The sequence below is a fragment of the Cottoperca gobio genome, chromosome 14, assembly GCF_900634415.1.
Source record: "Cottoperca gobio chromosome 14, fCotGob3.1, whole genome shotgun sequence".
Lineage (NCBI taxonomy): Eukaryota > Metazoa > Chordata > Actinopteri > Perciformes > Bovichtidae > Cottoperca > Cottoperca gobio.
Genome location: NC_041368.1, coordinates 8,943,867 through 9,088,045, shown reverse-complemented (window position 1 = coordinate 9,088,045; position 144,179 = coordinate 8,943,867). Strand labels below are relative to the sequence as shown.

The window sequence follows — 144,179 nt, the reverse complement described above, 5'->3', positions numbered from 1 at the left end:
TTTAGGACCAAATAAACATTGCTTAACATTTATTATTCAGTTAAATAATGCTCAAACTAAGTCATTCACGAACAAGTAAAGGTTATTTACTGTAGGCTGTACAGTACATTCACAAAAGCAACTCAAAATCAAAAGGTTTTTATGTAATGTATAAAATGAGAATGTATAAAACACACACAAACAAATGTTTAAAATAAATGTACCAGATGAAAAGGCAAAATTAAAATCACCATGTAGCTTAAGGTGGATAAAGCTCTTGTGCTGGAGAAGATGACCCTTTAACCAGCAGGTCTTGTTGAAATTTGTTTTGGATGATTGTTCCAGATTAATATCTGAGCTGCTTATATATGTTCAGTTTGGACTCTGAGAACAGTAAACAGACATCTCCCAGATGACCTGAGGCAGCATATTATCTTTTGAAAACTCTGGCTTTCTATGCACTATTTCTATACAAGGTCTTTGCAATAAAGGGATATTGGTGTGTGTATATGGCATGTGGAATACTTGACTTGTCAGTTTCATTTGACTCACCCGTACAAACTCTGAACGCCTGTTAAGGTGAGCTGGTATGGGCCCAAGAATTCCTTGCGAGATACAAATCAAAGCAATCTTGAATTTGAGGATGAGGTATGAAAAATTAATGTTCGGAAATGTTTTTGCCTGCTAAGCAATTTAGCATTCACCATGGCCCATACATGGGATTGGATACTTTTACAGCTGCATTTCAAAAGCCTCACTGCTATAAATCCACACCATACCAGTGTTTATAATTTAACACTTGTGGGAATTTAGTAATGTGTTAGAAAATGAGTACTTTGTGTGAATGTTTTCCCAAGTGTACCAAGTAGAAATATTACAATAATATTTTGTGGCACAAGTGTATACGTTGGTATTTAAATCCAGAAATTCATCCTAACAACCCAAAGACAACTTCTGAACTAAAAGCATGTCCACAAGACATTTGCCTGTACTGCACATACTGTAGCAGAGATGGAGCTCTGAAATCCAAACAATGTCTGACTCTTCATCATGCTGATTGTTTCAAACCCTCCTCTGAAGAGTAAAGTTCAAACACATTTTAGAGGTTAAATGTCCGTGGATAGTTTGCCGCTTCTACTTAGCACAGAGGTCGAGTGGTTATGAATTCCCTGTCTTTATCGTGGTCATCATATCTTACAGTCAGCTTCTTTCCTCAGCCTTTCAATATCTGTACTCTGTATTACAATTTGGCAGTGCATACTACATGGTTTGACAAACAGTGAATATGTTATGCAGTTAATGTGCAGTATATGCTTTGAATTGTAGAGTGAATTTAATCACCACTTCAAATGTTTTCTCTCACGACTAATTGTTAATCGAGTCTAAAGGAGAACTGAGTGCCACACTTCTTCACACAAGGCTTCTGAACTTTGTTAAGCTGCCAACAACTTTGTAGTGGAGCGGTTACGCATAACAATTGTGTATTTAGCGATAAAAGCAAGACATTTGGCACAGGTGTACGTTTCTATGTTATGAAAAGATACAGATATCGGGGTGCTGCAAATTTGGCCCCTGAAGGCCATGGCAGAGACTGAATGTCTCTTGATGATTGCCAAGTTGTGTTCAAGCTGAGATCAGATGTCAGAAGATCACAGACATGTTTTTTTCCCCTCTTTATTTTTTCAAAGCTGCTTTTTTAGAGCCTTCAACCTAAGAAAAATGTGAAACCCAAATAAAAGGAGCATAGTCACTTTAGGGTCAAACACTTTTGCCTTGGTGCTACGACGCCTCCGAAACGCATTTTCTAATGACATAGAAGCTCTGGATGGCATTAATTTGGCCTCCAGCACCACTGTAAGGAATCTTGGCGTCATCTTTGATCAAGATCTGTCGTTTAACTCCCACATAAAACAAATCTCAAGGACTGCCTTCTTTCATCGACGTAACATTGCAAAAATAAGACACATTCTGTCTCAAAATGATGCAGAAAAAACTAGTCCATGCATTTGTTACTTCAAGGCTGGATTACTGCAACTCATTGTTATCAGGTTGTCCCAAAAAGTCGCTTAAGACTCTTCAGTTGATCCAAAATGCAGCGGCACGTGTATTGACAAGAACAAGGAAACGGGATCATATTACTCCTGTATTAGCTGCTCTGCACTGGCTCCCGGTAAAATACAGAATATAATTCAAAATCCTTCTCCTGACTTACAAAGCAATTAATGGTCAGGCTCCAGCATATCTTAAAGATCTTATAGTACCTTATAAACCAACTAGAGCATTGCGCTCCCAGACTGCAGGGTTACTTGTAGTTCCTAGAGTCTCTAAGAGTACAATGGGAGCAAGAGCCATTCAGCCATCAAGCTCCTCTCCAGTGGAACCAGCTTCCAGTTTGTGTTCGGGAGGCAGACACACTCTCCACATTTAAGAGTAGGCTAAAGACTTTCCTTTTTGATAAAGCTTATAGTTAGGGCTGGCTCAGGTTTGCCCCTAGTTATGCTGCTATAGGCTTAGACTGCCGGGGGACACCTCCCTGCTCTTTTCTTTCTCTTCCTCTCTCCTCCCCTCCCTCTCTCTTCTTCTCTCTCTATCTGTATGAATTTATGTAAATGTATGTTACTAACTCATCATCCGGGGTATCATCCCCGGAGTTTCTGTCTCTCATGTGGCAGGTTGCCACTGATAAAGTTTACGTCAGGATCAGGAATCGTGGCTGCGCCTGCTGCCCTGGTCCTGCTGGACACCGGGAAGCCTTTTTGACATTTTCCTGGATTCCATACTTTCTCTTTTTCAATACAACATAATTTCTGTTAAATGTTGTATTTGTACTATGTTGTTTATCCTGTACACACAACATATATTGCACGTCTGTCCGTCCTGGGAGAGGGATCCCTCCTCAGTTGCTCTCCCTGAGGTTTCTTCCATTTTTTCTTTTAGGAAGTTTTTCCTTGTGCGATGCGAGGGTCTAAGGACAGAGGGTGTCGTATCCTGTACAGTCTGTAAAGCACACTGAGACAAATGTATAATTTGTGATATTGGGCTATACAAATACATTTTATTTTATTTTGCTAGAATGAAAATTAATTTAGCTATTTAGCTATATATATATATATATATATATATATATATATATATATATATAATAATATATATATATATATATATATATATATATATATATATATATATATATATATATAAATATAATATATATATATATAAATATATAAATATCAGTGCATTTCTCTTTTCACTAGCAGTATAATTGACAGAGATATTGCTGGATATATATTAGGGTAGCTGTCAACACTAAAGTTTAACAGTATGTTGCTGGAAAAAATGTGTTAAACACAAAAAAGTGACAGCCTGTGTTAATGTGGGTGTATTTCAAAAGCATGTGTGACTTTGCATAAAATATACACGCACCCTCTCTGCTCTATGTTTGTTTGTTGAGTTCACAAAGCAAGTAATTATTCTATGGAGCTAAATCTGGGGCAAAAATGTTTTGATAATTTGAAAAGAATAATGTAAACTGAAATGACATTGTGTCTGAAATGTTTTTTTCAGGTTGATTATTATTTTTGATTCAGTTCTGTAATTCTTTGGAATAAAGTATTAATTTTAATTTTTTACTTTCATATATTTAGCTATTTGAGTTTTTTTGCAGATCTTTTTTTCAGTTTCAGACTTTTAGCGTTAATCTGAGGTGGGGGGCGTGGCTTCATCTGAGAGGGGCGTTAAAATGTGAGTGACAGCTAAACTAATAAGGCTGAGGACCTTCCTCAATGATGTTGCCTTCAGGAAACGTAGGTACCGCGATAAGTATAATTCAACACTTTAAAAAAAACTGACGCCAGTGACAAAGTTCCATTAAGCAAACAGTATTAGACTGTAATTGGTACTATTAGCAGAATAAGAGCAATGAACTGACAGATTGTGCAGTTCAACAGCCACACTTTAGTGATTTAGTGATTTATATATACATATGTGTATATATATATATATATATATATATATATATATATATATATATATATATATATATATATATAAGTATCAGTAGAAGCCACGCCCCCCACACCAGATCAGCGCTAAAAGTCTGAAACTGAAAAAAAGATCTGAAAGAAAGAATTACAGAACTGAATCAAAATAATACCTGAAAACTCTTCATACACTTATTTTTTGTTTCAATATATATTTCTAAGTTCAAGATCAGAAATTGAACTTTCAGTTGAAATTATGTTGATCAAAAATGTTGTCCCGAATTTAGCTCCATATTATTTATTTCAGGTCTGTCAACTCATTTTTAGCAACGCTAGCAGTGCGGCTCCATGGATGTCAGTATGAGAGTCTGATGTATTGTTTTTTTGGTGAGCCCCTCACTGTTCTCCTTTCCTCACTTTTTTCACCGTCCGGTCACAATTGTAATTGTCCAATAGCTGCCTCAGCCTCAGCTGTACTTTGTGTCAAAGCAGCAAATGTCAGCATGCTAAAATGCTAAACTCAGGTGGTGAACATGATAAACATTATACCTGCTAAACATGAGCATCTCACTGTAGCATTGTCATTTGCGAACATACTGTTATTTGAATTACGTTGTTTATTCAATCTTTACACACATGACATCTATTGCATGTTTGTCCATCCAAAGAGAGGGATTCCTACTCTTCTAGAAGTTTCTTTTTGTGATTTGTGATATTGGTCTAAATAGAATTGATGTCAGCAGGCTGACGTTAGTGTTCAGCTCAAAGCACTGCTGTGTCTGTTTCCTAATGCGTGGCACAGCTGCTAGCATGTTAAGTCTTATTGTTTCATATGAGGTCTTTGGTAATATGTTGTGTTTTTAAAACAAAACCTGCAAAGCAGAACTATTGTGCAATGAAACATCCACACATAACAAAAGAATACAAGTAGAACCAAAGTGTGTTTTACTTTAATGCACTAAATCAGAATTATATTTAGCAACCAGCTGTTATCTATTCCCCTCCCCCTTTGGGACACAATCATACTCTTTCCAAAACACACTTTTATTGTCAACATCAGTGGTATTTTTGGCCCCAAAACACCAAACAGTTATGTGTGTGTTTTACTGACCTGTCTAAGGCAATTATTGATTTTTATTCTGGTCTAAGGCGGAGTGAAGCTCTGCAGCCTACATGAGGAAATATTGGCACTCATCTGCTGTGCAGAGAGATACATATCCACAATAGCAATAAATATTGAGCCACATTCGTATGAGCCACATGAGAATACACCCTCGGGACTTAAGTAAAGCATGCATGTTATTAAATGTGCTTTCTTGGATATAGCAGCATTTTGCAAGTTATTATTTTTGTGTCCACCAGCTTACAAAATGAATGTGGCTTTTGCTGTTCTTGTGCTACACTCTGTTGTGCAGTTCAAGCTGTTTGCTCAGTATAATTAAGCAGTTAATATTCAAAACAAACCAGATAACATACAGTCAGCAGAAGTGCGGTGCAAGTGAAGAAGGTCTCATAATAAGTCTCTGAGTACCCAACTAACTAAAAACTAATCTATGTTACATAAATTGCTTTGCAATAGCATGCAATATTGATTAATGGGTCAACATGGATGAAATATTGATGAGTTATTCATGGTAATGTTAGATTTGTGTTGTAGATCAACTTTTAAGTAATACTAATGTACAGTATTATTCATACTATAACTACATGTTTAACTATCTTTTAATAATATGGTGTAGTAATCGATAAATTATTCATCTTATATTCCATGCTCATTTTAGAGTAACAAAAGTCTCCTCACACTCATCTCATTGCGCTGGAAATACACATATATATACACACATATATATATATACACATATATATATATATATATATATATATATATATATATATATATATATACACATATATACACATATATATATATATATATATATATATATATATATATATATATATACATACATATATATATATATATATATATATACACACACACATATATATATATACATATAGATATATATACATATATACATATATATACACATATATATACATATATATATAATATTATGTGATAATAATATGACTTCATCATAGACAGTAAATTATATAATATTTAGCAGAATTATATAATATTGAGCAGAATTATATAATATTGAGCAGAACAAAAATCTGTTATAAGAATTGTATATTAGTTGTAAATTATATTTTGGTACTGTTAAAACATACAAATATGCTTTGTTGTATGTAATCTCATCTGTTCCCTTCATATCCAATGAAAATTATTTTGGGCGTCGCCATTATTTATGTTTTTTTCGGAACCAGAAGTGACACAAGAGGGTGGACCTAAGTACAACCGAGAAGACATTTTTAGAAAACCAAAATGTTCTAATTAACTTTGATGAACTGAAAACACACTGTGGAAGGGTTCAAGTTATAAGACAAGCGACCTGTCAATCACAATGTAGCCACACCCTAAATCATTTACTACTTTATCTTTACTCTAAATTGGACCATAATTTACAAAATGAACATCACGCTTTCTTGTAAGAAGACATGAACTAGTGATTGAGACCATAAACGTGTCAGGAAAACATTTACTGAGGTAATAAATCAAGTGAGAAGTCGGATCATTTTTTCATAGACTTCTATACAATCAGACATATTACTGCAACTAGTGGAGTCGCCCCCTGCTGGCCCTTGGAAAGAATGCAGGTTGAAGGCACTTCTCCATTGGCTTCCCTTTTTTCTTTTTTCAAACTCGATGATTGCCACTTGGTTTCAATACAAAATGCGAAAGAGAATTCTATGAATGTCACAAATAGCAACATTTTATTTGTGCAAAAGTGAGAAAACACTACTAATGAGACTAACTGTTGAGTGAGTTTTATTAAATAGTCTGATACCTATAACACATTGATAACTCCTATTTGTGTTAAAAGTGTAGTTCACAGGCTGAGTACTGTAGGTACTCGTGTGATGAGTAAACTGAACTTTGTGTATAATCGTTGGAGTGCCCATTTAATTAGTTAATACATCTCCTTGAGCTAATTAGTCCACCTATTTAATTAGCCAACAATGCTCACACCTCAGAGGTGCAGCTGCTCGTGCTGTTGGTTCCCGACCAGCCTACTGAATACAACAAAGCTGGTGGTGTTCTATGTGACTTTACCAGATTTACCACCAGGTGACAGTATTCCTTCTGTGTACTGACAGGTTCACAGAGGGACAAAATAAAGCTTTTAACCCGAGTATAAAACACTGCAGCATCACAACGTCCCTGTGAACCAACTGTATCGTGATTCATTGCCATCAAGAAATGCAATGCAAATCAGATGACTGGTATTCTGCAAACACAACACCCTTTTAACTCTTCACTGTGGAAATGTTTAGCATGGATGCAATTAAATGCCTTTTTAGCACATTCAAAGATAAGATTGCACACAATTAAAAAAACAATAATACGGATCTTGTCTGTCACTATTAGAAATCATTGTAGGGAAACTGGAGATAAACGATTGCACGGTGCATGAAATTTAACTTGAGCAAGTTCCGATTTTACAGTTTAGTAGGACATATGTTTAACTCTGTAACTTAATTAAAAACAATACATCATACAAAGGAAAACACTGAGGCTTAGTAACAATTGCTTGCTCCAGCCTCATGTGCAGAAATGAATGTGTTCCAAGCAGTAGGTGTAATACCTTAAGTCCAGAATTTTTTGGTGAGATGTAAACAAAGATGCTCATTCCCTTCAGGCAAAGAAAAGAAACAGCTTTCCCAACAGACTGCATGTTACAAAGAGGATGTCTGGGAGTCAATGTGTGAATGAGGCAAGAGAGACCGACAGCCAGAGCAACTTGAGATGCAATTATTGCTGCTTAGCTGCTGTACTGTGTAGGTTTAGACAGCAGCCGTGTGTTTGTTGAATGTAGACGGGAGAAAAACCATTAAAACAAAAAAGGGCACGCAGTCTGAATATCCATCTGACCCTATTCAAAGTGTGTTGGCACGATTTCCCTGAATTACACGCCCTGTATTATCCTACTTTTACTTGTTTATTACTGAATTTCACATCAATCTGACATGTCTCATTTCTATTTTTTTCACGCTTTCTGAAGCCAATCCCATGACTGCTGAATCCTGATGTGAAGATGAAAAATTTATTTCCATTCTTCAACTGGAAAGAGCTGAATTCGCCAGCTCGCCAAATACAATAATACCGAGAAACTGAGAAAATAAAAAGGGATCAATGAAAAACACGAATGCTTATGAAAAGGGTGGAGTGCAGCGTGATGTTTACGACGTGGAGGTGCCAGACGTAGATTGCACCTGCAAATGTAACACATTATTCTGTGTGACAGCTTTCAGATACATTTATGACTGTCTGAAGGGAGGTTTTGCTGTAATGTCAGCTTCATATTTTGAAAAATATTGCAACAAAAAAAAGAAAATATCCCCAACGTTTGTTGTTTAGTGCCAAAAACAAAGAACATTAAGGTACCCAAAAATACTTAGTTACATACATGATATATAAATAAAAGATCTAGATCATTTTATACAATACATACGTTTGATCTGTTTTTAAAAAGGTAGTTAAATGCTACATTATGATAACCAAAATCAAACTAGCAATGACATCAGAAGCCAATCACAGCTTAAAGATTCCTGGTATGAAAATGATTAAATATTTGGAAACTTCACACCAAACATAAGAGTTATTAACGCAAAGGTTCTTTTTCCTTCCCCATTTACTCCGCTATGCCTGCACACATATCGTGTACCTATTTGTGAAGTGTGATAGAAAAAGCAGAGTGATAAAGAAAAACAAAATGCATGTTTAAAAGACACGAAAAAAAAATGAAAAACTGTAAATTGCCACATAAATCCCAGTTTGCAGCAGCGATACGAAGCTCGTACCAGCCACTGCGAGATAGTTGCCGTCCACACCCTTTTTCTAAATGTCTGCCTGACAACACAGGCACCTTAATAACTGTGGTTACTGTTGGGAAATCAGAGCATTCATTAACATCATAGTTAATTGACTTAATATTCTCTAAGGACTCAAATCTAAATTAATTAGACTTCCATGCGTATTCCTGATTATATATGATGGAGATAAAAACAAAACAAAAAAACAGTGTTAGCTGAAAGACACATACTTTAGATAGAAAATAAAGTAAAAATAAAAATGAAAAAAAAAGCTGCTCACATTGTGCTCGCACATGGACGTGGTTCAGTGGGTAGACTGTCGTAACAATTCCATTTGTTGTTGAAAATCTGCCTTCACATCAAGAATATTGTTGTCTTGGTTGTTTTTTCTCTCACAGTTTCCGTCAGGCAGTGCATTCATTCAGTGTGGTCTTGAAATGCTTGATGTACCATTTGACAGAACAGCCAGTAGACATGTAAGAACATAATTTACTCATCATAATGGACAAATCGGGGGCATGCCAGCTTCAATCTCTGTCATCTGTTGTGTGATGGTTCCTCTGTTCTGGGGGTCATTTGGCACGCTGGAATATTAAAAGGAACATAACAGGAAATGGTGTAGACAGCGTTTATATACTGTGCAAGTTCTAAAAATTCTTCAAATAATGTATAAATGACCATGAAGCGCCGCCATCCACTTCAACCACCATCGGAAATTTGATTCCTATTTAGCTGCCACGGTGTTTGACAGGAGCATATTTTGTTTTTGTTCCTGGCAAAATGTTAGAAAGACATGATGATGTTACACCCAGTACTTTTCCTGTCAACTTGTATCTAAAGAGCAGTGCAATCCAGTACATCTTGACAATAAAGTAGCAGTCACTTTTTCATCCAGCTTTTAACCAATTTCAGTCCAAAAGGCAGAAGCCCCCTCAAACAAGGTAATGATAAGCGTGAATTACTGCATCCCAGAGCCGCTCAGCAAACACTGACCCGCACCCCCCTTATGCAGAAGTCCGAATCATAGTATACTAGTGTTGTCTGCTGGCGCTTGCTGACATTAACAAGATATGCCTTTCAAATATCATGGCCTTTGGGACTGGGTCAGAGATACTATTTATAGAAGGTCAAGACTTCCTGATGGTTTGGCTTGCTAAAGTGATAACTGGAAATAGACCGGGTTATGGTAGCTCTGCTGCAGCAGCTTTTTTGTCTGTTATTGCTCCAGGCTTCTGAACAGATGTGATCTACATAGACTCTGGATTACTGGTATATAACTACTTACAGTACTTGTGCAGTGATACAGTAGCATGGACATGTTAAACATTGCAATACTGCTTTTCAGGTTTCAGAGCAGGCGAAGGCTCAAGTGAGTCCTGATCCAGTGTGGATTGCGCAAAGAAAATATGTCCCTTATAACGGCCCTTTAATGAAGAAACTTATAGTATCATCATCCTACAATATGAGAATTAGCTGACAGTGCTTTGCCTTTTAGGTGCAACAAAAAATAAATTTAATCTAATATATTGTTACCATCTGCTGGCCAAGGCACCCCTGCCAACTATGGGGAAGAAAAACAAGTTAGCCACTGTAGCTGCCAGATATTATCCCAGCACGTCTTCCTTTCTACAACATCAGACAATGCTTACACATGCGGGCTGTGAAGTAATTACATAATGAAAAATATAACTGGAAACAGATAATATCCTGACTTTATGATTATTTGAATCACTCCAATCATTTTAGGTCGTCAGCTATGTAAATGTCACATCCACCCTTTATGTAACAGTGAAATACAAGCGTAACAAAGAATACTAATATTCTGAATAGGAAGATTCAGATTGTTCATACTGCTTTCATGAGGTTGAGTGAAAATTAGCAGTGAATTATTGGTTTTAAACTATTCAAATCAAATGAGAAAGCTGCAAAGCCCCTTCCCCTTTCTGTGACAAATAGATGCCCCACCCTTCACCTAATATATACAATCTGCTCATGCCTCTACTTAATATTCATAGCTGTGCCTTTAAAATGCTGAACCCGAGCCTGTGTTGTGGGCGCCTCTCTCACTGTGTGTCTGGGCCTGGTGGTGTGTGCCTGCTGTCTTACTGTTTACATTCTGCCAGAGTCAAGAGCCCTGAGCTGCTGCAACTCGTGCCACCATGTCTAAACCCTTGTCTGACCATGATAGAAGGAAACAGATTTCAGTGCGAGGCCTCGCCGGCACTGAAAACATTTCAGCATTGAAGCAAGATTTCAACAGACATCTCCACTTTACGCTGGTCAAGGACAGAAATGTGGCTACCAGAAGGGATTACTACTTTGCTCTTGCCCACACTGTGCGGGAGCACCTGATTGGCAGATGGATCCGGACCCAGCAGCACTATTATGAGAAAGATCCCAAAGTAAGTGCTAGTCCTACAGCAATATATATCATATGAATTTACACATTTATTAGTTAACTGATTTCTGAAATGGGGCTATTCTTTTAATAGCAATAATGTTATAAATATAAACTTGTATTGGTGATAAAGAAAAATGACAATACTACATTTAGTACTCTATCAGAGTTTCATTTATGGAAGTCTGTTGCATTGGGAACTCACTGCCTGTCCAGTACAGCGGTCATTGTTTTTCAGAAGCATTCTGTGCCAGAACCTAAATCTTATACTGTCCATCTCCTGAAATAACTTTTCACACTTTTGAAACAAAAAGGCCACACAACGTTTTCACAAGAGCAAGGTATTTATATTCTTCCAACTGTACTTTCAGCAGCTCAACAGCCTGATGTCAGTGTAAGGTCATGACATTTAAACTTCATTGCGACTTCTTAGCACTCCGCTGGTATGCTGCCGTTCTTATAGTGTGTCGAAACATTAAACCCCTCTATGACCTTCTGTTCCTATCCTGTCTTACCATAAAGCATATAGCCCTGTGTCATATGAGCACATGCCTCTGAGGGCATCCAAGTTCATATGTCAAATAGTCTATCAGAGACGGTATGTATATCTCCACAGCTGCAGTGTTATTAACCAACAGCTACAGAAAGAACAACAATAGAAAGCTTGCGTCCCTAGAAAAAGCAGCAAAATTGCAAACCACACCACATTATTGTTTGCAAATGACACACAAACCTGAGTGCAATCACGATGGAGTACAGAAGCTGAGTGAAAATTGCATTTACTTAGCAGAAAAACATGTTCCTCGCAACTGAATAAAGAGGATGATTTTTCTTTTCTTTACAGGGGAAGAAGGTTTCCCTGCACCCCTCGGCTTACTACTGCAGGGTTATTGTTCTGTACCTTTAAGTGGCAAAGCCTTTACATATTAATGTCAGCAGGGAGACATTTACATTAAGCTTGTTTTCAGAAACTATTTAATCACATGTTGCTTAATCAGGGCTGCAACCTACAGCTCAAAAACCATCGGACCTCCTAACTGTATCACCTTGTTGTCGTGCTGTAGACTGAAAGGTCAAAGGTGAATCCCTTAAAAGTTCTAAACAGAAACCTTAAGGAGGGAGGAAATACAAGCTCACGACCAAGATTTATTTTTCACATTGTGAATATGCATTATTGGGTGGGGAAACACAGCTAAGCAGCATAATGAGATGTAACAGGGATTGAAGTCCGATAAGATTTGGAACATACAGTCATATATAATTCAAGAGATAGCTACACTGTGAAGTGGCTCCGTCACATCTATCTGAACCACTTTATTCCAGACTTAAAACTCCTCAATAAAGAGGTATCAGGCTCAGGCTGACCTTTACAGCGACCTCTACAGGAGCTATTTTTTGCACCGGCCAACATGTTGGTGTTATGTAACACCCAAAGCAATCTGTCTCCCAATCCCTTCTCCTGCTCAGCCTGTGTCGACCCCCTCCATGTCAGAGGAGGGGAAGAAACAACTAAATGGCAAAGGCTAAACACAGGCTCAGGTGACACATTTCTATGCACTCCCAACCATGGAGCTACGTAATTAAACTTTAGGTTTCTTTGACAGTCTGGGGTCAATGTGTTTGTGACATTTGGCTTATGATTGCACAGATTTATTCCCATCATGCTACTGTGAAGACCTTTCTGTAACCATAATCAGCATAATCATACAATTACACTAAAATATCTCTGATAGTCTTTATAAGACGGTTCCTGGCTGTTCATTCAAGGGCTGTATATACATGAGTATGATTTAATATACTGCAATATATCGCAATTTTTTAAATCAAATTAAAGGAAAATCTAATAGTAAAACGAACACACCACCATATGCATAAATCTGATTAAAATCTGATCAACTGTCTGCCACAAATCTTTCCATGAAAACTATTAACTAAAAATCAATAAATGTTTTTGAGAATCAATACAGTATCACAAAACATAATATTGTTATAACCTAGTCTATCCATATTTTGTTACTCCCATAGTTCATTCGGTTAGTTATTGATTGTTTCTCCCCTTCTTCCCAAACTGTAGCGTGTGTACTACATCTCCCTTGAGTTCTACATGGGCCGCACCCTTCAAAACACCATGGTGAACCTGGCACTGGAGAACGCCTGTGATGAGGCCATGTACCAGGTGACCACGCTTAATACATTCATCTTATAACTGGTCAAATTTCCTTTTCCAACTATTTAGAAGCATCTCAAAATGACTGTTTTACATTAGCCAATGTTTTGTGCTGTTGTCCTCTGCAGTTGGGTCTGGACATGGAGGAGCTGGAGGACATGGAGGAAGATGCTGGTTTGGGAAATGGTGGCCTGGGACGCCTTGCCGGTGAGCATCTTTTCACCCGTCATATTTGATCAACTCAAAGATTTTTTACCCCTGTTGACTGACTTAAATAATGCATCATTTTATATAAGAGCTTGTCAAATGTTGATTTTTTTTTTCTTTCATGTGCTGCCTCTTGTTTTCAGCCTGTTTCCTGGACTCCATGGCTTCACTGGGTCTGGCTGGCTATGGTTACGGTATTCGCTATGAATTCGGTATCTTCAATCAAAAAATTGTCGATGGCTGGCAGGTAAGAACTAAAAGAACTGATGTAAAACATTCTTTTTTTCAGCAAGCAAGAATGGCTGCTACCGTCTATCGTTCACCTTAAATCACCTGCTGGATGTGTTTCCTTCATCATTATCATGACCTCGTGTTCATCCTCATTTCCTATGTCTGGCTCAGCTCAAAAGCCACTAATGAGTGTTTTTTCCCTTAAGATAAATGTATGTCATTATGCAGGTTGAGGAGGCTGATGATTGGCTGCGCTTTGGCAACCCCTGGGAGAAGGCCCGCCCTGAGTACATGCGTCCAGTGCATTTCTATGGCAAGACCGAACACCATCCCGATGGTGTCAAATGGGTTGACACTCAGGTGAAAATATCATTTAAAAGTGCATGAATATGAATAGTAATATATGTTTCCTGAGATGGTATAATTATGTATTTCTCTTCCTGTGATGTATTGGCAGGTAGTGCTGGCCTTGCCATATGACACCCCTATCCCTGGCTATAGAAACAACTTTGTCAACACCATGAGGCTGTGGTCAGCGAAGGCACCTTGCGATTTTAAACTTAAAGACTGTATGTCAAAGTTCAAACATTTCCAATCATTCAACAGCTGTCAAATGAGCGTGAATGAAAGGAGTTAATGTATTTTTTCCCTTACAGTCAATGTCGGTGGCTACATTCAGGCTGTTTTGGACAGAAACTTGGCTGAGAACATTTCCCGTGTGCTGTATCCCAACGACAATGTAAGAAAATATGACGAAATTACCTTTTAATCCACCAGAACTGCACTCACAGGATGGGCATGCACACGTAAACGTGGATTAGGAAATACAAAGTCATTTGAAATGTTGAATAGGAGCTGCGGACAGTATGGCTGCTGTATAACTTTAGGGCTCATCTTAACTCAGATGGATTTCCATAATTTGGACCCTAACTGGTATCTTTTGTCTTCAGTTAGAGCCACTGCGCTGTCTTTTATAGCTGACATAAGAACTGCCCACCATGAGCTGACTATCTGAAGGCTAAAGAAGGAGGATTTGGGAAATAACCATCTAGATCAAGCTATAAATTTTGTCAGCTCTGGTAATTTATGTCTGTGCAAGTAAGAGCCGAAACTGTGGTGGACCTAATATTCCAGCTTTGTTCGAATTCAGTTAAGACAGTGTCACTGCTGTTGGCTATCATATTGTGTGTGACTATCAACACTATATAAATAATTAATTGATTAACTGTTTGGTTCATCAGAATAAATCTAAATTTTTAATTTCACTCATAATTAATTATAATAATATAATATAATATAATAATTAATGTATGGATCAATTTCATAATAAATTGAAAGCTGAGTTATTTTAAATAACCAAATAGTCCATTAAAAATCATGATAAGTAACCAAACTCCTTGTTGCATCTCATTATGCTGATTAGCTGTATTTCTCGCCCCAAGAAGGCAAATATAATCAGATCATTAAAAATATTTGCACAGATGCAAAACCAAAAAATTACACAATTTGACATAATGCACTAGTTTACATTTCCCACAGGTGATACCAGGTGGCTGAGAACATACCTTTTCTGTTCAATGTGCTGTTATACTGCTCAATTCTCTGTTTGTATGAGCTCTCGGTTTGGGTAGATGTTTGCTCTGCCGTGAAAGCCTAACTGCACAGCGTTGTCCTGCTTGATCCATATTTGGTAATCCTCTCAGAAAGATGCTTAAGATCCTGCCCAGTAGCCTACCATCGCCGCCGAATAATAAGACAAAAGGGAAGCATACAAAGCGTCTTCTCTGACAAGCTAGCAGCTAGCCACTTTGTCCTGGAGAACCAATCCACGTTAAATCTAAGTATTTTTACCAGAGGTTTGGTTTATAACAATATTCCGCAGCTGGTGGGCAACCAGGTGTTTAATCTAAAATGTTCTTCAAGAAGCAGGCTTGCAATTTTATTCTGTAGAAGATAATCCACATTGTTTATGGTGACAACCGTTGCTGTCTTCTTTACAACAAATACTAAACTTCTGCCAACTACGAGCAAATGACGACAACAGTAGGCTACTTGGCAAACAGCCAATGGAATTGCAGCGAGCCAACAGGTAATCAGGCCTTCTCATTGCCACAGCCAGGTTTTTAAAAGTCACAATTGATAACACTTCTACTTGTTTGTGGCTTAACAAATGTGAAATTAAACACATTGGTTTTCAAAAAAGAACGAAAAACTAATAGCCTACCTTTTTGATTTTTTTCAGGCTGGTCTGTGTCAATCCCTCAATACTGAATATATTTTCCATAAATATCTCAAATAATTGTTGGAGGAAACTTTAGATTTACAGAATACACATTATGTTCTAATACACTTGCATTAACTGCATTAGCATTCAATGTTATATTATAGATGGGTGTTTAATGTTATGCTAAAAGTATTATAATTGCATGATTATTATACTACATATGTTTGATATTGAGATACTACTGTGACCACTTTTCTTTTACATTAGATTTGGGTAATTATTTTATTAAAATGATTGAATGAAAGATTTTAGTTGTCCCTGCGTGAATACCAGTCACTATTGCAAAATGTTATGTTTAATAAAAAGAATATATAAATGATTTCCTGCAGAACAGAAACAGCTAAATATGTTTCTTTATCCTCAGTTCTTTGAAGGGAAGGAGCTCCGTCTGAAGCAAGAATACTTTGTGGTGTCTGCCACCCTGCAAGACATTATCCGTCGTTTCAAGGTCTCTAAGTTTGGCTCCAGGGAGATTTCTCGCACAGACTTCAACAAACTGCCTGACAAGGTAAAGCAAAAACCAATTCAACAAAATAGTTTCTGTCAAAAATGAAAGGATTTCTCTGCACTTTTATTAAATTGCTTCTGTATTGAACAGGTTGTATGTGGGTTTCATTGTATCTTATGAGAATAGTTGAAATGAACAGTATCTACAGAGCACTTGTATGTCATATTCTAATTCTGTATTGACATTTTATAATATTCTGCGTATTCAGGTTGCCATCCAGCTGAATGACACTCACCCAGCCATGGCTATTCCTGAGCTGATGAGGGTTCTGGTTGATGAGGAGAAACTTCAATGGGAGAAGGTGAGGAAGAACAACACTGGCATAACAGCAGAACTGAACTTTCCATAGTTTAATAACTTTATTTTTCAAATTCTGAACTTATTTCAGTTCCTAAAACCATGGCATTTTATTTTTGCTTTTTGCTGCAGTGGTTTTGATCGGCATATCACCATTTTAGTGTAATTAATAAATTATTTTCCACCATCATCATAATGTCTTGCACAGTAAAATATTTATGTATTCGCTCTTACTGTTGTTCAGGCCTGGGACATCTGTGTGCGCACCTGTGCCTACACCAATCACACCGTCCTTCCTGAAGCTCTGGAGCGCTGGCCAGTCGACCTGTTCGCTTATCTGCTGCCTCGTCACCTGGAAATCGTCTATGAGATCAACCGTCGCCACCTGGAGGTTACTACTACACATTGCAACATGTTATCTTTCCCATAATGCAAAGCATACGAGGTGTATTTATGGCAACAGAGGAAGCACACACTGTTTTATAGCGATAGAATAGCTTTCTGTACTTTCACTTGCCTGGTTGAACACGTTATGGAAGGGGGATGATGTCAGAGCTTAGTGCAATCAGTGAATTTGGATGAGACTAGAAAAGCTGAAAGAAAACAATATTTAAAACTCTGTTTCTTCTGATTATGCATGGATATCTTGCATAGTATTCTTGTCACAGTGGAAAGACAGAAGCAACTATTAAAATGCAAGGAATGACTCCAAAGATTAGCGTGCTTTACAGCAAAGAACAAATGTTTTTAATTGCAACATCTGTCAGAATTAGCCCACGTTCCTGCTGAATGGTAAGAGAAATATTTCTGGCATTAAGTGATGGGCAGGTTTTATGAGCTGTAACTCAACAGTGCCCAGAATGTCATTTACCTACTTACATACTGATGGAAATTGCCCTGTTGCTGTTCATTTGACATTATTTTAGAGTAGCCGTTTTAACCTACTTTAATATGTATGACAATTCAGAAAGCAAAATAGAATATAATCTTTGTTATGTTCTTTTTAATCTTTGCAGAGAGTCGCTGCTAAGTTTCCTGGTGATCATGATCGTATGCGCCGCATGTCCCTCATTGAGGAAGTCGGAGAGAAGAGGATCAACATGGCCCATTTGTGCATTGTGGGATCCCATGCTGTCAATGGAGTGGCCCGGATTCACTCTGACATCCTGAAAGCTACTGTGTATGTCCCTAAAATAAACACTCATTTGCCTTTAATATTCTAGTGGTAGGCCTAAATCACAAAAATACAGTATGTGCATGTTGTAGTTTCTGTTTCGTAAATCCCCAGGCTCTATGATTTCATGGGCTGCCGCATCACCAGCATGTTTTGATATATGTGATTCTTCGCTCTGCCTGCAGTTTCAAGGACTTCTATGAAATGGAGCCAAATAAGTTCCAAAACAAGACCAACGGCATCACTCCTCGCCGCTGGCTGGTCATGTGCAACCCAGGGCTGGCTGAGGTCATCGCCGAGGTCAGCTGGGTTTTAACTAGCACACTTCAAACACATATTATTGTAAATACCTTTTTATTTACTTTTGTTTCCGCTCTCAATTTTTGTTAACAGAGAATTGGTGAGGACTTCATCCGTGACCTCGACCAGCTTCAGGGTCTTCGTGATTATGTGAATGATGAGGCGTTCATCCGCGATGTCGCCAAAGTGAAGCAGGTGAAGTATTATTTTATCTCAACTTTGCAGTTACAGTGTCAGTTTAGAGATACTTGGGAATGGATGGTTTTTACAGCTGGCAATAGTACAAAGCAATCATTGCATTACATTATTCCATATTATACTGTACGTACTAGACAGCAGAGCCAACCTGCAGTGATCTCAGCCTTCTATTGCATCTTTAATTGTTTTCAAGAATTCTGAATGTGTTTCTTGACACAGCAAACGCACATAGCCACACAAGTTGAACTTGTGATGAAATGTTTCCATAAAGTAGGAAAACAAGTTGAAGTTTGCTGTGCACTTGGAGGAGCACTACAAGGTGAAGATCAACCCCAACTCCATGTTCGACGTTCAAGTCAAGAGAATCCATGAATACAAGAGACAGCTGCTCAACTGTCTGCACATCATCACCTACTATAACCGTAAGTGCATTTAAAATGTCCTGCCCCACACGTTTTCGCCAAACACACAGTCGTGTAATCTTTTCTTGTCTCCGCCAGGCATCAAGAAAGAGCCTAACAAGCAGTGGACCCCAAGAACTGTCATGATTGGAGGAAAGGTCTGTAATTTAACGGCATGCAACTGGGCAATAAAAACAACCTAAATTCACAACTAAATTCATCTAATGCTCTTTCGTGCAGGCTGCTCCCGGATACCACACCGCCAAGATGATTATTCGTCTGATCACAGCTATTGGTGAGGTGGTCAACAATGATCCTGTGGTCGGAGACCGTCTCAAAGTCATCTTTTTGGAGAACTACAAAGTCACACTGGCAGAAAGAGGTAATTCCCAGGCTTTTTTCCCCTCTCTCTTTCTATCTGTTCTTATGCTCATCGTCCGGTTCATTCTCTCCTCTGCAAAGGTCAGGATTGTTTTTATCTTAAAAGACAAAAGCCAAGTGCTTTTTAGAGTCATCAACCCTCTTCTGTCATCTTTCAGTCATCCCCGCCTCTGACCTGTCAGAGCAGATCTCCACAGCTGGCACTGAGGCCTCTGGCACCGGCAACATGAAGTTCATGTTGAACGGTGCTCTAACCATCGGTACCATGGACGGAGCCAACGTTGAGATGGCCGAGGAGGCCGGCGAGGAAAACTTTTTCATCTTCGGCATGAGGGTGGATGACGTCGATGCACTTGAGAAGAAAGGGTAAGAAATGAATCTCGATCTGTCAGAACACTACATTTACATTTTCTACATATTGTGTTCTGTAGTTAATAAAATGAATTCACCATGTCATATATACTTCTTCACCACAGGTATAAGTCTCCAAATTTTTTATACAAAGGTTTTCTACAAAGTCAAAAATAATTTGACCATGCCATAATCCCATAGGGGGACATCGATGGGAGCAGAAGCAGGAACAACGTTAATGTTTCTCTTTTTACTGTATTCCTTTGAACACACTTATCAGATCTATTTGGTGAAACACTGCCAAGATAGTCAAACTGTCAAGACATTTTGCTATCAATGCAGTGAGCTCTATGCACTTTCACAATCCAGCAGCTTTTCACTCTCTCAGACAGAGTTTGGTAATGATCACTTTCACCACACAAGTGTTTTTTTCCGCCCAACCTGGGATATTCCACACTAAAAGGTGTGGCCTTGGGGAACCTGGTGATACATCGATGCACTGACTACTGTGCCGTAATTAATGGGCTGGGTTACTTTATTTCCGGTCCTGCTTAGATACCACGCTGAAGAGTACTACAACCGCCTGCCTGAGTTGAAACAGGCTATTGACCAGATTGCTGGAGGCTTCTTTAGCCCAAAGCAGCATGACCTGTTTAAAGAAATTGTCAACATGCTGATGCATCATGACAGGTAAAGACACATCTAACATTACTAGCCTGAGGTGCACACATGCGTACACACATACAAATAAGAACGTGTATAAACTTGCATGCTGGCGCATAAAAGGAAAAGACAAAACAACTCACAGCCTTTTGCATGCCTGCAAGAATACACACATGCACACACACACATCATACACATTCACACTCCACATATGTTGTTTTTCTGCACAGATTTAAGGTCTTTGCTGACTATGAAGACTACATGAAATGCCAGGAGAAAGTCAATGCTCTTTACAAGGTACGCAAATTAAAAAGCCATATAAGCCAAATGGTTCATAAAGGTCCTCCATGCACTGAGAGTAGGAAATGAATGAGTTTATTATGAGTATAACCACTAATGGAAGGGTTACTACTCAGAGCTACTAATCCTTTTAATTACTGATCTTATTACTCGGATTGATTACTTCATCAATCATTTTCATCTTCACATCAGAACCCCAAGGAATGGACCAAGAAGGTGATCTACAACATTGCCGGATGTGGCAAGTTCTCCAGTGATCGCACCATTGCCCAGTATGCTCGGGAGATCTGGGGCATGGAGCCCACACTTGAGACGCTCGCCGCCCCTGACGATAAGCAATAAACTGTGCACATGATGCCACAACACCCCCAACTTTCCACGCTTTATATCACAACCTGGACGCATAAAGAGTCTGCATGGTAGATACTGTGCGTCTGGTAAAAGCCCCCACAAACCTGCGTCCGAAAGGGATTAGCATTAAACGCTTCCTTCTTTACTACATTGTGTCTCACACAAACTCTCTTGGCTCTGGCTAAGTTTACATTCTTCACTCATGCAGATTCACAATATCCAGCTTACATTTGGATACAAGGGCTTTGTGGTATGCTTTGTGAATCTATTGTGAAATATTAACTCTTGTATTTCCACTTAGACCCATTCTGAATAAATATATCTGACATACCATGACAGCCTGGGTGACTTTTTCCATATGTTTCCATTCTATTTGAAGGAAAGCCAAATATGTCCAGATAATTGAAGCATTGTAAACTGGAGAATAACATAATATATTTTTTATATAATATATTTTATTTGGTAATAATTGTATTTCCAAGCATCTCACAGGAGCAATGGCCATTTGAGCTTCAACCTAAGAACCCAGTCAATGTACTTTGATAATCAAGAGTAAAGTGTGCAACACATATCATAGTTAGTGATTTGTAATTATCAAGAACGAGATCACGGGTACAAGCGGCTGAAATGTGTTTTCTCAGACGGGTGGCTGGCGTCTCCCTTAGAGATAGGGTGAGAAGCTCAGCCATCCGTGAGAGACTCGGAGTAGAGCCGCTGCTCCTTTACGTTGAAAGGAGCCAGTTGAGGTGGTTCGGGCATCTAGTAAGGATGCCACCTGGGCGCCTCCCTAGGGAGGTGTTCCAGGCACGTCCAGCCGGGAGGAGACCCCGGGGAAGACCCAGGACTCGGTGGAGAGATTATATCTCCTCACTGGCCTGGGAACGCCTCAGGATCCCCCTAGTCGGAGCTGGAGGATGTGGCCCGGAGAAGGGAAGATCGGGGTTCCTTACTGGAGCTGCTGCTCCCGCGACCCGATCCCGGATAAGCGGTAGACGATGAATGGATGGATGGATAAAAGCAAGTGAAATATGCAATTATTAAACATGGGCTTTTTGCTGTATGTTGTGATACAATTTTGAATTAAATTAAATTAGTTGGATTCAATTAGCAGAACAGCTGTGGACAAATCAGGCTGCAGCAGTGACTTAACTGCAGGTTGCTTGAGTTCAGTGTTAATCAACATTCATTCAATAGCTATAATTATCCAATAAAGATTGATACATGTTTATATTAGCTTAAGTAAGACAATTACAACATTTTATAAGATATGTCACTTACAGATTATGATATCATGTGGTTTCATATCAGCTGAGCAATGTTGATTGTAGGCTGCTACAACTCCGGAAGAAATCTTCGGAACGTCTGATACCAAATTGGTAACTGAAGCAAATAATTAGACAATGTGGAGCAGAGTTAAGTTGTACAACACAGACAAAAACAAAAGAGAGGTATAAGAGTGTTCGATAAGGCCGTGGCCACACAGTCCCCTCGATGACGACACCAGCACGAGACCCATCTCAGCAACAGACGAGACTTTGGCACTGAGGCAGTGAGTGCAGCATAAAGGCATTAAAGTAAGTCTGAATGCCAACTGTTATCACAAGTGTTTCCTGATAACACACACGCGTTGTGTTGTAGTGCAGTTCATTCTCCCTAGGACTTCACACCAAAACAAAGAATCACAAAATCACCATGAATAACTGTGTTATTGTGTTACAGCCCGCTGAATTATGTAGAATATCTTTTGTTGGCACCGATATTCACCAACGTCTTCATGAGGTTTTTTTAAGGGGCTGAAGACAAAGAAACAAGACTACCCAAAGGATTACATGTTCAAGTGAAAACATTTCTTTCCAACATGGGTCCATGACAAAGAGATAATCTTTCCAGAGACTGAAACGACTGGAAACATGTGTGCTGCGGAGCTATTTGAGTGATAAATGAAGCTCTTTGACTCGCCTGTTGGAGGCGCTGTTGCTACCAAGTGGCAGGTTAGAGGAAGAAGCAAAACCAACTGGTGAGACACATGGTACTCTGTCCCTGTTATCCAGCTGTGCACCCCTGCTGTGCCTATGTATGGTTGTATATATATATTCTTGGTTAGAAAGGATAGCCACACAGCTGTGAATGAACCCATTGTGAAGCATATATGAAATGTATAATCAGCCAATTAAAACTCAACCTCAAACACGCTTCATCAAATAAAAGTAAATGATTGCAAATAGAAATGCATTCCTTGTAAAGAACTCTTGAACCCGACTGAAAGTGTATTTGTATTGTATAGTATTTGTATTTTCTTTTTAAAGTTTTAGATACATATAAAAACAGCTCTTGGTATTTGACTCTGGCTTTTGGACCTGCACAGAACACTATTTTTCTTGGCTTTACAGATAAAAGGTCAAAGTGTTGTGTGTTCACTTGTGGGTTTTTTTGTAACTATTAACAGAGCAAGAGGCACAAAGCAAGAGGATGGATATAATGTTGTCAACGTGTTTGCAACGTTTACAACATTTACAACGTTTACAACTGAGGCTTTACTGGTATAATAAACTCTAAGATAACTCCTCACGCATTTCTCTATGTTTAAAGTCCAAACTCGTATCGAGCCCCTTCCCAACGAGTTCACACAATTCTGATTAAGCCTATCGCCAGCAGGGAAAGCTCTCTGTATTTCGCAGTATACCAGAATTGTAGTGTCTGGCTTCTGTGGCAACTTTCTCGCGATGGCGCACTTATGCCTGCAGGTGAGCTCGCCACATCCCTCTTTAAGTCTTCCAGTGCAAGTTCTTTTTACTTTAATCCTTCCTCCGGCTGCCAATTTTTTTTTCATCTGGCACGTTCACTCCAGATACTTAGGCTGTTGAAAAATCGAAAAATTACGCCCTGTGTCTTATCCTAACCTCTTTTCCCTGTACCTGGATGGAAAACGTCTTGAGGATATTTTACACAACTTCATTTATGAAACATGGAAAATGAGTACTCAATGTTGTACAATACAAGTACAGACATTAGCTCACTTCCTTTTATAACAGATGCTCCTGTGTACCCTGTGCTAAAGGAGAGAAGAAAGCAAGCATTGAAGCACCTTTTCTTAGCAAATAGAGAATTTGACCAGCTCTTATCATGGCTGCCACTTAGATACTTCTGGGTCATTGCACTCTTTCATTTTCACTAAGGAACATTCCTAAGCAAATAAGACTATTCGACCGCAGCTTAAGCTTCCGCCACACTCCTAGCCGCTGCTCTGTCGATTTGGTCTCCCCCACATGGTCATTTCTCTCACTGCCAGAGTGGGGAGACTAAAGTTCTGAACTCCAGCTTTAAATCGTAACACTACCTGACATTTTTAAAATCTTGCTTTTGCTGACTACCAGTGTCAGTGTATCTTCTTATTTTGCTGCAGTGATGTATGGGTGTATTTCAGGGGATGTGTTCATGAAATATCTTATCCTTCCAATAAAAATATCGCAAAAAAGTTGACAAAATATTCTCCTGGACTTCCTCCGACTTCTCTCTGACTTAGGAACAGGTTTTAGTGGTTACAACGTTTTGTGCATTATTGTAAGGGCAGAAACTTGGCTGGTGCAGCTCTCTTAACTGAGAGAAACAAGCTAGAAGCTCCTGACTGATCGGCCTGGTGTTAACGTACTATTCAAGTAACATTTGTAACATTACATGGAAAGTCAGTTTTTAAATGTCAAATATTTATCCCGTCTTTGCTTTCTCCTGCTGGCTGCTTCTTAAGCCATAAAGTTACACTATGATATAACTGTATTTAATAGAAGCTCCTCCCTAAATCTTTCTCTTTGATAACAGGAGTCATGCAGTGTTCTCATTTGAACCAATTTAACAGAAGAGACTGACTGAGTGAAGCAATGTAGCTCAATGGTGTCAATTTCGTCCAAACCTTTTCTGTCTACTAGTTGCTAGTAGCATTGCAAAGCAGATTTCTTAACACTCACTCTGACTTGCAAAGCACGAAAGAATACCTGATCTCATTCCAACATGTATCTTGTATGTACTCCATGATCTCTTGTTCTTTGTTAATCATCAATCCTACAATGTTGGTTCCAGAGAATTGACCCAGTCCATTCCTTCTTTGTAAAACATTAAAATGTATCTGATTTCACTCTCTAAAACCTATTTGGTCAATTTAACATGTGTCTGTTTCAACCCTCACCGTCCTCTTTATACTGTTTCTCTGTTGTCCAAATTCCACAAGAAGCCCAAAGCCCTCAGGCTGCTTGTATATCTTTCATATATTCTGTCAAATACCGCTACTTTTATGGCTCAAACTACAAAACGAAGAAGGAGGAAATTCAAAAGGACAAATCTTTCCCCGATCAGAGTCTGGCAGCTGAAAAAACTGAACATGTATTGTTTTGCTTTGGTGCACCTGCAGCTTCATTCAGGCTGACATCTCATGCTGATCATTACACAAGCACACATTCCTGAAAAGCTAATCATCAGAAAACAAAACAAGGCAACACTTTGTACTCAGTAAACATAATACAGTTATACAAATGATTAAAGTGAATTTCTGTAATTCTTTTACTTTTTACATGTGGTGCTGTTTCGTAACTCTCTGTCAGTATAACCTGACCTCGTCAAAAACACCTAAAGTACAACTGTTGCTCACTAAATTGTCATCACACAGTCACTCATTGACTGCAAACTGTTTCATAACATGAGGTGACAGAGGATGAGAAAACATACAATTGAATATTTATCAGAATCCTTTGCTCATTGTTCTCCTTTAATCCAGTAAATATATTCTGTCTTGTTGATTTAAGGAAACAATAACGAATATGAAACACGAAACACACACACACACACACACACACACACACACACACACACACACACACACACACACACACACACACACACACACACACACATACACACACACATACACACACACACACACACACACACACACACACACACACACACACACACACACACACACACACACACTTCATATTGAATAACCAATACATGGCAGGGAGTGTGTCTCAGTGCAAAGAGGGAAAAGAGCTGAGCACTGTTATGTGCCCACTCTTGACACGAGAGCTCACTTGCACTGTAACATTTCACCCAGACATTTTTCCTGCACTGCAAGGACTCAGCATTCTACCTCAGTGTTCGACGAACGAGCTGCTAATACCTCAAGATTATTATTTATTGCAATAATAATCCAAAGTTCTGAAAAGCCGTTGGAATTTGAGAGCCGATTATTCACTTTAACAGACTGCAACAACAACAACTTTTACCCCTTTTTGATTTTTTTTTTGTTTCTTTTAAGGACCTCTTTGTGGAACATTTTACCAGGATTTTACTTAAATTGATTGTTTAATATGTTAGTTGTTTTTTAATGAAGGTGCTACACTTTGTGAGCCAGCATTCTTATTGTATTTTCTTAAATATTTTATGTAATAAGAGTAATTAATTCAGCAGGTAAGTCAAATGTAATATAATTTACACCTTTAACTGCATTAGAAAAGTTAGTTCTCACAACTGATGTTTTCTTCAATATTTTCTCAGGTGCTAGAACAGTATACAGTTTTTTTTTTTGCACATCCAAATATTCTAAAGGATTGTACCAACAACGGGAACTAGTGCATTAACATAAAATCACCTAGTGGAGTTCTTGTAGTACAAAACGATGGGGTTTGGTGACCTCCTAGAGCTGGTAGGGGGCACAGGACGCTTCCAGATCCTGCATGTGACCCTTCTCTGCATACCTGTCCTGATGATGGCCAGTCACAACCTGCTGCAGAACTTTGTGGCTGCGGTGCCTCCTCACTTCTGCAGCGCACACACAAACCTCTCTCAGTCCGAGTTGAGCCCGGAGGAAAGGCTGCTGGTCACAGTGCCTCTAGACCAGACAGGGAAGCCGGAGAGGTGCCGGCGTTATACTGCACCACAGTGGCACCTCCTGACTAAAAATGAGAGCTCCGGTTCATGGGAGGAGGGTGACTCTAAAGATGGTTTGGATGTTGAACTGCAGGGATGCAAAGATGGATGGTCCTATAACATGACTGAAATGAGCACGACGATCATATCTGATGTATGACTACATAACCTTTTCTTCTTTTTCACATGTGTATATGTTTTCTTGTCATGTGTGTTAAATTGCGTTTCATTTCTTTCAGTGGCATTTGGTGTGTGATGAGCGCTCTTTGAAGCAAATGGGACAAACGATCTACATGGGAGGTGTGCTTTTGGGAGCTCTTGTCTTTGGAGGTCTTTCAGACAGGTAAAATGCATCTTATAACTAATGATTGTGTTACTAATAAAGCAGTTATCTGGCACAATCAATCATATATGTCTTTTTTTTCTTAAAGAGACAGGCGCTTAAATGGAGCGTTTCAGTCTGAGGGTGAATACAGGTTCAGACAGACTCTCAGTATGAGAAAAAATAATGTATAAAGCATATAAACATGATATTTCCCCTTTAATTATGAATGAACATCACATGAGACAATGTGCCTCTTCTTCATGCAGTACTGTTAAAACAAAGTGTAACTCATTCTATGTGATGCGGTCTGTCCTCACTCTTTGCAAATCCACCCGGCTCCTAGATATGGTCGACGCATCCTCTTGCTCATTTCTAACCTGCTGATGGCAGTGGCGGGAACATGTGCTGCTTTCTCCAACTCCTTCTCGCTCTTCTGCCTGTTCCGCTTTGGTTGTGGCATGGCTCTGTCCGGCCTGGGGCTCAACACCTTCTCGCTCAGTAAGACAAGTAGCTGGATAGAGAACAGTCAGTGTAAAACAACTTAACTGTATGCAGTCAACGTGCATGCTGATGATAGGATAATAATCCTAGAAAATTATATAAAATATCTCTTGTTCTGTGCTTCTTTAACTTCAAGTTGTGGAGTGGATCCCCACTCGTGTGCGGACTATGGCGGGGACCTTAACAGGTTACTGTTACACATTTGGACAGTTGATGCTGGCAGTCATAGCCTACTTCATCCGGGACTGGAGGTGGTTAATGCTGGCTGTGTCTTTGCCCTTCTATGTCTTCTTCCTCATCTCATGGTGAGATGCCAAGTATTGACATGCAAATACAAGCTATAGGGTTGCAACCAGAATACATGATATATGTTTAATTGCACCATGACCAAATAAGCTGAACAAATATCTCACCCAGGTGGTTTCATGAATCTTCAAGATGGTTAGTTATGAGTAATAAGCCTGAACAAGCCATCAAGAACCTTAAAAGTGTGGCTAAATTTAACGGACGGCACGAAGAGGGAGAAAAAATTGACATGAAAGTAAGGGAACGTGGTGTGTTTGTGTTATTGCATCATCTATCTGTGTTTATAATTGTGTATAAAATACATTTGGACTGATAGCACTCACTCTTTATGCATAGATGCTGCAGGAGTCCATGAAGAAAGAGATGGCCTGTTCGCATGGCACCTACTCTGTCCTGGATCTGTTCCGCACACCCAAAATGAGGAAAATAACGATCTGCCTCAGTGCTGTCTGGTACATGCCCTGCTCTTAAAATACTCCGTTTTTAAGCACCTTTTATGAAATTGCATTGACACTGTGCACACTTGTTTTCTAGGTTATCAACAAGCTTTGCTTACTATGGTCTTGCTATGGATCTGCAAAAGTTTGGGGTGAACATCTATTTAATGCAAGTGATCTTTGGAGCTGTCGACATCCCTGCTAAAGTCATCATAACTGTGTCTATGAGTTTTATTGGACGCCGTCCATCACAATGTGGTGCTCTCGTTATGGCTGGAGTCACTATTTTGATCAACCTGCTGGTACCTTATGGTATGTTTGAATACAAGTTGTATATTATACTACAGAAACAACAGAGTCTTCTGATGAATGTTACACTCCTTGTGCAGATAAACATACTGCACGCACCTGTCTGGCAGTGATGGGTAAAGGTTGCCTTGCTGCCTCCTTCAACTGCTGCTACCTTTACTCTGGAGAGCTTTACCCAACCATCATTCGGTAAGAATCATTTGTGTCAATTCAGCTGGAAAAGTTTGCTTATATTATTAAACTATTTAAAGTATTCTTTTATTTAGGGATTAAGTTCATTGTATTTTGTTTATTGAGGGAGTCTTAACAATGGCAGTTGGTAACAAGTGGCTAAATGAGACATCACGACGAACACTAGTCCGCCTTTAGCTTAGTGGTGGTGCCGTTGAAGCCATGCGGCTTTCATTTATAGCGTTAGTTTTTCACTTCTGGCAATTGCGTTCACGCTACAAAAATCCTAAAGGTGGTGTTGGTTTGTGATTATCTTGCTGAATAAAACGTGTAAGTATCATAATAGTCCGTTTTGCCACAGATCTTATTTTCTGCAAAAATCCAAATTCCAAGTAGGATGCAAACTTCCAGGTCGGCCTACAAATATACGTCATCCCTGCAGCAGTATAAACTGCAACAAATAGACTGCTTAAATGGGGCATACTCGGGGCTTCTTTGTGTTGAGACAGAAATAACTTGTACCCAGATGATATGAGGACTAAACACAGAAGGATCTTTAGAAACTCGCTCACCATTTCATTACATAAGCTTGCTTTGTAACACATAGATGCATTTTCTTCCTTCAAAAACATTCTTCACACTATGGATTGAACAAGGTATTGGAAACATCTGAGGGCTTTTGGTGCAAGGTTCATCCTGGTCTGTCCATTGATATCGATGCTTTTGCCCTCAGCTGTTACTTTTACTCTAACTTGTCTGGCCTCGACAAAATGTGTCCTGACAGAAGTGCTGAAAACTGTGTGTCTTTGCTTATAATCTAGAAAACTCCAGGCATCCTTTTCTGAAATGTGACACCAACAAACAGCCCGCATTCATGCATCTTTTGCTGTTCAGTTAAACAGTAACTTACGATCCCTATCATATGCTCTTTATATATTGAATTGTACTGTTATCTGTTAAACAAACACATGAACATTGAACTTTCAGTTTAGTGTTGTAAAAGTTTTAGTTGCCTGTCTGTCTGTGATATCAACTGTAAACCTTCAGCAGTGTTTTTATTATTGCCCTTTGAAAAAAAAAGATTTTAAAGATCTTTCCCAGTAAGCATATGTACTGTTACTTTATTACGTTATATGTATTACAATCACTGATTTAAAGCGTACATGTAGTCATGGTTGTTTACTTTGTCTCTCAGTCAGAATGGCATGGGCTGGGTATCTATGATAGCTCGTGTAGGAGCCATGGTGGCCCCTATGGTGCTTCTCATATCCGACCAAATGCCTTGGCTCCCGGGTTTAATCTACGGAGGAGCTCCGATTCTCAGTGGAGTGGCTGCGATATTTCTTCCTGAAACACTTGGCTCACCCCTTCCTGACACAATACAAGATGTGGAGGACAGGGGCTTAAATGTTTACTTTTAAAATGATCGTCATTTATGGAGTAAATCTCAAATGGACTAGATCTGTCAACAGGACAAAGCAGTACACAGTACTATTGGAGGAGACGCTATCTGGATGCTATTTGACATTACTTGGAAGTGCGCATGTAAAGTGGAGAGGTCTAAAGTAAGTGATAAAACAATTCATGGACACAGTCATTCAATGAACATGTGAACAAGAAAGGCTGACAACTTTATAGATGGCTGCATAATGGCTTTAAAAACTAACTCATGTAAATATGCATTTATATCATGTTATTTCATTCTACACTATAGGCATCACATAGTTTTTTTTTCCACACACAACACACTACAGTCACTTCTTAGAAAATGATGTAATCAAACAGCAAAATAGAAAGTTTGCATATTTTTGCATTGTATGATCCTCCAAAGTTTCACAGCTATTTCATTTATATTGTCTAGTATATTCTGTACTGTTATCCACTGAGCTGCTTACACTTTCCTTCTCTCTGTATGGGTGTGTTCAGGCTGTATGTTAACATTTAGGCCATCATTATCTGAGAGCCTTAGTCTTAGGTAGACCTTAAGTTGAGGAAAAGGGTGAACGGGGTTTAAGGTGGAAGGGGTAAAGGGGGGGGGGAGGAAATCCTGAGACACTGTGTGGCCTTTAACACGAGCCACAAAAACAGAATGGACACAGAAGGATGATGAGGCATGGGATTTAGGGCTGAGTTGAGTGAAAACAGATGCAATCTTTTTGTTTTGCCGTCACCCCTGATGGCAGGGGTCACCCTGTGCCAAGCGGCTCAGCGTTTGTTGGCCTCATAAGAGACTAACATGAGGAAAACTTGCTGGGAAATCAAAGGGGACTGGGGAAGGGGCAGAATTGCTGTAAACACATCAAGCAATGGCCTGCATAACATACAACCCTACAACAGCCTTACCTGTCCACATACACTGGGGGTCACTGTTCTGATAAAGCACTATTCTGGGAACCTCTGATACACTCTTCTGTCAGCTCTGCTGAGACACCAGTGGATCCAAAAGTTTGATGTCACCACAACAAACAATGAAATTCATCTAACAATCACAAATACATGCAAGCAAACCGACATGCGCACACACACGCGCACGCACACAGGCATTTACACACACATACACAACCGCACGATCTCTCACTCTCTCTGTAGACATCAGTCAGAGGGCAAAAAGGATCTACATTGTATTTATCAGGCGTTCTATTAGATCCCAAATCATAAACCCTACAGGAGAATCATATTAATGTAAACATACACTTTATGTTGAAGTGGTTTATATTGCGTGACATGGAAGGGGTTATGTTCCAGTGGGGCTAGACTCCTCAAAGAATGCAACTTGGAAAGAAAGTAAAACAGGAAACCAGAGAGAAAAAAAAACATAAACGTGTATAAAAAATGAGGCGTCCATATAAGAAAGGCTACAAAAACCTCCACTGGCCCTCTGGCATCGGCATACAGCAAAAGGCACCACAATATTACTCTATTTTTTTACGTTGTGAAAAAACTGGCATATCTTTTTATGCTGTAAATCAAAATGTACATATAAATAGAGTTTTCCCTATAAAAAAGTCTTTGCTGTTAACTAGTAGACAACTTTTGCTAAAATGAAAATAAATATTTCATTTGTTTATAATATCTGTCAGTTATATAAAATAAAAATATTTCTTATAGATGCAGGTCTATACTATATTGATTTTTGTTGGTTCATTTTCACTCTTTAATGGGGTGTATTGTCCGGTTTGGAGCGTGAGTGTGTAAGTCTTGTATGCATGTTCCCATGCCCACTGTGCCGCCCCGATGAGTGAGAAGTCCGACTGTCCACCGGCCTGTAGATGGTGGAGGGCTCGGCATTCATGTTCTGCATACTGAGGAAGGGCGTGCTCTCACCGTCCTCCTCTGACTCACTATCTGTTAGGCAGCTTCGAGACCCATAGTCCCGAGATGCCTCATAGCCACGCGGGGCCACGTGGCCATTCAGTCTGGATCTCCGCCAGCGCCGGCTACCAGTTCCACTGGACCCACTTCTCTTTGGTTGCTCCCGAGAGGAGAGATACTCCTGGGTGGTCTCATAGTCTTCTTCTTTCGCCAGCCGGTAGGGGCTGGAGGGCAGGCTGCCCCTGCTGTCATTTAGATAGGTACGACGCTGCTGCCGGTAGGGCTCCTGGCACTGGGCATCGTGTAGGGGCACCTGGTAGCGGCGCAGCAGAGGCTGATCATCCTCCAGAGGGTAGGGATTGTGGACAGCTGGAGGGAGAGACATGGCATGGCTGGCATTGGGGGATGTTATCTGGAAGGTAGGCACCTGCGAGGGCAATGAGTAATGGAAATCCACTGGTGAGAGGCGAGCTGGTGTCGTCAGGGCTGACACGTATCTGTAGTAAAAGCAGAGGGGAGTGAATAGTTAAGTAGAGAAGAGCAAAGAGCAGAAGTGAGAAAGAGGAAGAGTCTGAATGTTTCATAGGCATTCTGTTAACTGAATGAACATTGCACCTTAAGTGCCAAGTTAGTAGCAAGCTATAGATGGGCACTAGAATATTTAATGGAAAAAAAAGTTTTCCATTAATTTACCATACATTGATTTAATTTAGTTTTCTCCTTGAGCTGAACTGCTGTAAGGTTGTTTGCACACTGGGCATAGTTCAAAAATATTTCCTAACCGAAAATGATATACGATCTAAAGTTCTGTCATAGGCAGTTTGTCACAATATTGAAATTACTTGAAAGTGTGTTTTAAAGGAATACTTTACCCGCAAATTGATCATTTGTATCGATTACTCACCCTGTGTTACCTTGAATTCTCGAAGAAAACTGTTTTTCTTAACGAAGAATCCAAAATTAGAGAAAGGTCTTGATGAATTGAAGTAAATGTGGGCCGCGTTTAACAACAACAAAAGTATACCACAACACCCATTTACAAACTCTCACACAAGTTGTGCAGTGTAATCTAAGACTCGTTTATCCAGTCGTATGTTAATTTCTTCCAAAACACATGCGTTCCTGCAAAACCCTTACTGTTTTAAACAATTCTAACGCTTGTGCAGGTTTGCTGTTAAAAGCTGCCCCCCAACTACTTCAATTCATCAAGACTTTCCTCCGCTTTTTTATTCTTCATTCAGCGTGGAGACATGCGAGAATATCTAAGTTTTCTTCAAAACTTCAAGGTTGTTGTCAATTTTGTTTGTAAAGTATACCTTTAATTCCTCTGCAGTGATTTATCTGATTTACTGTAGTTTAATTGTGTTGGTATATTTAGTACCATGCTACTGCTCAAGACTTGTTTTCTGCCTGTAATGGAAAGTCGATGTCACCATTGGCAAAAGATTCCTGTGGTGTCCCCCAAGGATCTAGTCTGGAACCACTTCTTTTGTTAATATACTTGAGTCTTATAATATACAAACATAGTATTTGTTGATGCTGTTGATTTGCAAAAGTGATTGTCTAAACAGACATGTTAAGACAGTCATATACTCACTGTCCTGCGTTACAGACTATCTGAATTAAAGTTTTGAATTGTATTCATAACCTTTCATGCTTGAGCTTCTCAAGCAATGAAAGTCAAATCCAAGCCTGAGGTCCTCAGGCAGGAGCAGCTGATTTGGCTGCCCTTTAGTCTATTCTGAAGAACGACAGTGACTAAACCGTCTTCCTCTGCACCCCTAGGCTCTGGACCAACCTGCACAACAAGATCGCCCAGGCAACCAAACGTCCTACTTAATAACACTTTTAAAAACAAACCTTTCAAGTCTGGCTTTTACTTGGATCTCAGATGAACACTTTACTGATATTTTATTTATATTAAGCATACTTTGAGGCAGCACTGTGTCTTTGTTTAGAATGTTAGTGTATAGGTTGATCACAATTGCAGACCACACTATTCCTAATCGTCTCCCATGATGGATGGATGTTTGGACCTTAACCTGCTCATTATCTCTGCACAATAACTAGTCAGTTTTTGAATAATAGTTACATAGTTACTGTGGTTGTCATCTTAGAAAGTTATGTTCAGATATGTGCCATGACCGTGTCAGCACCATGGCTGAATGCTTAAGTCAATGTGGAAGTTCTTGAAGATGCAGAACGCCTAATGACTGTTAGACGCCATCTCTAAAAACTTGGCCTACTTGTCTCTCGAAGTAGAAAGTCAATATCCAACATTAAAGACAGGTACATTTTGAAGTGTGTTTTGTCGACTGACAGGAGTTTGAGCCTCACACTCAGTTGTCATGGTTTCCACTTTTTCATCCCTCGTCCATCTCAGCTTAAACCCTAGTTGTCCAAATATCGATTGTCTGGATTTTCAAAACCTCAGAAACTTAAAGGTGCCGTTACATATGTTAGTTACACATTTTCCTACAGTTATAATACCATAATCATAAACCAACTAAACATTAATGTCAATATAATTGAAAAGCAGCTTATAATTCACATACCACTAACCGTGGATCAGAGTGTTTGTATCCACTGCTCAGTGCCCTTAGGAAACTACAACATGCTGTGTGAGACACAATACTGAGATACTCCCACAACACTGCTGATTCATCTTAAGCCAAAGCTGCCACCATGATGGAAGAGGCGCTTGTGCAATTTGGCTCTGCATAGCAACTCATTGGCTATTCATGCACACATGCTTATTGTATACTGGTATTGTTGGTACAGTACAGCTGATACACACAAGAGGCAAAACACATCTTGTCTGGTTAGTTTTTGACAGTCTATAAAAAGGCACTGGTCATTTGCTTTAGATACTATTTGTTCAGATTGCCTGTACTTCATAGTCTTGCAATTTACATCATATTTACATTTTTGCTGCTGCCAGCATCTGGCGTTGGACACTCTGTCATACAATTATTCAACCAAAATTAGCGTGTAGGCGATATGAAGGTTCTTTAAACATGGGATAACCCACTAAAAATCCAAATCCATTTGCATTAGACAAGTACGCCTTACTGTTTTTTTCCTGGTGTGTCACGGACATGTCTGAAAGCAGGGTTAATTAATAAACAGTGGAAAACAGTTACATTGGTTACTTATTTTTTGTATCTGTAATTCAAACTCTCAAACCAGCGTTGGTGATTGTTGGAGCATTAGAAAGACTAACAAAGACAGTTTTGATAAGTTTTATTTAGTTTCTTTTGAATTTGAATTAAGTGTGTGTTTACAATAATTAGCAATGTAAAATGACTGTTTCTGTTAATGGAGTCTGGTGGCTTTGAGGAGAGAATATTAATTGTATGTTTTGTACGCTAATAAATTATAATAATTGTCTTAATCCCTGTGGATTTTATTTATTATATATTCACTTCAACACGCGTAATATAGCATTGTACTGTAAACATTAGCGCGTCCACCTAGCTTTCATGTTTCCATCACTGCTGATCAAAGCTGGAGCCAATAAACACCTGTGACTACTGTAGAGTGATTTGTCCCAGGATTGAATTTCGATTGTAATCTTTCCCACGAAAGACAAACGCCAGATGTTAGTGGGTGTTAGTGAGGTTTTAGTCCGGTGGGAAAAGGGCTTAAGTCATGTCGTCAGTTCTGAACATTATAAAATACTTAAATGGATACATGCAGCTATCAAGACATTAGGAACCTTCTTGCTCCAATACTTTCATTTTGGCTCAGTTGTTATAGCAATAGCAAGCATTTGTTAATGTGTTTAAGTGGTGCCTTGGTTGGCCTGAATGTTATGTACTTAAAACTGTACAGCTAATAGAACCTTGTGCATCCATATGGCCGCGAGGCCCTCACCCGTTGGCTCATCCAGTTGCACTTTTTCTGCGGATGATCTGAGGTCAGTGGCTCACTATTCACACTGTCCAGTGGATACTTCTAAACTGCCCGCCTTTTCTAATAAATATACTTTTTACTCATTTGATCTAGGTTTATTTTTATTGTGAGAAGGAAAGTGGGCTTCTTCCCTGTGACCTGTGCATGTTTAAATAGAGGAAACTTGGGCTTTGCACTTGCACAATCAACTGTTTGCTATGACAACCCTGTACAAGGGGAATTACTTCAAACGTCCCACCCGTCTGAGAATGTGACTTGAATGTGATTAGTTTGTTAAAAAGTAAAGAATGTCTGCTTTGGGGCCACCTTGGCTCATATTTTGTGAGATCTACCATGTGATTATCATACTGTCGTCCTATCCATGGGATCTTATGCGGTTTCACTGCGCAGTTTTTCTTCAAGGCTACTGCTCGGGTGCCTTTGAGCTATTATTGTATGGTACCTTTTCTAATGGTGACCCATCTGAAATAAGCTATACAAAAGGAAAGGGCAGGAAGACTTCATGTAAAGCAACATTTAGCTTGTTTTTACAAACGTTAAACACAGAATCTTCAATTACAGGGTCAGCAAAGACAGACTTCCTCAAAATACATGTGCCGCAAAAATACCTGATCTACTGTTTTCATGGGTGTTGTATCGACGCTTAAACATACACTCCATAATTTTAATATAGGACCCAATCGTGCTCCCATATTGCTAAATTTCCTCCCAGTTTAATGCTATTGCAGGCTTGTTGAGTGAGGGATGCTTAGCTGGTGGAAATGATAACAGCAGTGTGCCAGGAGAGCATTATTGGGCCCTATAACAATATCAGGGTTTGTATTCAAATTCATTAAGTAAATAGAGAGCATGTGGAAGACCTAAAAGCACATTATTTAGAGTGAATCAATTGTGTTTGAGCTGTCATGTTCTGGTTCATGAAAAAGGCACACTCCAACATTTTGGGAAATATGCTTGATTGCTATTCTTGCTTGGTGTCAAATGAGAAGATCGACATCTCTGTGCCTTCTGTACAGAAATAGATGCAGGATAAATATAGACAGCTTTGACGTTGTTGAAAGGCTTACTTCCTCACTTCAGACGGACTAACTAACTGCTTATTCCTGCTTCTACTCTTTGTGCTAAGCTAGGCTAAACTTATCCTTGACCTTTCTCTGTGACGCAAAGATTAAATAGTTTCCTGGCAGTAAGTGTCTTTCCCAAACTGTCACAAAGTTCCTTCAGGAAATTTAAAGAGAACGCTTTAGCCAATCATAATTACATACTGGCCGGGGAATATTGTTACAGTGGCTGTATGCAAAGAGTTCCCATTAAAATAAGCACCGTTTTTTACTCTTGCCTACCTTGGCGTATTTCATCATCATGCCTGCTGAGTGTCAGTTTCCACTGAGTCTCTCAGAGTGCCCTGACTGGCCTCTCGAGGCTGAGAGAGAACCGTTAGAGAGAGGAAACTTTTCAAAATGTTCACCACAAACCCAGTGCTATATCATCCACACAGGCCTGTTTCCCACCTGTCGCTGTGCGGAGAGTCTCCCAGCGAGTCGAAGGAGTCTCCGTACTGCAGGCCCGGCCGATGGGGGTCAGAGTAACCACAGTGTGCAGCGCGTCGGGCCCGTGCCTCCATGCACGCAGGACTGCTGCATTTACTGGTCCCCACAGATGATGACATCATTCCCGGCGAGTCAGAGAGGATGCTGTCAGAATGTTCCAGGCTCCATGTTCGTTCCTCATGCCTAACATATAAAAAAAAGGTGTTAACACGCACACACCCCAGCGTGTCCCAGTGTGATTCTTTTTTTCTATCCTTTCTTAAAAAAAGAAAAGTGTGTTTCACCTGTTTCCGGAGGCAGGGCATTTGACCAATTAACCAAATTAAACACAAGCGCAGGATGCATGCTCACCTGTGAGTTGATGAGTGGGCTCGTGTGGAAGAGTTGTGAGATCTGGAAGAGGCATGGCTGGCAGGGAACGATCCCTCTGTTGCAGGACGTATGACTCGTTCAGTTGCAGGGACATTCTTTGATATGTACTGTGTCGGGAAAAAATGGATTTGGCAGATGGAAAAATATGGGGGAAAAAAGACAAGCTTTGATTATATAACTAAGCATAAAACCATTTGGTGTACATCTGTGTGCGTTTACTTTAATAACGTTAGGAATCCTTTCAGAAACTCACATCTACCATAGGGATTTCCTCTGGGCCTGGGCCGGGGTGATTGGGTCCGTTAGCAAGGTTACGATTGGGATGTTCTGGACACATATTTTGTCGCAGATGATTGTGCATCTTCTTTCTTTGTTTCCTGTTGAGCAAATCTCGGTCAATTTCTCTTTTTTTTTGTTAAGATGCTTCAAGTAATGATTTAACATTATGTTTTTGGTTTTTTTACTTATTGTAACAAATATATGAACTATTTTACCCACAAACAATACAAAAAGACTACATTTCAAAACTGTAAACACAGTGGTCGATTATTCCTATGTTGAATATTACAGGAATTGCAAACAGTACGGCAGCAACTTGAGTATACAGATATTTTTTTTAAATAAAATGCAGGTGGTGATAGAAATGTGAAAGGAAAAGCGAAATGAGCTGATCCATTTATCAGCAGGACTTACTTGGTTTTACAGTAGGCAACCACACACACGATGCCCACCACCAACAGAGCCACACAAATACCCGTGATTGTCAGGACTCTTTTCTGGTAGAGTTCCTCTGCCTCTGTCAACATCACACCCACAAATACACAAACGTACCCACACACACACACACCACATGCACACAGTGAGAGAAACAGGAGAAAAAACAATTAGTGTCTTGAAGGTGTCGGTTCCCACAGATCTACATTTCTTTAGTTTTTGTTCTTTTTTGGACTAAATCCTGAGCAGTATGAAGCTTCATCTTCCCTTCCCTGACAACTCACTTCACAGTCGAACCTTTCCTTGCACATAATCACAAATACAACAGATGCTGTTGCCGCCTGCGCTGCAGAAAGGCGGCGTGGGAGGGGGCAGGGGCTCAGTGAGAGTTAGACTGATCTAATAAGCAGCTGTATCCTCTAAAAATCGAAGTAATTTCAAATTGTATATGATACAATAATGGTTCGGGCCCTTAATGGATGGCCAGTAGAACCTGCAAACTATGCAGTATAGCACCAATGCACATGTGATTTGGAAATGTTTTGACATGATATTAAACAACAGCTGCATTCACTTATAGAAGTCTTCATCTGCTCAGGCATTCAGTAAGCACACTTATGAGATCTTATTCTACGGTAATTTATGAAAAAAGTGAATTTTGAAATGACATATCATTAAATATGAAACTGGGATGAATCTAGAATGATGCTTTTCCAGAGAAGAGCTTGTGTGAGGTTGAAGTAGGCTCTTTGTATCCCTAGAGGAAACGATGGAGCAAAGAGGTAGTGTGGTCCCTGATAAATAATGTAACACAAATGCATTGAATTTGTACGACTCCTTCCATCTGAAGCAACCATTTTACATCGGCATAACAGTTTGTGTCAAGCTTCTGACACAGTAAATACATCATAACTGACAGTAACAACACACTGTCCTCGTGGTCCAGTCCTTAAATGTATCATTACGTGATCTGTGAAAAGACACCTTTAGTGTTCATTCTACAACTCTCAACCACTGAAGCACTTTTCTGGAAAAGGAAGCAAAAAACTAGAGCTAACAATGAAGGAGGATGGAAAAAGTGGCAGATAGAAGAAAAATCATGACTGTAGATTCTAAATTTAGCATTGCATGCTCACATCACAGCATCTACTCCTTAAAGGATAATTCAAACAGGTATTATATTTCATACTTCGAAGTTACATTTCTATGCTAACGACGGGTGATGCAAGAAACATGGACAAGATCACACATAAATAAAAGGAAAGGGATGGCATATCAAAGGAAAAAGACAGACACTAGAGGAATGAGACTAAAAGGATTGGATAGATGGAGGTAAAGATTGAGGAGAAACATCTGGTAGCTACAAACATGATACACCATGCTTGTTACAGATGGAATGAGAAACCAAAAATCAGTCCAAAAAAGGAAAATATGCTACTGTGAGTGGGAGGGGAACTCAGTTAATGGTTCTATTTTTCCATTGCACATGAATGAGAGGTGCAGGTGATTACATCCATGTTAATGATGATTTATGTTTGTCATTACATGAGTTATGGTACGATCGAGAGATTGATTGGTTAATCGAGGGACGGTATGATAACAGTGCACACCACAGACGGAACGGAGCAAGTCAAAACGAAGGACATCTATTTAGTAGCTATGCTAACGCTGAGAGTCAAAATGGATTTTTCCATACCCATAAATTCAATCCCAAGATGCTCTGCCATTGCAGAGGGTTGACAGTTGGAAGAGAAACAAAAAGAAACAAAAGACCAGGTTAAGAGAGTGGCACCTTCTAACACATAGTGGAGCAAACAAAAATAGGCATTAAGGCAACTGAGACAAACACTTGTCAGTAATTGTCAGCATGACACGGTCAGTAACGTCAAAGACGAGAACAAACAGCATGCAACACACACACGTCAAACAACACTACACAAAACTACCATTTTAATTCTTCATTTTTTTGACTACAAGGCTTTGGCTCTGGATGTTCCTCTTGTGTGCAGTTTCTTTCTACCGTATGTCGAAACACAGTTTGATTAACCTTTGGAAGGGATTTTCTTTTTAAGGTTTTAAGCTTTGCAGAGAGTTCTATTTGATCACATAACCAAACAAAATCTCCTAATGGGAAAAGGAAATATTAGGCGCAGAGTCACTCTCATTATTGCCGTCTGGGGAAACTATGCGTCATCTGCTGAGACTACCTGTGCTTTCAGTTTTCTGCTTTCTAAAAACGCTACAGTGTCAGTTCCTGAACACACCCATCACATGAACAGGCAAGTTAAAAGGAGTGTATCTGTGCAGTATCGGAATAATCACCCTGAATAGGAAGAATTATAGCCGGACTTTATATCATATGGCAGAGCGAGGCCATGGGGAGGCTGCACCAACGAGCTGAGTCCATATCTCTGGCAGCTTTCTTGCTTTACTTGGGTTGAAGCAAGTCCCAGCTGTTCTTATGACAACATGCTCTTGTAAAGCCAAGCCCTTATAGCTGAGGAGCAGAAGCCATCCTCCTTCTCTTTGGTATCTCCTGGGGATGGGAGGCGCCCCTCCAGGAGGCGGTTCTTTAAGTATGGAATGGATGTATGTGTGTGTGTGCTCTTTGAGAGAACATGTGATTTATTCTCCTTAATTGAGACTAGGAAATGTGAAATATGCGAGAGGCCTTTAACGATTGCTAGTTTTCCAAAAAACCAAAGCTCACTTTATAGTCTACATCCAGCACATCCATCAGGTCTGAATGTAGCTTTCATGACCCTGTTTGTTACTGTGGAACTGCAGTATTGAACCCAGAAGGTCAATAGTTATATGTAGAAATGAGAAGGCTTAATCTTTATTTGAAATTACAGCAGTTAATTCAATTTGAAAATATAAAAGTACATGCAAGTTCTTGATAGATGAAAGTTTCATCATGGACAGAGAACATTCAATCTGATTGTTTTTTACTCTTCTTCTTTAAAATAAATATTCCTACATTTATTGAACATGTTCACATGTAAACCAAATAACCAAAGCCTGGTTTGTGTTCATGAGCCTGGATGAGAACTGGAAACTAATGCTGTCCTTGATGCAGCTGCACCGAAGTGAGACAGAATGCAGTCAGGGAAAAAGAGCTCCCACACAACACTGTCTACTCTGCCAAAAAAACAAGTAATTTCAGCACAGTGCATTTTAACTTAATGTGAGATGAAATTACTTGTAGTTAAGAAGGGTTTTTTTTCCATTCTACTCTGAGCCAATATACAACAAACACTATGTGTATGCTCTACAAGGCAAACTGCAGGGATGAGACTCTGTACAAAACATCAGGCAACTCCAAAAGCAGATGCAGTTAGTTATTTAACTGTTATGTTACATTAAATTGCAACCACATGGGCTTGCAAAGACATGACGCTGACAAATATGCAGTAAGATACCAGGAGAATCTTTGCTATTGTCTGACATGAATAACAGATGTTCTATTGAGTTCTATACTGTAGTATACATGCACTATCTTAAACCTTGTATGTGTTGTCTTAGCTACATGTACATGAAATCTCAGTTGTTTATGTTTCATTCATGGCAAGTCACTTCAGATACTTTAAAAGCAATCAACCAACACGTACTAGTGGATGGTTTGAAATGAAATGAAAAACCTTAAGGGCAAGATCTATCAAGCCGTAGTTCTCTCTGGAATGGTGCAGGGTGGGCTTCTCTAACCCCAGGCAAAGTTGTTTGGCGCGGCACTTTAGTGAAGCGCATGAACTCTATGCAGAGGACGTCCGCTGTGAGAGCACCATTTTGTCACTATACTTCTGAAGCAATGTTAGCAACAAACGCAACTATCTGAATGTTCTGGTGTGGATTTAACAATGTTGACTAAAGCTTGGCTGTAACTAAGGTCTTAAGCAAGTTATGCGACCGATTTGAAAGTGAAAAAGAAAAGTCCATATACCTGTATGTGCATGTATACTCTACTTAAAGCAACCGTGACCTACGGAGCGAGAACATTCACAATATTTGCTGTAAATGATTGGACCTTTGACAAATCCCCAATTACGTTCAAGATGAAAATCTAATTAGTCAAGAATAACATGAGTGGAATTGTTTGACCTACATACTTATAGGTGTACATATTAAAAAGTGTAACAATTCCACATCCTACATGACGTAGCTTGTTTGCCCTTAACAAACTTTGCATTGGTTTCTTTAGTTAATGCCAGTGCACCAAACAGATGCAATCATTTGTCATGCCTATTAGTTAATGCTAATTGTCTCCCTATCTATCAGCTCTCGTACGATCATACATGCTTGTGTTTGCAGCTGATTGTACAAACAAGCATCATTAGTGAGTGAGATCAAGGTACGGTTTTAGTAATTGTTTTGCCATTAGACTGTGTTGTTACATGCAGCTGACTTTGTGCAAATCAACTTCCACAAAGCATCTAAGTTCAGCCGCCTACTTGTTGCTATCAAACGTACTATCGGCTAGTATTCTGAGAGCGCGCATGCAACACACTGCGAGTTAAAGGGCACACAATATCACATGCAGACCAAACACAATAACAGACTCTACTAAACTATGCCAGCTTGTGAATGAGTCATCGGAGGAGGCACATACACAACTATTAGGTAATAATAACAGGAAATTAATGCAATCTCTCTACACCCAGCATGCACGCATGACACGAGGACAGTCTGACAGAGTGACAGAAGAGGAAATTGACATACGGTAGAAACTGGCCATAACGTAGGTTTGACAGCGATCACCATTAAAGTCATTTGGACACCTGATGGAAAGAAACAAAGCCACAAGAAGAGAGGGAGGAGATAGGTGGTGGGTGAGTGAGAAAGAGAGAGAGAGAGAGAGAGAGAGAGAGAGAGAGAGAGAGAGAGAGAGAGAGAGAGAGGCGAGAGAGAGAGAGGGCGAGGGATGGAGTGAAAAGGAGAGTATGCGTAAGAAAAGAGTGAAAAGGGAGAGAGGGAGGGAGGGAGGAGAGAGAGAGAGAGAGAATTAGAACAACAGCAAAACTACAGACAGCAGAAGCAGAGTGCTCCCATGGATGACACCACCGTGTGCATGGTGTAGTGCGCAGCTCATTGCGTGTTGACCTGAGGAAGAGAAAGAGGAGGAGAAAGAAGAAGAGAACTGGGGGGTGGAGGGGGCAGCAGGAGTCCAGAGAGGTAATCCAGTGACAACTGTGTCTCTGTTCTCAGCTGCTCATATCAAGTAGACATACTTTTTAAAGGATTGGGCATGTACAACCGCAGCGGCTCAGTCTGTAAGCACCGTGGGCCGAAGTATCCATCCGGACATCTGGGAAGGAGCAGACAAGTGTTATGAAAAGGAAAACACAGGACGTGAGGTGCACTGTAAATATTATGGGTCTAAATCCTTTCAGACATATTGTTAAATGTCACAGTGAAGCCATATGGATAAAGCAAACAAAAAGTGAAAACACAGGAAATGTCACTTTAAAAGGGGACCCGACATTAGGGCTGACTGTGGACACCTGATCATATTCCCATTAAGAATAAATGAAAAAAAGAATTGCTGCTACTACTACTACTACTACTACTACTACTATATTATTATTATTATTATTATTATTATTATTATTATTATTATTATTATTATTATTATTATTATTATTATTATTGTTATTATTATTATTATTATTATTATTATTATTTTATTATTTTTATTTTTATTATTATTATACTACAATATATATTAATAAAATAAAATGAAATTATATATAATAATTAAAAATAATAAATAATAATAATACATTATACTTGTATAGCACTTTTCTAATAACTCAAAGACGCTTATACCTATAGCATAGCATGTTTACAAAAACAGGTTTGAAATGATGATGATATAAAAAGGTAATATAAAGGCTTCAGGGGCTCTTCTTCTTGAAAAGAACGACTTTCATGAGTATATCAACAGAAAAGTGGAATGTATCTGGGGATAAACCGCTCGCTTTGTAGGCGAATCAATACATCCTAGGAAGACGAAAAATGGGGTAATGTAGTTTCTTGTCTTGGCGCCTGCTGAGTGTGTGTTTATAACTTCCAAATGTGATGTTTTATAACTGATAACATACGACAGGGAGGTCAATTAGTCAAATCAGGACGAAAGACGATCCTGAATTTCCAGTCCTAAAAGAAGAAGAATTTGAATATGGTAATTGTCTCAATGAGAAAACATGACGGGACAACTCTCTTTACATCTGGATGACACATGAATCAGATTGAAAAAAAAGCTTTTTTGGCATGTAGCTTCATATTTGTGTAACTGCAGACAGACTACTGTATCATCACCATCAAGTGTGTGGAGCCAAACCATATTTCCTCATTATAACCCCATTAGGATGAGCAGTTAGTCTTTTAGGGGCACCGACATTCCACTCACAGTCACAACTAGACCACCACCAGTCCAACAAAGGTCATTGCTCTTGATTTACTGGTTTCACACAACGCCTCCCAGGAGCACAATAACATTCAGCATTAAATTACTCATCCTGAGTGATGGTGTTTAACGGGGGGATAGCACCACCTAGACCAAGGAAACTTGGCTGAAAGATGAAAGAAATAAACTGTCACTGCGTAATTTAAAAATCAGATGAGCGTGCAAATGTCCACGGTAGTGCAGCTGCAAACTCTATTACCACTCTTTTGACTTTAGTATAAAATAAATCACTGTCATTATTTATTATTCTTTGATCAGAAATAAACATTTAGAATGTAAAAGTTTTACCATGTGTTAGGAGACATGAAGCATGACGACCTGTACTTATGTTATACATACTGTATATACATGTACATTAGACTTACATAACCCATTCCTCTGTCAAGTCCCACAGAGAGGTCATTTGTTAAAGGTTCCCAGTGAACCTCCGCTTTACTCAAGAAATAATTTCCTTACAGTGAAGACGAATAATGCACTTTTATACATGTTTACAGAGCTGAAATCATTAGGCGCTCAATTGATTAGTCGTTTGACAGAAAATTAATCGGTAACTAGTTTGATAATCTTCAACAGTTCTTTAGTTCCAGCTTCTCCCGTGTGAAATTGACTGATTTTCTCTGTTTTACATCCTCGTGAGCTGAATATCTTCTGGCTTTGGACTGTTGGTTTTCACTTATTTTATAGACTAAAACTATTAATCAATTGATCAAGACAATTGATTAAACTTTGAAATGAAATACAAAAATGACCCCCTTCACTAATGTCACACCATATAGACCCATGTAGATTATATGTTAGATATATGATGAAATAGATTTTTATTTTTAAAACATCCAACTACATGTTAAAAGACTAAAATAAATGAGTGTGTTTATTAATGATTGACATGTTCAAAGTTGGCCTGATTCCTTCTTCTTTTTTTTTTTTTTTACTATTAATTCATGTGAAGGAAAACATCAGAAATAATATGTTTATGTCAGTGAGTTACTTACTTTTGGCCATTTATTAACCTTACGTCTCCCCAAAACAAAGTTTATACTTCAAAGTGAAGGAACAGGCCATTAAAGCAGGGCTAGCTGTCTGCAGGACTTGTTTAGCCAGTGAGTAATACCCACTGAAGCCTGGCCTATATTGAATGAGATGGCGGTGGGGCAACAAATCCCTGCAGGCCTTCACTGCATTATCCAACTTTTCTGGACCCATGCCCCGGCCGTGAGTGAATTAGCTACAGCAATTGAGTTATTGCTGCCTCCAATCTGTACACAGCGTATTGAACGGCTGTTGCAGCCATGTCCTCATTGCTTGTTGAGCATTCTTCCTAGGGCCAACTGGGTACAGAAGGCTGGCCAATGTTTCAGCTCTATATGGAACCAGCCAGAGGACTTATGCTATGATGACATATGGTCGAACAGACACACGACATAATATTTGACAACCATGCCGAGAGATAATGTGCATATTTTGTGATTTAACTGTTCGGTTTTATTTTCATTATTGATTCATCTGACTTTTTTTTTTTACTTGAATAATTGATATCTTTTTGTGAGTAAAAAGTTTACCATTTCATATTCAACGTTGTCCAAAAACTAAAAGATATTCAGTCTAATATAATATAAGACTAAGGAAACCAGCCAATATTCACATTTGAGCAGCTGGAACCAGGGAATGATTGTTTTGTTGAAAAGAAATACTTAAATGATTATCAAAATAGTTGTGAATCAACGACTAATCATTGCATCTCTACACAGAGTCAGTGTCCTGAAAACAGAAAAAACAAGAAAGAAAACTGTTTATTTGAAATGATAACTCTTCTTCAACATTGTGCACAAACAAAGTTTCTTGACCTCGTGTCTAATACAAACTAAAATGTAAATCTCAAAGTAAAAGGTTGTTTCTGTGATAATGTCAACCCTTTTACATGGTTCCTCCTGCGCACTTTACACATGGGTCTTGATCCCTTCTGCCAAGGACCTCAAATGTAAGCAATGATTCTATTTACCTCACTGGGGGCCTCTAACAGGCATAAATATTTGTTCACTACTAAACCAGTGACTCATGACATTTTGAAAAGGCTTTTAATGTGCAGCTCTCCTGTACACTAAACAAGACTTAAAAGGATGAGCACACCACCGCCTCACTCCATTATCACTGTTAAAATACACAACAGGTGGGTAGTTAGGCAGACTGGCAGCATTTTCCTGTGATGTGTTGCTGCTGCTGCTGAAAAGAAAGAAGAACGGAAATCAAGTGCTATCGGGAAAATAAACAGCAAGATAAAAAAAATGTGTTGTTAGGAATATTACTCAAAGTCATAAAAGGAGTTTTCATTAAGATGAGTCGACAGAGGAAGAAAAGGTGGACGATGAAAAATTACATTTTGGAAGTGAATATAAAAAAGGAGTTAACTCACTTGCAGGAGAGCTGATTAATACCATGTATGAAGTAACAGTCGCCGCCATTCACACAGTATGCCTTCTCTGTGTCGTTGCATCTTCTGGCGTGGCCTGAGCCCGGAGGTGGCGTTGTGGTTACTGAGAAAAAAGGAGAAGAAAAAAAAAACACATTACATTCCTTGTTTCCATTTTACTCTCTTGATCATGACATGGAAATACAATAAGGTTGGCATTATGATACATGATCAGGCACATCATTTTCATTTAATAAGAACTTGGTTGTTATTTTTATCAGTATGATAGTCTTGCATCTCTACAAGTCTTCTCAGCTTTACTCATATTATACACTTGATTTCCAGTAGAACTCTTAGTTTCCCATCCACAAATGTAATTGTGCCTCTAAGCAATGTTGACACAATCTCAAGAAGTTCTATGAGCAAAGATAAATATTTCCCTGACATGGCGTAGGAGTTGTTTACACGTTGACTCAGGTCCTTGGAATGGCCAAAAATGTCATGTATCTGCACTTAATCCGCCCGATTGAATAGATATAATATGTTTGGGATGAAGTCTGCTTATCGGGACGAAAGCAGGGACGTCTGAAGGAAGGGGAGTGCTGAGAGATGTGCGCAGTGGCAGGATTGGGCTTGAGGAGAGAGGAGTGTCAGATGCTGACACGTGATTGTAACTGTGTTACCTGCTGTCAGGCGCTCTTAGCACCTTAACAGAATGTGACAGTTTGTTGGTACAGAAATACAGACGTTTTCCGATTGGAAGACATTAACAACTGCATTAGCTTGAGCAGCCTGAATACTTGTGTCATGCAGAATGTTGTGACAAGAAATTGCTCTCGGATCTTGCTCAGCTGGGCCACTGGCTCTGACATAAAGTAGGCTGTTTGCCACTGGGACAAAATTTCACAATTCCCATTTTGCAACAGAGCCGACGAAGTCGGCTCGACTCTCTGATGTGGTTGGAGAAGTGCGCTCTGACTTGTTAAAAAGCACACTTCTGGTTTAGCCAAAACAGGTCCCAATGCTGGTTAGCATACCAAAGAAAACAGATGACATCAATCTGCGCTTCACTTGCCAGTATGAGTCTAAAGAACACAAATCAGTCAGCACTATGCAAACACAATATTATTAATAACATTTGAAATGTTGTGGTATTTTTAATATCCTATATTTCTGAAATATGATGTCTACGTTCTTCTCTGTGTTACTGTTGGCATGAATTTAGGTTCTCATGTTCTGAAAGACATACAGGTTTCCTATTACAAAACACCCATCCAAACAACTAACTAAGTCAAAAATAAATAGTTAGTTTAATCTGACGAGGCATGCTGATCTGGATTATGAATTAAAAATGAACTTCCATTATTGGAGTTAAAAAGGTATAATTTGTGCACTTAAGTCGTACGCCGCCATGTTATTGCTCTGCCAAAGTTCCCTAAAGATTATTTAATGGTTCCAACATAACACAGCACTCATCCACTGTCACCTCAAAACGTTTCTAAAAACCTTTCCAGGTCTACCAGTTAATCAGAACCACCTCATCGTCACACCTGACCTCTCACTGGGAGTGCTGGCGTGTAAAACGCCTCGTAAAAAAAGATCAGACAAAGCTGTCGGGAGGAAGGAACCTCAAAACATTGTTAAAAACCTCCTACGCTCAAAATAGAAGCCTTGTGCAGTCTTCAACTGTAGAACACACAACACAAAAGGTGGCAAAACAAGCCGAGTGGTTCTTTATCTGGAGCAGCAGCCCATCCCAGAATGCACTGTTGGAAGGGAGGGGAACGTCCTGGACTGATCATCGGTCCTCTGCGAGGGCGGGCTAACACATAGACAAGCATGCTGCTCACACATAATCTCCAGTCCACCTGGTTTACATGTGGGTGGGTGGACTGTGGGTGGAAAACAGACGACCCGGAGAAAACCCACACAGGGAGGTGGAGAACATGTAAACTTCACACAGAAAGGATGAAGGCTGATATTTGAACCCTGGACACATTTATTTGGCAACTGGTCATACCAAATATGCTTCACTGTGCTATGTTTCTATATTCTTATCTCATACTCATAGTTTTCAGTCAAAAGTAATTTCTATAATCTGGCACTTGGTGCTCTTTGAACTCATAATATATTCTAATCGACTACAACCTACTTGTGTTTATTTTAAGGTCACAAATACTTTTTACACGACAGCTCCATGGGCATTGATCTCTATATTAACGTCTCTGTGGTTCATTGAATATTCAGGAAGTCACCAACTGCAGTCCGTTGGCCAGATTAGCATGACATTTGGGATTCAAAGGTTGCAGAACCCCATCAAGGTACCATACTTTCATTAAGAGATATTAACGTTATTTATTTTATTATTATGTTTTTAACCTTTAGGCTTTCTGAAAACTCCAGAGGAAGACTTTGACATTGTCAGCATTGCTGCAGCTAATAAGACATTTTGAAATGCATTTGTGGTGATAGTTTCTCAATTTAATTCCGTAAATGAAGCACATTCCTCTCCATCGCTGTAAAGAAAGACTTAAATCCTTATTTGGATGATGACTTCAATATAGGATCAAGAAATGAACAATGAATGAGTTGCATGAGGGCTTAAAAGTCTAACTGGTGAAGAGCTCTCAGGTTCTCCTCGACCTGTAATGTACTCCTGATACAAACCTCAGATAAATGACATATATAAATGAATATATAAATCCGCTTACGTCAAATTATTTTAAAGATTCTTTCCCCACAAAAATGTAACTAACTGCTGCAACTAGTTTTCAGTGACATGTAACCCAATAAAAAACTAAAACAATTCATTTGAGAATTTTTATTTTGCCCGCAGCCGTCAAATCTACGACATTGCCGAGTCAGTGTCCCAATTTTCTTCTTCTATCCTCCTTTTCTCTGCCTTTTCTCCTCCCTTCTTTCCTTTGTGTCCTCCAACTACTTCCCCATAACAGACCTGCTGTTGTAACACAGAGTGAGGAAAAGTTACGTCTGTAAACCCAATTCAATAAAATATCTAAAAACTGATACACTGATGATATTTATCCTATTTGTGGCTAGACTCTGGCCCATGTGAACATCCTCCATAAGAAAAACCTGTTGTACATATTGGACACACACTGAAAACTTGAAGGCACCAGGAACTATCAACAAGTAGACACGTTTAAAGTATGGCCGCTTTGATTCAAACAGCTGGAGGCCAAAGCGAGGGAAGTGCATATAAACTGATACACCGGGCATCGATAAATCACATGTGCACCCAATTCAGGTTTTATACTGAGCTTGTAAAGCTTGACAATAGTATGTGAAAACCTGCTGAGCAGCAGTAAAATGTTGATCACCCTGAGATTCCACGGACGTTCTGTACGGGAGTCCGTCACAGTGCCCACGTCTTCATAATAAATACTGTAACTAGCCACTGTATCTGTTGTTGTTTACAACCCATAGGTCAAGAGTAACGTAACTAAGTGCTAACTAATGTGCCAGCAAACATATGAATGTATTTCCATGACATGTAGCAGCAACCAATTAGTTAGCTGTCCTTTTCATCATTAGATATATATGATTTCTTTTTTGTTCCAGAACATACCAGAACATTGAAGAGGGACAGAACCACCACAGATGTCGCCGGTAGTAGTTTCTCACTTATTGGAAAATCCATACAAGGAGCGATACGAAACAGGGTTTTCTGAGGTGATCTGGTTCAGCCAATACAATGTTTACTCAGGCTGCACCACATGTTTACTCGAGGTTAAAACTAATAACAAGGCCTGAAAATGTATTGACATGATTAGAGTTACACATACAAACAACAGAGCAGCATCTCGTGTAGAAGCGTAAGATGTGGATACAAAATGATATTTAAATTATTGTACTAGTGTGCTTGTAATCGGCTTAGAAAATAACTTTTGGCAAGGGAATACATTTCCTCTATATATGAAACTGTCTCCAACCAAATACAACATATCTGCAATTTTAGGCTTAGGCACTGTGTTTAAACAACTTTTATCAAGAACAATAGCTGGCCTTGTGTTTTCAACATATTGCGTTGTTTTGACTACAAACTCTGGAACCTGGGTTACATACGTACATGACCACAGTCTGTGACCTCTAAAAAAAACCCTACAGTTTATGTCTTTTCTTACTCTGTGTTTGACTGGATGTGCTCAGTGTCTTTTGTGCCGCTTTATCCAAAGCAAGTTATTATATGTGAACAGTGTTGAATCTGAGGTGGACTCCTTTGTAATCATATAGTGAGGCTGCTGTGAACAGACCACAGCGATGTCTATAGACAGTTGCTATAATAACATGTGTAGCGAATGCTGCGCATATTCATCATTTCACATGTAGAGCAGCTGTTCAGCCGGGTTAGAGAGGCAGCGATTCTTGCATGTGTCTAATAAAGAGAGTACATTGCACTGTCATGCATCAGTATTGGTTTCTCAAACCTCCCAATAGCCACTCTGTGATTCAAACTACTTATTTTATCCAGACACATATTGTTTCTCTCGAGCGCTTCTCTGCTCGACCGGCTCCAGTAAGTCCTGTCAACTGCAGGATTGTTTGCTCTATAAAGGATTTGAAGTGATAATTAAGGGTGTGCAGCGCTATTAACAAAAATAGCTTTGCAAATCTTATTTTGAAATTAACGGTTTTGTTCTAACTCTCTTTTTTATGTTTTTTATTGGCCGTCATCCTCTTTCAAGAGACGGCGCTTTTATCTGCATCTATCCCCAAGAGGCAAGACGGTAATGGTGAGGCTAAAAATGGTTGATAAAAGAGAGACCTTTGACTGATCATAGCAATCTGGATGTTTTGTACTCGTCTTGCATTACAGTGCGAATGCGTTCAATCACAGCGAGCGGATTCGTGTCATGGCCAGAATGACATCAAACTCCATTAAAATCTTTACATGTAACAGAGAATCCATAAATATCATGCAGCATAATCCCCACCTAACAAAGGGGATCAGAGTTCAGGTGTATTCATCAAGGCTGGCTCTGCTTTCCTGCCTGGATGTCGGAGATACATTCCTTTAACCCATAGAGGAGATCAGCTGCTCAGCTAAACAGAATACCTTTATCTGCACTTATGTGGCCAGGGTTTAGTTAAATTTGCTTTGGTTTTTTAACCTCGGGTTTCAACTTTCCTCAGCAATGTAGCCCAGGGGCTGAATCTGAGTTGGAGTTGAAGAGGGGTTTCCTCTAGGTTAGTGAGAGCCACAGTGTTTAGCCATCAGCCCTGGCCACTGACTTTGATTAATCCTTCATGGCCCAAGAACTGAAAAGAAAAGCTGGGGGTGCAGGCGGGACCATCTGGAAACCTTCATAAACATGCCTGTCTTTCCACGCTCTCCAAAGGATTCTAGGAAAATCGTAAAAATGAAAAAAGAGGTCCCTATTGCATAGTTTATTTTCCTCTTGAGGCACCCCGTGTATATGCACCAAACAGAAAAGCGCTTACACTGAATCCTAGCCCCACGCTGCACCTCACAACCCAGCCCCAAACGCTGAGTTCTGTAATGAAATACATTTTCAATTGGCCTGTCTATGGTGCAGAGTTATACACATGTCCCCCTAATTTATGACAAATGTTGATAATTTACCGCAGCTTGGCCTAATCTTTTTCACTTCTGCACTGCAATTGAACAGAAAGCCCATCGCAAAACATGAGACAGAACCTGATTCTGCACAGGAAGAAAGCCAAGGCAGTTATTCAACCAGCGGTGGATCGGTTCCATCTGGACTATGTTAGGGCTTTGTGTTTTCACTCTTAAAAGCAATGTTATCAGGGTACATATTTTAAATGATGGAGCCTATTTGGGAGTTTGTCAGTGAGCGAGAACAGTGTGCAACCGGGTGCGTTTCTGCCAGTGCTATATTTCTGCAGTTTAGCAAGGGAGATAAAAGGGACACGAAAGTCCAAAAACTCAAATTCATATCTAACATTAAAATCTTGAACGTGTCAGTCATGTAAATGTTTAATTTTAAAACAAATACAACCTAACTTTTAATGGCCCTTAGATTCTCTTTCAGTCACACATATACTTGAAATTGAAAAGAAAATACAAACTAAATAAAGTGCTATTTGGGCAGTAGTGTGTACACATGTGGCCCCGCACTGCAATTCCACACGGGGCCTTTAACTCTTTCTTTTATCGGATAATGTAAATCCTCACGATTCAAACAAGGAGAAAAATTAAACTCCTGGCCTAAAGGCAATAAAAATCGGTCAGATGGGAAAGTGATAAATGTGTTAAATACAGACCCTTCAGAAGTCACATAAAGAGGATGGTATCTGTAATAGCTCTGCCACCCAGACATGCTTTTCCACAAGTCAGTTTTATGTAGCAGAAAAAAGCTTGGAGCACCCGTCTCCCCCCCTCCCCCCCCCCCCCTCCCACCTACCTCCTGACTCTTGGCAGGGAATGTCTGACATGTCTCCTGTTACAGCTTGGACCAAGATCTTTTATCTGATGTGGTGAAAGAGGATGTGCATTGAGGGTTAAGATGATGCATTCATTACAGAGCCCGCAGTTTTTATCCATTTGTAGTGTAGGTGGTATTATAGTTGTATAGAAAGTGGAGCCGGAGACTAATTATACCAATAACAAAGCAAGATAAATGTCCGGATCTCGTCCGAAGACATTGCATGTTCTACAAGGAAGATCTGCTGCATGTAAAGATTTGCTTTTCTATTTAAGAAAGATTGATTAGATTATTTTATTTGCTTAAGAAATGGCAAACAATTCATGTTTCCATTTTCAAATATAGAAGCACATCATATTTTGACAGGAGCTCAAGTCCAGACAAATGTAGCAGCAATGAAAGAAAAAACTGAAACAAATGAAAAGAAAGGGGGGAAGAAAAAAAGATGGATAGGGGAGTAATGTCGGGATCCCAAGTTGGAAAATATTTGAGCTTGCCAAAGCCAACAAAACACAAGCACGCACCTACTTCCACACTTACTGTATACTGTAGGCACACCCAATCAATAGCAATATCCCACAAATGTGTCTTTAAGCATTTTGTACAGAGATTTCATGTCAAATACCCAAAGAGGAATTAAATGACTATTTACTGTAGGTAGGACGCACGAAAGAATCCATTATGAATGAGAGTGCACTTAAAGCTTTTGTTCAATAGAAAATTATCAACAATTCAAACACCTTCAGTATGAAACAGGAATGTTTAGAAATGAACAAAATGGAGCCTGCCAGGAACATTAATCTACCACCCACTCTTCTGCAAAACTGCCACTGCCACAACCAGTGTGTCTTCTTTTATATTCTTGTCTCCTATTACCATTTTTCAGTCACATAGCTGATATGCCTGGTCTTGCCTGCCTCAATCGTCTCAGCACTGAAGTGAAATCAAAGAGCAGCTCAGTGGGTGATTGCACAACAGCTGCTCATGCACTGCGAGAAGCAAAGTGCGTTAAGGAAGGGAAGGGTATGGTGCGTGTGCTGGTATGGCCTCTGGCGTGGCAAGCACGACAATGTGTGCAGTTGGCAACAAAGTGACATATGGTGTTTTCGGCGGCACAGTTCCAGACAGGGCTGTTCCCCGCTCTGTCCTTTCAGAAGCAGCTCAGGCTCAGCGTGGCGTTACCGCTGCTGTTGCTTCCCTGCTTTGAGTCTGAGGATGCCTGTTGCTTTCATTTTCCCACTCTGACCTGAGAAACTATTGTTTACTGCATCCTGGTGCTTGCATCTTTGCATCTGTATCTGGCCACTGTAGTGACAAATGAGCGGCACAAGGCGAGGAGGAGCAAGAGGACACTTCTGCAGAAAACCTCTCAATGAAACCTTCAAGCCGGGACGGACGCTCAGAAATCAAGCATAAATAACATTCACTTTGGTAAATGTTTCAGGTACATGTTTCCTAGTATCATCCAACTATAGAGCCATTGAACCTGGTGGCATCTCTTGTCTAAACTGTCAAGTCTAAGCAGATTTGTAGACTTGAAGGTGCAACGTTTGAAACCAGGAGGTATAATCTGTGAAGACCCACTTTTCTGCTCTGCCAGCAAGATGTTGCTCAGATGAAGCAGCTCAGTGACTGACAGCACATGATGTTTCACCATTTTACATTTTAATCTGGAATCTTTTTTTATATTTGAGGCACAAAGATTTATCGTTTGGGATGTACACACTTCATAAAGTGACTAGTCTGACTGATTAGATGACAGTCATTTATTTTCATGAAGCTAGTCTGATTACATTACTGGGTTACATGTTGAATGACTATATTTTTATAACTGGTTTTAAAGATGGATTTCTGGGAAAATGTAATCCTTCACATACATTACATTGTTATATGTTAGGCTTATAAATTGGGTGCCTCCAACAACTTGGGTTTGTCTACACAGGAATAAAAAATTAGGAGTAGCAAGAAAATCTGGTTTGAAAAAGAAAAGTTTTGGTAGTTTTAGTGAGCAGGAAAGACAAAGAAGTGGCCGGTTACCTACAGAAACCCAAACTTAATCTCCAAGCATGTATTGCCAAAAATATAAACAATATCTTAGTTAATTATTATCACAAAATTATTCTTCATAATCATCACTTTAAAAAGGACAAAACCTGAAGCATCCACAACTCTTCGTTGCCCTTCGTCTTCAACAGCTGGCCCTCATTTCTGAGGAAAGGCGGACTTTGTAACCTTGTACCAGATACAGAAGACATATAGCACAGCTCCATATTTGGGTCTTGAGCTCACAGCTACAGTAGTGGCCAGCTGCTGGGACTAAAGGTTTTCCGTCCGCTGTTCACCAAAAGCACACAGTCTGTATGCATGTATGCATTTGTGTGTGTGTGTGTGTGTGTGTGTGTGTGTGTGTGTGTGTGTGTGTGTATATGCACCGCAGCCCTCCTTCACTCATATACACACATACACCACCCACACTCGCTGTATGTCCTGAAAACAGGCAATGTAGCAGTTCCGTTTTGTTAGGCTGCCGACCCCTCTGTATACTAAAGGATGAGTTCACTGTGAGTGTGATTAAAGTGAGGCCTAGTCCATCCACAGTTCACACCTACACACTCGAAAGGAAATGGCTTGTAGCTGCTGACGTACCCCACAGAGCATCCCAAGGAAAGGACTTACTCACCCCAACAGAGTTGATGGGATGAATACAGTTGCCCAACAAAAGAAAGAAGCATGATGGAGTAATGGGAGGTTCAGGATGAGAGACAGCTGTGGCACCCAAACAATAGTACTCTACTCCTGAGCTATAAGCAATGGAATGGTAAATACATGTTCCCCCTTGCGCTCAAAGAAAACTTGAAAAGGTTGCGATGACGCACAGGATCACTCATGTCTAATTCTGAAAAATGCAAAGTAACAGGAGGAGCCGGGATTTTGTTTGATGTATGGGAACAATCGTTTACTCACAGACCCATTCTCGGTGTGCTGGATCTGATCACACGACTTTTAAGAAACTTCTAATTATTGCTTACTCAGTATAAGCAAGCATTTACCACACAATGATTCATTTTGAGGCAATAACTTTTTCCCCTTTGACGTGCGTCTTAGTTAGTGCAAGTTAAAACAGAATCCTGTACAGTCACCATCGAGGAAAGACCAACGTGTGTGTGTGTGTGTGTGTGTGTGTGTGTGTGTGTCGGGTGGGGGGGCTTTTATAATGCTATTAAATGAATGAAGTCTCTGAGATAAATGTTGTCCCGGGCCCTGGAAGAGTTAACAAAGCCCTGCACACAGCAGAACCTCATGTCACCTCCTGCTCACATCACTCAGCTTTTCAAGTGTAACAGCTGCTTCCCTCCACACACATAGCAATATCCTCACTCATTCACACTGAGGGCTTAACTGTCCCACATAACACAGTGAGATTACTGGATATCCGACAAAGTAAGATGTGGTTGGATTTTTCAATAATTTAGTTGTTTTTGCAAAGATTGGATTGAGGGCGCCCACTTATCGCATCGGATCGACGGGATTAAAGTGAATTAAGACCGCAAGCAAAACGTAATGATGTTCTGAGAAACGTTTCAGAGTCGTTCTCATTTTTATGTATTTCTCTCAATTATTATAATGATAAGATTCCGCAGCTGCCTCTTCTCTAACACATTAGCACATGCATTTGACAAGACCAATCACTCACACCTTGCATAGCACTTGTCAAAAAGCAATGAATTACTGACATGTTAAGGAGCTGATGTATGTTTTATGTTTCAACCACCTAACATTTCTCATCTCTTACGACATTAACTTGTGCTCAGTAAACTCCTGTTGCTATGTAAGAAAACACAGAAATACATCTGAAACTGAAATACTATATACGCTAAGATTTGAAAAAAGGGTAACGGAATATGGTGTACATATCAAGTGAAAACATCAAAACACATGTGCTCCAGGCGTAAATGGTTATGAAAAAGCCTTGATTCCAAAAGATCTGCCAAAACATGGAGATGTTTACATGTATTACAAGCATGCAACAACCTAGTTGTAGTGTCCTGTTTGTATTCATCACAAATTAGTATTTCCCCTTAATCATTCCTTCGGATGATATTTGAAGGTTCAAGTCATTCGAATGGCTTCATGTTTACACTGAACCCATTTCGTAACATCGCATGCCTTGCCCCGATGTCTCAGCGATGCCGCACGCCCGTCCGACGTGTGCTTACAATGACGTGGGTGTTCATCTGCTCATGACATAAACTCTTCCATCTACTCTGAATCTTCCCACTGTACCGGATGCTGCCCACTAATACAGAAAGGCCCCAACGATAAACAAAAACAAAACGCAGCGTGGGCGAAGTGACGATTTTGTGACTGCCTCGAGAACTAAACATTATTGTGGGTGAAGATCAAAACAAGGTTTGAACTCTGACGCGCTCCAGCTGCAGTGAGGTAAGACATGATGTCGGACAGGATAACAAACAGGCTCATTTCAGTTGATGACATTTCAGATTGGACTGCGAAAATAATCAATTGATTGAATTTCAAACTGTGGTTGTGTGTGGTCACTGTTTGGCATTTGCTTAGATACTAAAGGTTGACCTTTACATCAAGGTTATTTTCTTCATGTTCTTGTTTGTGCTGTAGAAAGCTGGTGTAAACACAAACAGCATTTTCAGCACTTAAGCAGCAGCAACATGAATTCAGATCTTTTGATAATTTTGAAATGTATTGCTGGAATAACATCTTTTCAAAGGCTGTTATGAATACAATGCAGAACTGAGGACTTTTGTTGTGATGAAGGTTACTGCAACTTTTTAAGATACTTTGTTATTTTACTTCCAGAGGCCAAGATCAGGATCAATTCCTTGCATGATTGTTAATCTTAAATTGGCACACGATCAGCAGCATTTTAAAACCAATTTGTTTCATGCTATGTGTGACTAAATTATAACATCCTATTTGTTCCACTTGATCCTGATTTCTTTGGTCAAATTTTGGTGCAATCAATGGGGAATGCCTGTCCAGAGCTCAGGACTGAGGATAACTTTGAAAGAGTGTGCATGACTAATAGCCCAGCGGTTTGATCCACAGAACCCGACAAGCTGTTCTCCAGTGGCCAGTAAATACAGAACGCTGGGCAGATGTGAAGGCCTGTTCCTGTTGTTGCTTACCCACACTAATCAATAGCATTGACTGGCGTACACATACTCCAAATTCAGCCACGACCACAACTAACAGCATTTAGCGTCATCAAAGATGAGTTTATCTTGTCGCTTGCGTAGTAAGAGAGAGTAAGTTTTTGTTTTTACTACGCAGACCAAAATGGAGACATAGAAGGAGCGGAGGAAGTTGTTGTTTATCTATTTCAAAGCACTTACTGTAATGCTTCACTTACGTAGGACAGATATGACTAATTACTGGAAGAAAACTGAAAAAAGATGTAGGAGGTTTTTTGTCTGGTGTTTATTTTGTGTCAAAGCAGGGTCTCTGTTTATTATTAATTGAAAAATAAAAATAATGGCTTTCCATTCCAAGGCTAAAATGTTACTGAATCATAAGTCATAGGACATTAAACATGATTCCACCTGTCTATATGACGTGACAATTAGGCCTCTAAAAGCCTTGATTGTCATTAAAACTATACTAAAAAAGAATCACAGTAGAAGGTGACTGGTTGAAATTATTAACCATGTAATCCATATTCTTGCTAAAGTATGCTTGGAGCTCAATACAGCTGCTTTAAACGATAAAAGCGTATGCCAGAAAACCAGACCAACAACAGAAAAACATCTGAACGTGATAAAGACTCAGAACATTTTGTACTTTTAGTAAGCATTAAAACAAATTATATATAATTATAAATACAATACAATTGTGCTTCACATGCTGTATTTTTCTTCAGAGGACACATTTACAAAGTGTCTCTATCAATGTATTTTAAACTAAGCCCCAGTTGCAAAAGGTATGCATCGACAAATAACTTTTAAATTAAGAAATTGTGTAATAAGTAATGTATTGTACATGAGACTGAATTCAGCTTTCTGCAGTGGCCTCTAGTCAGACTCAGCATATTATGGAATGTGAAGGAACAAACTAAGTGACACAGAAATCCTAACCATGGCGTGTGTGAGCGAAATGCAACACCTTGTAAAGTTTCAACTAATTGAGCACACCGAGATGCTGTGGTTTTATTACCGTTATAAAAGTTGTGTCATTTTAAGATAGTTAAGCATTAGTTTTGTCACGGGGGGGACGACACACTGTGTTTGGATTCAGGATGGGGAGTGAAAACATGTAAAAGGTGTGTGCACATGTGTGTGTGTGTGTGTGTGTGTGTGTGGGCCTGCGTGCATGCATGCGCAAAATTGTTGCTGGTGGGCCCCAGCATGACTGCTGAGGTTGGAGCAATCATATGTTCAGCTGTGATTTCCATCAACACATTCCTGGACGCTCACACACTCTCTCAGTGGAGCAGTGCACAGCACCCCCCAAGGATGTGACCTGCAGCCTGCAGACACATGGCTGCCTCACAAACGCTTATCACAACACAGCAGCCTGTAGGATAATGGGAGGCCTTAATCTGAAGCCACGTGGAGCCAAGCAAACTTTGACTAGTGTTGCTCCTTCACACTGGCCTTATAGAAAACAGTCGATGATATACTACACCATTCTGCAGAGGGCCAGCAGGTCTTACCATGCCAGACTGATTACAGGGTAGAGGTCAGACCAAATGGACAACAAATGGTCCCTGGTCCTCTGCACTGGGGGTTGGGTATAAGGCTGGAAACAATTGAAAAGGCAGCAATTGTTACAGAAACGGCTGAGAGGACATATGATATTCCAGACCACCAGGAGACAAACACTCGCGCACATGCTGTACTCTCTTTCCGTCACAATGCCGAAGTTGGCAAAATACAAACAATAAAATGGAGAGGAAAGTCTTGTGGCTTCAGATTTTATTTTATTTTTTGATCCACTGATTGATATCGTGTTTCAAAAGCAGCCAAAGTGCGGGCACAGAGAAGGAGAGAGTATTCAAATTAATCTTAAGGCTGAAACATTGAAAACAAGAAACTTAAAGGTTCTAACTCAGCACAACATCCAACCATCTGTGCTGAATGATTGCTCAGTAACTGGCACTCAATCGGCTGACAGTGTGTGTTTCTCTTCTTCCGGTCAAACAAACAAAAAGACATGGGTAAAATCCCCAAACAGGTCCTATCATTCAACGTTATTGGCAAACTGCATGGCTGGCTTGAAGCCAAAATGTACTGCGGGCTTTAAAATGCATGAAGGGTTCACTTTAAGTTTAGGTTCAGTCTTATTTTTTCCCGCCAAAAGCGATTTGCACATCATGCTCCACGTCTCGGCTCAGAGTTAGAAGCATTTGTCTTGTTGCTACACAGATACTGACACGAGTAATGACCAGCTATAGTATCAATAATGAGGACTTATATGTTTTTGCTTTTTCTGCTTTACATGATACATTTTTCACCAAGTGGGGCTATCACTTTTGATTTAAGGACTGTTTAGGCAAATCATATTTATCTCGGGGCTACGCGGTGGTTTTGTCTGGCACTCCTTGTATAATTAATGCTTTGCATATCAAAGTATCTATGTTCAAACTCGTTGATCAAATCTTTTGTTGCGTTTGGTACAACTAAAATTTCACAAGTGACCTACTATTTACTGAACATTTTTTAATGCAGAAAGATACCCTGGCCCCCTTAACCCAGAGCGACTTCCCCCCTCAGGTACAGTGCAGGTGACTGTGTGAGCTGCCGAGCTTGTGGTGGCCTGCATTCACCATGTGGTGGAGCTGAGTGATGGTTTCCTAAAGTCTGCCTTCACCAGAACAGACAGCAGGCAGGCACAGCCATGTGCTATGCTCTCTCTGCACCGTGAGAGTTAGAATGATGCTGCCGTTCGACTCTATCATCTCCAATCGTCTGCTTTCACTTTTCTGTCTGCACGAGTCAGTACGAAAGCCGATATTTTTCTAATGATTGCATTTTCCTCGGAGGATTCCCGTTGATAGAGCAGGTTCAAAGCGGCGTTAGCATGCTTGGCACAAGCATAGAAAAGGAAAAGGTAGAAAAAGCCCGTGCTCTAGCACCTGACTGTAGACATCAGATACAGTAGGTGCCTAGGACAACGCTAGCAAACACTAACTGCATTCTAAAATGGGTGTGAAAGTCTCCTCTGCAACACAGCGGGCTCTTGTCTTCCTCCTCTTCATACTTTTATTCTCTCTCTCCCTCACTGTCTGCCTGTCTTTCCTCTAGCTGTATCCCCCTCTCGTTCTCTACCCTAATGTCTTTGTCTGTTTCCTGTCATGCATTCCCTCATTTTGTAGCCCCCCCATCCCCCCACCACCCCTCTTTATTCACGCTCTCTTCTTCTTTTTGCTCTCTCTGTCCATCTACATCTGCACCCCTCCCCTTGCTCTCCCTCCCTAGAAGGCACACATACACAGATAATACTGCGGCTACATGCTGCTTTGGCAACATACTGCAGCAGGCAAGCATACTCCGCTGCAGCCCTTTAACACAATAGCCATTTCTCTTATGACTTTAGGATGAAAGCAGCTTTTGGTCTGAACGTGTCATCTGCATCAAAATCAAGCAAATAGCACTTTTTCTTCAGACATATATTTTTTAAAATCCAACCTGTGTCATAGGCAGAGAGAGCCCATTATTGCCACAAATGTTCTCTGCACACGCATTGTGTCTTCTTTTGCCCTCAACATCTGCTGATTTCAGCCTTTCATCAGCATCATGACAATCGCAGCAACAGGCACTGTTTGCTGCCATTTCCCTTTTATTGGCGTATGTAGTTTCTCCCCCTGCCTATGGACATACCACCCCTGATTCGCCCCGTCTTGCCTTCTTCCCTGAAGCATGACGGAACTAGGCGTGCTGTTGTAACACAATGGGACTTTTTTATTGAACAGCGAATGGGCACACAACAAGAACACACCACGGAGACAGACATCTGATGATCACGGCGCATGATAGGACACACAGTGATGCCTTTGTTTGAATATCCAGGAGCGATTTAAGGAAATGTCAGTGCTGACAGACAGCCTCGCAAAGAACACACGCAACAATGTTTGGCAAATATACACTGATTTAACCTCAAATATTAGCAACCAATTGATCCAAAGTACCACACCTTTTCACCAGATGTAGGGATATCATGTTTTAATCAGTGTTTGCCGAAAGTGAAAACATTGACTGGTGTAGCGTATTAGTGCTCAGTCAGGTTGTATCCGTTGTGGCTACTGTATATCTCCGCTCACTTGTTCACTGCTTTGTAATATCATATTTACTTTGACATTGTTTCATTACAAGCACTTTTGCTTGCTAAGATCATCATATAGAGTTTCATGGGCCACCAGTCACATGTGCATGAGCCTTCATTAAACACTCAAACAGGTGCTACCACCAGGGATTCCCCCGACCTTTGCAGGATGTACAGTTTAACCTATTTTGTTTAACTGTCATTAAATATGACTCACTGATTACAGTTTAATTTTGCATAAGTGTTAGCACTGGGGCTTTGAGTCTTGCATCAATGACCCTTTAAATATTACATAAGTAAGAAGAAATATATCATTGCACTGGCATAAAGCCAAGCGCCATAACAAGTGTTGTGTAAATCACACAATCCGGCCATAAAACTCTCCTCAAACTTTTTGGATGAGAGAAAAAAAAAAGAAAAGGCGATGTGCAGCTCTATTTAAATACAAGATGGATGACTTCTGCTCAATTGTTTGCTGAAAATCAAACTTGCATGTTGGAACCACTGAGAATCAAACACAATGGGCCCTTTCTTTATCTGAAAAGAGCTGCTAGTCTAATGATGCAGCTCAGCTTAAGTCTGCTAACTGTAAACAATAGTGCTAAAAAGGTGGCCTTGACAAATATAAAGAGAGAAGGGGGAGTGATTATTTTGCCTGAATGTGAATACAAGGACACTGAGTGATGGCTAAACTCCAGTCCCTCTCTTTTCTCCCTCATCGGCTTCACCTCTCATGCCAGTGTGGGATGTCTACGGAAACCATCCTGCTGTCAAGGTCAGCAATGAGTGTATCTGCTCTCTGGTGCGGTGTGAGGAACCTCCAATGGCACCACTTTATCGTCAGTGGTTGAAAGTAACTTAGTACATTTACTCAAGTACTGTACTGAAGTACCATTTTGAGGGGATTGTACTTTAGTTGAGTATTTCCATGTCCTGCCCTGCTACTTTACACATAATGTGTCATGTATTATTATGGGGTAAAAAATGTTGATCCTTTGGTAGAATTCACAAGCTACCCAGCAGTGTATACTGTATAGTAAAACAATAAGCTCCTCCTACCTGCTGCACGTTAAAGTGATGAACACATTAATGCATCAATAATTATAACCCAACAATATAATATATTATTCAGAAATGAGCCGTTGTGCAGAAAGAGTACTTTTACTTTTGGTACTTATATTTTGATGCCAATACTTTTGTACTTTTACTTTAGTAAAATGTTGACTGCTCGACTTTCACTTGTAAAAACAATGTGGTATTATACTATTTTTACTTAAGTAAAGAAATCTGAGCACTTCGTCCAACCTGTTTATTTTACAATTCTCCAAAAGCATTGAAAGTATAGTGAATATATAAATCCAGTCAGACATGGTTCACCTGCGATAGCATAAATATGTCATCATGTAAGTTCATTTCGAGTTAATAAAACCCACAATGAGCACTGACTCTGCTCAACATCACAGCCCCTTGTCTGCACAGCATCAAAATCTTGGTCCAATACCAAGCGGCCTTCAGATAGAACATCCAGGTGTGTGCAAGACAAGCTGCCGTACATTTCTCTGACTGTCCGGAACCAGATAACATCAAGTCCTCCCTTGATCGAGGCAGAAGCAAAGCTACATGAATTGTATGTGCCTGTATTGTCTTTATATATATAAACATTTGTTTTATACTGGCTACCCACAGCAGCCTCACACTCACCACCCGCACCGCTTGGAACAAACACAAACTCACCACCCCTCCAAATGGAAGCAGCTGTTTTCAAAACTCTTTCATCTGCTACAGTACTTTGCAAAACTCAGCAATGCACACACACACACACACACACACACACACACACACACACACACACACACACACACACACACACACACACAAACTACTGAACGAGCCTGTTAGATTATATCACACACTCTGAACACACTTTTCTTTTTTTCTTTTTACAACTTTCATATTCTGTCGAGCTATGTTTTACATTTTATATTCTGCTGCTTTTGTTGTGTGCTAGTGACGGTCATAGTCACTGTGCAATGTACTGTATGTTTGAGGGAATTCACATTGCCAGCTGACTGCAGTGAACAAAAAATGGAGAGATCACACCATACATTTAAATTCCATTCATCTCTAAGTACAATGTACTGTTCCACTGATTACAAGCCACAGCCACACGTGTGGACAGTTGCTCTTCATGCATGTTACCATTGTTACATGCCTGTTTGCGATGGCTCCTTTTCATCTATAATTTGCCAAGAGAGCATTCATAACGACAATGTACATATTGTGCCACTTCATTCTTTGCTTGGGAGTCAGTACTCACTGCTTTGGACGTTAACAGTGCCAGTGGAGTTGTCCTTTCCCAGCTGGTTCTCCACCACACATGTGTAATTCCCAGAATCCTCCAGTTTTGCTCTGTTGATCTGGACTCTGGAGTATTTCCTGTGGGAGACAACACTTGCACAGCTGAGTCAGGAGAATCAGGGCAGGGAGGAAATAGCATGGAAACGCAACAAGTGGAAACATGGGGAACAGAAAGGCAGACAACAGGGCAAGCAGCAGCATGGCAACACCTCTTTGCTTTGATAGGGATACATAATCACTTACCCTAGGGCCAAATTTGAGGGGGAAAACTGCTTACAACAAGAAAGCATAGAGCTAGTGAACTCTATCACAAAAGGGGTTCTTGGTTGTACAGACCATGTCAATATTCTTACATCAATAGGAGGACTACAATACTGTCTTTTTTGTTGTTGGGTATTTTCTACAAAAACATTTTTTTCTCCAATATTTTCTCAAGTCAGCCTTAATTAGGTCATCATTAGCCAACCTGACAGAGAGAGTGGAACAGGACTATGGATGCAATAAGAGAGTTGAATATGACGGCACCTGTCAGCCCTGCTGCTAAATTGCCCCAGTGGCCAAATGTGGAACTGCAACACATACAATCCCATGCAGCCCGAAAAGCATTTCTCCCAATAGACCGGTATTATTATAAAAAAAAGTAAACGTTTTAACACAAAACCACACACTTCAAACAAGGTCAATTATGAATATTTGTGTTATGAATTATTAAATGGTAATGATTTATGATGTCAGTGTAAAGTCAATGTCCTGAGAGTAACTGAGCAGGTGGGCCCGGGTAGAGAGAAAACTTGTTTGGCTAAGCAAATTTTATTCAAACGAATGGGCACCAACATGGAGTATCCAGTTGTTAATGACCCCGTAACATCAGTTATACACAGGGCAATATCTAGCTAAAGTTAGCAAACATCAGCCAGTGGAAATACTCCAAGCATAACGTGACTTGTGGTCATTTGTGAATGTACTGAATTGAGAATGGTTGTGTTTTATTGCCTCTAAATCTAACTTCATTTGTATGAGAAAGACACAGAAGCATAAGGAGGGATGATTTAGTCTAAATCATCACACCACATTTCAATAAAGGAATAAACCTTTGTAATCCCAAACATTAAATAAATGTTTTTATTCAACTCCGATATTGATATTGATTTTTAAATTAGTTTCAAACTGCAGTTTCATGCATTAGCACAGTCTGCTTATAATAGCAACCTTGCTTTGACTTTGGAGTATCTCCGTCTCTTTTCATCTTACACTGTTTGTGTTTACAGGACATGGGTGATTTGTACTCACAGGCTGTTCTTTATTCGGACTTTTCTGCTTTTCTTCAGCTCATTGCCATCTTTGAACCATTTGTAGGTGAGAGAGTTCCCTGTGGCCTCACACTTAACTATGAACTTGCTTCCCTCGTCCACTATTATCGGATTCTTCATCGGTTTTAACTTTGGAGCCGCGGCTAAAAAGGAGAGAAAGAGAAAAGAAAAGTCAACGTTATTAACCACTATAGACACAAACCTTGATTATAGTTTGGTTTGCACAGCTTCTTTATGATTGTGTGAGTCAGTGTTGTAGGAGAAACAGCGAGACAAAGCAGGACGATTATCATCTCTACAGACTGAGCCAACAACTCTCTCATGTGACCGCCAGATGTTGTCACAAGAGACATCATCAACTTTGCTTCAGACTAATAAACATGCTGAGTTTCACTCTGGCTTAAAACACCTGAAGCAATATTTAGAAAACATACACAAGCTGATGAAAAACATTTGCAACCACAAACTGATGCACACTTAAAAGACAGCTTGGGAATAAAACAAAAACCCCAATAAAACTTTGACACTATAATAACTAGTTTCTTGCGATGACCGCGGCAAAAAGAAAAATATTTCATCGTAACTCTTTCATCTGCTACCAATCTATGTTCATAGATTGTACTGCAATGTTTAGTATATGTGATGTTAGACATTTTTCTTTATCATTGTCTTGGTATATTCCGGTCATTTCTTGCAACTTCTTTTCTTGAGAAAATAAAATGTAATTGAAATATGAAAATGCACACACACTCACACAAACACTTGCCAGCTGACAGCTGCACACATGTTTAGGAGAAGACTCATCCAGGGCAGAGCGAGAGAGAAGGGGTGAACAAGGGTCAACCAAGGGCTGGCCAAGATGCCCCCCCCCCCCCCCCTTCTCCCTCTCCCTCGCTTACAAACAAACTATCTCTTCATGTCTAAGATTTACAATTTCATGCATATGCTTAACTGAGCAGTCCTACAAATTACAGCTGTTTGCAGTGCATCACCGCTAAAGGATGACGGCAGAATGAAGACAAACAAAGCAAGACGAGCAAAGTGAAGTATACATAGGTAATGACTTCAATTAAACATTGAAACAGCAGTGCACCAAAACTATTCCCCGTCGTTCTCCTTTGTGAGAAACTGTCCTACTTCACTGACCTAGTAAAAGCAACATGGCACGGAAAGAAAAACCTTAATCATGCTGCATTGTTCTTTCTCTTCGTGGATTTAAGTGGGCAGCTGTGGTGGATTTTGGGGTGCAGTTTGGGCAAAAACAGCATTTGTTTTAAAACAATTTTAAAGCACATATGTTTGCTATTGTGAAATAGTCACTATTGTAATGCTCTGCAGTGCTTTGAAGTAATCATCCATTCTGTAGAGGACACTGTTGTGGGACCTGCCACCTCTGATCTTGGCACTAACACTCCTGATAGGCGCCAGAGGTGACAGCTCTCAGTGCAGCCGTGGATCTCTTTGGTAGACGACATTGAACGACTTCTCAGTCCATGCTGATCCAAGTCTACCATCATCCATCCTTGTACATCTATTTTCTGTCTCACTTAAATGCCCATATATGTAGATGATCGCCTAGATTTAAGAAATATATGCTAATAATGGAATTAGCTTCATTTGGATCTTTGATGTTGACTGACATTTTCTCCCTACATTTTTTTAAGTATTGATATTGATTTCTTGAATCTAGGATTCAAGCAGCATGCATGTGTCCAATTTAAGGGGCACCAAAGACTAGAAATACAAAAAAGGTCATTCACATTACAAGCAGACATGATTTTTCCACTCAATACCACATATACTAAAAGAGCCGTTTGTCTGTGCAGATTTCCACTGGAGTCACAAATAGTGAAATGCCAAATTTAAAATAGCTCAAAAACAGCTCAGATCAATGGAAAAACAACTATTCTTAGTTCAATAGCATCTATTTGTTACTATAATTAGTCTGTAGCTGGTAGGACAGTGGACTTTTATCTGTGAACAGCTTCCTGTTGGAAAATGTGAGTGATGATATTCATGACGTTTGGAAAATAAAGACAAAGATTCTAACAAAAGACAGACTTATATTCAGGATGGATCTTCGTGCTGCGCTAGTTTCAGCAGTCAGTTTAAGATTTTACTGTGGCTATAAACAATTTTTACAAAAAATGTGCTGAAAGTCATAACATTATATAGGCTGCACATTCACCGTGTATCCCCATTTCAAAATCAACTCTGCAAGATGTGTGTGTTTCTTGCCTCCAGCAAGACCATATACTGAACATGCGACTCCCGATGATCCAGATGTTCTTCATTAAACATTTTCTGTTATTTAACAAATGTAATGTACTATATGGGACTTGATGTTAAATACAGATCAGACTGAAAAATGCTCTATGGTCTACTGATCCTCCTAATTTTCACATTACGAGAGCTAATGGAAACTTACCAACGCTGAATCAGTTGTACTGTACGCAATGACATAGTTTGGGACTATAAAATATGCACATGTGTAATGTTGGATGAGCAGCTACTTCATCACACATTTTCATAAGCTGTTTTAAGTTACAAAATTGACATTGTCAAGAAAAAAATACATTTGAATGTAATTAGAAAAAAACAAATTGTACACTGCTGTATCTAATGACGTATACAACTCCATGCTCCCAGGTGTGCATATGTACATGGTTTCCAAACACACTGGACTCTGCCAGACTAAACCCAGCACACTGCCCGAGGAAAGCCTTGTCAGTCATAGTCAGAGAACAGCAGATTGAGGTTGCACCATAAAAGAAAGAATATTTAGTACTTTGCCTGGACACAGTTTAGTCCTTGCCAAGCAAATTAAACAAGCACTGTCCTTGCCTGGAAAAGTTACAGGACTGCACTTCTCATCAACCCAGTGAGCCAGATGTGTAAGAGGGTCTGCTCCATCTACAGGATACAGTTCTAATGAAGACACAGGAGTAGTCCATCAGACACTAGCTTGGAGATACAGATGTTTAACATTATAATGCACGGAGATTAGTCTTCACTTCCAGGGTTGAATAATATCTATCTTTCCAGCTCCTTAATCTGTGCAATACAGAATTAATCGACAAAACAAATGCCTCTTAAAATCCTTAAACTTCTATAAATTGAGAAAACATAATCGCAGCTCGGTCAGTGATATATTTGCTCATGTTTGGAATGACAGATCAGAAACAGAGCATCATAAAGAAGACGCTTTGATGACACAACTTAAAGTACCGTACTTGGCATAAAGCTTGTTAATTTAACAAATTGCAATTATTTTTCTGGTTGGAAAACAGAGTGATTATCACTGGAAAGAGAAAGATTTCTTGTGGACAAATGGTTATCTCATTTTCCTTTACACCAGTGGAAAAAGTGTCAGGCAGCGCGATAAACCCTTGCCTCAACAACAGCCTGATTCTCTCTTTTTGAAGCGGAGGGGCAGCTGCAGACATGGACTATAAAAAACAAATTTGAGAATAGAAGCCTAACCGGCGTGTCAACAGCTCATGCCTTGGGTAACAGTTGGAGACCTCAGCCCAGAAAGAGGTTCAAAAACAAAGTCACTTGATGAATTAACAATGCATTGCTCGTATTATTGAGTTAACATTTCAGTTTTACTTCCAGGAGCTTAGAAAAGGAATCTGAGGCATGCCTTTGTGTTTCCCCTTCTAGACAAAGTATCCCTGATTACTCTGGTGTTATGTCACCTCACTGAGCGTTGTCAAAAGACAAATTACATGGTGAGACAGCTAGAGAAATGGGTTTTGCATGTCGGAATGGTCTGCACACTAGTCACTGTAACACAACATCTGTTCAAAGAGATCATTTCAACAGCCTCCCATCACAACCAATACACTTTCCCCAAATAATTATCTGTTACATTGTTTATATGTGACTCAAAACATTGTTCTTCTTTCACACTAAACTCTACAGACGTGCCACTAATAGTGTTTCTTTTACTCAAATTAATAACATATGTTTTTAGTTTTTTGAGACATTTGAAAGAACACTGCAGGTCAAACTTTAATACTTTCTACTATCCTGACTTGGTCGATGCTCAACTTTGTACCTACCATCCAGGGTTTGTGCACACATCCAGTGTTCATAGCAGACACAATAGTAGAGGAAACAATGTAAACGCACTGTATGGACTCCTCATTTCATCCAGATGTGATTCTACCTTGTGTGAAATAGGACCAAAAGAGGCCAAATCAATCATATTTGCTGACAAACAGCAGAACTATTCTCCATTCATAGTTTGGTGCCCTGAACATATTGGAACCAGAATTTACCAATCTGCCATGATCACCGTGTTTCTGTCCACCACTGCTAGAGAATAGGTTTTCCTCTACCATGAGGGGCGTATTCAAAAAAGCATTGTGCGCCTTTTGCGTCACATACGACAAAAAGAAACCGTGTAATTCTCAAAGCACCCTCAATGGGGGAAATGCAACAAACTTTGTGCCAAGCAAATAGCATGTGGGTGCCCCAGGTGGTGTTTCCACATATTTATATAGATAATATGTATACATTTGGTGCAAAATGTGCCTCATTGCAAAAATAATTCACAAAGATGAGCGCTAACCGCACGCAATTAGAGAAATTATTAGCATCTTCAGAGTCGCTGGTAACTAATGTGCATTCATAAGCGGTGTCACTCCCAGACTTCTCAGTGAGCATTGAGGTTTGTTCCTTTGTCTTCCACGTTAAAATCATACCATTGTCCTTTATAATCAGCACTAACAGACTGAGATACTAAATCTTTTTGTCACGTTTGAATTCATTTCCTGAAGTTTTGAGGAATGCCTCTGCACCTTGTGGGTCAGGATCTTTAGCTCATGGTCTGAAAATGTTAAGGATTAAGGATAAGGATTGTTGTGACCTCTTATGAGGAACAGTGCATTACTGAAAGAAGAAAACATCATATTAAACTCATCGCCTGCTCGCTCGTAGTCTTACTGCTTAGTGAGAGACTTTCCATAGTACCTTTGTACGCTATATTCATTGTTGTGTTGAAAAAAGCAAAGCAGGCAAATACTGTATGACAATCTGATCACTTCCTTGACTTTTTCTTCTTTGGGGAAGCCACATGATGTTCAATTAAATGATGTTAATCAAATTATATGTCCTCTTTGTTTTGGTTTTCATTTCACCATGGTTGGCTCTCACTGACTCCCCCATATTACACTGTGAGCACACAAACACACAGACAGGATGTTCACTTCAAGGAGACAACGTCAAATAAAGGCTGGTGAAGTAAGCCAAAGAGATATGTTCCTCATGAGTTGGAACAAACCAGATTGAATACTGTATTACATTTTAACAGTTAAATTAATCCAAAGCGATACACACGTTACCGTTTCTGCTAGATGTGTTAAACCCTTTAAGATGGACATGGTGACTCAGGTTAAAACTACATCTGCCCTCTTCCTAACATGGTCAACACTCATTTATATCAGGCATTGTGCAATACTGCCGAATAATTTAGGAAAGCAACATAAAGAAAGGGAGAGAAAGATGGTCAGAAATCATGTTAAAGTGGGCCCACCGAAGAAGTCCTTATGTTGTTCCTGTTGCTTTAGTAAAGGGAAATGGTTAACACTGTAACAGCACAGCAAACTAAAGTACATAACATGTACTCACAACATTATGTGGAAGCTCTTTGGACCACCCTTCAAGAGATTTGCGTTTGCTTACGGATTTGTGCTTTTGATTAGCCACGTTGAAACTATCACTGTCAGGGATTCTCTCGGCACGGATATCCAGGTGTTTTATAGGCACTATGATGCTGTGCATATATCAGTTGAAGGTGTATTAGTTGGCGTTCTCATTTGTTTCCCCGTTTCGTTTCCAGTTGTTGTTTGTACCAGCACATGAAAAAGCGATTTTGTAAGAGCAATTATATGAAGCAAGATCATACATGAATTGCGAGCCGAGGTTGTCTGAGGCTTCACCACCACCTCCTCTGACTACTGGCCTCTATAAAACAATGTTTCTGCTAGATATTCAACAAGCTCTATTTCAATTATAAAAGGTGTGGTAGATCTGGCACAAAATGAAGGAGCCATCGCTTCATTTCCGTAACTAATTATTACCACGCTGACAACGCAAGCATACCCAGACAGAAAGGAACCGGTTGTGCTTTGTCTTGACATATTATAAGATGGATGAGCACCAGCATAAGGATATTTACATACATACAGGCAAACCGTAAAGGGATTTCTAGCATATTTTATGAAGTGCCTGTAGCATTTTGCCGTGCTTGTCTTATTCATAAGAAAGACAACCAAGTTGCACAATTCTTCCATCCCTCGGGGGTCTTCCCTTTCCAATAAGGAGCAACATTTTGGCACAAATGTCTCTGCAGAAGTTTCCCCTTTCTAAACCTGGGCCTGTTTCATTAGAAAAGTCTGGCAACATTACTTGCGGAGTGTCAACTTTCAGCCACAATACACAGGCCTTTCAAAAATGAGACCTAAAAAAAAAAAAGGTAATCATCATGTAACATTGGAGCAGCAGAAATCCATAAATCAACACTTTCTGGTCCCGTCATAGCCAGTGAAAGGGGAATTATAAGTGAGAAGAACCTGCTGTGCATTAATCTCCTTAAATAAATGTGTTAAAATAAGTTCATGGGGAACATATTGTACACCACAATACGATCTTTTTCCTGTGATGGCTGACTGACAGTCTAACAACCTCAACAGATTGCTCGTGGGCTAGATTACGTTCAATTATATTACGACATGCCTCTTCCACACATGTGTACCAAGCACGCATACACAGAGTACATTGTAAAACGTATCTAACGACTATGTTAAGAGTTTCTGTCTGTCTGTATGTATGGATGTAGCCTACGAGTATATTGTAGCATTGCTAGGCGATGCAACTTTGTCATGGCGGGTGTCTTGCTCAGGACCAAAGGAAGCGTGGTGTCCAGTGTGAAGTTGTTTGGATGAGCAGTTCTCCAGAAAGCTGCAAGCAGCAATACCGGAGGCCAAGTGATCAGCTCGTTACCGAACAGGCACGTTTTGAACGGGCACTGCTCTAGTTGTCTACAATGCAGATAAATGGTAAAAATTAAAATTAAAAGTTGAGTTGAAATAACATCTTGATGTAGTTGAAAATAATATCAAGTCTAGCATTTAAACAAATTGAAAAATGTAAAGAATATGACATATTAGCAGCCACAACTACAAGAAAAAAGATGAATGAGTCCTGTATAACTTGACCAGCTGCAATGAAAAACCAATGAAGAACCAACTCTCTCCGCTCTGAGATCAACCGTGGAACCCCATCGAACTGTTGTAATAGTAATAATAATGTTGATATATTGACTTTTTATCGTTAGATAGATGCTTGAACACAAAAATCTTAAAATCTTTGCAATTTGTGTTTCCTTTACCTTCACATGCTTACATGTTACTATCAGGTAGCACTTTTGTGTGACAAATTTGTCTAAATTAAACTTTCATGTAGCCATATTTTGGTTCAATGTACACAATATCTGTGTAATAACCCATAGCTAGCTTACAGCGAGGTAGGCGCTATTCTCCATTTTTCAGTTTGAGTACATTTCACTATTTGTTGTGCGACTGTGCTGCTTAGTTAGTTAGCACACAAGCGAAGCAAGCCAGCTAGCTAACATATTTTTGATTAGCTTTAGAAGTAAGCAGAGACAACAAAGGAAGTACTAAAGCTGAAATACTGTTCTGATGCTGTATACATGTCTACTCATTTAATTAGTAGATCATACATAGCTGCACTTTTAGATGTGCAGACTTGTTTCTAAATTTGCGAATGAATAGTCCACTTCTTTTGAACATGATTTATTGATAAACCACATCCTCAACAAAGCGATGTCACTCGTGGATAATTACAAGCTGGCAACATTTTTGATTAGACTGAAGTGGGTAGAGGATCTATCTTTAGTAGTGGTGTTTGGTTTCTCCCCGTTTTTATTTTGGATTACGCATTTTGGAGCCTTAGGCCCAGAGCACACCTGATGTGGTGTGTGACCTACCATTAGTGCAGACACAACAAGCATCACCCACCCAGTAAGCATGTTCGTTTCACACAGGTTGACCCAGTTCTTTAATAAATCATTGTCATTTTTATGATTGAAGATCCTCATTTTAATGCCTGGATACATTTGAAACTGACATAACATGTGTAAGCGGTAACACATGAACATTTATGTCTTTAATTTGTACCATTTTGGGAAAAGTAGAGAAACCAAATCAGGCTATGTTCATCACGCGCAGCTCTTCTTTCGGCAGCTGTGCTCGCTAATGAACAAAGACACCAAAAAATTGCAAAGCACTCTGTGTTCCGTGTACTTCGGGGAGCTGTTTATCTCACATGTTCATAGATCACAATCAAACTTGGAAGAACAACCAGTAATTATTTAAGGCAATTTGTATGCGTAATAAGAGAAAATTAAGCCCAGGTGCCAAAAACAACAGCAGTAGCACATTTAAGCTGAAAAGAGACACAATTTAAGTAACTTGAAGGCCTAGAAAAGAATCTTGAAAACACTTCACCCAGTCGTTAGGGTTATCTGTTGGAAGGTGACTAGAATGACATCAGCGGGTACAAAATGGCTACCAACACCAAGAGATGCTTTCTAAGATACAGTATCTGATCAAGCCAAGAATGAATATTCAAAGTAGCTATAGTGATACTCATGGTATTGCCCTTAAGTGTCACTGAAACGGGGGTTGGGCTTCACCCAGGACCTGAGGTCAAACTACAGTGACATGCTGCGGCTTGTAGGATCCACCACTGAACAAGCACACTGCTACGTTTGTGACTCTGAAAGACAAGCAGCTCCCATACTATGCCGATTTCAAAGTAGCTTCTATCAAATATAGACACTTTTATTTTGGATGACTCATCATATAGTCGTAATTAAGATGAAAGTGACTGTAGCAACTGTTGAATTGTTAACCCTGTCAAAAGGTGCGTAATGATATGTTGTATTCTGTTATACAAACGTCAAACTTTTATAATAAAGACTGTTTAAAAAAAAAAAAAGCCAACTCTTTTTTTAAACCTGTGATATGTGGCAGAGCATTTGTGAAAAGTCATGCGATGAATTAACGTAAATCTTTAAAGCACTCATTCGTCATTCGTTTCCAGAGAGCTCATAATACAACTGTGCTTTGGCTCTGTGAGGTCCAGAGCTGGTTTAGCTAAAACTTTTAGTTGGTTTTGTACATAAGTCATATCAGTTGTCTTTCCTACAATTCCAGAAGTGCCTCTACACGCTGTCCACATTAGGAGACCGATCCATGTGACAACCAAGAGGCAAGCTTTGACAAGTCCAGGGGGATACTTACTTTGTCCTATACTTCCGTGATACAGTAACACAAACTTAATCTCACTCTTTTTCTCTCCAAATCTCCCTCTCTGTCCCTGTCTCTCACACACATACACACAAACACAAATATACATGTTTATACATAACATGTTACACAGAAACCACCTTTAAATTAGTTTTTACCTGTAGTGGAATCGCTCTCTTTCTCCTTTTGTCCTTTCTTACCCCCCTTCTTTCTCCCTTTCTTATCTTTCCTCTTGCTCTCCGTCATGCTGTCACAAGAAAGTAAATCCTCTCAGGAGAAGACTTAGGGAAAAAAACCCAGGTAGTCCTGTTGGGAACGTGTGGCAAGTGGGCACCACCAGACTCTGAGCCTGTTAGAGCGTCTCTCCTCCTATATAGACTCACACCAATCAAGTAGAGCAAGGCACCACCTACTCACAGCAGGGCAGAGGGAGAGAGAGGGAGAGAGAGGGAGAGAGAGGGAGAGAGAGGGAGGGAGGGAGGGAGCAGGAAAAATAGGGAGAGAAAGGTAGAGAGGCAAAGCTCAAGGAACTAAGAGCAGAGGGAAAAAGTGAGAGAATAAAGAGGGAGGGAGGGAAGAAAGAGGGAGGGAGCGAGGAAGGCATTTCCCATTGCTTTAGAGGCAATCAACAGTTCCCTCACTGGGTCTATCAGATAAGCAGTGGCTCTTCCAGGCCCTGCAGCCACAGCTGAGGACAGAGAGCGACCCACTTCTAAGTCCACACAGAAATCTGAAGAAATCTCAAGCTCAATGGCCACTGCTTTTAGCCAACTCTGTTTCTAGTTACTACCTCGGGAGCATCTTCTCCTTTCTAATGACCCATGCAAAAGTGCAGCGAGACCACTTAAGTTGTCCCCTCTGTACTGCTGACCCCACCCAGATAATTCAGTCAGAGACCTGCCCTTGCCAGGTTGATGTCGAGGTCCCAAAACACTTCACATCTGGTTCAGATTTGCTCAGCACAGATTCTGTGGATATGTGCAGTGTGTGAGGTGCTGAATGTCAGATCACAATCTATGACAGACTGCTTCTTGCAAAATTACACAAAGTCATCCCTGGCTTTTCCTAGCTGCTCCCCTTCCTCATCTTTTTTGTCTATCAGTCCCCCTCTCAGTACTTCAGGCGAGTTACAGCATGTCTGTGGTTGTAACTCGCTCTTTCACTGTCGCTGCTAGCCAGGTGTCAATGTCCACGCAGCAGTAAAGATTTAGAACTATTAAAACAAGCTTTCATCTTTTAAAAACTCAGCCTTTTGCGTTTGACACCAGACTTCAAGTCAAATAATATTGTGTTTATTGTGAAAGATTATGGTGCATCTCACCTTTGGTATTTTCTATGTATTTAGTAGACAGTTTAAAAGCACAGAGGAAAATAGGGCAAGGGGAGACACATATAAAAGTTAGGGCAGGGCTGAGGCCAGCAGTGGAACATGTGTGGCTCCAGAAAAAAAGTACAGAACTTTCTAAGAGTGGCATTAACGCAGCAAGAGGATATTTTGATTTGTGTGAAACAATATCTAATGCAAACATAACTTTGACAAGCACAACGCTGCAGCTAATCTGTTTATCTTCATTTGACATAGCCCAAACTTTGACTACATGGTGATCGCAGTATTATTTTAAGCCGCTATCTCGAAGTAAGGTTTTCTAATTTCATGCTGACTGAACTCCACAGTCCTGCTAAGTGGCAAGAGAATAAAAACCCGTTGAAACAACAGCAGAGCTACTCTCAATGAAACTCGTTTGTTAAAAAAATAAAACAAATCTGTAAATGAGTCATCTGTGGGGCCCTCCCGGGGTTTGTCTCAGTCCAGCCCTCCAAAGATTCTTGACGTTTCTTAAGAGGAGGCGGCAGCAGCAGGGATTGGAAAGGGGGCAGCAGAAGGGTCATGTCTTAACAGGTCACTGCACTCAATAGCATTAAGCCTCATCTGTAGGCAACAAAACTGGAGGGGTCAAGCCGAGGCCAAGGTTTGACACGCCAATCAGATCCAATATAGTGCTTTTCCCAGTGGTTGTTTTTTTGATGATCTAATCTGTCAACAGCTGTAACTGAGGACTGGCAGGGGCTACGCTGTGTCAGAGAGCTTCCCCTGCTGCCCTATCTACCCCCCCCTAACCTCAACACTCACTTCCTCCTCTACTAATCAACAAGATGAGACTCGTCCACAGGCCTGTGTGTCTCTGGGTGGGCGTGCGTTTTATGTATGTGTCAGAAATGTGAGTATCTGTGACGTCAGGACAAAAGAAAAAACTACTTTCAGGATGATGGGATGTAGATCTAGATCGCCTGTAGGCCTCTCCCAATATTTCTCAACCTGTTCCTTCAAGGTCCCACGATTGTCTTCAAGAAGAGCCACACAAGATGCAAATTAGTGAAATGTAACTGGCCGTACTACACATCGCTGTAGGAGCTTTTGGAGCAGGTTAATCTTGGGGTTAGCGTGGACATGAATATGTAGCTCTCGTCTCAAAGTTTTTGTAAACTTGCAGAGCTGCTGCTCAACTGTATGTAGCAGTACGGATGCAATTTTTTGGGGGTAGTTTTATGATCACTACGTGCCACAACTGTGTCCCACTTGGCAAAGTTACATGAAAAAAGTGTGCGCACATACAGGAAAGAGGGGGACGGAAATAGAGTCCTATCCGACTACACACTATGAGAAAATTAGGTTAGATTTTTTATTATTCCACAAGATTGTGTTAAGAGCTCTGAACAAGGTTAAGCTTTTGTATATGAGCTTGTGGAGTACAACGAGAGTCTGAAATTAACTCCATTTTTCACACCCAGACACAAATATGGTCATGGACATGTGCATCTAAATCTCTCTCTTTTTTTCTAGTCTACTCGAAAGCATCTGCTGTTTTTCAACAGCCGTGGGCCGTCCTTGGAACAGGGTCTGGAGGTGGAGGGGCACAGTGGGCCAGTGTGGGAGGAGCATCACTTGAAGAGCAATTCCAAAAAAAAAGAAAGAAAGAAATGGAGTTCTGACATTGATCCTTTGTATGCCCTGCTCATAAATGCTCCACAGGCCCCATCTCTGCCTGCCTCTTAATCCCTCCTCGCTGCCCCCCAAATAGGGGAGACAGCTTTCCTGTATGATGGAACTGAGCAGCCCCCTCCTAACAACAGCATACCTGCACATCATCACATGGATACCGCTCAACAGCACTCCTGCCCTTTCACAGGCACCGGAGTTTATCTTTATAGACATAATGGCTTTAAACAGCCATTAGGTTGTGTTGTTTACGTCTGTCTGCTTTTTTTGGCCAACAAAGTGTATATGGGGCTTAAAGTAGGGCATAGGGCATGCTTTTAACACAGATCTGTAGTCTTGACTGTCAGAGGTGAGGCAAGGGCAGGGGAGAGGGAAGGGGGGGGACACAATCTCAAAGAGAAACAAGGATAAAAGAGGATAAATGGACAGTGCAGAAACAAAAAGAGGAGGGAAGGAAATGGGAGGACACAAAGGTGTAAAGTGTGGAAGAGAGATTTGCGAGTGAAAATAATGTCTCCTTCATCAGATGACAGAAAACAGCCCCACCTGCTGATATTCACTTTTTAACAAGGCATCTGCTCCCTCAGCTGACCGTGCACTGAGGTGTGTTGTTGGAACAACACAAGTAGGCAAATAAAAACCTGCTCATCCGGCAGCAGTATCTGTTGTCAGTACAAACCAGGGAGATTGCGTAAAACATATAAATATAATCTGCTTGATGCTGCCAGTCTTACTGCTTTCCATTAGTGTTTAAATGTGTACCGTGGGTGTCTTTGCAAGTGGCTCTCTGTGTGAATGACAGGCGAAAGATGAGAGGCATGTGACGAGACTTATGTGACTGGGCGGGCTGGTGAAGCCCCTTTAAAGACAGACACGACATAAATCAATGTCAGTGACATCTGGAAGTCCCGAGGAAGGGGCTTTTTTCTCAAGGTCAGCTGTGACAAGGTCGCCAGAGTTTCCAAATCCGAGCGTTTCTAATGACTCTGCTCAGCAACAGCTGAGATCCGGATCACAGAACGAGACCAGATATCACATTTACTGCCTCATTTACAACAAAGCAAATGCATGGATGACTTCTAATCAAGCATGGCTCTTTGGCATAGATCAAAGAGGGACAGCAAGGAAGAATTTAAGCGTTAAACAAGGAAGTGATCCTGGGTGGATGCAGCTTCTTTGACGTTTCCGCAGCACATAGCTGTCACCATGGTAACCACAGTCTTAAGGGTAGCAACTAGAGTATGTGAGAGAGATGTGGAAGGGCGGAGTGAGGATGAGAGACGGGGAGAGAGAGAGAGAGAGAGAGAGAGAGAGAGTAGGAGATTATGTGTAAGAATTGCGATGGGAGGAAGAGTGGGAGAGGCAGAAATTAAAGAAAGGTAACACGGGAGAGCCACGGAGAAACAGAGAGCGAAACAAAGAAACACGGGGAGAGGTATCCTCTGAGCAGCTGCAGCCTGGCCACTGTATCTCTCCATAAGAGAGATGTCCATGAGTAAGCCTGTGCCAAGCCTGCTGGGAAGCACTGCAGTAGCATCTCAGAGAGGGAGAGATGACAAACATCAGCACTGAGCATGCTCCACTCTCAAGGCCACTGAGGAAATGAGATTTCAGCTCTTTTGCCCTCTCAGTTTGTTCAGTTCTCCAGCTCTATTCCAGCCTCCATCTGTCACTAGCCAGCTTTCACGAGCACATCACACCACCAGTGGCTCGGCACTGGATTAAAAATCTGACCAATGTGTCAGATTACTGATTGATTTAATGGTAAGAGGCATTGTTCCCACTTATGGCCACGCTGACTCATATTGTGACAGGTTTGATTGGGGCTGAGAGGAACAAGAGATGAGCATAGCAACTCATCAGCCAATGGGGCATGATACTGCAATAACAGGCCAGCACCACACACACACACACACACACACACACACACACACACACACACACAAGCACGCACGCACACGCAGCCCTGTTGCCAGATGTGATCTCTGTGCCTCCAAACTCTTACTGATCGTCATCCTTATCTGGACGGCTGCCAGAGCTGCACTGCAAATGACAGCCATACATTTGTGCCAGACCTGAAATTAAGCCGAGGTTGATTTATTTGATTTCTTTCTGCTTGTTCTGCAGGCAGACAGACACACCTACGCTGAGAGACAACTGCGTGCATTTCAGTTTCAAGACTGAAAATTGACGCCTCTTTTTGCCATCAGTCACAGTTATGTGAGAGAGACACAGAGGTTTGGTGTGTGAGAGGACACAGTAGAAGCTGTAGAGGATGTCAATTGCCACTCAACTTCCACTGTGGCTAAAGTAGCGAACAGTGTAAAATAATTTTCCGCTTGCTGATAACATTGGTGATAAAACTTTTGCATCAAAGCTGACGTGCCACATCCTGAATATCTTACAAAGAGCCTCTCAATCGGACAATAATAGCTTATTGCGATGATACTGAAATAGCACAAATACTTTTAATGACAGATGCTGTCTGAGCATGACTTTGATGATCCTCTTAAACTAAAATCCGCTCTATCTTCTTAAGGCTGCCTGATTGAATCTCTCTCTCTTTAACCTCTGGATCTTTCCTCTTTTTAAACGCATTTATTTTTCTTCCTCTCAGTCTGTATCCCTCTCTCTCTGCCTGTCTCACTCTCTTCTGTCTAAGGGAGAGATAAAGAGGTTTTGTGTGACTGTGAGCAGATTGACTTGAAGATAGAGGCTGGAAGCAGATCTTTTCCACCTCCTCATTCTGCTCTTTCTCTCCTGCTCTCACCCAGATGAATAGACAAACAGTCTCCCACATGTTCTCACAGTTTATCAAACACACACCCACATAGTACCAGGTCTTCATACAAACACATATGTGTGCTTTCGCCAGAAGTAACAACACACACTCAATCTAAGTGTCCTCGGGCCGACAAAGTATACACTGTCACACTCAAATACAAACATACCCCCTCAAACACGCACATAAGCATATGCATACAAACACACAGGTGCATCCACATGTAAATAGAAGAAGCACATGGGTCATTGATGCGTTCAAAATGGACCCGTTTTCCACTCGCAGTGTATTTAATACAAACCATCCATTCGTATTTCAATTACGAAACAGACTTTTAAAAAAGACAACACATCTGAATCATAGCATAACACCAGGCGTGTTGTGTTTTTACCATCACACATTTTTCATTCGAAAACCGAGGGACTAAATTCTTTATTGAATATCATGTGTTGAAAGAATATGTGAATAAAAATTTTAAAAACTAATGCGAGTCTTAAAAGAGAATTTTACACACACACACACACACATATATACTGTACATACAAACACATGCCTATTTCAATTAATCAATTAACTTTGATGTTTAAAATTGACTTTAAATTCCAGAAGTGTAAATTTACACGAGGGAAAACAAAGGAAGGTTGTGGTCTTATCAGCAACCCCCCCCCTTCAAAAACATGCGTGCATCCGCTCTCTGCTTTGCATTCTTCGCATCAAATCAAATTCCTTTTGCGCTCCGCACTCGTCCTTTATCTCCAGAATGTGCTTTTAGAGCAGCACAAACATGTCACAATGAGGACAGCGAGTTTCTCACAGAGTGGAACTAGCTTCTTGGTAAAAAATCATTCGCATTTCTGCTTTTGCCTCTCATAGCTGAGCTCGGTCTTGTCAACAGTCTGTCTTATCTCTTTGTTTGTCTTCACCATTATAGGCTTTTCCTGGAAAACAGGCCACTACGCATGTGTAAGCTTAGATCACACTTTGGCGGCATAAGCCCAGATCAAGGCGGTCTCAAAATGAGTGAGCTTGATAAGTGGGCAAGAGAGTGGCCCCAGTTAATGGTGCCAGGATGGCCTCACACTGTGCTCTGGCAAGCTAAGACAGGACTGACAGGAAACCAGAACTGTGGTTGGGTCATCTCAGGAGGGACAGAATGACTGCACAGGCCCACAAAACCCTCTCCACCCAGTCCAGCAGTTAAATTCATCGGCAAGCGCACCAGTGACTGACAATCCTGGTACTAAGAAGGAGGTCAAAGCTAGCTAAAGCTATAATATTTCTAAATAGGCAAGCCACCGGCAGTATGAGCAGCTTAGCGATGGAGGAGCAGTACACAAGCTTTAGCCTAGAATCTAATAGTTGAGTTTTAGCCAACAGAGTATTAATTATTGCTCAAAAAGTCATGCAGTAAGAATATAATACTAAAGCCATGTTTGTAGACAGAGGGGGAACAGGTTAGCGTCAACTCTTTGACCGGACAAACCGAGGGCAAACTGTCGACCAGTGGTTTTATCAGAATAGCATTAGAGAGTTTCGACGCGATAAAAAGAGAAGTCATCCTTTGTATTACTTTTCACAGTACATTTTGTTTTGCAACGCTAGCTTGTGGTTTCCTGGCTCATGGCCATTTGCAGTATGATAACTGCTGCCTTGCGAGCCTAATGTCATGGAGACAACCAGGGAATGAAAAGAAACATGCCTAGACAATGCGTAGCAAAGTACACATCCCAACAGATGTGATTGAGAAAAAGCGGAAATGAGGCTACAGGACTCACACTACAGGGACTTTCTGTAACACTGATCCTACTGGCTTTTACAAGTACAACAGACCTCTGTGAGGAATGTTGCTTTCTCATTTAGGGTAAAAACACCCCCGGAGTTAAGGGGTATCAATATCACAAGGGAGATATATTCCTCTTTTGTCTGCATTTGCTGCAGTGAGGTGATGGTTAGTGTGCTGGTCTGTGGGCCAGCTGGGACACATCTCAGTTCACCCGTGCGCACACACACACACACACACACACACACACCACACCACACACACACACACACACACGCACACACGCACAAGCTTGCTCTACGCTGCTCACTATCTTTCAACAACAAGCTGAGCAGGGACCAGACGGAAAGAGGTCCTATTTGTGCAGGAAGATAAATACACTTCTGCACCCAGTCCTGTCCCCTCCAGATTAGAGAAACACAATAATGAGCAGAAGCACTGGTGGAAGTTCAGAAGAAAGCAAGGGTAAAGGATAGAGTAACAGTGTACTACCAAAACACACATCCCCGAACACATACATGTAATCACAGACAGACGTGTATACTTTTATCTTTAATTATCAGAACTTAGAAGTCTAAATGAGCAACAATGTTGTGTCCCACTGTTTAATGTGACAAAATGATCTTACCTGAAGAAAGTCTAGGAAACCGATTACCTTGCAAAGTGTAAGTAAATATAACTATTACTCTTAAGTTATGTTTACTTTATATCTAAGGTTATGCTAAAGTGGTAAAAGACAACAAGAATAATGACACCATCTGCATTTAGATTGGCTCCATATAAGCCTTGCTTGCACTGTGCAATTCTGTCTGCCTGTGGGTCTCGATCTCCTTTTCACAATAAGTTGTAGACATATACACTGCATCACTGCTTACTAGTGAGCCTTTCGCTTAGAGACAACTCAAAAGATTAGCTTACAATAGCTATCATTAGGTAGCGGACGGTGGAACAACCAGAGTAATGTTAACTGTGGAAACTCTACCCGGCAAAAGAGCCCCGTCACGGAGGAAGAGTGATACAAATAAAACGTTTTAAACATTCTTTCTACGAAGCTTTTCTGTTTCACTCCATCGTTATCATAGCATTGAGTTCAGGGTGTATAGTTCTTTGGGATTCTTTAGTTCTTTTATAGCTTTGGACAGTATCGTTAGCCATGCTGCTAACGATATATGAACAAGTAGTTGGGTCTTCTTGTTCACTTGAAAATCAACGGACAGATAGTGTTATCACCGTCTTCATTGTGCAGTTGGTTTGGAAACAATGCTGTGTTGTTTGTAGCTCTGAGGAAAAACAGAAAGATATGCGGTTGTCTTTGCGACAGCGTCACCAACAACACATGGTATTTATTTTTGTTAATATATGTTGTCAAAGCATATCATTTAACAATATGGATGACACCCCTGTGGGGGAGTTGTTCCTATCTTTCACAAATTATTCACTCTGGAAAAACTCCAGGATTCACAACTTGATGGCGTCACAGTTTTAACAAACACAGACAGTACGCACAAGCTGCTGTGGGTGTGGATGTCAAGGGTCTGGTCATCTTATAGTGGGATGATGGGGATTTGAAATGTGTCTAAATATCCACATACAAACTGTAAATATTCAGGAATGCGCATGTCGAGTTGTTTACAACTGATTCTGTGAGTCAGCAGTGTCATAATCTTTTATCGGCTCCTCCTCTGCGTTGCAATCAGGATGGCGAAGCTCAATCCTGGACCACAGAATTAGGTCATTCATCTCAGCTATGCTATGGATGCATGTTTTCTCTCAATTCTGCTTAAACAAACCGCTGTCTCAAAGAAGGAGACCCCTTCACTATTGAGGGAAACCTGATTTTCTCTGGGTCCACTTCCAAACACTGCCAACAAGCCATTCCATTCTGTTTAAAGTATTTTCATGTTAAGACACACATCAATCCACACCTACAACATACCTGAGAAAACCAACCTTGTCTCAGGATATGTGCTGTGTGTGTGGGGTGAACATGGCCGGACACGTCCCTTAAACACACCGGGAGGCGCCCAGCGGGAGTGCCGGCAGCCCCTCTTTTCAACACTCCGTTACGCTGCACACAAACACAGTTGCCCTTCCCATGGTCCTTTTGTTCCCTATCGTTTTGTTGAAGTTCCTGTCATGGACACTGTCAGCTTTCTCTGGACATTTATATTACGCTTTTGGACAAACACTCACTTCATTCAGCATATAATATTTTTTCAGGACTACATGGCGCTAGTCATGCAGACAAAACTAGCCATGTTACAACTGACGCAGGGAAACATGCATATGCTTGCCGACACAGAATTATAGCAAATGCACTTTACAGAAATTCAGACAATTATCCAAAGAATAACACACCCAAGCAGTGGCAAGCATCTACAGAGACTAGGGAAGAAATGTAGTTATATTGCATGAATATCTTATGAAGCTCTCTGAAGCTAAACTTGATGCAGGAAAATAGAATTAGAAGAAATTGTAGATGTAGTTTATGTATGTTTTCTTTTCTTTTTTAAGGTTGTAAAACATAGAATATGTGGATAGACATAGTTTAGTAACTGAATATAAGTAGCATGCCAGTCCCAGTAAAAGCTCAGTTTCCTGTATTGGAACAACAAACTTTATTACATACCATGACTTAAAAGATTTCCGAAAGAATGGCGTTTCTGATACTTATATTGTAACATAGCATGTACAAATCTACAGATTAAACCAGGAGTGGACACAGAAACAGGTGAAAGTGAGGCAGTGGCCTGGGGGCCTCTGGTAAATGAATGCCACAGAATGAGTCTGCAGTGAAAGGTTATCTCTTGCACTGTCCTTCAGTGTCATGCTGCTTCCTGTAAATCTACCTGACACCTTAGTGAGGAGATGCTGCAATGGAGAAGCACCCAGAGAGCTACAAATGAATAACTGACGAGCAGGTTTCATGCACAAACTGCTGTAATAAATCAATTCTACGAGCTGCATATTCTAAACAGCACTGCCTTGCATACACTTTTAAAAACAGACACACCAAAGCACCAGTGACCAAAACACAAAAAGATGCACACACACACGCACGTCAAAAATGTAGACACGTAGCATACAAAAATTGCAGCATTGCTCAAGTTTTAACTTGTGTCCTGCACTGACATTGGCAACAAGACAATGGACATATTCTTTAAAACTTTGTGAGACATTGCACTATAAATAAATTGCAGCTGAGCTTGACATTGACGTACTTAAGATGTTTACACAAACCTTTGATACCCTGCGATTGAGGATGACTGTTATCATCCATAAACCAGTTTATGGATATTATGGAATGTGTTCTCTGTGGTGCTACGCCCACAGCTAGAACGATCTACAAGAGAAAGAACATGAAAATGTGTGCCCGCGAGCGTCACCCTCCCTCTTTGGACGGAGCAATAGTAGGTTACTTCTACAACATGCCAAAACAAAGTTGATCTCAGCAGTCATTTGTGTGATCCGACACTCCTGACAACAAGCCTGGTGGGGCAATTATGCCGTTTATAAAAAGGTAGCCTATCCATCAACTGTGAATCTAATCCTGTGTCAGTATGAGTTAGCAGAGATAACGAGCAACAGAAGTGGGAAGAAAAATATTTTACATGCCACAGCAACCAGTTAAATATTTGAGGGGGCAAAGCAGCTTAAATCAGGTTTTGGATAATTGAAAAATGAGCTTAATTGGATTTTTCAGTTATGCCATTTACATGCATTGATCCAGAGCTGGATTACTGGACTAAACAGGGTTAATAATGGAGCTGCTGATAGATGTTAACAAAGCCAAATGCATATTAAAGAAGGTTAATCTGTTGGCCACTTATACATTTATTGCATAAAACTACTAAGTACAACACATTCCTCACTCTATGCCAGAAACTGACGGACAACCTTTTTATTAATATTGAGGAATGATTTATTAGTTTTTCTGTTCTGTAGTAGTTTTCTAGACAAATCTATAGTCATGCTAAAATACAGTGCAAGAGACGTGTACATCATACTATTTGTGACTTTAAAGGGTTAATTTTGTCAACAACCTTTCATCCTGTGCACAGAATAAAAAGGTCTTAAATATTTAATTACATGCACTGGTTGCGGCCTGTGAAGGAAGAGTATTGCAGCCCAAGATAGCTGCAAATTACTGAATGATTCAAAAGGCAGGGCAAACTTAAACTGCTTTCACAACGCAGTAGGATGCACGCCATAAAAAGCAGGCAAATATAAAGTGGCATCAGGTAGGGACAATGAATAGACCATCTTATGAAGTTTGTATTCTGTGTTGTGATTTGTTTGTAGTGATGTTTTAATGCTGACACATGCCTTATTGTTCAATGTCAATTGTGAGGTTTTTGTTTAAAGACAATTGTATTCAGGACACCAAGATTGTCAATCCTATCTAACACTGTTGTATTTAAAAGTGACTGATCTTTATATTGGGGGGGGAATATCCACCACTGGAGGCAGTCGTGGATGTTTTAATACATACACAACAGCTCAGAGTTATTACTGGGCATCTTTTTGACCTCGGTCCAACACCGTACATGATGGCTTCTCCCTGAGGGACACCATTACGGTCAGGTGTGTCAAAAGAACTCACCGGTTTATAGATGACAGCGGTATTAACAGCATAGGAGTAACACTAGAAAGATGGCTTCCTTTTGCGAACAAAGTCAAATCCAAATGGCCGTGACTTTCACAGTTTTTTCCTGTGAATATCTCACAGGCTGTGCCGTGACTGTGGGCTTTTCAGTGTTTCTGACACGGCTCCAGCCGCAGGGGCAGGGAGTCTATCAACTGCTGTGACATTCCCAACGGACTCATCCCTTTCAACTTTTCGGTGTTTCTCCTGCTTCCTGATCCTGATCATATACTGCCTCATTGTGGTGAAGGCAACATTCTTCAGTGGGTTGAAAAATTCAGAGTCCTAATTGTTGGGAAAGAGAGGCAGGGTGTAAACTGTGATCACTCAGGCTAAAGACAAAATTCTGTAATGATTTTTTTGTTGTAGACTGATCATCTGTTTAGCACGATACTTAATGTAAGTTTGTTTTTGTCATGTCCCATTACAGTTATAGTGAGTTTGGTTGTTACTGGTTGCTGCTGGCCAGTAACAGTATAGCCTACAGAGGGACACAGTCCAAACAACTAAATAACTAGGATTTGTTTCATTAATGTTTAAGAGTTATTTAAGTTCTGCAAAATATCTATTATTACAGTGTCATTTTATTGGGATTGCAACTTTAAAAACGGGTACTGTGTTTCCTGTTCAATTTACTGCAATTAATCTGATGGCCAAATTTAAGGAATGAATGCTAGATGTAAATACAGTTTGATGTTCTATATATTGTAAGACGTATCATATCCACCTCTAGTTATTTAGCAAATGAGGCCACTTGTTACATCTGTCAGGAAAAAGGCTTACTCGTAAACAGTAATGACATGTCCAAACAACCCTCCAATGATGAAGCGAAACCACCACAAAATTTCACAAATAAATAAGATCTTAGTAACATGCTAATTGCTTTAAGGTGTTCACATGAACCTGTCTTAATCTTCTTGCAGTCATATCAAGGTCAAGTCCACATGAAAAGAGCCGCTGGCAGCTCTCTGGTTATAGGCCTGCTATGTTACTTTAATATAAAATGAATATTCTTCATTCAGACGGAGTGGCTGTAGCTGTGGGCTCTCACAAATACCAAATGATCTTCTGGTCTAATACTGACAGCATAAGGAAAATGCAATTCTACCACCAAACCTGTAAAACATTAATTAATGTGTCCTAAGTTAAATTCTGTCCTAAATAGTTTTACTCCTCCAAAAGCAGCTTTCATCCCATTTTATGATTTTGATCCAGAGATTAACGGAGATTATTGGTTGTGACATGATGTACTAACTGTAAAACTAATCTGCATTCACACCACTAGCAGCCGACCCAATCCCGCTCTGCTCCTCTGTCTGGCGGATTTCAGCCAGCTGCTTGCAAACTGCAGTGTTGCAACAGTAGATTACACCCATGATTTTAGAAACCAGGTGTTATTTTTTAAAAACACCAATGTTCCTGTAATCATGCAAAGAAAAAGTCAAGTTTTTTCGTAACGCAAACGAATGTAGCCTTGGTTGATAGAAGTTGACAGAAAGAGCCCGGCTCTTATGCAGCGGGCAGATTAACCAAGACAATATCCACCACTTAATGGTGCTAAATGCATATTCATAATAATATCTTCCCCTCTTTGCTCTGATTATCGCACCTAGAAAATGACCTTAACAATAAAACAAAACTATATTACTAACCTGACTGACGCAAAACTGATTATAAATACAGAATGTCAACACAGTAAGGAGATAAAACATGTTGCTGGCTGTTACTTCTAAAGTCTCAACATCTAACAAATATCTGAAATTATTTGAAAATCTCATTGGAGCAGTTTACAGTTATGTGGAGCATTAATTTGATATATTACTAGCCTTAAACTGCATGGCACTGCAGACTTGTTCTCATAGTTCTTATCCAGCTGAATTTAGAGTAATCCCATTATTCTCCATGAGCCCAGACATAATTCTGTATTACAGCATAGAAAAGGATAATCATCCAAAGCATTGCTTTGGTGTGTGAAATCAAAGGGCATGTTAAACAGATATTCAAAACGGTGGAAAATATATGTCACAGTAGAGTGGTTAAACCATTCATGCAGAACTAAACTCATGTTGAACCACTCATAATGGCTGGTAGGGTTTTAGTTCTGTGGTGAAGCACTTTAGAGCAGAATTAGGAAGTGATAACAACTTCGTCTTCATGTCCAGAGCTTTCACAAGCAAACAGCACCGTGGCTTATCAGAGGTGGATCTGTTGTTGTGATAAGAGTATGTGCAGTATAATCCGAGGTGTTTGTCTTACTGTAGTCTATCAAAACACAACTTTGCTTTTACTTTATGATTTGTGTAAGTCTTTTAAGAGAGTGCAATCCTGAAAATCTCCACAAAGCTCACACAATTCCTTTTCTTTGATTTGTTTATTTTTTTAGCTCAATATGAACTTTGGAGCAATATAACTTTCATTCAAATTAGAATGAAAGGGTAAAAAGGGTAATAAATGAATATAAAGCAAGTTTCAGTGTTTTTTTCCACACCCAAAAAAGACAATGATGAATCTGAGCCCATTCCCTGATACTGCGCATGATGGTTTATATGTTACTGGAACATCAGAAGAACCATTGTTACCTGTTTCACCTCGGCTTGTCTTAGTATGACAAGTCAAACTGTACACGTTGAGAAAGGTCTACTGTCACTCTAAAGACGGATAATCAATCAGGTAATGTGGGATCCCTTTTTCTAAATAACTACGTGCAATAAATTCTCAAAATCACTGGGAAGTGATCAAGACTGAGGTCTGGCTACATGATGGGATTTTATACATTCACAGTCATAAAGATAACTTGTCTGCCCTGACTAAGCATGTTTCTGATGGCTAACAATCTTTGAACTACAGAAGGTGAAATGCAAAATTCACATCACTGGTCCACTTCCCTGCTTCAGTAGCACCACACAGCTGTTCTTACAGGAGAAAAAAGGTTCACTAAACTGAAATGTACGTCACCTGCCCTGCACCAAATGAGAGGCAGACAAAGTTAGTGAGCAGCTAGCAACTGAAGAACCATCTCGCAAGCTACATATCCAAATAATGTATTCTGTGTAGCACTTGGTAGAGACAAACACACAAGGAGAATAAGGGACGTACATTCAGGTGGCCAGAAACACGACTCCAAATGAATGCTGCTCAGGGTTAGCTGGATGTACAACGCAACAGTATGCTAACACATGTCTAAAGTCAAAGTTTATGTTTGACAGCTTGTTGTGATGTAATTAGCATCACATGTTTCTAAATATAACACTTAGGGGAGAGTGGGGTAAGATGATTCAATTTTTACTTAAGTTGCCCTCAAGACAAAATGAGATTGAGTTCAATGAAAAACATCTACCCATATTATAATATATGACCATGAGAAAAAAAAGTGCCCCTGCATAGGGGTAAGATGATCCAAGTCAGAGGGTAAGTTGAACCATCTTGGGGTAAATTAAACATCTGACTTTTAAATTTAAATCTGATCATAATTTAAAAAAATAAAATCCTCTTTTAAAATAGTAATTGAATTATACAAATGTTCCTCTTCCAAATAGCCTTATTTATTTTCTTAAACCTAACATAAACAATATAAACATAAAGTTTAATTTAAATTGTTTTTACTGTTTGCCATTGTTTGAAACATTTCTGTTAAATTAAGCAACAGGACAGCCATCATAGCTTTTGAGAAGCAAAGAAAAATCGTATCAAAATGATGTAAATGAAGGAGTTCAAATCTGCTGGCATCGATTCTTGTATAATAAAATGAAATAAGAAAATATAAGTTATTTCCCCCAGTAGTTTCTCTTGTAATTATACATTTTGTTAAACAGTTCACAGTTTTGTGAGAACAAAGCATCAGTTACAGCTTTTAAGAACACAATGAAAAAGGAATATTACATTTTCCACTCGTCAAGGTTGCATGGAAATATGAGTTGTTGCTCTCTCCTCGCACTTCCTCCAACCTTCTGGGGTTGAGGTAGCTTTTTCAGCACATCACTGCGAGGAAAACATCCCTCATCACTTTCCTCGAATGCAAATCTGCTCAGCTAGCTTTTTGTTGTGGTCTGAAAGATCCTTCTCTACCTCCTCTGTGAAGACCCTCTTTGCTTCTGCTGTTCCTGTGTACCCAACTGTTTTACTGCCTTGACCTTCTTTTTTTTATGAACCTCCACAGAGTTGACCTGTCAATATTTCCACCCTTGACATCGCTGGCTGCTCTCTCCGTCTCTTCAAGGGGTGTTGAGCCCTAGTTGATTTTCCTCTTGTAGATTATTGGCATGATAGCTTTTCTAAAAATGTTTAACATATGATAGATCTAACCAGTTTTGAAATACAACAGTAAAATACAATGTAATGCTTCAGAGACATAACTTAGCTTCAGTACATTGTGGTAGGGTAAGTAACCACTGGGTCAGTTTACCCCAAAGCATTTGGCTCACTTTGCCCCAGAAGCCACAATTTTGGAAAAAAACTGCCTATCTTAACCGCTCAGGCTAATCTTTAGCCTAATGATTCACATGGTTGTATACGTTGGCAAATCACCAATCTATATAATATACATATTTAGCTCGGGATACATTAGCTTTGACATAACAGTCATTATAGCTGACATGCCACAAACATTTATTTTGGCATGCAAAAAAGTTGTTTTTGTGTAAAATAAAATACTTTTCACTTCTCCCTTGTGCTTCTCTTCATCACAGCCAGATATACATAATGGGTGCTTCCTGAATGTATGGTCACATGACCACAAATGTGTACAGTTGCCTAGAAACTGAGGGTGGGCCAATTTACCCACTAGCTCATCTTACCCCACTCTCCCTGTGGGACTTTTCTTTCGTATGCTGTCTTTTATATTCGCTATCAGACCAAAGCTCTTTACTAATACAGATCGTATATGGTTTAAAACTATTTAATTGTTCATTTGTTCTCACTTTTATATGCAAAATATTTCATTTACTTCTGTTTAACCTCTACTAAAATATCAAATGAAGTCAAACAAAGGGAGTTATTCCAACAGCACACACATTGTTAAAAGCTACTGCACAGTGGTGGCTTTGCAAGCCCAATCCAAAATTGTGTTTTGGTAAGCAACAAGGAACATATATTTCTGACAAACTAGTGTGTTTTTTAGCAAAACTTTCAGTAAGAACTACACTGAGCTATCAAAAATATGTTTGCATAAAAGCTTAGAAATGTAATAATGTTGGACAATGCCAGCAAAGCATTTTGGTTAGTGTGTTATGACAGTGAACGACAGCTAAACTAACTGTATAGCTCTACAGTAGACTAGATCCTCCTGACAATACACACCACGTGTTTACTAGAGCTGCAACGACTGGTTGACTAATTCATTAGTCGATTGACAAAAGAATAATCACCAACTATTCTGATAAGTGATTAATCATTAAAGTAATTTTCATGCAAAAATGGCAGATAGCCTGAAATATGGAGATTTCCTGATTTTCTATGTTTAACATCATATTAAACTGAATATCTTCAGTTATCTTTCGATTTTGGACTGAAAAACAAGATACTTACACCAAACCATTAATCAAGAAAATTGTCCCAAAATGAATCGAAAATGAAAATAATCTTTAGCTGCAGCCCCAGTTTTTAAACTGATTAGTGCAGGGCTGTGTTAGTTTCAGCTAGCAGCACATAGAAGCACAATGGGACTATAGAGCATCTGCACCTGTCTATGCATTTGGGGACTTACAAAAAAGTAGGACAAATCACACTTTAGAACACAAGCTTTGCAAATAGCTCTAGTTTGAGTATGAAATATTAAGGCAAATAATTATACTGTATGGGCTTTAAGTCCAGTTAAGAAAATATGATCCTAAAAGAAATCTGAATGTTTGGATGGATAATGAAGCCTAAACTGATGCAATTTCAAAGCACTGCTGAATGTACAGCTCTTCAAAGTAAATGCTGAGAAGACCAAAGTTGGAGCAAAACAGGAATTTAAATTCCTCACTCCTGTTTTAGTAATCTAAGCTCCGCAAGCATGCATCATTCTTCAGATTTTCACAATGCTTTACAGCATAGATCTTCAACAGCGGGTCCGCGGAGGTACTGCAGGAGGGTCGCAAAATAGTTTGTAGATAAATCAAATATTCTTTTATAAAATATTTTTTTTGCTAAATTATTTAGTTTTACAACTCCGACAGCATCCCCCCCCCCCCCCCCCGCACAGAACTCCGACAGCACCCCCCCCCCCCCTCGTTTGAATATCGCTGCAGTATGGGGTCCCTGCTCCATCCTACACCAGTTTGGGGGTCCTTGGCCTGAAAAACGTTAAAGACCCCTGCTTTACAGAATAAATGAATCAACCGACAATGTAGGGAACTACACAATAGGTTACAAATCTGTGTTCTGCAAACAGGTATCAACCATGACCCAGAATCAGTAAACCTCAACCCTACCATTGAAACAGATCAGCCACTGCGGGAATTGTGACATTTATATACACAAAAGATAAAGACCCAACATGTTCACTGGGTCATAATAATAGCATGTAAAATTATGTCTTTAGAAATATGGAGTAAAAGTCTATAGACTATAGAGCAGGAGTAGGAGAGAAATGAGGGACCAATTACTGAAAATGGCCATGCCCTTTTTTCATACATCTTATAAATATACATCATCTTGTCAGAGTGGAGCAGCCGAGCGGAGATTCAGCGAGGCACAAAGTCTACATCGATGACCCAGTGAACGTAAGGGGGAAAAAAAACGGTCCCCATAAACATACAGTCGAAACAAATCCATGCTTCCTGCTTGTCAATCTCATTAGCCTGTGCCTCTGCCCTGGGCTAGAGACACAGCATTGACAGGTGAAAACACTTCAATCATTCTTATCTAAACAAACACACATCCTGTACACAACACTAATCTTGGTGGTGAAATACTGTAAATGAGCACCTTTGTCACAATCAACAACTGTTTGACAATACATTGCCCTTGAGTGCGCTATTAGGGTGTAATGACCAGCCAGCCTGTAGATGCTTGTTGATTCATACTGCTGCCAGATAAACTTGTGGTGTAACAGCAGAGCCCAGGAGCCGTCAGCAGCTGTCATTCGTGCTCTATGTCTAGCTCTTCTAAGGAAGTCTCTCAATTCACAGAAAGATACATAGCTCGGGGCAAAATTCTGCCTGTCTACCACCTCAATGCAGCAGCTGCGACCTGCATACAGTGGTACTTCACAGTGACAGATTGATGATAGAGTGTGCATTCACAACAACACCGTTACATTCATTTACTTCAGAGAAATGCACTGGCCTAATGAGCAATACATAAATATGCACAAGAGTGAGAAGTGTGAAGGCGGTTTTAGGATGAAGTGTTACTCCTCGACTCGGATGACCTTTTTTTTTTTGTCTATAAGTGTATGCACCGACACAATGCTCCCACCAGTCTGCACACACCCACACACATGCATACACAAAATGCAATTATGTAGGTCTCCTGCATGAGGTCCATGGATAGACAAAAGAAGCGATGGACCTCACCTACCACATTGTTTCATTACACAGACTTTTGATTTAGACTGAGCCACGAGGGACAAACACACTATTGTTATGCTAAATAATACGAGCTACAAAATCAGACTCTGAGAACATATCCACTCTCATTGAGGTAGATGTCATTTTTCAAAACGCACGATCAACAAAGTTTGGTAATAGAAGATTATCATGATATGCTAACTCGTGGAGATGCCGGCCTCCTGGTACACTACTTCCATACTAGTCCTACAGACATATACTCGACCAGCTAAAAATACACAGTGTGCACTGAAGAATTGTTCATAGGCCATATAATGCCATTTCAGGTGGTCAGCGTACTGAATGGTCCACAGCTGCCTTATTCTGTGAAACAAATGTGTCATATATGCATGTGCATGGATTAAATGTTGGGCAGATTTCGATGATGGTGTTTTGTCACAATCGGTGACTTGTCACAAAGCAGCACTGGACTTCCCTGTATTTATATATAGCACTGGTCTGAGATGTTTACAGTCTGTACTCTCTCTTCTTTACAGTACAATGATCGTCAGATACAACATGACCTGCTTGAGACACTGGCAGCCAGTATGAGACAACAGATTTGATAGCTTAACATAAGCCCTTTTGGTTGTAATCTCTATCAAAAGAATAGTATTTCTGTGTCTTCTTTGGCAGGAACCCAGAGCTCCCAGCTGAGTCTTTAGGAAGGGGTGCAGGTGGCAAACACTGTAGTTAGCCTGTTTTTCAGGCAGCCGGAAGACAACACCTGCATCACTTTGAGAGCTGCACAGTGTGTACTTTCCGTCCCCTGGTTTACACACTTGGGAGCTTGTGTCCCTCTGCACGAGAGGGATTCAAGGCAAATTTGGGATGTGTGCTAAGTGGACGTGAAAGCAATATTTTTGACCCAGACAAAGCTGTATATGCAGCAATTCAAGGCCAAGATGCAATGGCCCAACATATAAATGCACTGATACGGTGTTTGGGGACTTAATATGAAGGGAAAGAAGCAGTCAACAGAACATTGTTGATCTCGAGTCTCGGCTGAATAAAGGAGGAGCTCAAAAGGGACAAGATGCCAAGGGACTGACTGTTTATCTGTCTGTATGAAAGGCAATGTTTAAAATGGCATGATTAGAGAGGAGACAGGGTCAGAAAAGATTGTGGTGAGATCTATTACATTGAATAAGAATCCCCGGAACTACAATGACCCACCAGAGCAACCTGAGCTATGTTGTTGGGTACTCTGAACTAGAAATAAGAGATGTACAGAGGCCCAGAAGGGTGTGGCAACTCTCTCAGGTAATACAGTGAGGTGGCTGTGCCAGTTTGATTACGTCAGGCTTTGCTAAGTGTTAGGAGAATTAACAGGAGATGTTTGGGCTGTTCGAGGAACTCAAGAGGTGATAAGGTCCAATTTGTGTCACCTCTCTAATGGGATGATGAGTTTAAAAGCCAGAGTGAGTGTGGCAAAATCAAGAAGAGAGGGGAGAATTTGTGTCTCATGAGTACAGGCTAAGAGGATTTAGGAAGGTGGCGGTGCAGGGCACACATCATGTTCTAGGCCACAACACTTGAGTGGAAGTACAGATGTGTGTACCACACGGTGGCAGAGATTGTATTATATATGTGCGAAATATGATCTAATTTGCTCAAAACATTTAAAGTATCGAAGACGAGCTGCCTCACATTTTTGAAGTCGTGTGGCAGGCTGACAAGCACGGGATATTAGTTGTAGACACAAGTAAAGGAGTGACAAGCACCATGTTTAAGATCCAGTCACTACTTTATAATTAAAGTAGTTGAGACTACTTTAAGAGCAGGAAAGATACTGTGGCATTTAAGCTGTCGACAAGTGGCTCAGCAGATCTAGTGACAGAGCATCCCATGGATTCTGTCACTAAACAATGCACGATTTTTAAACACAAATGTGTGTGTGCATCCATGTACACATGCCCGTTAATGAGTGTGTTTGTGTGCAGCTTACTGCATCAACACCAGTGCAACAGTATACTGCATTGTTCTTAATCAATGACTTGCATAGCATAAACAAATGATTAGCCTTGATATGCAATTTTGAAATCTTACAACAAGCCATGTGGAAAAAAGAGGCAAGAAAGACATTTTTCACTGAAACAATACAAAATACACTTGAATATCATCAGTAACTAAGACAGAAATACATAACGCCTTATTATAAATAAAATGTGCCTGGTGTGATTTTAAAATGACTCCCTAAGGGCGACATCTAATGACCAAAGTCCATCCCTGAACCACTTGTGCATTAATCTAAAAAATAAAAATAAAAAGGAGAAAAGTCTAAAGTTTTGAGTGGAAAAGTTGATTTGATATTTTTCAACAACAACCACATCAGCTTCAGGTTAGGACTACACCGAGCACTAGCCCTCTGCTTGCTACTGGAGATATATGTGTGCATAGTGGACTTGGTCTAAGATAGAGTATGTCGTGGGGTATTAAAGCATTAAAGCCGGGCGTGAGCCTAAATATAGCCTGAGAACCAATTTGCTCAGGGCAGCTTGATTGTACACACGTGATACCGGTGATACAGGCCGCTGTCCCTGGTCCTGAAATTGTACCGGGTCCATACATGCATGTGCTCGATGTTCATATAAGTAGCCGGTACAATTTTAAGAAACGGAATTCTATATATGCAACCTATGAAGTAGAATGAGCATAATGTTGTGCCTCAAACGTTTAAAAGTATAATGCGGTTTTGCAGGATGCAGATAGTTCTATACACATAAACTGCAATTCCTCACAAGCAACAGTGCGAGGCGCATGTCTGATGCAGTTCAGGGGAGAGAGAATGGGAGAGAGAAAGAGAGAAAGAGAGTTTGATTGATCATGTGGGCTATGGGAGCCTGCGAGAGTTGTCGAAAATTGCTGCATAGACGCCCCTTAGGCACCTATCTGGTGCCCACTGACTCCAAACCATGCTGTGGCCACAATAACCACAATTCACCAGAGTGCCTGTTACCAAAAGCCATTTAAACCAGGGCTGTTAACAGACCGTTCTTCCGGGTTGGACTTCACCGGTAATCCACAATACATTAACTTACCGCAGTCCTCACACAAGATCTTCCCAACATCCTTTTTTAGGCTCTTCACACTCGTGTCCCGAGGTGCAAACGATGCCTTGAAAACCAAGGGCTCGTCAGTGGGGTCCATGAAAAAAATGTACTTGTGGTTCTTCCTCACTTTGGTGCACGGAGCCTCAGATCCAAATTCACCCACGGTGATGAGCTGTTCTCGCTCCAGACCCCCGCTGTTAAGGGGCCAAACATCCAGCACTTTGACATTCACACGGTACGGCTCCGCGGAGACGTTCACAGGCGTAGACTGCACCTTGCCCTCGATCACCACGGCGGATTTGTAAACCTGGTCCTGCAGGGAATTCAAACTCGGGGAGTAGCAGGCGAATGAGACCCCGATGACCAGCATGGATAAATGTACTGAATCAAGCCTCATGCCGCCTGCTTTGGCTCGGTGGTCGCTGGTCGCGTTGCGGCAGGGCTCTCTCGGCTGCGGGGCGATGGCGATGGAGCTGGGTTGAATGAAGAGACGGCAAGTAGGCTCCAGTAGCACGGCAGCGCGGCAGATCTTGCATAAGTGTCCATGCCATCGGGATCCGCTGCTTTTCCGAGTGATTTTCAATGGGTAAACAGCAGCTTTGAAACGGGGAAACCGCGGGACTATGCTGGGTTTCAAATCCAGTCACTGCTTTCTGCTAATAATAAGGCATTGTAAATAGGCTAAACCAGGAATTGGTGGATTCTCACCTCCAGAAGATGCCCCCTATGCTGCCATAGTAGCCTTAACTGCAAGACGACGCCACTCTTATCTTTGCCCAAAAATTGCAGTGGTGGGGTACCGCTATGATGGTGTTCTGTATCATCTGCAGCGGAGGGAAAAGACGCAAAATGCTGCAGTGAACCACAAGTTTGGTAGTCCGGTCGCAAAACATAAGCCACGTTTCATTCCAAAAGATAAAACAATATTTCTGATCGGCAGCTATAACGCTAACACGGCGCCTTCCACCGTGGCTCTCTCTCCGCCTCCCCCACTAGCCACAGACGGAGAGAAAATAATGCCGATTGCCAAGGGGCTCCGTCAACAAAAACGCAAGATTGGAGCACTGATATACAGGCAACCGATGGACCAAAGGGTCGATCTCCTCTCTCCCAAAACCCAGTTACTGTATACCAATCACTCCATGGTGTTTTATCAGCGGTGATCTCACGTTATAATGAAACAAACGGAATCCTAAATCCATGACTGTCCCTCCTCAAAATCGCATCCTACTGTAGCCAAGGCATTACTCCAAAAAATGAAATAGGTTCACATTGAAAAATGCCGCCGCATATAGTCCGGTGGGCCTAGAAAAATCATATGGCTGCGATGACTAAGGCTGCGAAAGCATTTCAGATTCTTCAAGAGACTGTTTTGAATGAGTTTTGCGTCTCATCCCACTAAGTCATGCCCTGCATTCAGGTCACATTCGCTGCTCTGCCTCTAAAAAAAAACTGATGTTGAAGCACCGCATTAAATCCATACAGCTAAAATAGCTGCAATATTTGGGTCCAAAGCAGAAGAAAAAAACATTTAAATCACTTTAGAATGAAAAATATAAATGCAAGTATTATTCTCTGTTTTTATATTACAATATGAAGTGTTCACGTGATAGCTCTGATGGAACAATTGGTCACATGCCTAACAAATAAAAATTATTTATCATAGGAATATTAAGACGGTTGTTCATCATCAATGGCAATGTTTAGGTCAAGTTATGATTTTAATGTTTGGTTTAGCCGAAATGCCAAATATAATGCGGACACATAATGTTGTACTGACAGTATTCAGAAAGAGCGACATCTGCTGACCACAGTGTATTTATGAGCACACTTTGTGTTTGACACACTTGCTGTAAATGCTGCTGTAAATAAAACAGCAAAACAAAATAAGAAAAAGTAGGGTACCAAATTTGAATTATGTCTAATCAAATATGCTCAGTGTGGACTGGAATAATCACGTGGCATGTAATACATGTTCTTTATTACGCTAAAACTCAAAAGTTCATGAGACTCAGAACAAGCACATTTGTACAGAACATTTCTTTAAATGCACTTAAACCTATACTTGTGTTTTCATTGTTGCGCATGTCCTGCAAACCTAACAGACCTGGCTGCTCTCCGTGGTGCTGACATTCTACAAAGCCTATAAATAAGACCTATACTGCTGATGTAAGACGTGGCATAACATAATGTAATGCTGTTTGAACTGTAGCCCAATAACTGTCAATGTGCTTTTCAAACAACACTCATCAAAGATAGGAGCACAGGGATTGTGCATGGGTGCAACGCTAATTCCCTGACATATTCAACCATGCAGAGTGAGACACATGACATAATATTGACCGCGATAAAGAAGAAAGTGAGTGCTGATAGTAACACTCACTTTCTTCTTTCGACACTGCCCACCATTACAGTTGTAAAAACTGTTGCCTTACCTGTTACCACCAGAAGGCAAAGCTGCAATTCCTCAATAGCACCAAGGGGAGGCGTATGTCCTCTGAGTTCCCACAGTGCGCGTTGACATCAGAGGAGAAGCGTGCGGCGTTGAACTTGTGCGTGAGTCGCTCTCTGTGCCACGACTCGCCGTTTCTTGTCCATCTTGTGAAGCAAGCAGAAGCAGTCCATTGTGGTGTCCTATTAAATCCTCCGTGCGCATTCACATGTGTCTTGCTCTTCGTTTCGTCTTCTGCGGCACGTCGTCGATGCTGTAAGGCGCTCCCTACTGCAGACCGAGCGGTGTAAGGTAGGTTATGGGATATCGCTTGGTTGCAATGACGCTGTATTTACATGTCATCCGGATTGTTACCGGGTCCTGCAGCATTTAAGTGTCATAACATGCAGGAAAGCATATGACATCGCTTCGCAGAGTATACAGAAGCATAATCTACAGCATTATGGCCGTGCGTCTGAAATAATAACGAAGCTGCATTTGGAGCAGCGCCACTGCATTCCGGTGTTGGGATGTAGGGCAAAACTTAGTGAGGTGATCACAGAGGCTGCTGTTAACAAACTGCGACGACAGCATTTTTTGAGTCTGAAATCTGCGTTGGACGTCATCCGAACACAACTGATTCTACCGATTCAATATTCATGATTTTAAAACGTGACTGGAAAATAGGCTACTCATTGATGATAGATTGATTAAATTGACAGGTTGTTTGTGGTCTGTCGGAGCATGTAACCACTGCACAGAGACAGGGGGGTGGTCTTTACCTGCAGCCTATTCATTTAACCTATAGGTAAATCAAACAGAAATGCACCATGTCCCATGAGGTTATGGATTAGAAAGTCGGATGAAATTCAAAATGGTGATTTTGTTTATGGCCAATTGAAGCCAATTGAAGATTTATGTTGTTAGAGCAAAGCTGCAGCTGGCCCCAACAACAGAAATAACTTAACGTAAAGAATTCAAAGCATGGGGAAGGGAAGTTCACTATGTTGTAATGAGGATAAAGCACTAGCATGCATATCCTCTGTAGGTCTACATCATACTGAACATCAGAATGATATCGTACGAGGTAGGCTATATAAACTGCCCTCTTTTTTTCTTCTTCTTTTTGCTTACGTGAATGTTGGTTTGTCTCACTCATATCACTAATGATGTACTCACTTTTTTTTAACACAAATATTAATGGATTTTTTTTATAAAGACAGGACGTGATGATTGCTGTGTACCTTTGCAGGTCATATCTGAATACTTGTATTACATTACATTTAGCTGACGCTTTTGTCCAAAGCGACTTACAATAAGTGCAAACTATCATGAGGATACAAAAATATTGCAAGTGCATTGGCTTCACAAAAGGGGAAATCATTTGAAGTGCACAATAGCTTTAAATAAGCCAAACCAATGTAAGTGCAACATACAGAAGCTATAGAATAAAAAAAGTCAACCATTAGCTTCAAAAAAGTCAACCAATACAGTACAGAAATAAGATTTTTATTTTTATTTTATTTTATTTTTGGCCAAAGTGCTGTCGAAACACGTAACACATGTAAACGTAGATCAAGGCTGAATAAGAAAGTTGAAGAGAAAATCAGCTAAACGATGGTAACTCCTTTAGGCCGACATGCTCGCGTTACCTCCCATGAAGGTAGAACTAGATAAGCAGAGTAGACTATACTCATTTTCAATAAGTGAACGTCAGTTATGTGTTTATCACCGCGTTTTCAGCCCAATGGCTGTGACATTATCAATTAATTTAAATATTTTACTTCTCTAATATGCTAAAGTTATTGAACTATATTTTTTGTATTGCTTTAGCCTAAACAGTACTAGCATCAATTGGAAATAAATAGCTCACCTTTGCCTTTTTGACTCCGTGGCAATGTATACTTATATTTTACTCTAATTAACTTTTATTTCAGGGTTGTATCCAATAAACTGTGGAAAGCTTTATTTTTTACAAAAAGTTATTCAGTATGTTTTATATATTTATATACAAGTGCAAAGCAACATTTGACGTATACAATCATTATAAATGTGAACGTCTTAATATTTCATTGAGTGACAATAATCAAGATCAATATAAATAAAAACGTATCTAGAAATCAGATTTTAAGTGTTTTAGTTTCTAGGTTAGACTGAGTTCTTCTACTGAACTCCTCTCAGGCCTGCAGGCAGCCTTTAGGACGCTTCCACTGAAGAATTGCCCCCATTATTTATTCTTCACAATTCTGTCATAGTAGTAGATTTTTTAATTTATTTTTTTAATGAAGAAAAATAAAATAGCATGCATGTTTAATCAATAAGATAAGCAAACCTGAAAAAACTGATCACAAATCAGATCACAGAATTGGCCCACATCATGTAGGCAACATTAATTGCAGTATTTTAAGTTTTTTTTTTTATTGAGGATCAATGCTCACCCTTTTAAGATGACTATTTGTGATGTACAAAACGAATATTAGGTGAAAGAGTTCTGATTGAGCGCTTAATTCAAACATAGTTCCGCTTTATTGAGACGTCGAGGAGTCCAGCGCACATCAACATTGAGCGCTTTTACGCACACACGAGTCTTCCAAGATATATCGACCTACAAAAGGGAGAAGGCGTGCATGGTTTAAAATTAGATTCAGCATCTATGTTCAAGATAGTGATATAGCTGTTTCACGATGCTAGGCTAAAAATGCACGTGGAATTCTCAGACATGTTATCGGTTCCTATCATAAATATATTAATTCGACTTTATTGAATCAAAAATATTACTCGGTAGCACGTAAAGGCCCGATTGAACTCTAATAAAAAATAGTCATGTTAGTTAGTTTTTAACATGCAAACAAATTCATTCATTCTAAAAAAAAAAAAAAAAATAGAACAATAGGCTTATTTATTATTTTCTTATCTGTTTTGCCAGGAATGCGAAAGTTGTTTGAGAGAAAGCCCATACAGTCATACACAGAAGTAACACATGGGTACAACGGAGTTTAGGGGGGAGGCTTACATGTAGCATATAGATGCTTCAAGTCGAAATGTGTGCAGAGTCAAATTTGTTTCCAGGTGGACAAGAACTAAGATTAATTACTGTGGAGAAAGTATTACCAGCATGGGAACAGTACATTTCCCATGTGACCAAGAACAGGTAGATGTTGTGTGTTGCCTAATAAAATGTGTTAACATGTGTTGATTTTCTTGGAGTAGACATCATTGCAAACCTAGAATAGCCCAATCTAATTTAAAACATGTCAGACAAGAAATGTTCAGCTATTTGCATTCACCATAGACATAAACAACAATTATAGGCCTACCACATCACGTTTTTAAATAGGCCATAGGCCTATAGGTTCATGTAGGACTACATTTCAACATGCTGTAGCTACATGGTCTTTTCATATACAAACAGTCTATGCGGTAGCCTACGATCCTCTAATATACACAATAAAAGCACAGCAAATTATGGGTATTATTAGCAGAACAATCCTACACAGATTTATACAAATGGCTTCTACGTCATCATATGCTGCCGTAGAATAAAAATCAGCTCTGACACAATTAAAATCACCTGTTGTTAAATGCGATGGCAGCCTGCAGTCATTTGTCCAATGTGCGGCTAAACAATGAAGAAGAGGTGGGCCAATTAGCAGCATATAGCCACTCTACTCCAACACAACGTTCAGTCATATCGAAAATAGTCTCCTGACTGTAAGGTGTGGACTGACATCATACATCAGATGCTTTAAGAGATACAATCAAATATTAGTTGCCTTGGTGGTCACCGTAAGGCCACACAGTAGAAATTACGACATTATTCCATTTGTACTTCTCGTGAACGCGCTTGTGGGCTACAAGCACAACACGCTGCACGTTTAGGCCCAGATAGCGTTATCATTTGGCCAAACTGTTTTTTGGACGATGGGTCTACCGATCATACGGATGGAGTTGTTTTGATCTTTTTTTTTTCTCCGTGAAAACGTTTCATCTCAAATGACTTCAAGCTGATCACAGCAACAGTTCATTGAAGGTAGGCCTACCAGGTTTTACCCGTCCGATTTCAACCTGCAACGATTTATATTTGTATTGATTTTATTCTGACTAGAGGTAAGTATATGCACTCTTTACATCATGGCATCAACTAGTTGACACAATGTGATAAAGTAAGCTTTGCATCTCTAAATATTGTTACTAAAACCATTAACATATGGGCTATGGCCATACAGCACTTCATTGCCATGCCAAGAAAGCCTTTTTTTTTTCTGTGGATGTAAGAACATTCTAATGTGTTTGAAAATGATTCACTCATGGGTTATTATTATTCGACTGAAGGGACTTGATTGCCATTACAGGATTTTCTTATGAGTTTAGTCGTAAGAAATGAATGAGTTTGGCACACTTTTGTATCCGTAGCCTAGCAGTATATGTGTATATCAGGTTCCCACAACTAATTCATCGTTTGGAAAAAGAATGGAAAAAGATAAATCTTTAGCATACTAAACGTACACAGAGCTGATGTATCCAGTGTTACTGTGGTAGAATAAGTATGATCTCCTCTTACTTTAAAACAGAGGGCAGGCTAGGGTCTATCCAGGTTGCAAAACCACCATCATTTTCAGAGGCTCTTTCGACGAATCTAAGCTAAACCAGACTGCGGGACATGCATTTATAACAAACAACCATTGTTTTCGATACAAGTGACAGCTCATGACATTACACCTTGTGAGAGAACAAACGGCGTCCTCCTCGCTCTGCATTAACGTTTTCCCCTTGCCTTTTTATACCGCTTTGTAGATCTCGCGAGAGCTCCGGCGTTCGCTGTGACTGGCCGTGGCTTTGCAGCAGACAGAGGGAGAAGGCAGGCAGGCAGCATCATGGCGGACAGAGACAGTGGAAGTGAGCAGGGAGGAGCAGCCACGAGCCCAGGCTTCGGTTCCATGCACCCAGCGACAGGAGGGGCGGGCTCGGCTTCCGGGCTCCAGCATGAGACGCAAGAGCTGGCGTCGAAGAGAGTTGACATCCAAAACAAACGCTTCTATTTGGACGTTAAGCAGAACGCGAAAGGCCGCTTCTTAAAGATAGCAGAAGTCGGGGCCGGTGGAAACAAGAGCCGCCTCACTCTCTCCATGTCCGTGGCTGTCGAGTTCCGTGACTACTTGGGGGACTTCATCGAACATTATGCCCAGCTGGGTCCGAGCAACCCGGCGCTGGTACAAGACGAGCCCAGGCGAGCTCTCAAAAGCGAGTTCTTGGTCCGAGAAAATCGCAAATACTATATGGATCTGAAAGAGAACCAGAGGGGACGGTTTCTGAGGATTCGACAGACCGTTAACCGGGGACCCGGTTTGGGATCTACGCAAGGCCAGACGATTGCTTTGCCTGCCCAGGGACTTATTGAGTTTCGTGACGCTTTGGCTAAACTTATTGACGATTACGGTGTAGAGGACGAACCTGCAGAGTTGCCCGAAGGGTCATCATTGACTGTGGACAACAAACGGTTTTTCTTCGACGTCGGATCCAATAAGTATGGTGTGTTCATGAGGGTGAGCGAGGTGAAGCCAACGTACCGCAACTCCATTACGGTGCCCTACAAAGTGTGGTCCAAATTTGGGAATACTTTCTGTAAATATGCCGAGGAGATGAAGAAGATCCAGGAGAAACAGCGGGAGAAAAGGGCATGCGAGCTGCAGCAACAAGAGGAGATGCAGGCGGACGATGGAGAAGAGGATTGATATAGATAGCAAAAAAAAAACATGCAAGAGTAATGAAAATAACAAGAGAAATATAATTAAAAACTCTACTGTATAAAGAAAGAAATCTAAAGATTTAACTGTAATGGTTTAACTCCAAGGGAGCATCACCCACAATATAAGAAACCTCCACAACCTGACAGTTATGACATGTTGTCACTCATCGCTGGATGTTACCCCACTTATCCACCATTAATACAGTAACAGGCTGCTAAACAAAGTAATAACATTATATTTGAACATTGTTTCCTACTTGACAAACAATATTGAACTGAGTGTTTATTTCCCTTATTAACAGAAAACTTTTGTACCAGTTAAAGCTATTGTAAAAAACAAAAAAAAAAAAAGTGTCTGCAATGTTGGAACGGAATTATTGCAGAATACAGAGGAAACTTTTCATGTGAGCTAATGACTTCAGCACAAATCAGATAATTTAATTTTTAAAACCAAAATTCAAAAACTTTGTTAATAGGTTGTCACATGTTCTTGCCATCCTATTTACCTTTTACATGTGAGTAGAGATGTGTTTACACATAAATCATATGAGGGCTAGGCCTGCTTTGGAAATTGGTTAGATGTCATGCAGTAAAAAAGGAACATATAGGCATTTTCATCAAATGAAATGAGTGCTCTATTTGTCGTGCAATATGCATTGCATAAAAATCAAATATATTGAACTGATCAATGGATCATCACATGATGTTTGCCTAAGGCATTCAAAGAAATATTAATATTGTAATTTTGTTTCAGTTGAAATTGTTGCCATGCAGATGGATATATTATAGACCCTTGTGTCTCGTTAATGCAATGTGTTCATTTTAAAGGTACTAAATGTGTAATCGATAGATGAAAAGCAGTGACAACATGTTGCAAATGGCCTGATTTGCAGATTACTTAACAAGACAAACGCCCTACACTGATTTGACTTAGTGGTCTGAGAAAAAAAAGAGGCAAAAATTCAGCAGAGCATTATTGGTTTGTACATCTGAAACATTTTGTGATCTTGTTCAGTCATAAAAGTCCAAATGGTGCCAAGGAGTGTTGTTGCTGCATGTTAATCTGCACTAAAATAGATTTTGTTGGTTTCCCAAAGTATTGGCTCAAGGACCCTTCCATATGTATCTTTATCTGCCTGCAGTGTATGAATCTCAAGTTTGAGTACCGAGTGATTTCCATCCAAAGGCTTGGTGTAGTTGTAGTGGAAGTTGTTTCAAAACGCAAATGTAAAAAGAGCGACCTTGCAAAAAGTAATCAAAATATCCCCATCACACTTATGAGGAGGGGCCACTGTGGAGCTCTGGATAATCCAAGGTGAAGAGAGTTTAATTCACCTGCTGGTCAACCTTCAGTAGTGTGTCCATGGATTTGCACATCCCTCTAAGTTTAAGATCTGAAGATGGTGCTATCTGGACACGCACTCATAGCTCCATTTAGGATTTGTAAACCCAAATATCTACCCGGGGGTGATGAGATTGTTTTGGTCTAATTATAAATATTTGGGCTGCCACGCGGAAAACAACTGGTTCTAAACCAGTTCAGTCGCATCTCATAGATGTGAGATAGCAGTTTTATAAACTCTGTCAGTACACTCCAGAGAAACTGGCAACAATCAGATAATGTCAGATTTGCTTCAGCATTGAATTAAATGATCGCTCCCATGTTTAGATTGACTGACTGGAAACCAGCAAACTAGACTGTCCTGGACCACCTATTTTTGGACCCTCTGGTATAGCCTAAATGATACCTGATTGGGAGCATCCTCTTCAGCATATAAACAACCTGGTGCCTTACACACTCTGCATGCTTACACGCTGGCCCGGTGCTTTGGATCGCAGTTTGGCTTCTTTCCGTTTTATTATTTTTCCTCCCTCTTTTCTTCCATTGTTGTGTCTCAGCCCCCTTGTGTGCTAGTGCACGACTTGTGGAGCTACACAAGTTTATTACAAACTCTTAAGAAAAAATTTGAGGCAGAATTCTTAACTTTCTTTTTCTTTTTTTTGCTACCTTCCTTCCTTCTTCCTGATTTTATTGCCATCCAGGTATCTGCCTACATGTAAACGTGGTAGGGGGTGGTCACCTAGATGAAAGATGATGCAGAAGAGTTGGCTCTTCACCAGCTAAGCGCATTAGCGGGGAGAGCAGGGGCCGTTTGGGAACATTCGGTAGTAACCTGAAATGCTATAAATTGTTGCAGGCCAGCCCCCTTTTTTGAAATGCTTGTTCTATGGCTTGGGTAGCTATGTGTCAGTTGTAAGTCGCTCAATTAATGGAGAGCAGCAAGCCTGTCTTGTTTTTGTTTTTTTGTTTTACGTAGTTTTACCTTTTCAGCGTTATTCCACATTATTTGTAATTTTGGAATGTTCTCGCCCACAAAAAAATCTCTTTTTTCTGTGCAACATTTCATCACTGTGTGCAATATCGTATGTGCCAATGGTGGCAATATATGTATATCAATTAAATATGATTACTATTTGAAAGCATGTGACTGAATTCCATGTTTATTTCTCATGAAGGAGTTGTATGCCTTTATTTGCACTCAAAGCTCCATCCTGGAGGAAAATATAGTAAACCAAGGTCTTAGCAGCCTGTTGGGTTAAGCAGTTCACATACGTACTTTAACTTGAAATAGAACAATGTCACTGCAAGTATGCCTCTCTTTAGGAAACTGGTAAACTTGGGTTATGGGTTGTTGAAGGTAGACACACGATGGAGTTTTTTTTTTGTGAAAAGGAAAACTTAAAAAACTAAAACAAAAAAAAAACAGTGAAATCTCCATTTTAGCTTTAAGCTAAGAAAAGGTGCTTCAGTCCAATTCTCATTAAGGTGTATGGTGAACTGTCTTCAGTGGTTGTTGTGTGTAGCACTTTGCTTTTCCAGGTTAATGAAATGCCTGACCAATACTTGTTTAAAATGATCTCAACAAAGAATGTCGTTCTCTTATTTTATTTTTTAAAGATAAAGAAGTATTTTATTTGGTTTTGATGCATTAAATATAATTTATGTACATTTGACAAATTTAAAAAATAAATTTAATTTACCCAATGAGGGGCAAATCTACATTCAAAATGTATGTTCTTTTTATGTTTTTCTTTTTTGTTGGGAGAAGAGAAAAATCTTCCCAAAATGTCTACAATTCACTGATGAAGTATGTTTAATTTTGATGTAGTGTTGTCCACAATGTCTGACTCTACATTTACAATGATATTAATTACTAAAGCTTAATTTTACAGCCTTTTAAAATGCAAACTTTGCAATGACAAGTTACTGATGACACATGTCTTAGAGATTTCTATATAAGTACTGTATGTATAATACCAGGCTGTAAAATAAAGCATTACTTTGTTCTCTAATGATCTCGAGTATGCTATTTGTGATCATCTGCATGCAACGATTGCTGTTCTTTGAGCTTTACTTTTCATATAACGCTAAAGAACTCATTTCTTATTGATCATGACTCAACAAAACCTGCATGTTTTTGTTTTTTTTAACTGAGCAAATAACTTTTCTTGTTTGAGGTTTGCCATACTGCTGATCAACACAAAGGCATTTTCTTTTTATTAGTTACATTTCTAGTTACAAGTTAGATTTATGGTTTAAGACATATTACTGTAATGTAGAAAATGTTGATGCATAATATAAACCAGATCGACCAGATATACCAGATCATCACCAGCCTCAGTGATGCTTCTTACTCTTAAAAACAAGTTGGTATGACACAGGCAGGTGTTGCCAGGGCCATCAACATTGAGAGCATGTTTGTCTTCTCCTCGACCCCCTACCAGAAGAAGCCACATTAGGAAAGTGTTAATGTAAGGAGGGGTTACATTTGTATCTCCCACCACCACAAACAGTCACTCTATAAGGAGGTCAGAGTGTCTGGACATGCTCAAAGGCATTTCTGAAGGATATTTATACGTCTTTGGCTTTGTTGTGAACTCAATGATCTCTCAGACTCCCTGCTTCCCTGCTGTCCAGGATGAAGGGTAAAAAAAAAAAGAAACAAAGGGAATGTGCTAGATTGAGATGGACTCCAACCCCGGACTCTGCATTTGCTCTTCATCCAAGAACCCACATAGAGGATTGGGTTTGGTCATCACGGCGTTGGAAGCTATAGAATTATTTTGCTACTTAGAAGCACAATGGCAACGATTGCTCACAGGAATGCAGCGAGGGAAGATTAATATAACTGATTTAGTTTGGTCCAGCTGTCACACAAAGAACTACTTGATCAGATTTATATTTTATTGCTGATGCCACATGGTCGTCATCACCTGAACACCCACTGACAGCACTGTACTATGAACAGCCTGCGACAACGTACAACATCCTGCCTCGTTTTGTGCACAGACGCCTCCATTGCATTTTTTTATTTGCCCTCAAATTCTGCGTTCGCTTTAACGTTTCTTACGTTTTTAATGATCTTTGTAATTTAGTGCTTTATGCAGAAGTAGTTTGGCTTTGGTGGTGACGTAATTCATAGCAGTCTTCTCTGGTTTTGGCCACTAGAGTGTGCTCTTTACCTATAAATGACAGGCTCAGAAACAGAAGGGATAGGAGAAGAAAGAGGAAGACATTTGCCTTTGGCTTCAATGGAGTAGAATTAACAACAGACAAGTTCCTGAGCTTCTCGCTGCATAGAATATGTACATACATTCAGATTCAATTCAATTCAAACCATAACAGTCTGTACTTTCACTTTGTATTTATAACAGTCTTATGACTTAATTTAATTTTAATGGCGGGAGGGGGGGCAGATGGGTAATGTTGTATGTCATGTCTTTTTAAGCTACTGGATGCCTACATTTAAAAGTATCTATCATACAGTTTTGTATGACTACATACAATTCAGAACACTGTTTTATTTTAACTTGATAGCTTAAAATAAAAAGTCCTCGAACAAAACTTAACATTTACACCACTTGAGCTCTTAGTTTTAATGTCACATTATTCTACGACATTAAAGCATAAACCTGGGATTATATCATGTCATGCAAATTTCTTAAGAATAAAGTCATTGTTCAAAGGAAGAAGAAACAAGAAAGGTGGGTGCAGTATGTTATGATGTGCCATATTTCAACATACATTTCTAATTTTACCATTGAAACAATAATTAATGTAAGCCTACATGTAGGACTATGTTTAAACTACAGGAAATGCAAAAAACTAGGCTGTCTTTTTAAGAGTTAGTATTGTCCCATTTTTGTTGATGTAAAAACATGTTCTTTTTTGATGTGGGATAGTTTAATGTGTGGTGCAGTGATGGAAAAGGAGTTAAGTTAAGTTAAGGTTATGGCTTTTCCACCCTTTTTTTTCTTTCTTTTTTACTTCTTTTAATGTATGAGGTCAACTTCCTGTATTACTCTCTTCCCCTTTTTTTTATAAATAAAGTATGTGTTAGTGTATGCGAGTGTGTCAGAGAGAGAGGCAGAGAGAGTGAGAGAGAGGGAGGGAGATTATGGAATGCTGTGATGTCATCAGCCCAGTCATACACACACACAAAGACAAGGAGGACCCACGGGCTCTGACTCTCTCAGCTTAGTTAGCATTCTCTGCTGTGGAGCGGCTGTCTACATCCCACTGTGAGTACTTCAGCAAATTCTACCCTTCTCGTACAACTCCCTTTTGTTTTGTAACACTTACTTTCTCTGTTCACTTCCCCCCTTTCACTAGGTTTCCTTCTCTGCACCCTACAATGTGTTTAGTAGACAACAATCTGTATTCCTCCAGTGTGATAGTTCTCAGTCTGAGACAAGCTTTCTTTCCCTCCAAGTGCTGCTCATGGGGTAGCCATTGTTTAACTACCCACTGTGATTGGAGGAGCTCATTGCAATCCCCTTGTTGGAGAAATCGGCTCATGTCGTCCCGGGCTATGACCCTGTTGTTATTGTTGTTTTATTCTCTTACAACCAGAAACTGACAATGTTAAAATGGAGCCGCTATCTCGTGGGAGTTTGGGGGGAGAAAGGAACGTGGGTTTGGGAAGGGATGTGTGGTGGGAAGGGGGAGGAGGGAAGTGGGCCACTGATGACAGAAGCAGTCCCATTCCTTTGAAATCTCCTCCCATTCTGGGCTACAGTCTCACTGCCAGTTTAGAAACAGGGTTTGGGCTCTTCCGTATTCACGAAGGGAGGGACAAGATAACCGACCGAAAAAGACTTTCCAAAGGAATGAAGAAAAAAGTTTCCAAATGAGACAAAGGTTGGATCAAAAAATACAGAGGACATTGAGAAAAACAGTAGAGTCTATAGGACACAACATAATCTTCCAAATGTTTGTTTCAAGTGTTCTGTTTTCCTCTCTTTTAGATATTCCAATGATGACCTCCAAAGACTAAGGATACTAACACCTTAGTGGGGTGGGGACACTGTCAGCACATCACTGAAAGGAAACTGGATTTTGAGTGTGTGTGTGTGTGTGTGTGTGTGTGTGTGAGTGTGTGTGTCTGAGTGTGTGGTGTGTGTGTGTGTGTGAGTGTGTGCGTGTGTGTGTGTGAGAGATTGTACCTTATGTTCAAAAGCTCGTGTGTAAGGATGAACATGCGCCTTGATTCATGAAGAGGAGTTTAAATAAGAGCGATTTCTGGATAAAGAAGCTGTGAAAGTCTTCTTCTGATGACATGAGACTATAAACCAACACTGTCCACCTCAAGAAGCTGCTGGCCAAAGGACAGCGCCCCCTATCTCCAACCGCTTGGCCAGGTGGTGCAGAGTTAACCCACCATTCAGCTGCCAACATGCTGCAGCAGATTTTAAAGGACATGTACATTGACCCTGATGTGCTGAATGCTCTTAATGAGGACCAGAAAAAGACTCTGTTCCTGAAGATGCGCCAGGAGCAGGTGCGGCGCTGGAAAGAACGGGAGGAGAAAGTAGAGAGAGATGGGGGGGAGGCTGAGTGCAAGCGAACAAAGCCAAAAAAAGGTAACCACGACAACACATCACCACCACCACCTCACCTTTTGTGAACTTTTCTTCTTCCTGTTTATCGACTGCAACAGGGTGCCGCGTCAGGTTTTTGGAAGCATACGGACATCACACTTTTAAACAAAGCTTCCCACAGAGAACCACCTGGCCCGCCTTTTATTCAAGGATTACATTCTGAATCCTTTTTGTCAAGATGTTTGCATAGTGTGCTGTGAATGACCTGATAGAGTTGCAAAGCAACGCAGAAGCATGTGTGCATGGGTTGTGACAGACATCATTTGCTGCTGGATGTACTGTCGCTGCTGTAGCTCATGTTCCCTGTCACCTCAACAGCTGTTTGCCAAGACAGGCACAGCGTTTACCTGAAGTCCATTTGGCAAGTTTAACATTTCCTGAAACACAAACTCGGGCTAACAAACACCAGCTGCTCCACGTTAGTGTGTCTGTAATGCAGTGTGATATACACAGAAAGCAAAGAGCATTTATATTTCGCTAACATGAAGTTCTATTTATATCTGAAGTCATAAACAATTAGAGCAGATTGATGGTGTTGATGGATTAATGTTGACATCACACTCACAGGATGTTAACATTTACAAAGTAAAGTAGATGTTATGGTGAAATGATATTCACCCTGAGAGGTGTATTATAAGAGGTATGTATCAATAGTGTTTTAAGAAGTGCTATTATCATAGATATTTACATAATTGCAAATGTAAAGTATGTGACCGTGTGTGCTGGTTTACACACGCACACAATTTTGCTTTTAGGCTTATTGCTTAGATCATTTTGTTCCCAGTCACACCACGCAACGTGAGGCTAAGAGCGACAGAGATAAATATCCACTGGGTCAGAGGTGTCACTCAGGTTTGGAACGTGCGTTTGATGGAAACTAGATAAAGATGATGAGAAAAAAAATGTACAGAGGACAGTGTGACGTCATACGGCATACATGCAGCAATCAAACACAACAAAACAACTAGAAACTCAGGAGGCCGCAAGTCTGTTCTGAAACTGGTTTGACGCATAGGCTACTGCAGAATCCTGCCTGTCTGCATTTTCTCTTTGGTGTACTTGTATGAGAAACGTGTGCTGTAATGACTGACATAACAAATTGTTCTGTTTTTATATTGCAAAGAAGGATTCTAACTGTTGATGTAGATTTCTTTTCTTTTTTATCGTCTATAGATATCGACATAATATCCCCATTGTGAATTACTTTGGCATTTATAATCCTGCAGTGAAAGTCTGATATCGTGACAGCCTTATTTGGAAGGATACAGCAGTTGCTCATATATGACTTAAAGCCAATTATCAGCACGCTGCAGTTGGTGCATTAACTCTGATTGACGTAGTAATGTGATCTGTCTTGTCTTGGCTTAAAACAAAGCACTTACTATCAACTGTGGTGCAGAGTGAGACAACAGTGCTCTTTCTATGTCTTAATGGCCATTGCAGCTGTCCTTAGGAGGCTGGATGGAGACTGCAGGCTGAGATCACATGGTCACACAACTCCTCTCCACACAGGCTCCTCGTGTGCAGCGCAGAGGAAATGGTGGATAGTTCGTGTTTCTGTGTAAAAATAGGAATAGGAAGTCAAAACTCGATCCCTCACACAATTAGCAGGGAGCGAAACAGGAAGCATGCAGGAAATGTATGTGTTGGAAACAAAAAGAGTTTGATTTGATCTAGATGTCCTTGTGAGAGAGTTGTTTTTTATGCATAGAATGAAACCGATATCTCTCTCGGCTGATCTTTACAATTTCAGCCTTTTAGCCTTTTTTGATCATGGGACTTCTGCTGATTCTCTGACTCATGCCTTTGGTCTGGAGTGTTTTTGTGCACATGTTTATGTTGTATGCAGACTTGTGACATTCACATGAGGCCAAAACATGTCTCAGTGTAGAGTTTCTAACCTTTTTCAGATGAATTACCTCTGCCTTGTTCTTAAGATATGCAAAAGGTACATTTTAAATTGTGTTCGATCACAGTTTATTACTGTAGGGTCTAGGAAATATGCCACATAAGTCTGTGTATTAGCGATATGATAAGGATCATGATACAGGGGGTACAATTCAGTATATTGCAATACTGTAAACAAGGCGATATATAGTGATTTAAAAATAATAATAATTTTAGTAAAAACTATCACACACTGCCATATGCATAAAATCTAAAAGAAAAAGTTGAAAACAGTTTATGCAATCGAAAGAGTGGGATCTGCATTTATCACAGTCCCCTCCAACTAAACTATTGAAACAAAACTTAATATAGTGTTTTTGAGAATAGATACGTTATCACAAAACATAATAGCCAACTCAAGTTTATTAATAGTTTCTTACACTCCTAATGTCAACACATAGTAGTCTCCTACCATTTACTCAGATGACAAGATTGATCACACTGACAATGGTGTCGTGGTTGTAGCTGTCAGATCGGGCTGATTTCTACCAAGGTATGTTCTGGCTGCTGTGTACTCATTGTCATCCTGGTATGCCCTGCTACACTACAATCCACTGGGCAGGCTGGCAGAACCAGTTCAACATGATAGTATATTATCCTGTTTTCAACAAGCTCTCACCCTCTGAACCCACATCAGCTGCTCTTTCTCTATAAGGTAACTTGGGTGTACATTAGTCATAAGGAAGTGATATTGCTATATGTTATGAGAGTGTGCCAGCCCTATTGCACTTGCATGCTTACGTGGATTCAATGTCCTCACAAATATAGACAAATAATGAGAGTGTAACGCCAGATCTCAGGTATTGGTAGTTTAGGGTTATGAATTGGGATCAGATTTAAAAGATGACTTTATGATTAGAGAATAAAAACAGTACATGAAAGGTGCTCACAAGTATATTCATACAAAAACGAGGGCAGGCTTTCCCCCTGTCTACTCTGCTTATGTCATCTATATGAAGGTACACATATGAATGTGTTTGTGATCTGCTGCTTGGGCTCCAGCAGCTGTTGCTTCTGTCTGTCTCTGAAACCAAAACAGCAGACTCAATTTATCAGATACACTAGTGATGCAGTTGACAGTTTTATTTTGCAATGAACACAGCGATAACTGGTTATCTGAGATATCAGAAATTACACACAAACAGTATTTAAAAAATAACAATTGTTTACAATTTATGACTTTTAAAATCCTGAAAAGGTCAGAGAGAGTAGAGGATTTTGAGAAAACTGAGCAACTTTTGTCCAATGACTGAAAAGGACATTATAACTCTTTTTATTATTAAGTGCGATTTAAATGTCGTTCCTTTAAAATAACATATTGTGGTTTCACTTTTTTGTTTATTTAAACCTTCTTTGAGTAAAGGATATTTGCATTACATACATTTTCATGCTCAGTGTTTAATTGGCCAACTAACTGATATTTTGTGTGTGTCTGTTTCCTCCAGCCAACAGTAAGAATGTGAGCTGGCTGCTCGGCCGGGATGGAGATGTGGCGGTCATCGTGATCGGGGAGGTGGACGAGCTTTGCTCCAAATTCATCTCCTCAGGATTTGTAGAAAAGAAGGCGCAGAGTCTTCAGAACAATGCATAGTAATACACTTTTGTAATACAAAACAGATTTGTTAGATTACAGGCAGTGAATGATATGTAACATTAAAAACATCTACTAGTGCTTCAGGAGGTCAGGAGGTTTCCTTCGTAGAATAATCATGTTATTATGAAAGATAATATGCATACTGTATGCATATGTAAAGCAACGTGACATGGTCTGGTTATGTTTTGCAGCCATCAAACTATCTTGAAGAGCAGAAAACCCACAGAACCTGTCATAAGTGAGAGAGAGAACCTCCCTCCCAAAACACAACCTGGAATTTCACTGAATTTAAAGGTGTGTAACTGTTTGTCTGTTGCCCCACGAAACCAAATCATGTTCAACGAAGATAATTTCATACTCCTTTCTGTTTTTCTCTCTCAATTGTCTCCTGGCCTCTTTATATTTTTGACCAAACAAAACAACCTCACCTGATGAAGACGGAAGTCATTGTTTGGTTGAACTGTTTACCACTCTGCATGAAGACCAACGTAGTCCTCTCATTCCCTCAATTCAACACTTCCACCACTCCACTTTCCCTTCTCTTACCTGCAGTGCAATTTGTGCAAACTATCAATGAGGCTTTTTTGAGCAGAACTGGGGAAAATCAAACCTCCCCATTAAAATAATATATAGCCCTATTAATGTGAGCTTCTATTCTGTGTCAATATAAGCCCTCACTGTGCATCATTTCCAGGGTGTGATATTTTCTTTGTGTGTGCACTTGGCGGTGTGTGAGCTGTTGATTCTGGATTGGGTAGAGGAAGGGGGGGGGGGGGGGGGTGCTCCTTTTTTCACGCATCTTAAAAAGAGATTTGCTGCGTCGTCATGGCAACCTTGCACGCACTGAGCCAGAGCGAGCCGAGGCGGACGGTCTCATCTGGCCTGACCACGATGGTTCTCTGAGCCGAGGCTGCGCGCTGCTCACTCAGCCAGTCACAGATTTCCCTGCAGTTTACCACACCCACTGCACAGATATGTTTCTATACTTACCATTTGCATTATATATATATTTCTTTATATGCTTAACTCTTATTTAACTCTTAAACCCTTGCTCTGTTCTTCCCTGCTCCCTGAAGTACTGAAGTGACTCAAAGTTAAGGAGGATGACGTGTCGCCTTTAGTATCATCTAACATGGCACTGTCTCTCCCAACAGGGGAAGTGTGAGGAGACGAGCACGTTACTCCCTCTGCTGGTGAGTTGGAGCTCTTTGCCTGCTATACTTTAGCTCTGTGCTTGCATCATGGCCTGTAACACTTGTGTAATGTCTTTGTTAAACCCACAGGTGTCAGTGAGTGAGCATTCATCACCTCCAGCAGCAGAAAAGGTATCTGTGAAATAAAGTTATTGTAGGTTTTTATAGTTGCTGCAATCCAGTTTTAGCATTTAAAATATTTAACTGCTTTTAATATGCATTCTGGGTGATTTTAAACCAAAGAGCAGCTTCTGTTCTGGTGTCATGTGCAGTGAACAACACACTTTAAAACATAGCCTCACATATCCCATCAAGGTGTGATTAATTAACAACAGCAATCCACTCTTCAGCTCCTTGAAACGTGGCGTTAGTGTGCCTACGTGTCTTTTTTTTTGTGTCATGGCAGTCCCACCCTCTGTGAGTAACAGGAAATGGTGGTTAGGCCAGCTGTCCCCTCACTCCCAGCCTCTCTGCAGATCATCTTTCTCCCAGCATTCTCCTTCCCTGTGCTCCCGCTTGCCTGAGCTGCCGCACCCCTTACAGCTCTCTCTCCGGGGAACAGCTGAACTGAACTGTCCTCCCACTGGCTCCATCATCGCTCCAGCCTTGGGTTGTCTGAGGAGTATGCTCTCCATCTCCCCTTGCGTTCTTTCTTTTTCTGTGTGCGTGCGTGCGTGTGTGTGTGTGTGTGTGTGTGTGTGTGTGTATGTGTGTGTGTGTGTGTGTATGTGTATGTGTGTGTGCAGGTGACACGCGCTGCGAGAACAGCTGAATCACAGAGGCAAGGCGGGATTTCTGGACTGCCCTAGAACAGATGGTTGATGAACTTGATCAGGGAATTAAAACGCCAGAGATAGAGAATGCGTCAGTCGCAGATGGATGGGATTGTGGGATAGTCTCTTGAGGTTTGGGCGAGTGAGCTCTCCTCTGTTCTCTGTTTTCCCTTCTCCTTGCCACAGAAGGAGAAGTCTCTCCCTCACTTATATCTTTACCAGACTCTCTAACATAAAAGGCCCTAACACATCCCTGGGCAACCAGTTCTGATGTGGCAATGAACATCCACCTTAGGAGGTTTGGACGGTCTGACAGCCTCCCCTTACAAGATTCATTATTCTGTTGAATGTCTAGTTTGTAGGTAGAGTGATTTGTTTCTGGAAAAAGGAAGGGGCTGGTTTGGTGCTGCAGATGTATTAGTGGCTGTTGCTGCGAGCCCTGCTGCAGGTTTTCTCTAGTTGATTTAGAGCGGGAAGGTGTCAGCCGGAGAGAGGAGGAGAGAGTGATTGTTGATTAAGGAGGCGTACGATCAGCAAGGACGAGTAGCGAGGCTGCTTGATTTCTGAAGTCCCCTTATAATTTTCTCTCTTAAAGAATCTTTTAACTCTTAATCAGTGGTCATAGTTCTGTGTGTTTCATTATGGCACAGCATAGTCATTGGAGAACTGTAATTTGGTAAATCATTTATCCAATGATTTAATCAAACATGACAGTAATTCCACTGTATGTGAATTAGCTGTCAACACTGATCGCGCTCTTCTGTCCTCTTTTGTCACTCTTCCCTCTGCAGGCCGAGTTGAAGTCAACCAGTGCGACTGAGGAGAAGTCAGTTCCCCAGCTCTCCATCTGCTCCAGGCCTCCCATGAGAGCCAGCCCTGTCAATGTGAGACCAGCTTCTGCAAATGCAGCACCAGGCTCTGTCAACACGATACTCAGCCTCGCAAATCTGAGGCTGGCCACCGCCGCACCGTCTCCTTCTACCAGCAGCACTGTCAAAATAGACTCTGGAACAACCAAAGGGGGCCTTCACTCACAGGAACCTCAGAAGCCCCAGGAATCACAGAGTGGGAAAGGTGAGTGAGCACAGCATCACGGGTAAGGGGCCATGACGGTGCCGATGTCTAAAGAAAGAAAGAAAATCCTCTATGTACATTAAAAAGGGACTTTTACGTGCTGGCTAATTAAGAGAAATTCATAAACAGCAACATTAATGGATCATGGATGAACACAGCTAATAGAGACATCCCTGAAATCAGGATGGATCTCACTTTGTCCGTGTCTTTTAAGTTACATGTTACATTATGGAGAAAGACTGGACATAGATGTTGGTTGAAAATTGAAACCACATTATTGCAACTAGCTTACACGACGTCTTCTCTGTGAACAATAAGGGCTGCGGAGATCTGAACAGAACCAGTCTGAACTAAGTCCATGCTAAATAGGTTTCTCAGTACTGCGGCAGGGAAAGAGGATTTATTTCTCCAAACCTATAGTGCTCGCCAAATAGTGCCTCAGCCCGCTGGAATCTTTATGGACTGGCAGAGTAAAAAGAGGCCAGCCTAGAGGGAAAAACAGCTTCTGTGACTGGGATTGTTGTCGTTGTACCGCATCATCCCCCACACACCTGCTTCTTTGGTAGCTTCTCTGTTGTCAAGGGCGCACGTTGGCAGTGAAATTGTCAATAAACGCTCGCGCTTTGTTGAGGTGCATGGTCGTATAACCAGATCAAGGCTGGTGCTAGAGGATAGACTGATATAAGATGAACCACTGGTCCTTCAGTGCAATATTTCACAGTTTGTGATTCAATGTGGGCTGACATTAGCAATAGTAAATAATAATAGTTAACTCAATTAAAATATTCTCCACTTCTACTTAGTTATTTGACATATGTACCACATATTCCAAAACAATAGTATAATGTTAATATTAAATGGTTTATCATCAGATCATTTCACTAATTTAAATATCTTTGTGAAACTACATTTTATTTTTTACCATCAATTTAGTTTAGTAACATAAAAAAGAGTACTGTTCACATACATACAACATTATGTGAAAATAAGATTGTGTATTGTTTTGGTGGAATACACACAACAAGAGAAAAGAGACACACACGGGTTTAACTATTTGATCTTTGATTTTTGAAGGCCTCACACAATGTTCTCTGTGCTATTTGGTCGCCTTTGTCGTCATTAAACCAGTAAGAACAGGTAACTTTGTAATACACAATGCATTAGGGAAGAGTGGTGGCAAAACTAAGCCCTTACAGGCATTACATTTAAACTGGTGTTCCACTTTTGTTCAGTTTTTCACAAAACAGTGGGATGCTATATGAGTCAACAGCATGTTGTGCAGATTACTTCTTGTTTGAATTATCATTGTAATGCCCAGACTTCCTGTCTGAACACAGCACCCAATTTCATCAATTGACCAACCTTCACCATACAGTGACCCAGTTATTTAGAAAAAAGGGGTAGTGTAAAGGTGGAGTTAGCACCATCCAGTGGAAAACAGTGAAACTGTAGAAAAACAGTCCATTTGGATAGAAAACCTGATCTCCATAAGGTCCCTCTGCTGGAAAAGTGTTCATCATACAGCACTTTCACACAGCAAACACACTGCAACTGTTCCTGGAGGCTCTGGGAAGATATAGTTGAGTTTTTATAATATAATGTAAGACTTTTTCAGTATTTGAATATTTTGTGGGAGAGTGGAATGGTGTCATTCAGATTAAGAGTCCAAACTGTAATTGTCTCATGTGGCAAAACACACAATGAAACATAGCATTACTGGTCCAGCAGCAAACACTTATTTCCTTATTTCTTTGAACACTGATTGTGAGAGGTGATGCTGGGTCAATGCCATGCTTATTTAGTGTAGTTTGAAATGAATGCAGAATTAGATAAATTGTCAGTTTATCATTACCACAGTTAAATGTTGTCAACGTAGATCTTTTCCTTCAGAAAAAATATACCACAACAGCCTTGATGTTTTCCAGCATTTCTAAAAGATAACTCAAATGCGGGAAAAATCAATCCTAAAACCTTTCTGCCTCTCTTTAGTGTTCATTTTGAACATTCCTGGCAGTTGACTGTAGATTTTGGAGGCTGGGCAAAACTGTCCAAAAGCCAAACACAATAGAGCTAACAAGCTCCTAATATTGTCAGCAAGAGGCAAAATCCTGGAAGTATTTATGAAATCTTGTTTGCATATATTGGCTGAACATAAAATCAAATAGTGAATTTGCGCTCTTAATACAGTCAAGTAAGAAATCGTTTGTTTGAGGCATGAGCAGTGAGCTCAGCGCTGATTTATCAATTGGATCGAGAACATTTCCCCATAACACAAAAAACCTGGATAGAATGAAGAAACCAAAAGATACAATTCCAATACAATGTGTGTGTGTGTGTGTGTGTGTGTGTGTGTGTGTGTGTGTGTGTGTGTGTGTGTGTGTGTGTGTGTGTGTGTGTGTGTGTGTGTGTGTTTGTGCCTGCACCCACATTGGTGGCTGGGTATGACACCAGTGGGCAATGCCAGGGCAACGAATAACAGACAGATGAAGGAAAAAGGGAAAGAAAGGGAAAGGCACAGCTGGTGTGGTGGGAGTTAAGGTGGGCTGAACGCTGCTGAATAAATGTGTCTTGACTGTGGACAAAAAATACTGACAGAGTGTCTGTCCTTGACAATGGCAGGAAGCTTGTTCCAAAGGGGAGGAGGAGGCCGATTAGGATAAGGCTCATGCCTCAGCTGTTTTCTTTTGAATGTGGGTGATGACAAGGATTCCTGCATCCTGTGAGGAGCGACTGTGGCCCACACAACAGTTGTAGAACATGAATTTAATAATCTGCTTTAGTGACACTTGTTTGTATTTGCAACTACCCACTGGAGCTGGACTAAACGTGTTCGGACCTCCAGAGTACAACACCTGAGAATTCAAGAAGTTGTTGATGTGAGATTGAATCACCAAATTGAAAGTAAAGTTCTGGATATTGTCAAGATGTAGTTGTCAAATGTCATGAAACAGTTAGAGGGTTTTTAAAGGTTAGTTGATAGTATACGGTTTTAATTTTATCTGAAGCAATCTGCTTTATTGTTGTCTGAAATATAGGATTCAAGATATTATAAAAAAAAAAATCTAATCAGCCTAAAGATGTTTTGATTAGTCAGGAAAAACTGGGATAAAAAATAAATGGTATGAGAAATCAGTGTGAAAAAATGATTTAAATAATGCCATTTTAAGCAGAAACAGTGTTTATTTACTGAGCACACATTATTTGCTTATTACTAATCCCTATTTCTCTTCTGTGTCTATTACCTGAAGCATCTTCTGTGCTGTCAATGTCACAAAGGACCTACTTTACTACAAACTGCAATAATCAGTGTCCTCCCGTTTGTTTGGGGCCGAGAAATACTTTCTGAAATCTGAAAAATCTGAAAATGATGAGGTTAACTGATAACATTACACTATATTTAAAGTTAAGTGTCATCTGCGTAAAAGCAAAAATAAAGGGACATATTATGGGTGATATTTCTGATAAAAGGGCGAGCGTGTAGAGTCAGTGTACGTGTGTTGACGTGTGTATGTGTCATATGATTTTTGCATATAGAGTATGGAAGTGTATCAATCTCCAGCAGCTGCCGGTGTGTGTTCATATGTGAATGCATGCGTTCATGTTTAGAAACCCTTCTCTGTCTGTCGTTCGGCTTTCCTCTCCTCTCTCTTCACCTTCAGAGGGAAGGACACACATTCCAGCGCTGCTTCCCGACTCTAGCCCTGGGCGACGCTCAGCCAGAGCTGATAAGTGACAGGGGCCCCAGCCCCCACACAGGAGGGCCACCCCCCCCCCCCCCCCCCCCCTTTGCTACTACACACACATACACACACCTCCTCTCCTCCCTGCCCTTCAGTCCACAGACATGCTGCTCGGGAATTCTGCCCTCTGCCCCACTTCTGCCCCCCTCCTTCTCACTCGAGCCCCCCCCCCCCTATTTCTGCCAGAGACGTGGAGGTCTTTAAAGAGATAGATTGGCCTTTAATTTTTGTGCTAGCCTGGTCAGTGACACTGCTTCCCGCCCCCTCGTCTTTGTCTCCCTGTACATTTACGAGCTGGCCTGAGATGTGAGGAGTGGCGCTCGAAAGCTCAAATGGGAGATTAATCAATCTTGACGAGTGATTTAATGCAGAGATTCTCTTTTATTTTAATAGGTGTTTTTGCAGGTAGCTTTAATGACTGTTTCTGCTGACAGGGCTAAGAGTGCAGCTGCTGGGGAGAATTTGAGGCAGAAAGGTGGGGTTTGAGCCGTTTTTTGGGTGTGTTAAGGTTAGTCAGGTTACCTGTGGGAGGGTATTAGGGTTTTGCTTCAAGAATTACTCTCAAACTACATATCTATGTTTATAAATTTGCATTATATCTCCACAGTCCATGCCCATAACATCAATTCTCCCTCTGCTTCTCTTTCTGTCTCTCTATTAAGCATTCTACTCAGACCTGCACCAAGACTCTGAGCTCAAAAAACTCTCTGACCATGAGTGTGTATGTGGCTGTGTCTGTGTTTGTGTTTGTGCGCATCTGTGTGTGTGTGTGTGTGTGTGTGTGTGTGTGTGTGTGTGTGTGTGTGTGTGTGTGTGTGTGTGTGTGTGTGTGACTGCGTGTGTGCTCGGTGCGTGCCTGAATGTGTGTCAGCCTCAATTGCTGGAGCCTATCCAAGGTTTCCGTGGTGACCACACAACACAACGAGACAATCAGAGGCAAGCCCACGCAGCGCGGCGAGAGGACATTAACACAGGAACTGCGGGTCATGGGGCAGAGGAAGGCAGGGCAAGACAGGGGGAGAGGAAGATGAAGAGGAAGGTGAAGGGAGGTGTTAGAGGCACAGGGATAGGGGAAAGAGAGAGTGAGAGCGAGGAGCGAAACAACAACAACAATAAACAATAACACAAGCTTAAAGGAAACTTTAGGTTTCCCACTCTCATGCCTGCAAGACATCAAGAGCTTTAAAGGTTTCCTGTGTGGTTTTGGCTGTACCCCACGCGTGTGTGTGTGTGTGTGTGTGTGTGTGTGTGTGTGTGTGTGTGTGTGTGTGTGTGTGTGTGTGTGTGCGCTATGCTATGCCGTGGTGTTAGTCAGAGATGGCTGCATGCGTGGCTGAATCCATGAGCATGAGGGCTGTGCAAAGGTGCATGTTTGTGTGTGTGTGTGTGTGAGCATGCACGGACCTGAGTGTAACAGGAGAACGTGTGTGTCTTTTGAAATTCAACTGTTAGAAACTGTGTGTACGCTTGTGCATGTTTTCACTTTGTGTGTGTGTGTCTGTGTGCTTGTGTGTGTGCGTCTGTAGCGGTGCACGCGGGCGCTCTCACATATCTCTGTCCCCCGGGGATGACGCTAAAAATATGTGGCTCCTCAAGCCTTCTGGTGTCTGAGCAGCGTCTGTCTGCTCTCCATTGCCGTCCCTGTGGCCCTCCCTCCCCTCCGTTACTCCTGTTCCCTCCATTCCTCCCTCAATTACACCCTCTTCCAAACACAGTACCTCAGCAACCACACACACACACACACACACACACACACACACACACACACACACACATACACACACACACCAACTACACCCAGCTGTGTCCCTCTACACTTCCACTGAGGATGACCTCTGCTCAGCCAGAGTGGGATAAAGGGAGGCGAATGAAAAGGAGGAAAAAAGCAGGTAGAAAAGAGTGAGGATAAATGTAGGCGCAGTTTTTGGAGAGAGGAAATGATCTGGTAGTGTGGGAAGACTGGATTCCTGCTGTTGCAACAATAGCATACATGTGCTGAATGTGAAACTCTCATTGTTTATTGGTTTTAAACTGATTCATACCTGGATTTTATGTTCTCATGCTCCCAAATGGTGTTGTGTTTCCAGCTGCAACAAGACACTGACCGCTGTAGTTTACAGTAAACAAGGCCCCCCTGAGACAGGCACAGCCCATACACAGTGAAGAGAGAAACTAAGAGAAAATGAAAATGAAGCAAGGACTATGTACTAAAATCCCTCTAAGGAAGTTAAAACAAAGTTTATTTCAAGATCTTACAGTTTATGGGAGCAGTTAAAACAAAGAGTGCAGATACAAAAGAATGGTAATATATTTGTATTTGAACATTTGGTATGAAAGATTCTACAAATTATATTTTTGAAATAGGAGTATTGAAATCCAATTTGTCTAAAATCAAAACAAGAATGTGTTTTACCTTTTTGAGATTCAAAAATAAAGAATCAGAATGAATCACTTATCTGTGCATGGCAGTCAGAGTGTCACCCATATGTTAGAGCTCTTAAGGAAATCTGACTCTCTCTATTTTCAGATATCAGCGCATCAGGAGCGTCTCGATGGGCTGCTTCGGAGGAGGCCGGGTCATCAGGGAGCGCATCAACCTGCGCAGGGCGTGGCCGGGTGGCTCAGCTGATGAAAACCTTCAGCGCCGAAAGCACTGCACCCCCCACACAGACCCCCCCTCGCGCCATCAAGCCTGCTCTCCCCACTAAACCCAGCCACTTGCGTCTAACGACCACGCCTACTGTCAGGTAATCCTCACACACTGATGCACAGACGACAGCTTCACGCGTCCCAGTGATTCAAATAAAGCCACACTGGACAATGTCGGGCCCCTAACGTGGAGCCTCAGTCAGTGGGTTTATGGGACGGAGAACTCCAAAGGTGAAAAAGATGAAAATGGTAATGTTCACAATGTTGCTATAGACGGAATCAGAGTTCCGGGCTTCCGGTGGAATTGCAATGCATGCTGGTGTGGCGAGCGTAGAAAAGTGAGCACCAACTCTACAAGGGCCGCCATATTGGATTTCTTCTCTACATGTTTACATTGTATTTAGCTTATTCTTCAAGCGTGTTGTAAACAAACCTACTACTCTACAGTGAGTTCTGAACTCCTTTCTTATGATGAGGTTCAGATGTGGAAAGTCGAAGCTTTGAAAGAATTTTGCCTCAAGCGGAATTTAAAGGTTTCAGGAACAAAACTGGAGCTTATTGCCAGGGTGTTTGCTGCATCAGAGATGAGCATTGAGGAGCAACCAACAGCTAACGAAAGAATTTCAATCACAGAAAAAGAAAAGACTAAGCTTTTGGTGGCGTTTCAGTGCCTGATCTCTTGATCGCAGGATGGCTGGGTCAATGAAAACAACAGCATGACTTGTTGGCCGCCGATATACCTCAGCGATATAACATTATTTTTAATGTCTGACCACCCAGGGAACCATGTCGAGTTTCATAAATGAACTTTGAACGAATACAAAGAAGGCAAAGCATTTAGACTGTTTGACTCTGGCTGGTTGAAACATATCTTTCAATCCTCTCGCAGATTCTGAGTATTGTTTTTTGAAAGCACAATGTACTCATTCAATGAAAGTTTCCCATACGCCACATTCGGCATGGATCTGTGCAGTCAAGAAAACTGACAATATCATAAGTGCTTATTGCAGTTGTGTTGCAGGGTAAGCTATTATAAATATATACCTAACTTGTGTTTGTTAATTATTATAAATCTCAATATATAGAAAGTACATTTGTCAATATATAAATCAAGTAGATAGACTACATACCCCAGGTCGAGTTCAGGATCAGGGAATTCATTTGTTGGTTTTCCTTGCATGAAATGCTCACTGCAAATCCGCAAAGATTTCTTGGGCTCCCAAGACTTCCCATTGTAATCCTGTCTCTTTACAGCTTTGGTCCATGCTAGCCTTCTGTCATTGTTCGTTAGTGCTGTTGGAAATGGAAATAGTTCGAACGGGGGCTTGCAGTCGCAATTCTTGCAATCGTGAAGCTCACAATGAGATTCTGCCCATTTATTTAGCTTTCTCCCACTGTTTGAACATCCTTTCACCACACAATGTCGGTGTCCAAATCCCATAACTAGAAGAGCGATGATTACACACTAAAAACTAGCCAAATACAATGTAAACACGCTTGAAGAATAAGCTAAATACAATGTAAACACGCAGAGAAGAAATCCAATATGGTGGCCCTTGTAGAGTTGGTGCTCACTTTTCTAGGCTTGCCACCCCAGCATGCATTGCGATTCCACCGGAAGCCTTGAAACTTCGATTCCGTCTATCCCTCCCGAAGCACAACAATGGAAATGCTTGAATGTAATGGTTTTATTTTATTTTTGGATCTCTGCAGTACTGTAAACATTCTTTGTGGGACAGAAATTCCAAAGCAATTGTATCTGTATTGTTCCAGGGAAATGATGACTATCGCATATTTTCACTTGATGTTGATGCTTCCCACCTTGTGTAACCTGTGGGGGGAAACACACGTGTTTTCTTGTCCAATTCACAAACCCTATACACACAATATTGTTTACTTACCAATTATTTCACTTATGAGACAGTTTGCATGAGCTCAATTGCAGACACACGTGTGGTTCAGTACAGAAGAATAGACATGGGCAGGCATAATGGGGTGGAATAAGGCACAGTAGGGTCCTCCTTCATCTTGCTGTCTCTTCCTTGGGAATACTGTAGGGTTGTTTATTTGTCACAATGCAATGTATGTCTCCCTCTGCCACCTGGCAGGAGCCTCACTGCGACCTGTTGTGGACCAATGATAGTGCCAAATGCATCGTCTTTCACTCCCAATGGATCAAGTTAGACAGTCACTGCCAAATAATCCAGCTCTGTGTTACTCTTTTGCAATTTTATTCAGTGCTATTTTAGAGGCATATGGTTGTACTTTTTCTCTTTTTCTTTTTTTTTACATTTTCTATAGGGAGAAAGATGTTTTGTAATGGGATGTTTAACACTACTCCAATGCTCACTTGTTAAAATGAGAGACATTTTTATCTTTGATGTCAAGCTTGTATGGTGCAATCAAAGAAACAATAAAATTGTGTAACTTGTACACCTTGTATCTTAAAACTCTTTTAATTTGTGTCAATTGCTCCCACTAGCTAACTTCTGTCATCATAATTATACACTGAAATTAAACATATTTTAGTTTTTGTACCGAATGAGAAACTTTGATTAGAATCAAACCCACAACACTGTCATGCAGCTAGTTCACTGAGAATATATTTAATATCATTTAATGTCCAGTCTCTGCAACATTTGCATGCTTCACCAGGGCAGCAGTGTAACATTTGAATTTGAATTTCAGCAGGGCTACACATCCAGCTCCATGATTGTTATTACTGTGCTCAGACATTTCTTGCTTAATTTCAAGACATGCTTCCCAAGCTTTGAAATTAAATTAAAATATTTTCCAATCCTAAAGTTGTGAGTGTATATTTTCACATTTGTATCTGTAATTTCCATTGCAGATCGCAGCTATATCAACTAATGTTTTGCAGAAGACTAATCTGTTTAAGGAAAATCTCTTCTGTAACAAATCACCTCACTTGAGTTAATAAAAGCAACACTCTAACTAACGTATACTAACAAAGTCAGATATATCTTCATCAACAAAATCTAGACAGCAAATATTGTGTTGCCTGTCATTTATCTGGCAGAATAATGTCCATTTCATGAATCTGGTTATGGGTGTTAAACCAAGAGTAGAACCGTTGTCATAGCACCTATAGGATGTCAGATGAAAGTAAGATTTAGAAAGTAAAATTTAAGGTAGCAGAGTTTATGTGATTGCAGAATGTTTCCTACCTGTGGCTGTGTTTTTGAAGGAGATTAAGATGGAAAGTCAGATTTCTATACTGTCCATAAACGAACACACTACAATTGCAACTGTAGACCTGTAAAGCAATACACTAATAGAGTACAGTGGGTGTGTGTGTGTGTGTGTGTGTGTGTGTGTGTGTGTGTGTGTGTGTGTGTTTGTGTGTGTGTGTGTGTGTGTGTGTGTGTGTGTGTGTGTGTGTGTGTGTGTGTGTGTGTGTGTGTGTGTGTGTGTGTGTGTGTGTGTGTGTGTGTGTGTATGTGTGTTATGGGACTGCTGTTAAAATAGTCAATTGTGCAATTGTTTCAGAGAAGTTTAGAGAACAGAAGCAAAAGAAAAAGGTCTGGTAAATGTAATAATGAATTGCACACTTGTGTATACAATATATCATATTCAACATGGTATATTCAAGCAAGAGTCTTTTGGGGGCATTTTTTAAAATCTGCAGTTCAATAGCTTACTGTGTTTAGACTTTCTTTTACAGACATTAAAGTGAAACTAAATCACATTTAACATATCCTTTAAATGCTTACAGGAGGTGAAAGTGTGTCTTGTTCTCCTCTCCAGTACACATTTCCCAGCTGGGGAAACATATTTCAAATTCAGGCTGGTGACCATTATAATGTTGCCACTCATGCTGGTGGAGTACAGCTAAAACCTCACCTACTGTATACTTTCTGTAATGCAAAATCATTACTTTGTTCAGGTAAATGCCTATGTGTTCATATGCAAAGTCAATACTTCAGTCAATCAGAGGCTCGTTTGATATGGTTGAAAGATTCCATAAAAGCAACACTTGAAATAGTCTCTGTGTTATTTCACAGACAAAGTGATAAGACATTTCAAACAATGCACTGCTGTCCAAATACACATGGATCTTGTTGTATTGTGTGTCGGCGCACATAGAGGTAGGCACCAGTGTCGCTATAATGTTTCACTAAAGTGCATTGTGCTTTGACAAACAGCTCGCAGAGAAGCAAATCCCAGAACTCATGTAAATATACTGTTTAAAATCAAACTTACCGTGGGCTACTCATCTTGAACACAACATGAATCATATACGGTTCTAAAGCACACACGCTGTAGGTGCTTGTGCAACACTCTGCAAAATGCTGAAGCAGGCAACTGTGCGATGCCGCCTAGATCTCTGTTTCCCAACGAGCCCAACAATGGCTGTGGCTGTTCTCTGATGCGCACAGACATCGTCGAGCAGTTTCCAGGAGATATCTGTGGCAAGTCCCTTGGTATGCCCCCTCTCCCCTCCCCCCCCTCCCCACACACTTCTCCTCTTCATCCACCGAGCCTGGCCACTGCTGTCGTCAGGGCCCTCCGACGGGAGATAAAAAAGGCTGTTGTTGTCTCCTTGCAGGAGAGATGGACGCCTGTTCCTCTCTTTTTTTTCTTTTTTTTCCTGCATCACTCGCTTCACACCCACAGAAGGGGAAGTGAAGGGGAAAGAGAGAAAGAAAAACAACAGTGTGGAGGAGAGAAAGAAAGCTATACTGCGTGCTGTGGCGTTCCACCACACCACCAATAACCCCCCTCCTCCTCCTCCACCACCCGCCCCATCCACAGCACCCCCAGTAGAGAGAGAAAGAGCGAGAGAGGAGAGAAGAGAGGGGGGCCGGGGCCATGTGATACGGAGAGCATGCGGGCACAGCTTCACCCCCAGGCAGAATGAACGGGGGCCTGCTGTGTCTCTCCTGCATGATTAATCTGGCTGAGGGGCAGGAGGACTGCCACAGCCCTGCCTGCATTAACTCCATACTCTCCAGGTCCGCACGAACACACACACACTAACTCACTCACCAGCAGTAGACCCATGGTCAGACACAGGTTGATATACACATACTTGTGTGTGCGTGTGCATGTGTGTGTGTGAGTGAGTGTGTGTATGTGCGTGTGTGTGTGCGTGTGTGTGTGTGTGTGTGTGTGTGCGTGCGTGTGTGTGTGTGTGTGTGTGTGTGTGTGTGTGTGTGTGTGTGTGTGTGTGTGTAACTAGTAAAGAATAGTGACTGCCACTAAAGTTGATTCTTATTGAGGTATCAGATTCTGGCCCCATTAAGTTTAACTGTATACTTGTCTTTTGCCAAGGGCACCGTCTCACTGTCGTTTATGCACTGACACGACACTAATCCTTCTGCATGTCGCCAATCTGTAAAGAGCACCATGATGTGAGGCCGTTCAATAGTGTTGGTTTCTAGGTAGTTCTGGGTTTCTGTGACTCATCCTCTCATGTGACCTCTGTCTCCCAGGCAACATTGTGGATGTTTGCTGGTGCAAGTCTTGTCTTTTGTGTAATTCATACGAGGCAGATGGTCCAGGAAATGTAGCTTACTCTTCAAAATTCTCCTGGACAAAAAGTATGTGGCATGTGATGGTCAAATTTTCAAATCACTATGACAGCTTCTGAGGATTGCACAGCAGGCCTGTCATATTGTCTCACAGTATTACACTCAGCTAATGTAGACATGATACGGGAAAAAATAATGTATACTGTAACCGTCCCACCCACCACTGCCGAGACTTTCTTCCATAGACTGTTGTGGAATGTTTTAGCGCTGCTGTAAAGCAGGAAGTGTTGTGAGGGTTGGGGATTGTGCAACAGTGGAGACCAAGCATCAAAAGGCAGGCAGAGGGTTAACATCCTGCAGTCCGCTCCACATTAACTGGAAAGGAATGAAGTGTCAAGCATGTTTTCACCACAGCGAGACGGTCAAAACCCTACCCCCTCCTCCTCCCACCAACCAGTCACCCCTCAAACCTTCTCCCCCACATCACCCACACGCCTCCCACTCCCAACAACCTCCCACAGCCATGACCAAATTATTTTCCAACCTCCCGAGATTTGTCTTGCCAGACAAAAATCTGCAGCGCACACTCAGCCTCCCTTGTCTCTCGGTGTCTTTCTGCAACCACGAAGAAAAGAGGTCTTCCTTTTCACCAACTTGGCCTCAGTTGAGATGGCTCTTTGTGTGTTTACTCGACAGATGTAAATTGCTACCAGCCAAACAACTTGCCCATCTGTTTGTTTACTTTCTTTATTTGAAGAATGGCTTAAATGGCAATGTTTTGCCAGAATTCAATGAATCCATATTCAGGTATGGTACTAATACAGGTGTCCTGGTTTGAAGGGGTTGAATGAAAGTATTGAATGAGCAACAGAGAGAAGCAGAGGGAGGAAGCACAAGACAGACAAAGAGGACAGACACTCACTGATTGATAGAATAAGTGAAAAGGGGAGTAGAATGAGAGTGAGGAGAGACAGAACGAGGGAGGGAGAGAGAAAATAAGCCCCACCAGTGAGCAGGCCACACAGCCCTGCCAAACTGCTTGAAAAAAAAGCCCCCTCTGTTTTATTTATAGTGCGCTGTATCCATGGCAACCAGAGAGGTCAGGCAAGCTGGGCCTGCGCTTCACCCTGCTCTGGGGATTAGGATTTCACAGAGGTTCTCAGATGTGAGGAAGGTGGGCTCGAGCAGCTCGCAGCTCGCCAACGCAGCCCTCCTGCCTTTTGGTGAAGTCTGGGCCCTTCGAGGGAAGAGAGGGGGAGCAGCCGAGAGTCATGGGAATACTGTGGGAACGGTGGTTTGTGGTGATGGGGCTGGGAGGAAGGGGAATAGCACGGAGGGGAAACGTACACGCATGTTGGCAATTGCATGCAGAGGCTGTTTTGATTAGGTACTTTCTGTCACACTAAGGCTTATTTGGAGTTTTATCTTTTTCTGCTTTGTTTCTTAAAGTAGGATAAAAAAAAAAGGTCATGTAAGTTCATAGGAAAGTTTCTCTTTTGGCACGATACATTAAACTGTTACAAAGATTAATTTGATTCATATTTCTGGTAATATGGTGATATATGTGTGCAAGTAAATGAAACTAAGAGAACGGTGACACAAAAAAAGGATGACAAATGTGAAAAAAATGTTGGATCTTCGCTTAAGTTGTATTTTTTGCAGTATTCTCACTAATATGTTCACTTTGCCAAGAAGTGTCTAAGAAGCAAGGCTAATTTAGTTTCCCCACTTTTTTGTTCAAATTTTGTGGGCTTGTTATTTTCATCCAAAGAAAGACTTCTTCCAAAACAGCTAAGCCAGTTGGAATGAAGTATTTGGATGAGAGAAGCAGAGAGAGGTAGGGCAAGAGCGAGGGAGTTAGAGAAGAGATGAAGAAAAAGCTGATTGCCCTCCAGGAAATGCACGGTGTGACTACAGCAGAGACCTCCAGATTCCTCCTGGGGCAGAGGACGTGCGTTGCTAGGAGATGGTTGTTGGGCTGGTGTTGCCATGCGTGGATGCTGTTCCCTGCCATGCTCCGATGTGCAGCAGGACAAGGATTCAATACTCTCTCAGGGAGCATGTGTGAAAGGACCTTAAGAGCCATGGAAAAAAAAAAAACTGTGGTCCATCATCATCATCATCATCATCATCATCATCATCATCAGGGACTACTAGTAATGACTTCCCCTGTCTCTAGGGGTCACCCTCAGCACCTGAGTCACAGGACGGACAGAGCCAGCTTTTACTGCCTATGACCAATCCAACGTTTGTGGTCGCCAGGAATAGATGTCACAGGCACATGATCGTTGGAGCTGCCTCGGAGGTGGTCAGTTAGTCCTCTTTAGAGCTGATTATGAGGGGGGAGGACGACATGGTGTTGAGGTGCAAAGGAAGCAAGACATTCAAGTCGTTAGAAAATTGGCTAATTGCTACGGGCTTGGTTTGCTAGAGAATAGGAGATTGAGGTAAGAAAGAGGAAAAACCAGACAAGTTTGTGCAGCCAGTCACAAGTTAGATTGTAGTATACAAGTTATGTAATAAGTTCTCAATGTTTTAAAGCTTATGCAGCTCAATACCAAACATATCTTTCCAGCAGGTCAACAAAGAGAAAGCAAAATTATCAATGCTGACTTCAAAGATCAGGGAACAATGATCACATTTATCCAGATAGCAAAGAAATGTTCCCACACACAAATACACACACATAGTCAGAGATAACATAGAATGACAGATACGGAGGTGGTTCATTCAATTAAATAACCATTCAGGTGAGCAAAGACCTTGTGAATCTGTAAATTTTAACTATTTGCCAAACATATGAAAATGAACTGAAGTTATTTTTAAAGAATGTGTATTAAACTCACTTTTATCGTTGATTGATTAATTCCGAGCTTTGAGTTGTGAAACCCACAGATCAAGTAAAATGCACTACATTTTATGGCCACTTATATTTCTGTAACTTAAATGGAAATGATTTTTTTATCTCAATCATTTCAGAGTGTGCGCGTTTGCAATTTGACGTCTGTATTTCCTTTGCTTTGTCCTCCATTTCAATGCATTCAAAATGCATTCACATGTGAAGTTTTACAGTATAATATGAAAATAAAGTGGGCATTTATGAAACGAGAAAACAGCGGAACTAACATGTGAGTGGAGAAGATGATGAATATTTAAATACTTTTGGGGCCAAAGGAAATCAGTCTAACCCCCTATTTGTGTTTGGGCCTCATAAGTGATGTCATGCTCTATATAAAATGATCTTGAGGAGGCCACGTAATTACAACAGAGCCCAGTTTATCGACACAGTACAGCTTCTATAAGGTGGGAAATGTCTGTTCATCTTATTTCTACAGCATGAGACAGTTGCAGTATACTAGTCTGCCTCAAACACAGCACCGTACTGTAGCAATGCAGATACAATGTCATGTCTCTGTGAGTAACAAGAGGATTATATACTATTGGTTGTAATGATTTTTACACTCACCCAGGTTCAGAGGAAGTGAATTATATTGCACATTACTGCAAATAGGTTTTCAGTGGACTCTATGTGTTAGAGTAAGTAGTGAGACAAGTACTTCAACCCGAGCAACCAGGTTCATGCCCCTCCACTGATTCACAGCCCACCTGCTCCAGGCTGCTGTTCTGCAGCCGACCCTGTAGTCTGACCTCCCTGTGGAAGAGAACTTTACAGTAAATGCATTTATTTATATAAGATGGTGATGTAAAAAATGTATATTATGTATATACAATAATATCAGTATTACTTGCACAAGTACTACTCTGCAGAGGAGGGACCAAGTTATTGTTTTGCAATTCACAAGTAAGTCTCAAGTATTTGCACTTAGGTCCTTCGTCAAAACTGACAAGTCCCAAGTCAAGACTGATAAGTCCCAAGTCAAGACTGATAAGTCCAAAGTCAAGTCCTAAGTCAAAACTGACAAGTCCCAAGTCAAGACTGATAAGTCTCAAGTCAAGACTGACAAGTCCAAAGTCAAGACTGACGAGTCCAAAGTCAAGACTGATATGTTCCAAGTCAAGACTGACAAGTCCAAAGTCAAGACTGACAAGTCCCAAGTCCTAAACTTTGAGTGTTGAGTCATAAACAAGTCATATTCCGTTCCCATATTTTTTGTATGCAACTGGAATTATCTTTGGTATCAACTTGTCCAACTGGTGGTCAGTAACATTGCGTTAGATCTTCATGGATCTCTCCTGCAACTTGATTGGATGCTGTCGGATTGGTTCAAACAAAGTGCATCTGGGAAATTAAGTGTGGACTTGCTGGGAATGAATAGTGTTAACAATGGTTGATTCAAAACAAAAAAATAATTTGTGGCACAGTTTTTAAAAAGCATACTTTTTATATTTAGGACAGGTGGAAGTTATCAAGTATTCTCATGTCAAAAGTCTCAATACCAATTGAAATCAATCAGGTCATTGGTGTTAAAATTCATATCAATTCTAAAGTCATCAAATGTTAAAGTCATGTCCACACCTCTGCTACTCTGACTACATACTAATTGTGCAATCACAATAACAGCCAACTTAAGGAAGGTTTAACAGTTGTTGTTTTTGCTGTTCTAAACAGCTGGCAGTGGGTATACAATAGATGTTTATCCATGGGAATAATCCTCTCCTGTGCACAGGAACTGATACTTTACCAGAAGCAACAACAGCAGCTTGTTTGAAATCAATACAATAAGATCTCAGCAGTTAACGTGAGCGCTCATGGCCACCTTGGCTGAACACATGAAAAGACTGGTTACCTGCAGAAACAAGAATTGCAGCCCACAGTGCTTCACAGCAAAAACATAAATATTTGTACAAAATCAAACAGAGCATTTACAGTACAATAATCACAGTGTTGATGTACATGAGTGTGCAGTAGCATTAAAAATAGTATGAAATAGCATAATTAAAATAGTATAAAATAACATTGGAAATCATGCCTAGTTTTTTGTGTAAATTGCTGATGAACATTGACAGAATGATGGCACTATTGTGTGTGACTACTCGGAAGCATATGGGGATGAATCACTGGTTTAGGGTCTGCTGGGCAACAAGGTGATGCAGATCAAATTACTCAAATACACACAAGGTCTTTTATGTCTTTAAGTCTTTCTGATAAGTGGAGCCCCTCATATCTACTCTTACTGCACACACACACAACTCAATACCATTCACCTCAGTTCATTTCATTCAACACCCAAAAGTTTTGTTCGCTTCTCTTCAACTCAGACCAACTTCACTCAACTACAAATTACATTTCTTCTTCTTTTGCCCGATTCATTTCATACATACATGTATACAGGACCAATTTTTGCAAATGAGTTAAAGAGTGTACAGGAAATGAGTAATGTTGCAATATACTGGCTTCTTATTATTATTTTTGTATTTTTTAATATTGTCCATAATTCATAAGATTACATTGTTGCAATAAGTTTTCATATTTCCAATTACATTCATATACTGTATATATTACATATTTATATTTACTAAATTATTTTCTTTTTTTCCTTTTTATTAGTGATATGGAGTCTCCTGTGAGTCTGAAATAAAGTATGAATTGAATTACCTGCTTTGCACTAGAATTTCCAATCCAGTTTTGTATGTTATATGACAGAATGGAACAAATATGCTTTGATTTAATTCAATAAACCTGTCGACACAGGCCACAAAGCTCCTTGGCAAATTAATCTATTGATTTAATAATATAGATAAATATGTTGGTATATCTTTAGCACAATAATATACTTCTTTGTTCACTTTCTTTCCCATTCAAAAGAAGACATCTTGTGGTTGCACGACTTTAGAATGAAATGTCCGCTTTTTCTGTTTTGGCCACACTCTGTGTTTTTCCTTCTGTCCGTCTCTCTCAATGGTATTGTCCAAACATTCTGTTGATGTCTCTCTCTGTTTTGCTCATTTTTCTTTTGCCTCTCCCAGCACAGGGTGATTTGGGACTTGTGTTGGTCTGTGTGTGCAGGCTATAGCCAGCTCTGTGAGGGGCTCAACTTGGTTCTGCTCTGGTTCTGGGGCTGGCTGACCAGAAGGCCCCCCCCCCACCCGGCTCAGGCCCGACTCCAGGATGGGCAGTAGTGGAACGGACAAAGGACTTCATTCTCTATGGGGGGGAAGGAGGGGGGAGGATGGTAGGATGAAGGGGGCGTTAGGAGATGAGGAAAGTGAGAGAGGGAGGGGGGCTGGCGAGCACAGCGCAAGGGGTCTTATCCTCCCGGCTCAAACACATGCCACCAGCTGCTGCCCCCTTCCTGTGCTTTCATTAAAAAGCCTCCCTGTGCTCCGCTGGGTGATCCACATGCTTTACTGAAAAAGTGTGAGGTAAATACAGTATGTCTATATCAATTTCTCCACCTCTACCATCTCTGTTTTGCCATCTCTTTCCCTTCGTTGCTCCCTCTTTCTTTCTTTCTATGATGTGCTCTGCTGGGCAGTGGAAAGCAGTCCATTCTCTGCATGTGGGTGTGTGTTTGTGTGTGTGTGTGTGTGTGTGTGTGTGTGTGTGTGTGTGTGTGTGTGTGTACCTGTACGTGCGCCCATGGAATCTGTCAGACTCTCAGCGTTTCCAGCACTCAGCCCAGAGCCAAGGCAAGCATTGCCAGAGGGAGTGCCTGCAATGTAGGGCGCCCAGCAAGCTGGACGCAGGCAGAATATCAACGCCACACGGCAGACACTCCTCCCAGCAGCCCACCTGCTGACTTACGTGATCCAAATGTGAGAAGGAGGAGGGTGGTGGTTGGGGGGGATTTAGGTGGAGAGAAGGTAGAGGGGGAGGATAGGCTGCAGGAAATTGCCAGGTAGTTTCCAGACCCACTTCCCTGCGTTGCGCCCAATTAATCAGGGCTACATCTGTGTTGGATGGACCTCTACCCAGAGGGGAGGGGGTGGAGCAGAAACGTTTTTGTGTTTTTTGTCTGCATATGCACACACGTTTGGAGTGTGCATGCTACCTGTGAGAGTGCACAGTGTTAGATTGTAGTGGAGGGAGTTTTGTGAGTATTTTCCAGCAAAGACTGGAGCAGGTTGTTGACGCTGGGCTTATTCCAGCCTTGCAGTCAAAACTAGAGTCACGGACAACCTTTTCTAGTTCACTGTCCTCCTCCTTTTCCATATTATTCTCCTGGTTTCAGCTTCAACCCAAACCACCTAATGCATGCATGCACACACATACACACACACATACACACACACACACACACACACACACACACACACACACACACACACACACACACACACACACACACACACACACACACACATCCCTCTCTTGCTTTGTTGGGCCTCACTAGGAAAAGGATCATTTTTCAGCACCTGTGCTCAGTGCCTGTGTGTTTACTTCCTGAAGCTTCTAGCACACCTGGACCTGAGATACCACTCCTTCTTTCATCTTTGCTCTCCAGTTTTTTTTCTTCTTTCTTCCTTGCTTGGCTGTTATGTCTCCAGTCGCTTTGCAGGTCTTTTCATATGAATAACAAATGAAATTGAATAATGTGAGGAAAGTCAGTGTGTAAGTTTCCATAGAACAAAACACACCTTCTGCTGGTTTCGCTTATTCCGACTACGGTCGATTGGATACACACACATGTTTTCATATTACATTTAAATTTTAATTGTAAAACTCATCTTTGTCCAAACATCTCTCACCTTCTGAATAGTACAAGATGTATTTAGTCCAATACGGCGTATAAGGCTCGAAAAAGTCATGACTGTGTCAGTTTGGCAGGATGAATCACATCTTGCTGTCACTGGGGGTTTTATTTGTACTTTTAAGAAACCACATACATGAACAAGATTGAATAGGCCCTTGATTTGACAAGTGTATTTCATTTAACTGCAGTCCTTTATAAGACAGTGTCTGCAGTTTAGTTAACTCAGTTCTCTAAATCAATTGAATGAAACTGGCTTTTCAGTTTGAGAAAATATTTCGAGTTCACACTATGAGGACATGTCCTATCGTGTCTTGGTGCGTATTAATGCGAGTGTGTGTGCGTAGCTCACGATCCTGTGTGGAAGCCTGGCATAGTGTGGTGCAGTGCAGAGTGGAGAGGAGAGACAGCTGCCCTGACAGATGCCGGGAGGCAGGACCCCACTGGGAAGCAGAGGGAGGGAGCTGGCACTGTCTCACCCCAGCGGAAACACCATAGGCTGCAGAGGAAGTGGGCAGGGGGACAAACCAGGGGCTCAGTGTGTGTGTGTGTGTGTGTGTGTGTGGTGTGTGTGTGTGTGTGGTGTGTGTGTGTGTGTGGTGTGTGTGTGTGTGTGTGTGTGTGTGTCTACTTGAAGAGTACTATGGGAGTTGGTCATGTACATATGTATTTACTCTATGTCTGATGCACACACATGGAGCAGTATATACACTATATCAGTCCAACCTCCACACACTCCATGCTGTGTCCACTTTTTGTGCAACCTACACTGATGACATGTAGGAACAACAGATTACATCTACAGCCATGTTTGACAATGGAAATTTAACACAATTATTATAAGTTCAAATTGAACCTGCAAATGCAAAAGTTTAATTGTTATATTGTTTCATCTACAAAATAGAAACATACATTTATCTTACTACTGTATACTATTGGCTCATGAAGAAGCATATATTGTATTGTATGCGAGGATATTCACCAGCTAGAATAGGCGATACACTCCTTTCCCATTGCCAGTAGACGAGTATGTATCTGTTGTGTAACGTTCAACATCGCGAACACGCTGGAAAGCAGGGTTAGTAAACAATAGAAAGCTGTTAAGGTGGTTTCTTCTTTTTAATATATGTTACTTATTCAGCCACTCTATGAAATTCGAAAAAGGGGCAAAAATAAGCTTGTCCACCCGGATATCATCTTACAATCGCTGCTGATCGGAGCTGGAGCCGATAAATACCTGTTGCTACAACAGAGACATTTGTCCCGGGAATGAATTCCAATTGTGACCTTTCCCACTGAAAACAAAAGCCAGATGCTAGTGTGTGTTTTGTCTTTGGGACAGAGGCTTTACTGTTTACTGTGGTATTGTGACACAACTGCTATTTTGAGCATCTTTCTTCCTTAAAGTGATATAAACCATATGTCTTTGAAAAACGTATGACTCATACATTTGAGGCGAGATATATGGAAATATCATTCAAGTGTAAACCAAGAAAGAAAAGATTATATATTATGAAATAATTATTCCCTGTTAAGTAAAGGCTGAGGTTAGGCGTATGTCAGTCAGGGTCAGTATGCGTGAGATGAATACAATCTGGTATGATGTACTTTCATGTCAGATATGAGCTACCCAAGGCTACATTAAAGTTTATTTTCAGACATAAATGATACCAACTTAATTATATAATCTCATGAAATCTTTGAGCAGTAAATAAAAGCATCCTCACAGTTCTCCATAAATGGCTGAATGAAGTCAAAGTGACACTTTGACACGTATGTGGTTTATTACAAGCCTGAGATTTAAAGCAGCCGCCCTGGAGTTTATACCTTACCATGGCCGACGTTAGATCTTCTTTGAAATTACATTTAAAAAATGCACCATGGCCTGATCTGCGGTCTACTTACTAGCTAGTAAAACATATTCGTTCCATACAGCAGTGGTTCTTGTTTGTAATCCTTGCATTACATACAGTTTATACTAATTAATGCCTTCAGTAAATATTACTCTTTTGACTTTTTCCTTATATTGTGGTGTTGTAGACTGCATACAAATTGACTGAATTGTTTTTTGTTTGCAATTTACTGTACATGTATACTTCATAATAATAATAATAAAGACATATCTTTACACATGTGTATAGAGTGAAAGACAAAAATATCTCTTTTAAAATTGGTCTTCAACCCCCTGAATCAACCCATTGTCAAAGCACCTGGCAGAGATGACAACTGTGACTGTTCATATATTGTCCAACCACTCTCTGGATTTATCAAAGTATAAAAACGAAATTATTTTGTTGAATAAACATATACAAATCTCGTCTTAAAACACGGTATAATGAAACCTTGTTGAGCCGTGACAGCGATGATTGGAAGAATGTAAATGTAAATGTATACGATTCGATTGAAGCTGGTGACAGTCAGCTGATACAGGGTAAATAATCAACACTGACGCAGTATTAAAACTCAGCTGATACTCAGATGATACCAAGTTAGAAGTGACGATGGACAATCCAGATAAAGTCATTGCATTCATTTTACATTACTGAACCAGTTCTTGCAGTACATTGATTTGCCTGCAGAAATGTGCCCCACAGATATAGTCTGTGCACCCATGCCTCCAGAAAGCATGAATGAATTAGTGAATGAAACAGAACAGCACACAGAGCACAGGATGACTGTTTGATTATGTAACTCCAGGGCAGCACACTGTATGTATATGATCTAAATGTTAGCAGGTTCTTCTTTTATTCCTAATTCATTATAATTTCTTACCAAAATCAGCTCTGACAAAGATATAAACATGTCTGATCTTTTTGCACAAGAGTAAACTTAATTGTAGGCTACTTCTATACTTTTTTATAGAACTTTTATACTTTTACATACTGAAAACTTTTATACTTTTTTTCAAAAGTGGTATACTTAAGTTTTGTTACATAAGTTTGGTTTAGTTTATTTCATGTATTTGTCAGGGACCAAAAAACATTAATTACATAAAAGGATAACAGATGCACAACCACTAACACACCAATTAATACAAATACTCCAAAATACAATAAATAATAAATACAAAATTCAATCATAAATCCGAGCATACACAGATTTAAATCATTACATTCAACTATATACAGTATATATGAATAATCATTGCCACTACTATAAGTGTTGCTTCAGTACAAAACTAAAGCAGTCATCCAATAAATGTGCCAAGCACTTGACGTAGGCCCGTCTGTGTATTAAGCCATGCTTTGGCGAAAACAAGACTGTTTGAAACATATTGAGGATAAAGAGGGACAGAGGGGAGCGGATGCTGCGAGAGACATGCGAGAGACATTTTGACACTTTTATTTGACTGTGAACACTTATAACCATTGGATTCAATACCTGACATAATCAACATTAATGACCACATGTTGCTGTGCTCTGCAAAGAAAAGAAAACAAACCTTACAAGCCTTCAGTGAATTAAATACTAAAGAAATACTGATAGGAATAGAAATACCAAATAAATGCTAAGAAAAAAAGTTTCAATATGCTTAAAAGGCTCGGAAAAATAATACAATAACGCTTGGAAAAAGCTGAATAAAAGTGTAGAGTACAGGTTTATTCCT

General features: G+C 40.4%; 5 protein-coding genes across 10 annotated transcripts; 4 read left to right on the top strand and 1 right to left on the bottom strand.

Moving 5' to 3' along the window:
* The first annotated feature begins 11,062 nt into the window (after positions 1–11,062).
* pygma (phosphorylase, glycogen, muscle A) lies at positions 11,063–21,447 on the top strand. The gene is made up of 20 exons (XM_029448340.1): positions 11,063–11,305; positions 13,376–13,477; positions 13,597–13,675; positions 13,819–13,922; positions 14,135–14,266; positions 14,364–14,475; positions 14,563–14,645; positions 16,555–16,698; positions 16,907–16,999; positions 17,240–17,386; positions 18,012–18,175; positions 18,355–18,469; positions 18,563–18,664; positions 18,942–19,089; positions 19,168–19,226; positions 19,309–19,450; positions 19,608–19,815; positions 20,356–20,490; positions 20,694–20,760; positions 20,956–21,447. Exons 1-20 carry the CDS (start codon positions 11,063–11,065, stop codon positions 21,103–21,105), a joined length of 2,529 nt encoding a protein of 842 aa, XP_029304200.1. The 3' UTR covers positions 21,106–21,447.
* Positions 21,448–26,152: 4,705 nt separating this feature from the next.
* slc22a6l (solute carrier family 22 member 6, like) lies at positions 26,153–35,628 on the top strand. Its single transcript, XM_029448203.1, has 11 exons — positions 26,153–26,574; positions 26,662–27,187; positions 27,273–27,376; positions 27,702–27,856; positions 27,996–28,164; positions 28,277–28,400; positions 28,502–28,617; positions 28,700–28,914; positions 28,992–29,100; positions 30,278–30,481; positions 34,180–35,628. The coding sequence occupies exons 2-11, from the start codon at positions 26,783–26,785 to the stop codon at positions 34,232–34,234; spliced, it is 1,656 nt and encodes a 551-aa protein (XP_029304063.1). The 5' UTR covers positions 26,153–26,574; positions 26,662–26,782; the 3' UTR covers positions 34,235–35,628.
* On the bottom strand, positions 30,477–99,971 carry nrg2a (neuregulin 2a). 3 transcript variants are annotated; one of them, XM_029448201.1, is made up of 11 exons: positions 99,325–99,971; positions 67,189–67,351; positions 65,858–65,976; positions 47,819–47,939; positions 43,662–43,720; positions 40,642–40,665; positions 38,925–39,027; positions 38,485–38,608; positions 38,211–38,338; positions 37,821–38,042; positions 30,477–32,891 (listed from the first exon to the last, which is right to left on the bottom strand). In XM_029448201.1, the coding sequence occupies exons 1-11, from the start codon at positions 99,731–99,733 to the stop codon at positions 32,237–32,239; spliced, it is 2,127 nt and encodes a 708-aa protein (XP_029304061.1). In that variant the 5' UTR covers positions 99,734–99,971; the 3' UTR covers positions 30,477–32,236. The 3 variants fall into 3 exon arrangements, with proteins under 3 accessions (XP_029304061.1, XP_029304060.1, XP_029304062.1); XM_029448200.1 differs by lacking the exon at positions 99,325–99,971 and adding an exon at positions 76,708–76,863; XM_029448202.1 differs by lacking the exons at positions 40,642–40,665; positions 43,662–43,720 and adding an exon at positions 44,171–44,247.
* Positions 99,972–101,908: 1,937 nt separating this feature from the next.
* Positions 101,909–110,867, top strand: puraa (purine-rich element binding protein Aa). 3 transcript variants are annotated; one of them, XM_029448065.1, is made up of 2 exons: positions 101,909–102,079; positions 106,562–110,867. In XM_029448065.1, exon 2 carries the CDS (start codon positions 106,642–106,644, stop codon positions 107,497–107,499), a length of 858 nt encoding a protein of 285 aa, XP_029303925.1. In that variant the 5' UTR covers positions 101,909–102,079; positions 106,562–106,641; the 3' UTR covers positions 107,500–110,867. The 3 variants fall into 3 exon arrangements, with proteins under 3 accessions (XP_029303925.1, XP_029303924.1, XP_029303926.1); XM_029448064.1 differs by lacking the exon at positions 101,909–102,079 and adding an exon at positions 105,048–105,797; XM_029448066.1 differs by lacking the exon at positions 101,909–102,079 and adding an exon at positions 105,855–105,874.
* Positions 110,868–112,937: 2,070 nt separating this feature from the next.
* Positions 112,938–127,781, top strand: LOC115018443 (SH2 domain-containing protein 4A). 2 transcript variants are annotated; one of them, XM_029447362.1, is made up of 8 exons: positions 112,938–113,096; positions 113,823–114,437; positions 117,848–117,992; positions 118,188–118,290; positions 119,151–119,189; positions 119,280–119,321; positions 120,754–121,036; positions 127,304–127,781. In XM_029447362.1, exons 2-8 carry the CDS (start codon positions 114,251–114,253, stop codon positions 127,525–127,527), a joined length of 1,023 nt encoding a protein of 340 aa, XP_029303222.1. In that variant the 5' UTR covers positions 112,938–113,096; positions 113,823–114,250; the 3' UTR covers positions 127,528–127,781. The 2 variants fall into 2 exon arrangements, with proteins under 2 accessions (XP_029303222.1, XP_029303223.1); XM_029447363.1 differs by lacking the exon at positions 112,938–113,096 and adding an exon at positions 113,595–113,715.
* The last annotated feature ends 16,398 nt before the right edge of the window (positions 127,782–144,179 follow it).

Coding starts and splice junctions, on each gene's coding strand:
- pygma (XM_029448340.1), top strand. CDS start 11,063: ATGTCTAAACCCTTGTCTGACCATGATAGAAGGAAACAGATTTCAGTG. Junction 14,476..14,562: donor CGATTTTAAACTTAAAGACT/GTATGTCAAAGT, acceptor TTTCCCTTACAG/TCAATGTCGGTGGCTACATT. Junction 19,451..19,607: donor AGTCACACTGGCAGAAAGAG/GTAATTCCCAGG, acceptor GTCATCTTTCAG/TCATCCCCGCCTCTGACCTG.
- slc22a6l (XM_029448203.1), top strand. CDS start 26,783: ATGGGGTTTGGTGACCTCCTAGAGCTGGTAGGGGGCACAGGACGCTTC. Junction 28,618..28,699: donor ATCTGCCTCAGTGCTGTCTG/GTACATGCCCTG, acceptor CTTGTTTTCTAG/GTTATCAACAAGCTTTGCTT. Junction 28,915..28,991: donor CAACCTGCTGGTACCTTATG/GTATGTTTGAAT, acceptor CTCCTTGTGCAG/ATAAACATACTGCACGCACC.
- nrg2a (XM_029448201.1), bottom strand. CDS start 99,733: ATGAGGCTTGATTCAGTACATTTATCCATGCTGGTCATCGGGGTCTCA. Junction 38,609..38,924: donor GTTGCCTACTGTAAAACCAA/GTAAGTCCTGCT, acceptor TTTGCTCAACAG/GAAACAAAGAAAGAAGATGC. Junction 32,892..37,820: donor GACTCTCCGCACAGCGACAG/GTGGGAAACAGG, acceptor CTTTTACTACAG/ATACGTGTCAGCCCTGACGA.
- puraa (XM_029448065.1), top strand. CDS start 106,642: ATGGCGGACAGAGACAGTGGAAGTGAGCAGGGAGGAGCAGCCACGAGC.
- LOC115018443 (XM_029447362.1), top strand. CDS start 114,251: ATGCTGCAGCAGATTTTAAAGGACATGTACATTGACCCTGATGTGCTG. Junction 114,438..117,847: donor GCGAACAAAGCCAAAAAAAG/GTAACCACGACA, acceptor TGTTTCCTCCAG/CCAACAGTAAGAATGTGAGC. Junction 118,291..119,150: donor GAATTTCACTGAATTTAAAG/GTGTGTAACTGT, acceptor CTCTCCCAACAG/GGGAAGTGTGAGGAGACGAG.